This window comes from Nomascus leucogenys, chromosome 18 (assembly GCF_006542625.1).
Source record: "Nomascus leucogenys isolate Asia chromosome 18, Asia_NLE_v1, whole genome shotgun sequence".
Taxonomy (NCBI): Eukaryota; Metazoa; Chordata; class Mammalia; order Primates; family Hylobatidae; genus Nomascus; species Nomascus leucogenys.
Window position 1 is genome coordinate 72,489,086 of NC_044398.1, and position 123,167 is coordinate 72,612,252.

At 39.5% G+C, this 123,167-nt stretch overlaps 2 protein-coding genes and 1 pseudogene across 6 annotated transcripts; 2 read left to right on the forward strand and 1 right to left on the reverse strand.

The window, feature by feature from the left end:
- Nucleotides 1-16,599: 16,599 nt before the first annotated feature.
- On the forward strand, nucleotides 16,600-104,761 carry KIF2A (kinesin family member 2A). 4 transcript variants are annotated; one of them, XM_030799087.1, is made up of 21 exons: nucleotides 16,600-16,973; nucleotides 63,563-63,657; nucleotides 64,471-64,590; nucleotides 66,444-66,498; nucleotides 68,963-69,085; nucleotides 69,654-69,754; nucleotides 71,531-71,626; nucleotides 74,104-74,158; nucleotides 74,552-74,714; nucleotides 77,664-77,754; nucleotides 77,888-77,951; nucleotides 78,886-78,977; nucleotides 79,615-79,757; nucleotides 80,148-80,352; nucleotides 81,699-81,809; nucleotides 82,877-82,944; nucleotides 88,885-88,998; nucleotides 90,144-90,294; nucleotides 94,047-94,148; nucleotides 97,432-97,567; nucleotides 101,504-104,761. In XM_030799087.1, exons 1-21 carry the CDS (start codon nucleotides 16,910-16,912, stop codon nucleotides 101,587-101,589), a joined length of 2,235 nt encoding a protein of 744 aa, XP_030654947.1. In that variant the 5' UTR covers nucleotides 16,600-16,909; the 3' UTR covers nucleotides 101,590-104,761. The 4 variants fall into 4 exon arrangements, with proteins under 4 accessions (XP_030654947.1, XP_030654949.1, XP_030654950.1 ...); XM_030799089.1 differs by having other exon boundaries at nucleotides 68,963-69,028; XM_030799090.1 differs by lacking the exon at nucleotides 88,885-88,998 and having other exon boundaries at nucleotides 101,504-103,207.
- LOC101176602 lies at nucleotides 49,878-51,841 on the forward strand (annotated as a pseudogene).
- Nucleotides 104,543-119,719, reverse strand: DIMT1 (DIMT1 rRNA methyltransferase and ribosome maturation factor). 2 transcript variants are annotated; one of them, XM_003265976.3, is made up of 12 exons: nucleotides 119,454-119,719; nucleotides 119,033-119,106; nucleotides 117,490-117,576; nucleotides 114,822-114,883; nucleotides 114,648-114,741; nucleotides 114,513-114,562; nucleotides 110,488-110,611; nucleotides 109,958-110,050; nucleotides 108,929-108,993; nucleotides 108,174-108,237; nucleotides 106,892-106,998; nucleotides 104,543-105,077 (listed from the first exon to the last, which is right to left on the reverse strand). In XM_003265976.3, the coding sequence occupies exons 1-12, from the start codon at nucleotides 119,530-119,532 to the stop codon at nucleotides 105,035-105,037; spliced, it is 942 nt and encodes a 313-aa protein (XP_003266024.1). In that variant the 5' UTR covers nucleotides 119,533-119,719; the 3' UTR covers nucleotides 104,543-105,034. The 2 variants fall into 2 exon arrangements, with proteins under 2 accessions (XP_003266024.1, XP_012352806.1); XM_012497352.2 differs by lacking the exons at nucleotides 104,543-105,077; nucleotides 106,892-106,998 and adding an exon at nucleotides 107,705-108,009.
- Between the last annotated feature and the right edge of the window lie 3,448 nt (nucleotides 119,720-123,167).

Below are 123,167 nucleotides of genomic sequence, written 5' to 3' on the forward strand. Positions count from 1 at the left end.
TATGGGACTATGTGAAAAGACCAAATCTATGTCTGATTGGTGTACCTGAAAGTGATGGGGAGAATGGAACCAAGTGGGAAAACACTCTGCAGGATATTATACAGGAGAACTTCCCCAATCTAGCAAGGCAGGCCAACATTCAGATTCAGGAAATACAGAGAACGCCACAAAGATACTCCTCAAGAAGAGCAACTCCAAGACACATAATTGTCAGATTCATCAAAGTGGAAATGAAGGAAAAAATGTTAAGGGCAGCCAGAGAGAAAGGTCGGGTTACCCACAAAGGGAAGCCCATCAGACTAACAGCTGATCTCTTGGCAGAAACTCTACAAGCCAGAAGAGAGTGGGGGCCAGTATTCGACATTCATAAAGAAGAGAATTTTTAACCCAGAATTTCATATCCAGCCAAACTAAGCTTCATAAGTGAAGGAGAAATAAAATCCTTTACAGACAAGCAAATGCTGAGTGATTTTGTCACCACCAGGCCTGCCCTAAAAGAGCTCCTGAAGGAAGCACTAAACATGGAAAGGAACAACCGGTACCAGCCACTGCAAAAACATGCCAAATTGTAAAGACCATCAAGGCTAGGAAGCAACTGCATCAACTAACGAGCAAAATAACCAGCTAACATCATAATGACAGGATCAGATTCACACATAACAATATTAACGTTAAATGTAAATGGGCTAAATGCTCCAATTAAAAGACACAGACTGGAAAATTGGATAAAGAGACAAGACCCATAAGTGTGCTGTATTCAGGAAACCCATCTCATGTGCAGAGACACACATAGGCTCAAAATAAAGAGATGTAGGAAGATCTACCAAGCAAATGGAAAACAAAAAAAGGCAGGGGTTGCAATCCTAGTCTCTGATAAAACAGACTGTAAACCAACAAAGATCAAAAGAGACAAGGAAGGCCATTACATAACGGTAAAGGGATCAATTCAGCAAGAAGAGCTAACTATCCTAAACATATAGGCACCCAATACAGGAGCACCCAGATTCATAAAGCAAGTCCTTAGAGACCTACAAAGAGACTTAGACTCCCACTCAATAATAATGGGAGACTTTAATACCCCACTCTCAACATTAGAAGATCAACGAGACAGAAAGTTAACAAGGATACCCAGGAATTGAACTCAGTTCTGCACCAAGCAGATCTAATAGACATCTACAGAACTCTCCACCCCAAATGAATAGATTATACATTCTTTTCAGCACCACACCACATCTATTCCAAAATTGACCACATAGTTGGAAGTAAAGCACTCCTCAGCAAATGTAAAAGAACAGAAATTATAACAAACTGTCTCTCAGACCACAGTGCAATCAAACTAAAACTCAGGATTAAGAAACTCACTCAAAACTGCTCAACTATGTGGAAACTGAACAACCTGCTCCTGAATGACTACTGGGTACATAACAAAATGAAGGCAGAAATAAAGATGTTCTTTGAAACCAATGAGAACAAAGACACAATGTACCAGAATCTCTGGGACACATTCAAAGCAGTGTGTAGAGGGAAATTTATAGCACTAAATGCCCACAAGAGAAAGCAGGAAAGATCTAAAATTGATACCCTAACATCACAATTAAAAGAACTAGAGAAGCAAGAGCAAACGCATTCAAAAGCTAGCAGAAGGCAAGAAATAACTAAGATCAGAGCAGAACTGAAGGAGATAGAGACATAAAAAACCCTTCAAAAAATTAATGAATCCAGGAGCTGGTTTTTTGAAAAGATCAACAAAATTGATAGATCGCTAGCAAGACTAATAAAGAAGAAAAGAGAGAAGAATCAAATAGACGCAATAAAAAATGATAAATGGGATATCACCACTGATCCCACAGAAATACATCTACCATCAGAGAATACTATAAACACCTCTATGCAAATAAACTAGAAAATCTAGAAGAAATGGATAAATTCTTTGACACATACACTCTCCCAAGACTAAACCAGGAAGAAGTTGAATCTCTGAATAGACCAATAACAGGCTCTGAAATTGAGGCAATAATTAATAGCTTACCAACCAAAAAATGTCCAGGACCAGATGGATTCACAGCTGAATTCTACCAGAGGTAGAAGGAGGAGCTGGTGCCATTCCTTCTGAAACTATTCCAATCAATTGAAAAAGAGGGAATCCTCTCTAACTCATTTTATGAGGCCAGCATCATCCTGATACCAAAGCCTGGCAGAGACACAACAAAAAAAGAGAATTTTATACCAATCTCCCTGATGAACATCAATGCAAAAATCCTCAATAAAATACTGGCAAACTGAATCCAGCAGCACATGAAAAACCTTATCCACCATGATCAAGTGGGCTTCATCCCTGGGATGCAAGGCTGGTTCAACATACGAAAATCAATAAATGTAATCCAGCACATAAACAGAACCAATGACAAAAACCACGATTGTCTCAATAGATGCAGGAAAGGCCTTTGACAAAATTCAACAACGCTTCATGCTAAAAACTCTCAATAAATTAGGTATTGATGGGACGTATCTCAAAATAATAAGACCTATCTATGACAAACCCACAGCCAATATCATACTGAATGGGCAAAAACTGGAAGCATTCCCTTTGAAAACTGGCACAAGACAGGGATGCCCTCTCTCACCACTCCTATTCAACATAGTGTTGGAAGTTCTGGCCAGGGCAATCAGGCAGGAGAAGGAAATAAAGGGTATTCAATTAGGAAAAGAGGAAGTCAAATTGTCCCTGTTTACAGATGACATGATTGTATATCTAGAAAACCCCATCGTCTCAGCCCGAAACCTCCTTAAGCTGATAAGGAACTTCAGCAAAGTCTCAGGATACAAAATCAACGTGCAAAAATCACAAGCATTCTTATACACCAATCACAGACAAACAGAGAGCCAAATCATGAGTGAACTCCCATTCACAATTGCTTCAAAGAGAATAAAATACCTAGGAATACAACTTACAAGGGACGTGAAGGACCTCTTCAAGGAGAACTACAAACCACTGCTCAAGGAAATAAAAGAGGATACAAACAAATGGAAGAACATTCCATGCTCATGGGTAGGAAGAATCAATATCGTGAAAATGGCCATACTGCCCAAGGTAATTCATAGATTCAATGCCATCCCCATCAAGCTACCAATGACTTTCTTCACAGAATTGGAAAAAACTACTTTAAAGTTCATACGAAACCAAAAAAGAGCCCGCGTTCCCAAGACAATCCTAAGCCAAAAGAACAAAGCTGGAGGTATCACGCTACCTGACTTCAAACTATACTACAAGGCTACAGTAACCAAAACAGCACGGTACTGGTACCACAACAGAGATATAGACCAATGGAACAGAACAGAGCCCTCAGAAATAATGCCACATATTTACAACTATCTGATCTTTGACAAACCTGACAAAAACAAGCAATGGGGAAAGGATTCCCTATTTAATAAATGGTGCTGGGAAAACTGGCTAGCCATATGTAGAAAGTTGAAACTGGATCCCTTCCTTACACCTTATACAAAAATTAATTCAAGATGGATTAAAGACTTAAATGTTAGACCTAAAACCATAAAAACCCTAGAAGAAAACCTAGGCAATACCATTCAGGACATAGGCATGGGTAAGGACTTCATGGCGAAAACCCCAAAAGCAATGGCAACAAAAGCCAAAATTGACAAATGGGATCTAATTAAACTAAAGAGCTTCTGCACAGCAAAGGAAACTACCATCGGAGTGAACAGACAACCTACAGAATGGGAGAAAATTTTTGCAATCTACTCATCTGACAAAGGGCTAATATCTAGAATCTACAATGAACTCAAACAAATTTATAAGAAATTTCCTTCTACCAAAAAATACACCAGTCACATGGGATTAAAAGCCCATCCTACAAAAAACTCAAACAAATTTACAAGAAAAAAACAAACAACCCCATCAACAAGTGGGCGAAGGATATGAACAGACACTTCTCAAAAGAAGACATTTATGCAGCCAAAAGACACATGAAAAAATGCTCATCATCACTGGCCATCAGAGAAATGCAAATCAAAACCACAATGAGATACCATCTCACACCAGTTAGAATAACAATCATTAAAAAGTCAGGAAACAACAGGTGCTGGAGAAGATGTGGAGAAATAGGAACACTTTTATACTGTTGGTGGGACTGTAAACTAGTTCAACCATTGTGGAAGACAGTGTGGCAATTCCTCAAGGATCTAGAACTAGAAATACCATTTGACCCAGCAATCCCATTACTGGGTATATACCCAAAGGATTATAAATCATGCTGCTACAAAGACACATGCACACGTATGTTTATTGCAGCACTATTCACAATAGCAAAGACTTGGAATCAAGCCAAATGTCCAACAATGATAAACTGGATTAAGAAAATGTGGCACATATACACCATGGAATACTATGCAGCCATAAAAAATGATGAGTTTATGTCCTTTGTAGGTACATGGATGAAGCTGGAAACCATCATTCTCAGCAAACTATCACAAGGACAAAAAACGAAATACCACATCTTCTCACTCATAGGCGGGAATTGAACAATAAGAACACATGGACACAGGAAGGGGAACATCACACACCGGGGCCTGTTGTGGGGTGGGAGGAGGGGGGAGGGATAGCATTAGGAGATATTCCATAATGTTAAATGACAGTTAATGGGTGCAGCACACCAACATGGCACATGTATACATATGTAACAAACCTGCACGTTGTGCACATGTACCCTAAAACTTAAAAGTATAAAATAAAATAAAATAAAACGTATTAATAAGAATCAGGTTTTAAAAACCTTAGGGATCCCATTTTTATCATTGAGCTTTTTATTGACATCCAACTGATTTTCAACAAAACTTATTATCATTAAATGGATAATCAGAATGTCACTGAATGGTAACACTTGGAAACTGTATTTTATTTTATGCAATTATCTTTAGCCAGATCTCTCCCACAGTTAAAACCTCAGGAAAGATTCTCTTGCTTCTTCCATCTACCATATGCTGGTGTCTTGATAGTAACTATTTTCTCAAACTCCTTGGCATGCAATACAGACTTCGCTTATTCCTTGGCCTCAGTAGACAGTCTTCTTTCATGAACAATAAATAGCTCTTTGGCCTATTCACCAAAAGCATATCACTGCTCACAAATCAGCTTCTAGAATATTCCTGAAGTGGATGTGTGTTGCGCTGCCCAGATCTACTTTTAAGACCAAGGCACTCATTTCCCTATTTGTAGGAGTGTTGGCTACTGAGGACTCACAGCTGAGCTCCCCTTCAGGAATTTCCCACCTCATCCAAGATCCACTTCCCTCTCCCAGGGCTAGTCATACCCAAAAAGTTGCCCATGTGCAGGTGTACAACTGCACACTCATACTAACTTAAAACAACTTGGAAAGAACATCCTAGCTTTAAAGCTACGCATGGAATAGACAGAGGCCTTTGCTATCACTGAGTCACAGTTCAACTTCTCCTTCTATGCAGTCCTGCTGCTTTCACTGTTCCACAGGTGTTGATTCCAAAGCCACTTCCCAGTAATTTTCCTACATGCTGATCTCCACTTCAGAGTCTGCTTCCTGGGAAACCTGACCTGTGAGAATTCTTTTGGTCATAATCAAACCACCACCTTCAGTTATCATTGAAAAACCTAACATTTTGATGGTGACTTGTGTACCAGCCATGGCAGACTAGCTTCTGTAGTAAATATTCCCAAGATGTTAGTGGCTTAACCCAATACAAATTTGCTTTCTTGTAATCCCAACACTTTGCGAGGCTGAGGCAGGTAGATCACTTGAGGCCAGGAGTTTGAGACCAGCCTGGCCAACATGGCGAAACCCCGTCTCCACTAAAAATACAAGAATTAGTCAAGGATGGAGGTCCATGTCTGTAATCCCCACTACTTGGAAGGCTGAGGCATGAGAATTGCTTGAACCAGGGAGGCAGAGATTGCAGTGAGCCGAGATCATGCCATTGCACTCCAGCCTGGGCGACAGAGTATGACTCTGCCTCAAAAAAAAAAAATTAGATTTTTTTTGAGATTGAGTCTCGCTCTGTCGCCCAGGCGGTAGTGCAGTGGTGTGATCTCGGGTCACTGCAAGCTCCCCCTGTCGGGTTCATGCCATTCTCCTGCCTCAGCCTCCTAAGTAGCTGGGACTACAGGTGCCCGCCACCATGCCTGGCTAATTTTTTTTTGTATTTTTAGTAGAGACGGGGTTTCACAGTGTTAGCTAGGATGGTCTCGATCTCCTGACCTCCTGATCTGCCCGCCTCGGCCTCCCAAAGTGCTGGGATTATAGGAAAAATTTATTATTATTATTTTTTGCTTCTTACTCATCCCATGGTTTACTGCAATTCAATGAGGAGAGGAGCAGTATGGTGGAGGCTTGGCTCCACACAGTCATTCAGGACTCCAGACTCTTTCCAGCTTTTGGCTCTACCCTTTTCTAGGAGTCTTGTCCTTCAGCTGATAGATGAAGAAAGAAAAGGAGAAAAGTGCACGGGAGGTTAGATAGCTTAAAAGGCCAGACATCAATTCCTCATTGGCCAGAACTCAGTCATCTGGCCACAGTAAATCAAGCTGATAAGCACTAGCAGTCTCTGCAACACATTTATAAAGCATTTGTGATTTTCAAATTTTCCATTATCCATGACCTGTGACACTCTAGCACCATTCTTCAATTTGTAACAACTAAAAAATCATCTTTATTAAAGATTCAAAAAGAGTTGTGGTCGCTCCACTTCAATAAAAGTCTGTCTAGGGTTTGGGGTTTTTGTTTTGTTTTACTTATTGTTATTGTTGTTTTGTTTTGATTCAGTTTTATGTCTTTAAAAAATAAGGGCTTTAGGCTGGGCGTGGTGCTCACGCCTGTAATCCCAGCACATTTGGAGGCTGAGGCTGGTGAGTCACCTGAGGTCAGGAGTTTGAGACCAGCCTGACCAACATGGCGAAACCCCGTCTCTACTAAAAATACAAAAAATTAGCTGGGTGTGGTGGTGCATGCCTGTAATTCCAGCTACTTAGGAGACTGAGGCAGGAGAATCGCTTGAGCCCGGGAGGCAGAAGTTGCAGTGAGCTGAAATTGTGCCATTGCACTCCACCCTAGGCAACAAGAGCAAAACTCCATCTCAAAAACAAAAGGGGGTGGGGGGCTTTCACGAAAAACAGAATGCCAGGTGCAGTGGCACATGGCTGTAATCCCAGCCACTCAGGAGGCTGAGGTGGGAAGATCATTTGAACCCAGGAGTTCAAGACCAGTCTGGGCAACATAGTGAGACCCCATCTCAAAAACAAGAAAAAAAATTAGTTAAAAAAGAAAACAGAACCACAATATCAGTATCATACATAATAAAACTAACTCCTTAATATATCTAATACTCCGTATGTGTACAAATTTCCCTGATTGTTCTTCAAAAGTATTTTTGTTTAGTAGTTCTTTTATTTTCCAGACATTTTATTGGTAGCTATGTCATACATAGTTCCAGCAACTGGCCATGCCACTGCTCCATCTTCCCAAAACCTCTGCAGGATCCATTTACTTCTTTTTGAACTGATCTGACTGAATGTGTCATAACTACAGCCCTACAACTTCAAAACCATAAACTAAACCATCATGGGTTTGCTGAGACCAGCTCGTGGTTTTTCCCTGTTTTCTTTTCTTTTCTACACGTAGTCTTCTTCCATTGTCTAAGCTACTACTCTTAACCATAGCACTGGCTAGCACTTCAAAGGCAACTCCCATAAATGCCTCAAGGCCTGGGGCTACTCCTGCAACATTCTCTTCAGGTAATATGATTTAAAGGTAAATGCTTTTACACCCTCAGAAAAATGACTCCTTCAAGAATTCTGAAATCCTTATGTTCAATAATAAGGACATATATTTACTGAATGACGTACGTTTCAAATAGCATCTCATCTTCAGATTGTTGTTGGGATGTTAGAGAAAACAATGTGTTTATTTCAAAGTAAAAATTTAAATACCAAATTTTTTATGTCTTTAAATGTAGCAGAAATACTTCTCATTAAGAGGTTAGAAAATAAACTGAAATAATTCCCCTAAGCTGCTTTATATCTTTAGCACCATCTCTCCTAGTACTCGCTTAAACAGTAAAATGAAGCTTGATAGGAGATTTCAGAAAATAGTCCTAGAAGCTGACTTGCAATATATCTGCTAACAAGACAATCTTAAATTCGTCTAAGGATTCTACTGCCCTACAGAAATTTGCACCTCAGTGATTTCAGCTTCTGCCATAAACTTTGCCAAAGCACAAACAAATTAAAATCCCAACCTAGGATCCATTTATTGTCCACAACACATGACACTGACAATATCCTGCAGAGCTCAAGGCAGTACTGACACCCATAAATGACTTGGCACTTGTATTAGTTGAGATTTTTAGTGGCAGGTAGCAGAAAATCTAGCTTAAACTAGCTGAAACATTGAAGTGAATGTATGGATTATGCTGCAGAAAAACTAAAAGATATACCTGATTCCAAATAAGCTTTCATTCAGCCCAGGAGCTCAAGAATTAGGACAGGTATGCAGTTTCTTTTGGCTCCACTCCTCAAGGGTCAACTCCCTTTCACCAGGCCCTCTTCTTGTGGTCACACGATGGCTGCCAACAACTTTGGAACTACTTTCTTCCAGAGAAGTGGGAGTTTGCTTCCCCAACTCAAATCAACCTGAGAATTGAGACTCTTTGCACCTTATTAGTCTAGAGTGGGGAACGTTTTCATCTGTGAACCAATCATTGGCAGGAAGGATGGGGGAGAATGACCTACACTGATTGCCTAATCAGACTACACATGGAGGAAGAATCAGTCCTATCCAAACCATATGATCAAGAAATTCATAGTACTGCTAGGAAGAGGGAAGGGGTTATGGAGAAGATAACGACAAATATTCACTGTAATACTAAATCCAAAGTGGGCTGACTTGGGCTTTCTATCAGGAAAAAATATAAAGCAAAATACAGCTTCAAATAATTTGGTTTTTGCTTTGTATTTTATGAATTTGAACTCTGAAAGAGGTTTTAGGTAAACATAGTTTATTTAACTTTTGTTACTGGTAGGTAATTTCTTCTTAGAAGTATTCAATGTGATTGTAAAATTTTCATGTTACCACCAGTTGGTATTAGTAAACCAGGATAATAATTCCAACAAAATCTTGTCACCTGAAGTTGTATCTTTAATATATTTCCCTAAATTATCAGTTACCTATATACTCTTTGACTCCCATCTTGCTTGATTCTTGCTACTCAAACTACATTTCATAGTAATGCCAATATAGACTACTTCCTATAAAATAAAATAACAATGTTCTCAATTTTTAAGTATCAGAGGACTACATGTTATTCTCCTTTATCCCCTTATGTTTCATATGTAATCAATTTCCATTTTTGACATCTCATGTGTGTTGTTCCTTACTCTTGTTCCCTATTATCCCACTAATTTAAACTTGAATAATTTCATGCCTGGATTTCTCATGAGTCTCCTCGCTGACCATCCTGGTGCAAAACTCTCCTTCCTCCAATCTATTTGGCAAAATACTTCTATACTAATATTCCTTAAATAATTATAGCAATTGGTTATCAAGGGCTTACTTTGTGCCAAGTGCTTTATAGCTCTTACCTCATTTTGTTACAAAAATTCTATGACATAAGGTATTATCCCCATTTTATAGATGAGGAAATTAGACTCAGAAAAGTCAGGAATTTGCCCAAGGCTATACACATCATAAGCAGCAAAACTGGTATTGGAAACCAGGTCAGTCACACGTCAAAGCCTGTGCTGCTTCCATCACATCACACTGCTGCTCTATGACTTCATGTCATGTCTGTTCTCAAAGAGGTTCCTTACTGCTGCCCCTCCCAAGGGTAAACATCTCAGCATGGTTTTCAAGGCCTGCCATAATTGTATGCCATCTAAAGATTTTTCTAGTTACTTTCAATGTGTACATCTTTTGGCAGATATGTCTCTTCCATCTCCCTCCTATAAACTGGCCCACATTCATTATCCTACACTTAGAAGAAAAAAATCTCAATAATAATACATACATACTAACTTAAAGGTTAAGCAATAAAAGTAACTAAAGTAGAAAATGGAAGTCCACCATATTTGGAGTGAACATGGAATGGGATGGAATAGAGATCATAAATGTCTGGTTGCATATGTTACTCCAGTTAAAAAAGACATGGTAATTTTTACGTTTTAACTAGCTAGCATCAAAATGGCCACATCAAAGTGGCCACATAAAAATATTCTGTTTCTGGTTTTTCTTGCCTTGTTTGCTTTCTTTTCTGCTGTCTGCCTGTTTAAGTCCCAGTCATCTTTCAGGGCCTACCTGAAGTCACAGCTCTTGACCCCTACTCCCTGGTCCCCTTTGTTTTCCCCCAAAACCTTAGAACCCACCAGAGGATACTCCCTTTTTAAACTGAACTTCTTCACTGCTCATAAATAAAACACAAAACCAAGAGAAGCATAAAAATTTAGCATCAGGAAATCTTTCCTGACTGCTCTAGTTCTCATTGACTTTCTACTGTCTACTTAGAGCCTGTACCACAAAACTAGCATTTAATTACATATTATTTGTTTTGTTTGTTCCATATGTGTTAGAGTAGGTAACAAGCTTGTGGGTGGAATTAGATTATGAGGAACCAGGCTAGGGAATGGATTTACAGGGTTGATGAGTACTCTACAAGGCAGGCATGGAAACAGCTAGCCCTGTGAAATTACACAAAGTTGAGTTGTCAATTTATAGCAGGGGTCTGGAGCAAGTCCAGAGCCAGGGCTTGTACACAAGTTTGAAGTCAGAACATGTCAGTATGTCCAAGATGAGAATTTGGCTTAAAATCTAGAAATCTACAGAAATGAGTGAGGGTATGGCAGGCAATGGATTCGTAATAAAAAATGATGATATAGTATCCTTAGTTCAAATACTGTGTAAAATATAATTGATGTGTAACATCAAAAACATTAAAATAACATCAGAACCACATTTTTTAAAATCCCCCAATTTCACCAAAATTATACACATTTATCTTTTGGCTCAGCAATTCCACTTCTAGGAAATTATCCTAAAGAAATATTCATGCAACTGTACATAATGTTTACATTTAACATTGTTGATAAAAGCAAAAGATAAAATGGAAACAACCCAAATACCCATTTGTTTGTTTGCTTTCATATTCCCCTATTATCCACACATACAGTAGGATAATAGCCAGATATTAAAACAGAGATAGATTTATGAACACTGGCATGAAAAGAGGTCCTAAATATATTTTAGGCTGGGTGCAGTGGCTCCCACCTGTAATCCCAACACTTTAGGAGGCTGAAGCAGGAGGTCACTTGAGACCAGGAGTTTGAAACTAGCCTGGGCAATATGGCAAAACCACAGCTGTACAAAAAAATACAAAAATTAGCTGGGTGTGGTGGCACATACCTATGTCCTAGCTGCTTGGGAGGCTGAGAGGAGGGAGGATCGCTTGAGCCCTAGAGGTGGAGGCTGCAGTGACACGTGATTGAGCCACTGCACTCCAGTCCAGGTGACAGAGTGAGATCCTGTCTCAAAAAAATATGTGTGTGTGTGTGTGTATATATATATATATATATACTTTTTTAAAAAAGAAAGTTTCAGAACAGTATATACAGCATGATTTCTTTAAAATATCAATCACACAGGTAAAATCATATATACAATAACATTTATTTCATTTTATTTTATTTTACTTTTAGAGACAGGGTCTCGCTCTGTCAGGCTGGAGTGCAGTGGTGCAATCATAGCTGACTGTAGCTGTGAATTCCTGGGTTCGAGCCATCTTCCTGCCTCAGCCTCCAGAGCAGCTGGAACTAGAGGTATGCACCGCCTCGCCTAGCTAATTTTTTATTTTTTTGTAGAAACAAGGTTTTTACTATGTTGCCCAGGCTTAAAATTTTTTGTAAAATATATTTTTCAAAGCATCATCACCTGACCTGGAGTGAAAATCACCTGGAGTGAATGTTAAAAAAGTGCATATTCCTACACTTCAAACTAGATCTACTGAATCACAATCTCTGATGATAGGACCCAAGAGTCTGCAAACAATCATCTCATATGACTCTTATGCCCAATAAAGATTGAGAATTATTGGATTAATATGATACTTAACAGTGGCCACTTCGAGAAAATGGGACTTGGAGGGCAACGAGGGCTTTCCCTTTCATTTTACTTTATACACTTTTTGTTTTAAAACTTTTTTATTTTTTGAGACAGGGTTTCACTCTGTCACCCAGGCTGTAGTGTAATGGTGGGATCGCAGCTCACTGCAGCCTCAAACTCCTGGGTTCAAAAAACTCTCCCGCCTCAGCCTGCAAAGGACTAGGATTACAGGCATGAGCCACGGTGCCAGCCTAAAATTTTTATAAACATTTATTACATATACACTAATCTATATCTACTAGAGATTTTTGAGGTTCAAAAGACTGAAACATTAAATATTGATTGTCTGGGTCATATTAATGAGAAAATCTATTACCAATTGAGCTTATTCAGAAAGAGAAAAGATAAGCCAGGCGCAGTGGCTCATGCCGCTAATCCCAGCACTTTGGGAGGCTCAGGTGGGCGGATCACTTGAGGTCAGGAGTTCAAGACCAGCTTGGCCAACATGGTAAAACCCCGTCCTCTACTAAAAATACAAAACTTAGCCGGGTGTGGTGGCACATGTCTGTAATCCCAGCTACTCGGGTGGCTGAGGCGTGAGAATCTCTTGATTCTTGTGAATCGCTTAAACCTAGAAGGCAGAGGTTGCAGTGAGCCGAGATAATGCCACCGCACTCCAGCCTGGGCAACAGTGAGGCTCCATCTCAAAAAAACAAAAAAACAACAACAACAAAAAAGAGAAAAGACTATCTAAGGCTATAAATTTGGCAACATATAACAAATTATCAAACTTTTCCTTCATTCATTCAACAAATATTTGCTGAGCAGCTGTGTTCCAGGTACCCTTCTATGTGCCAAAGATAGAGTGAAGAATTTTAGGCAAGATTTCGGAGGTTACTTTAGAGTTGGGGAGGAGAGACAGATTGAGAAAAGTGGGGGTAAGGTGAGGGACAAGGAAAGGCTTTTTCCAGGAGTGATTTTTGACTGACACTTGGAAGATGAATCAGTCACATGAAAAGTTGAGCAAGAGCAGCCATCCTGATCAGAGATCTTGACTGATTTAAGGGACAGAAAGGAGTTCTGCGAAAATGGAGCAGAGTGAGAGAGCAGCGCCAGATGAGGCTGCCGAGGATGCCAGAGCTAGATCGCGTAGAGTTTTGTAAAGGATTTAGATTTTATTCTGGGAAGCCAGCGATAGGTTTTAAGAAAAAAAATGATATTATCTCTTTTGCATTATCTAAGTGATCACTTCAATAGCCTTTCACCTGGTATTTTCACTTAGCAGAATGTGACTACAAATGTCTGGTTTGAAACTCCTGAGCTCAATGGATCTTCCTGTGTAGGCCTCCCAAAGTGCTGGGATTACAGGCATGAGCCACAGCACCCGGCCTGGGTTATATTTTATAGGATGGTTTACTTTTATAAAACAAATCATAGGCCAGGCGCGGTGGCTCATGCCTGTAATCCCAGCGCTCTGGGGGGCTGAGGCGGGCGGATCATCTGGGGTCGGGAGTTCGAGACCAGCCTGACCAACATGGTGAAACCCCATCTCTACTAAAAATACAGAAATTAGCCAGGCGTAGTGGTGGGTGCCTGTAATCCCAGCTACTCGGGAGGCTGAGGCAGGAGAATTGCTTGAACCTGGGAGGCAGAGGTTGCAGTGAGCTGAGATCGCACCATTGCACTCCAGCCTGGGCGACAGAGTGCGATTCCATTTCCAAAAAAAAAAATTATAAATATCAAGGCACTATCACATTTTATTTCATTTGTCCTCACAAAAACTTTCTGTGATTGAGAGAATGTAAGTTATTATTCCAGGTTGATCAAAGAGGTAAGTGAGATACTGAGCAGTTTAAGAAGTTAACTCATTGAACAAATGTCTGAGTGCAGACTATATAATCCTAATAAAAACAGTCGTTCTTAGTAGGGTATATATCTTAGTGATTAATTAGTAGTTACTAGTTCAGGATCTTATTAGTAGTAGTTCTAGTTAGGATTATATATATCTTGTTAATGTCTCAGCCAGAGTTAGAATCTTTGATCCAGGATGTTGATGGAAACATAGCCACATTGCATGTATTTATGGCTGCTCTTTAGGAAGCCGCTAGCATACAAAGCCCATAATGAAATTCTTGGTAAATACATATGCTGATGTGTACCAAAAAAGTAAGACTTTTGGGTATGTCTTATAAAGGAAAGGTTTTGTGTTTGTTAAGTGTTATGTCATACATTTTTATGGAGCAAAACAATGTGCATATTTTAAAAATACCTTTTATATGGATTAAAGGTTAAGACTAACCATATAAACCACAGAGTGTAAGGTATGTGTCAGCAACCACAATACCAAATAATATTTTATGGGCTGGGCGTGGTGCCTCACGTAATCTCAACACTTTGGGAGGCCGAGGCAGGCGGATCATGAGGTCAGGAGATCGAGACCATCCTGGCTAACACGGTGAAACTTTGTCTCTACTTTAAAAATACAAAAAATTAGCTGGGCGTAGTGGCACGCGCCTGTAGTCCCAACTACTTGGGAGGCTGAGGCAGGAGAATAACTTGAACCTGGGAGGTGGAAGTGGCAGTGAGCTGAGATCATGCCACTGCACTCCAGCCTGGGCATGACAGAGTGAGACTTCGTCTCTAACAATAATAATAATATTTTATGAAACAATGTTAACTTTGAGCTGTATAGCTTGATTTCTTTGAATTCTTTATAAAGTATAAATAAAATATAAATAGATGTTTTATACCTCAGTTGCAGAGACATCAGAAAATGAATTCTAGACAGGAGCTCGAAGAGTTCAGATAAAACTCCCAAAATTATAGAAAAAATAAAAACTAAACCCTGATTTGGTCAAATTTCACTTGAAACAGGGGTTCTCAAGTGCGGTGTCATTTCTGGAATGTAAAAGAAGTTATTTTCCACATTGTCTATCCAGTGTAGTTTTTTTTTCATAGAAATTATACGCACTTCAGAATGGATTCAATCGAATTGTTCTTTTGACAGGTATACCTTCAATATGTTCAAGCTACAAATGAAGCCAGTCTTTTAACAGTTTTTTAAGGACCTACTTGATTACTTACATTAGACTGAAAACTCTAGGCACACACATATATCCACATAAGCATTGATGTATATATCCAGTTTCCAATTTAAAAATTTTAAATTGTATATTTGTAGTTATTATTACAGGGAGATTATCAATGACTAGGGAAGGCCAGGCGGGGTGGCTCATGCCTGTGATCCCAGCACTCTGGGTGGTGGAGGCGGGTGGATCACCTGAGGTCAGGAGTTTGAGACCAGCCTGGCCAACATGGTGAAACCCCGTCTCTACTAAAAATACAAAAATTAGCCAGGCGTGGTGGCGCGGGCCTGTAATCCCACCTACTCGGAAGGCTGAGGCATGAGAATCGCTTGAACACAGGAGGCAAAGATTGCAGTGAGCAGAGATCGCGCCACTGCACTCCAGCCTGAGCGACAGAGCAAGACTCCCTCTCAAAAACAAACAAAACAAAACAACAACAACAAAAAACAATGGCTAGTGAAAGTAGGCCATGAAAAGTGTTGTTTCCAACATATCAATTGCCAGTACTACAAGCAGGAGTTAGACGTTTGGAGGTTTTTACACGGTGCTATAAATACAGTTTCCATGGCCCCGGTCCATGTGGCCTTCCTGCTCTGCCATGATGGAAAGTCTTGCTTTCCACATTGCTGATGTGGTCAGACTAATTAAATAATTGCAAAAAGACACATTCCCTAGTCAACCTTATGTGTCTGCCTTCTTCCCTTGAGTCACAGTTGTTGGCTTTACAGGCCAAGGCAAGTAAGTCTTGAACCCTCAGCAGAAACAGGGCACCAGCATCTGATGCCTCATAACCTGAACAGTTAAGGACGCCCCACCACAGAGCTTCTTTTTGAGTGTGATGAACTGTAAGGCAAGACTAAAGGGGTGGATCTTCATTTCGATTTAGGGTAGGTGACACCTCAAGCGTGTTTCTTCCCTTCCAGCTCAACTGGATGGGATACCTACACCAAGTGTGCTTGGGAGGGCTGCTTGGGTCAGCTACCTGTAAGTGGAAATAGGGGGTGCCACCTTCCGATGAAAACACCGAGCCCGTACTGTCAACGGAGGGCCCTTGAATTCACATCCCTCAGCCCGCTGGAAAGCCCTGAAAGCACGTGGCCTTTAACCCATTCCGGCAACAGCGCCAATTCCCGGAAGCGAGAGGGCAAGAAAGCTCGGCGCGACGCTTCCCGCGTCTTCTAGGCAGCGCGCTGAAATCAAACGCGACGCCGGCTAGCTGGGGGCCGGGCCGAGCGCGCACCGCTCCAGCGGCCGGCAAGCCGCGGCCGCCGCCCGCCCCGCTGCAGAGCTGGGCGGGGCCGCCTGGAGGCAGCCGGGAGAGGCAAGCCGAAGAGGAAGAAGAGACGCCGGAGGCGCGCTCTGCGCAGGCGCGCGGCGCCCCACCTCCCCAGCGTCGGCTCCCGGGCGGGCGGTGCGGGCCCTCCCACTCTACCCCGCGCCGTCTCACGGCCCCGGCCCTAGCTTCACCTCGACTACCCTGCGTGCGCGTCCTCCTGCCGGCCTGCAGGCCCGGGGCCTCCGCCTGCTTCCCCACAGCTGCTCTTTGCGGCCCCGCTCGCGTTCACGCTGTCGCCCGGGCCGGCGCGGCCGCGGGCAACCGCTCCCCCTCCCACACCTACCCCGCCCCCTCCCCGCCTTTTCCGCCCTCCGGTCCCCCTCCCTCGGCCCGCTGCTGCTGCTCCAGATGAGGTGATGGCAACGGCCAACTTCGGCAAGATCCAGATCGGGATTTACGTGGAGATCAAGCGCAGCGATGGTGAGCCGCGCTGCCAGCCCCGCTGGCCCGCTCGGCCCTGTGTTCGGGTGTGCACGGAGGGGACGCGGGCGCCGGCCGCCTCATTGATTGCTTCGCCGGGCTGTGGGGGCGGGAAGGCGGCGGCCGCGGCGCTTTTGTGTGTGGCGTGTGTGCCAGTGAGGCCGGCGTGGGGTTCGCCCGGGCGCTGCTGCAGTTCTCCGGGCCGGGCCGCGGGGGAGGGAAGCCGGGTGGGAAAGGGGCCCGGGTGTCGAGGGTCGCGTCTCCAGGGGTCTCTGGGCGAAGGCCCCTCGCTCCTCCCCCCCGCAATCTCCAGCCCCCCCAGGGACACCAGCCTGGGAGGAAGCGGGCTTCGTTAGGGATGACCCTGCCTTGCGCTTCCCCTCGGTCTTTGCATTTTACCGGCCTCGCCTCTGACGGGGATGGCGGTGGGGGAGCGGGAAGACCAGCGATTTCACATTTAGAGAACCGACGGCTGGTCGGAGGCCGAGATGGGGGAAAGAGCCAGTCCAGTCGCCTTAAACTGTCGTCTGGTTGTCAGGCCTCCCCGGTTTCGTCCTCGACCATGCTGCTTTCTTTTTTGCCACTTCCTTGGGAGAAAGATGTGGAGAATATCGCGCTGAGCCATGAATAAGGGTGGGGGAGCAATGGGAAGAAATATTCGATGGGCTTCTCCAAGGTGATGAGACTGTAAAGGGAAGGATAGGGGATGGGCAGAGTCAATGCGAGGCGCTGCTGAGACAGTGGGGGTGGGCGACCGGATGTTGATATTTTCACACCCTCGGGAGAGGTAACTGAGAAAAGTGTAAGGCGAGGTGAAGACACATGCTTCATTTTTTTTTTTTTAAGAGCCTTAGGCTTATGTATCTTTCTGTAGGTTTCTCTTGGGGAAAATGTTTTATGTCACTAGCTTGGGGTGTGGAGTGAGATAAGCCAGCCAGACTGGAAATAATTCATATTGTAAAGGAATAAATGCACGGAGGGAGATAAGTAAAATTATTTTCTTTCGGTACCAATATTGAAAGAACGAGAGATGTGTGATAATCTCGAGTTGAGCAGTGTTCCTGACTCCATCACTCATACCGATTCCTTTTTTTTTTTTTGAGACGGATTTTCACCCAGGCTGGAGTGCAATGGTGCGATCTCGGCCCACTGCAACCTCCGCCTCCCGTGTTTAAGCTATTCTTGTGCCTCAGCCTCCCGAGTAGCTGGGATTACAGGCGCCGTCACCACGCCCAGCTAATTTTTTGTATTTTTAGTAGAGACGGGGTTTCACCATGTTGACCAGGCTGGTCTCGACTCCTGACCTCAGGTGATCCACCCGCTTCGGCCTCCCAACGTGCTGGGATTACAGGCGTGAGCCACCGTGCCTGGCCTCGATTCCTTTTATGAGTAGCTTATTTATTAGCCTTTAGCCTAGCCTAGTCAGTAGTAACTTGGCTCTCACGTCCACGCCCCCCTTGGATTCTGCCAGGTTTGACCAAGTTATGTGAAGCTAGATTGATTTTCATGTTGTGTGTATGATATATTGGAAGACCCTATATAGCTAATGATTTTTTTCCTCCATTATATTTGAGGTAATTTGTGGTAACAACTGAAACCATCATTATCCTGTATATGAAAAGATAAATTGTACCTCTTAGAGCTTTAGAAGTTACCAGTAACACTAATGGGAAAGAGATACCTTCTTTACTTGGGTTGAGGTTTCTTTTATATTTTCTCTTCAGATTCCTTTCTTGAAAGAGTGCTGTTAATGTCATTATTTTAGGTAAATACGAGTTCACAGTATACCAGCAAAAGTAGGATTTACATATTATTTTGAAGATTCTGGGTGCACAGCAACCCCTGTCCCGGGTATACACCCAAGGGAGAGGAAATCACCACCTTGTGAAGATATCTGCACTCTCGCGTTCATTGCAGCGTTATTCACAGTAGCCAAGACAGGGAAACAACCTAAATGTCCATCGATGGGTGACGAATGGCTAAAGAAATTGTTATGTGTGTGTATGTGTATGTGTGTGTATAGACAATGTACAGTGGAACATTATTCAGCCTTAAAAAAGGAGATCCTACTGTTTACCACAATATAGATGGACCTGAAGGACATTATGTTACATGAGATAAGCCAGACACTAAGGAAAATATTGCATAATCTCACTCATGTAGAATATTTTTTTAAGGAGCTAAAATACGCAGAATGAAACAGTGGTTACTACTGCTGGTGGGGGGGAAGGAGAGGAAATGGGGAGATGTAGGTCAAGGATACAAAATAGCAGATATGTAGGATGAACAAGTTTAGAGATACAGGGGGACCAATGTTAGTAAAATTGTATTAGAGATTTTTGTTAAATAAGTAGATTTTAGCAGCTCTTGTTAAAGTAATTGTGTGAAATGATAGCTATATTAATCTGCTTCACGATTTTGCTGTCTATATTCCATAGCATCATGTTATAAACCTCAGTTATGCACAATGAAATTTATTTTTTTAAAAGTTAGGGTGCAATAAAATGTGTAAATTCTTTACACTCGTAAGTATGAGTATAGGTGTTAACATTGAAATCTTATCAGAAAAAGTATATGATATTTGATTTATACATTTTAATTTTTACGGAGCATATTTTATTTAAATTTATTGAACTTGAAGCAATTTTGGTTCTTTTCAGCCTTCACCTTCAGCCTATACCAGAAGTTTCCAGACATACAAGAGCTTTATGTTCTTACATAAGTGCTACTAACCTAAAACCACGTTTCAAAAGCGGTTTGCCTATAAGAAATTAGGGAAGTCATCACAGTATGTTATTATCCTAACCTATGGTCATGTATCTTTCTATGTGCCTCAGCTGCATGATGGAGTTGGTGGAAGGCAGAAGATTAGTAGAGAACTTCGAAGGAACAGAAGGATCATTTGCATTGGACAGTAGTGTTTCACAATAGAAATTGATGTCTGGGAGAATGCCCCTCAAGCTTTCCCTTTTTCACTTTAAAGAAGCTTGTTTGCTTCCTCTCACTTCCATAACAGATCTATATTGGATAAAACACTAGTGGTTATTATAACAAAAATAAACTTTGCAGTTGGAGGAACACTAATATCTGAGACAGTACAAATGACATGAGTAAAGAAGGGCTGCTTCAGACCATTACTAACTGGTGACTTGATGTTTTTCTTTTGGCTTGCTGATGGTGATCCATGTCCCTATTTCAGACCATGCTTTTCCCATCAGTGATGCTCTTACACTAATAAACATATCCCAAGGGCAAACAGGTACACTAAAATGAGCTTATTCCTGTCTTTCAAGACCATGATAAAAACTATCCTAATGAGCCTTCACTGATTACTAAAACCAGATGGCCAGTCAGCATCTGAATTCCTAAATAATTCTGTATTATTCATGAGACAGCATATTTCCTTAAGTATTAATGTTTGGTCTATAACTTTTTTTTTTCCGCTCCTCTCAGCTCATACCTGTGGGTACATATTCTTAATATTATGTTTTTAAACTGCATGGGGTAATGGGACTTACTAATAACTAATAATTCTTTTTTTTTTTTTTCCGAGACAGAGTCTCACTCTGTCAGTGGTGCAATCTCTGCTCACTGCAACCTCTGCCTCCCGGGTTCAAGCGATTCTCATGCCTCAGCCTCCCAAGTAGCTGGGACTACAGGTGTGTGCCACCATGCCTGGCTAATTTTTGTATTTTTAGTAGTGACAGGTTTTGCCACGTTGGCCAGGCTGGTCTCGAACTCCTGGCCTCAAGTGATCCACCCACCTCAGCCTCCCAAAGTACTGGGATTACAGGTGTGAGCCACTGTGCCCAGCCTCTAATGACTCTTAAATTCCCTGAATGCATCTGTGTGTCATTACTCCCATTTCCACCCCCACCACTGGGATGCCTAGCAAAATTCCTTGCATATCGTTTTTGAATAAATCATACATTATTGGATTTTTAGTTTTCAACCATTTTAATTAATCATGAGAATGACATCTTAGCTGGAAGTGAAACCTTCCATCTATGCTCCTCTGTACTGCTACCTCCCTGCTCTGGCCCTCTACTTCCCACTGGCCTGTTAGTCAGGATCTACAGCGTTAATTGAAATTGAGTGATCTGCTAAGGTTAATCTGACTTTTCTGGTATTCTAAGGTTATCAGTGACGGGTTAGGCTTGGAATCCTAAGATTGTTCTCTGCCACAGGAGATAACCTGGTATGAAATTGGACTGGTATATTTTCTTACATGTGTCTTCCTATTTTTCTGATTCAATTCCTTTCCCTTTTTAAAACCCACTGACTCTTAAAAAAACCTACAATCTTTCTGTCGTGTAACTATTTTTTTTTTTTTTTTTTTAGCTGCACTGTTAACAGTTCTGTAGTAGCTGTGACTACCCTTTGGGGACTGGGGAAGAAATGAGAAATGTTGAACATTTGGAAGCTGCAGCTAATATGGGATTGTTCTTTGGGGGTCTCTTAGTCACCGTACTGTGACGGTATTGATACATGTGATCTGAAGAGAATCTTAGAATATTTCCACCAGAAAGGTTTTTGGAGATAAACTAGTTTTCATTTTTATAAATGTGGAAACTTGAGTCCCAGATCACCGTAAGTGACTTATCTAGATTCGTACAACTTGTCAATGGCAGATAGGAACCTGACATGCTCAGCATAGAAATCAGACTATCAAGAACCTTGACAGTAAAGGAGGAACTCTCTGTTATTTTGGAACCATATACCGCTTTTTACAGCCCAGTCAAGATATAGGAAATTGCTTCTTACTTGGGAGAAAGGCACCAGCAAGCAGTGTTACAGAGCTTGATTAGAATGATCCCTGGTAAGAAGTGCTATGTTACCACAAGTTCACAAAACCTAAAATTGTGGGAGGAAAATATTCTTGTTTCTTAGTTAAGTGTTGGTGTAAAGAGTTCCTTTTAACATCTGAAATCAAGAGGCAATTGAAGATTTCAAAGGACCCATCAGGAATTTTGGAGTTCAGGGCAGGCAAAGAAAATGTTTAAGAAAAGATTTTAAATGGCCTAATTCTTTATACGCTTTGCCACATTTTTCTTCTGCTAGTTCATCTTTACACATCATTATATAGGCTTCTGGAGAATAGCATGTGTAAATTTAAGTAATAAAGATGAACCATGTGGCAGTACAGGTGTTCTTTAGGTACAATTATGTGATTGATTATGGGGGTGGGACGGAATAGGGGAATTTGTGACCTGGTAGTTCCCTTTTCCCTGAGGACTAGGACGATAATGTTTCTGTATATGTATTTGTTAGGGCTTAATAGTTTTCCAAGTGCTTCAAGACATGTTAGCTAATTGGATCTTCACAGGAACACTAAGAGGTAAGCAGGGTAGGAAGATGGCAGATTATTGGTTTATAGGTGAAGAATCTGAGGTTGGATTATTTGCCAAGATCACATGGTTAATAAGGAGCATAGCCTGGGCCAAAGCCTAAATCCCTTCACTCCCAGCTCTCTAAGTGCTGCTGACAGATGTTTGCTGATTATGGTGTGAAGTTGTATACTTTAGTATTTTTTTTTTTGGGACATACAAACCCCTGTAGTAAAATTCTTTCCACTACTACCAAAGAAGCTCAAAAAACTTAAAATAGTCACTTATTGCTTCCAAAAGTACCACAGAAAGCCAGGAATCTGTATTCATTGCCTAGCCACTTGATTCTTATGACAAAGATTTTGAAACTCTGGGGAAAGGCTATGTGTCAACTTGTTTTATGTGTTATGATTGTTAAAATGCTAGAGAAAATAGCAAAGAGCTAGTTAAATCTGTGTCTGCTCAAATAAGACAAGGGGCAAGAGTGTGGAAAATCCAGAACAAGATTCCTTGAGAGATCATCTAGACCCCGTTCTTTCTAGTCACAAGTATAGTTGTGATTAATATGACATTAATCTTTTGCAAAGTTTAATTCTTGGATTCAGCCATCTGCTTTAATTTTAACACCTCTGTTTTGTAACCTAAAATAATTTTAAGGTGTTTGTTTGTTTTGAGATTACGATTCTTAGCTTAAGAATAGATACAAGTTTTAAACCTTGGATAAAACTTTTATTCTTCTGGTTCAGTTGTAGAACAAATACAGGTAAAGTTGTCTTCCAGCTCTTTTCGGTAAAGTAATATTAATGGTTTTATAGTGCTAAGTGAAAATAGACATTAGGATTTCACCATATTAAACTATCTCCCAAGAGTAATATGAGTGAGGGAAGTGTTCCTTTTAAAAGTCATGCTTCTAGGCTGAGCATGGTAGTTCATGCCTGTAATCCCAGCACTTTGGAGGCCAAAGCAGGAGAATTGCTTGAGCCCATGAGTTTGAGGTTAGAGTGCACTATGATCTCATTACCCACTACAATAAAACACGAAGTTCAGATGATCATTCACTAGGTTGTGTGATATTTTGGAGTATAGACCTTAAGTGATTATGGCATATCAAAATAACGTGGTCTTATATTTCTTTTTTTTTTTTACTGCAGATTTCACTGAATATACTTCTATTAACTGCCTGCTATATATCAGGCATTCTGATAGGTGTTGGAGATACAAAAAATGAATAAAGCAAAAATAGTTCCTGCCCTCACAAACAAGTAAATAAGTGATTCATCTATAGTGTGATTAGTACTGATAGAAGTATGCCATTTTGTGTGTACATTATTACTACCTTCCTTCTGAAGATTAGGCTTTTTAGTTAGACTCTTGAAGTTATGGACCTTTTAGATGGAAAATACATGTCATATATGCCATTTCTCCTCCTCTATGACCAATATCCATGATCCCTCATAGCATTCCTGATGAATTTAGCCTCAGAAATTTTTTTGAGAGGGTGTCTCGCTCTTGTTGCCCAGGCTGGAGTGCAGTGGCGTGATCTCAGCTCACTGCAACCTCTGCCTCCTGGGTTCACGCGATTCTTCTGCCTCAGCCTCTTAAGTAGCTGGCATTATAGGCATGCGCCAACATGCCTGGCTAATTTTTTTGTATTTTTAGTAGAGATGGGGTTTCACCATGTTGGCCAGGCTGGTCTTGAACTCCTGACCTCGTGGTCCACCCACCTTGGCCTCGCAAAGTGCTGGGATTACAGGCTTGAGCCATTGCGCCCGGCCAGCCTCAGAGTTCTTAATACAGCATTATCAGCCCTGATAGCCCTAGTCAGCCAATTGAAATTGACATTGTCATTATTAGCCTATTTCCTATACTCTAGTACCTATTTGAGTTATAAGTTTATAACTTTTAAATTGTTTTGGTATCAAAAGGAATTTTTTTTAGGGTTTTGCTCTGTCACCCAGGCTGGAGTGCAGTGGCATGATCATAGCTCACTGCAGCCTCCGAGTCCTGGACTCAAGCAATCCTTTCACCTTAACTTCCCAAGTAGCTAGGACTACAGGTATGCACAACCATGCCTAGCTAATTTTTGTATTGTTTGTAGAGATGGGGTCTTGCTATGTTGACTAGGCTGTTCTTGAACTCCTGGCCTCAAGCAATTCTCCCTCCTTGGCCTCCCAAAGTACTGGGATTACAGGTGTGAGCGACCATACCTGGTCAGATTTATTCAATTTAAAGTTTTTGGCAGACCAGCACCTGACAGCAGGTTTCTCTCTAGATACCCATCCTGGGTTTGGGTACTTGTAAATAGAGACTGGCTCGGTGTGGTGTCTCGTGCCTGTAATCCCAGCACTTTGGGAGGCCTAGGCAGGAGGATTGCTTGAAGCCAGGAGTTGGATACCAGCCTGGGCAAGGTGATGAGGCTCTATTTCTACAAAAAATAAAATTAGCCAGGCCTGGTAGCATGTGACTATAGCCCCAGCTACTCAGGAGGATGAAGTGGGAGGATTGGTTGAGCCCAGGAGTTGGAGGCTGCAGTGAGCTATGATCACGCCACTGCACTCCAGCCTGGGTGACAGAACAAGTCACTGTCTCAAAACAAACAAACAAACAAACAAACAGAGACCAAGAAGCAGAGCATGGGAAACAGCAGTAGATGCAGCTACTGGTGGTTATGTGTAATTTGGATATAAACTCCTTATACATTATTGCCAGGGAACTGTAAGAATCAGGTTCCTCCTTGGGCTGTGTTTTATTTACTTTTGAAGACTTTCTCTCCAGGTTTTTGTAGGTTTTGGCATTAATTTTGACCACATTTTACCTAAAGGAAAGACAAGATCAGCAAGGAACAAACTTGTGGTAAAATTTGCTGAGTGTCTATACTGTGCTAAGAATGAACTTTTTTTTTTTTTTTTTAAGATGGAGTTTCACTCTGCCACCCAGGCTGTAGTGCAGTGGCACGATCTTGGCTCACTGCAACCTCCGCCTCCTGGGTTCAAGTGATTCTTCTGCCTCAGCCTCCCGAGTAGCTGAGATTACAGGCCCATGCCACGATCCCCAGCTAATTTTTGTATTTTTAGTAGAGACAGGGTTTCACCATGTTGGCCAGGCTGGTCTCAAACTCCTGACCTCAAGCGATCCACCTGCCTCGGCCTCCCAGAGTGTTGGGATTACAGGTGTGAGCCACTACACCTGGCCTTATGCCTGCCTTTTGACCACAACCCATCACAAGGTCGTGTGTGGAATTTTCCACTCTGGTGTCATGTTGGTGCTCAAAAAGTTTCAGATTTTGGAGCATTTTGGATTAAAGAATGCTCAGCCTGTGGTGGTTCGTAACTCTGGCTGCTCAATAGATCACCTGTGGGGCTGTGGAAAAAAACAGACCAAAAAAAAAAAAAAAGCAACCCACCACAGCCAACATCTGGTTCCTTTGCCTAGAGAGTCTGTCTGATATGTAGTCTAGGTATCAGTATTTTACTTTAAGGCGCCTCACATACTGTTGAAGCTTAACTTGTCACACATTAGTGATTCCAGGGTTTAGCTAGGGTTGTGATCCATTATTTTAGTAAAAGTTGTATCTCCTAACAGAGTATCTGACAAGACTTCATGGAGAGTGAAGTTTAAATGGTGAGAGGAAGATGACCAGTAGGTTGCCCTGAGGGGAAGGAGGCATTCTAGCCATGTAGGCAGCATGGAAGAAATCCCTGACTGGAAACAAAGCTGTCAGGTGAAGGGCATTTAAAACAGGCAGAGGGAGGATGATGAAGAAGATAAGGAAGGAGGGGTAATCGGGGCACCTTATTAAAGACCTGGAAACAGAGGTAAGGTAAGGATCTTGGAATTAATTTCTAGGACACTTGGAAACTACTATAGGACTTAATCTCCTAAGAGCAGTAATAGGAGTTAGTGATTAGTGATAGATTAGAGGGAGCATAGTACTGAAAATGAGAGGTAGCATAGATAAGATTGCATCAGTCTAGGAGGGTGAGCAATGATTAAGGAACAGATGATGTGCAGAACACACTGCAAGAAGAATTGATGTTATGTTGCAATATATCCCTTGTGCTGAATAAAGGGCAGATGAGTTGAAAGGAAAGGACTTAACATCTGCAAAGTCTGAGTATAGGTTTTAAATCTCTTCAGTTTTATTTAATCAGGCTAACCCTATTCAAGAATACAGTGTAAAGGACTGTAGAGCCTATCAAGGTAATATCAAAGAGAGCATCCAACTCAGGCTGCATATAGTTTTTGCCACTAATATCCTAAAAGTAAGTGAGTTTAAGGTATAAATCATTCCATTACATGTTTACCTGCAATGGGAATTTGCTTAAGCTATAACTAAGTACTTTGCCACCTTAGTACTGAGCTGTAGTGTGTTAGCCAGGACCCTCTCAGAATTCTTGGAACGGAATGAGAAGGAAAAGCAGTACACAAAGAATATGGTGTCAGCTCTTTAAGGGATGAAGTGTTTTATTTCTTGAAATGCAGCTGCTCTTTTTTACTTTTTCTTTGCTCTTACTTTTGGCCTATTTTTTCTGTCCTGGCATTTGCCTTCTCTTTTTCATCCTTAGGATTCTAAGTGCCATTTCAGTATTCAGAATCTCTTCACTACGGTTTGCAATTTAGGACTTAAAAAGAGGTAAGCAAGGGAACAGAGGCAGTGAAATTATTCTGTATGATACTATAAAGGTGGATACATGTTATGGCACATATGCCAAATTCATAGAAGGTACAATACCAAGAGTCAACCCTAATGTAAACTAGGCACTTTGGATGATAATGGTGTGTCAAGATAGGTTCATCAATTGTAACCAGTGTACCTGGCGCAGGGCATTGATAGTGGGGAGGCTGTGTGGGGTTAAGGATTGCACAGGAAATCTCTGTACCTTCCACTCAATTTTGCTGTGAACCTAAAAAAGGTTGGGGAGGAGAGGATGCAAACTTTAGGTGTTAAAAGTTAAAACCACTCTTGAAATAATGGACCAATTAATGACAAAAAAATTATAATTTATGAATGAGGATTAGTCATGTAGTTGTACAATTAAGATGAAATTTTGCCATTCATTTTTGTCATGCATAGTCTATTGGCCAATGTAAGAAGAAAAATTTTTCAATGAGCTATAGTATAGTAAAAAGGATTCACATATGTATGGCAACTTTAGCCCCCCACCCTTTTTTTTTTGAATTGAAGTTTCAGTCTTGTTGCCCAGGCTGGAGTGCAGTGGTACAATCTTGGCTCACCGCAACCTCTGCCTCCCGAGTTCAAGCAATTCTCTTGCCTCAGCCTCCCGAGTAGCTGGGATTACAGGCATGTGCCACCGCGCCCAGCTAATTTTGTATTTTTAGTAGAGATGGCGTTTCTCCATGTCGATCAGGCTGGTTTCGAACTCCCGACCTCAGGTCATCCGCCTGTCTTGGCCTCCCAAAGTGCTGGGATTACAGGCGTGAGCCACAGTGCCCAGCCACCTATAAGATTTTTAAGAAATGAGAACAAATTAGGGGCCCCAATTACTGAGGTACGTCTTAGAATTTAACCACAGAAAGCTCTTTGATGAAATACTGCTGTTGGTCAAAACTTGCCTATATTGTTATAATGAGGAAGTTGACTTGTCCAAGGTCATACATAAAATAAGTAGCAAATCTGAGATTAGAACATAGATTGTCTGCCCCCAAAATCCTCTACATACTGATTCATTGTAGACTGTAATTCATTTTTGTGCCCTATTAATGTTCCAGGCATTGGAAGTCAAATAATTAATTTTATAATGCTTTTCTTTTCCTTTCTAGGGTATACTTTTTATTAATCAGGTGTTTTTATTAATCCACCTAGTATTTGCTGCATGGCCATCATGTGTCCCTTCATCTGATTTCTTTGAAGAATTAGTTGAAGGACTTTTCCCTAGAAGAAGTTAGTTTGCCAGTTACAACAAAATAATAAGTAGCTATTGCACTCAATACACATGCTCTGTGGCTCTATAATTTGACAAAGACATTCTAGTTTTCTCCAGTCTCTTTTGCTATTGCCTATGTTTAAACTCTCTTGCTCACAAGACTTTAGACAATTTAAACAGGAACAAATGCTATCATAAGGATGCTTCATATTAGATGAGCAACAATATTGTCAGGAAAATGGTAACAATTAGATTATAGCAACTTGCTAAAGTGCTGACATAATAGATTGATTTGGGGGCCTGTCCAAATTTAGTGGACTTTGTTTTTTTGGAGACAGAGTCTTGGTCTGTCGCCAGGCTGGAGTGCAGTGGCGTGATCTCAGCTCACTGCAACCTCCAACTCCCTGGTTCAAGCGATTCTCCTGCCTCAGCCTCCTCAGTAGCTGGGATTACAGGCATGTGCCACCACGCCCAGCTAATTTTTGTATTTTTAGTAGAGATGGGGTTTCACTGTGTTGAGCAGGATGGTCTCGATCTCCTGACCTCGTGATCTGCCTGCCTTAGCCTCCCAAGGTGCTGGGATTACAGGCGTGAGCCACTGCGCCCAGCCATAAATTTATTTTTAGAAACCCATTGTTTGAAATTGTTTTGGGATTATATATGGGTTGTGTGTTTATTTTTTAAATTATAGCTGATATTGAGAGTTGCCTGTAACTTGGCTCTAAGTATATGGTTGAGTGCTTTCTTTATATGCTCTTTGGTTGCAGTTTTATTAAGAGTAATAACATTGCTTTTAACTGTACATGCTGTTTTGGGTTTCTATTAAGAACAATTTCTTAATTAAAAATAAGTAGAGCTTCTTTTCCTTCTATTCCTGAGATTTTTCCTTTTTAATCTTTACAGGTGCTTCTTTCCCCATTCTCTTCAAGTATTGATGTTCTTCAGGGCTTGATCCTACCCCTGCAGTACTTCTCACATAGTATTCTCTTTCTGGGTAAACTAAATGCTTCTCTTTAGCCCACGTTGGCTACAGACATGTACTGTTTGTATATGTCATGGATTACTGCATATCTCCATTTGGATGTCTCATAAACACTCAAATTCAGCGTGTCCAAAATTGAACCCATCACCCCTTCCTCAAGTTTACTTCAGTATTTCTCATTCACTCTATCGCTCCAGTCAGAAACTTGGTTGTCTTCCTTGACTCCTTTTTCTTTCTTGACCTTATAGCCTATTATGGTCTCTTAATTTAATGACTCAAGTAACTCTTCCTACACTTTTTCTGTACCTACCACTATAACTTTTGGTCATGGTAGCATTATGTCTTGTCTGTGCTGTTGCAACGAATTCCTAATAGGCCTCTCTACCTAGGAGAGTAATTTGGTTAATAACAACAACAACAACAAAAAACCCAAAATACTAATTTGGTTAATTACTGTTTCGGAGTAACCTTCAGGCATGTAGGTTTGACCCTCTGATCACATGCTTAAAACTTTGAAAGCGTTCTCTACTTCTGTTGACCTTTTTATGAAGCCCAAGTCTAACATGGCTTATGGTGGACCCTGAACAAACTAGCCTGCCTCTTCAGTCTCATTCTTGCTGCTTATTTGAGGCACTCTATACTCCAGACAAGCTGAACTTTCTTGGAACACTCCACTTCTAACTAACCTAGCACAGGCACTTTGCACACTTCATAAATTATCTGTTTGCTGAACCAGTGACTAAATGAACTTTCAGCTGCTCTTTCACTGCTCTGTCTATTCAAGTTTTGACATTCTTAAAAATTGACTTGTGTGTTCATCCTCCAGGCATCAAGAATATGACATGACAAGGTGTGTGTCACTGTTTTTAATGTATACTTGTAATTTTCTCTTTAATTACCTGTTTTGAATAGCAATGTAGTCCCATGACTAATTAAGTTCCAAAAGGATACATATGTATGTATGTATGTATATATCTGTTAGTCTCCATCCTACCCCTACCCCACAGCTAGCTACCCAATTCTTCTCCAAGAGACAGAAATATTACTAGCTTCTTTTATTTGTAGAGAATTACTTCTTCTTCATTTTTCAGGAAAATCTCTGCTTACACATCTCTATCTACATGTAGTATAAATATGTGTAAATATATATCTTTTTCCTACAGATGTTATATTGTATATACTGAGTGTAATTAACTTAATAATATCTTGGAGAACCTTTGAGTAGACAAATAATAGTCTCCTTCTTTCTTGTACTGCATTTCATTAGTGAGTAAATATACCACAATTTATTTAACCAGTCTTTTACTGATGACATTTACATTTGTGTCTAATCTGTAGCTGCTGCATAGCCAATACTGTAGTATTTAATAGTCTTCAACTCTTGACGTTTTATACATACATGAATATATCCGTAGAGGAAAAATCCTAGAAGTAGAAGCACTGGGTCAGATAATTGTATATGTGTAATGTTGATAGATCTTGCTAACTTGTCTTCCATAGATATGAATTTACTTTACTATCTGCAAAAATGCCTGTTTCCTCATACTCTTACCCGCACACTGTACATTACACTTTTGAAATTTGCTAGCTTGGATTGTGAAGTTCAGGCTGTGCCTATAGAATTTATTTTTTTAAGTGGCCCTGTAAGGGATGACATGCTTAATTTGTGAAGTGTTATGAGGTCCAAACATATAATAGAAAACCTCTAAGTTCTGGTGTTTATCTGTCATAGCCAATATAGAAAAATAAAGAGTATATCATATATTATGTTTGATTATGAGAAGAAAGTAATTTTTTAGTTAAAATTTTTTGAGAAATAAATATTATAGTTTTAACCTAATAAACCTAAAGGGCCCTTTAAGGTGCACAATTCAGTGATTTTTTTTTTTTTTTAGTATATTCATGAAGTTGTACAATTACTACCACTGTCCAATTTCAGAGCATTTTTATGACAAAGCCTAAAAGAAACCTATACCCATTAGCAGTCACTCTGCATTCCCCTCTCATTCCAGCCTTTAGTATCTGCCACTAATCAACTTTTTATCTTTGTAGATTTGTCTGTTTTGGACATTGAGTATAAATGAAACTGTACAATACATAGCCTTTAGTGTATAGCATCTTTCACTTAGCATAATCCATACTCGTTTATCAGTATAATAACATATTTCAGTACTTTTTTATGGTTGAATAATATTCCATTTCATTTCATTTATCTGTCCATTAATCGATAGATATTTGGGTTTCCCATTTTTTGGCCATTATGAATACCATTCATATACAAGTTTTTGTGTGGACATAAAAGAACTGAAAATTGTTTTCAGTTTTTTTTTTTTAATTTTTTTTTATTTTTTTATTTTTTTTTTATTATACTTTAGGGTTTTAGGGTACATGTGCACAATGTGCAGGTTTGTTACATATGTATCCATGTGCCATGTTGATTTCCTGCACCCATTAACTCGTCATTTAGCATTAGGTGTATCTCCTAATGCTGTCCCTCCCCCCACCCCACAACAGTCCCCGAAGTGTGATGTTCCCCTTCCTGTGTCCATGAGTTCTCATTGTTCAATTCCCACCTATGAGTGAGAACATGCGGTGTTTGGTTTTTTGTCCTTGCGATAGTTTACTGAGAATGATGTTTTCCAGTTTCATCCATGTCCCTACAAAGGACACGAACTCATCATTTTTTATGGCTGCATAGTATTCCATGGTGTATATGTGCCACATTTTCTTAATCCAGTCTATTGTTGTTGGACATTTGGGTTGGTTCCAAGTCTTTGCTATTGTGAATAGTGCGGCAATAAACATACGTGTGCATGTGTCTTTATAGCAGCATGATTTATAGTCCTTTGGGTATATACTCAGTAATGGGATGGCTGGGTCAAATGGTATTTCTAGTTCTAGATCCCTGAGGAATTGCCACACTGACTTCCACGATGGTTGAACTAGTTTACAGTCCCACCAACAGTGTAAAAGTGTTCCTATTTCTCCACATCCTCTCCAGCACCTGTTGTTTCCTGATTTTTTAATGATGGCCATTCTAACTGGTGTGAGATGGTATCTCACTGTGGTTTTGATTTGCATTTCTCTGATGGCCAGTGATGATGAGCATTTCTTCATGTGTTTTTTGGCTGCATAAATGTCTTCTTTTGAGAAGTGTCTGTTCATGTCCTTTGCCCACTTTTTGATGGGGTTGTTTGTTTTTTTCTTGTAAATTTGTTTGAGTTCATTGTAGATTCTGGATATTAGCCCTTTGTCAGATGAGCAGGTTGCAAAAATTTTCTCCCATTCTGTAGGTTGCCTGTTCACTCTGATGTAGTTTCTTTTGCTGTGCAGAAGCTCTTTAGTTTAATGAGATCCCATTTGTCAATTTTGCCTTTTGTTGCCATTGCTTTTGGTGTTTTAGACATGAAGTCCTTGCCCACGCCTATGTCCTGAATGGTATTGCCTAGGTTTTCTTGTAGGATTTTAATGGTTTTAGGTCTAACATATAAGTCTTTAATCCATCTTGAATTAATTTTTGTATAAGGTGTAAGGAAGGGATCCAGTTTCAGCCTTCTACATATGGCTAGCCAGTTTTCCCAGCACCATTTATTAAATAGGGAATCCTTTCCCCATTTCTTGTTTTTGTCAGGTTTGTCAAAGATCAGATAGTTGTAGCTATGCGGCATCATTTCTGAGGGCTCTGTTCTGTTCCATTGATCTATGTCTCTGTTGTGGTACCAGTACCATGCTGTTTTGGTTACTGTAGCCTTGTAGTATAGTTTAAAGTCAGGTAGCGTGATGCCTCCAGCTTTGTTCTTTTGGCTTAGGATTGACTTGGCGATGCGGGCTCTTTTTTGGTTCCATATGAACTTTAAAGTAGTTTTTTCCAATTCTGTGAAGAAAGTCATTTGTAGCTTGATGGGGATGGCATTGAATCTATAAATTACCTTGGGCAGTATGGCCATTTTCACGATATTGATTCTTCCAACCCATGAGCATGGAATGTTCTTCCATTTGTTTGTATCCTCTTTTATTTCATTGAGCAGTGGTTTGTAGTTCTCCTTGAAGAGGTCCTTCACATCCCTTGTAAGTTGGATTCCTAGGTATTTTATTCTCTTTGAAGCAATTGTGAATGGGAGTTCACTCATGATTTGGCTCTCTGTTTGTCTGTTATTGGTGTACAAGAATGCTTGTGATTTTTGTACATTAATTTTGTATCCTGAGACTTTGCTGAAGTTGCTAATCAGCTTAAGGAGGTTTTGGGCTGAGACAATGGGGTTTTCTAGATATACAATCATGTCATCTGCAAACAGGGACAGTTTGACTTCCTCTTTTCCTAATTGAATACCCTTTATTTCCTTCTCCTGCCTGATTGCTCTGGCCAGAACTTCCAGCACTATGTTGAATAGGAGTGGTGAGAGAGGGCATCCCCGTCTTGTGCCAGTTTTCAGAGGGAATGCTTCCAGTTTTTGCCCATTCAGTATGATATTGGCTGTGGGTTTGTCATAGATAGCTCTTATTATTTTGAGATACGTCCCATCAATACCTAATTTATTGAGAGTTTTTAGCATGAAGGGTTGTTGAATTTTGTCAAAGGCCTTTTCTGCATCATTGAGATAATCATGTGGTTTGTGTCATTGGTTCTGTTTATATGCTGGATTACATTTATTGATTTGTGTATGTTGAACCAGCCTTGCATCCCAGGGATGAAGCCCACTTGATTATGGTGGATAAGCTTTTTGATGTGCTGCTGGATTCGGTTTGCCAGTATTTTATTGAGGATTTTTGCATTGATGTTCATCAAGGATATTGGTCTGAAATTCTCTTTTTTGGTTATGTCTCTGCCAGGCTTTGGTATCAGGACGATGCTGGCTTCGTAAAATGTGTTAGGGAGGATTCCCTCTTTTTCTATTGATTGGAATAGTTTCAGAAGGAATGGTACCAGTTCCTCCTTGTACCTCTGGTAGAATTCAGCTGTGAATCCATCAGGTCCTGGACTCTTTTTGGTTGGTAAGCTATTGATCGTTGCCACAATTTCAGAACCTGTTATTGGTCTATTCAGAGATTCAACTTCTTCCTGGTTTAGTCTTGGGAGGGTGTATTTGTCGAGGAATTTATCCATTTCTTCTAGATTTTCTAGTTTATTTGCATAGAGGTGTTTGTAGTATTCTCTGATGGTAGATTGTATTTCTGTGGGATCGGTGGTGATATCCCCTTTTTCGTTTTTTATTGCATCTATTTGATTCTTCTCTCTTTTCTTCTTTATTAGTCTTGCTAGCGGTCCATCAATTTTGTTGATCTTTTCAAAAAACCAGCTCCTGGATTCATTAATTTTTTGAAGGGTTTTTTGTGTCTCTATTTCCTTCAGTTCTGCTCTGATTTTAGTTATTTCTAGCCTTCTGCTAGCTTTTGAATGTGTTTGCTCTTGCTTTTCTAGTTCTTTTAATTGTGATGTTAGGGTGTCAATTTTGGATCTTCCTGCTTTCTCTTGTGGGCATTTAGTGCTATAAATTTCCCTCTACACACTGCTTTGAACGTGTCCCAGAGATTCTGGTATGTTGTGTCTTTGTTCTCGTTGGTTTCAAAGAACATCTTTATTTCTGCCTTCATTTCATTATGTACCCAATAGTCATTCAGGAGCAGGTTGTTCAGTTTCCATGTAGTTGAGCGGTTTTAGTGAGTTTCTTAATCTTGAGTTCTAGTTTGATTGCACTGTGGTCTGAAAGACAGTTTGTTATAATTTCTGTTCTTTTACATTTGCTGAGGAGAGCTTTACTTCCAACTATGTGGTCAATTTTGGAATAGGTGTGGTGTGGTGCTGAAAAAAATGTATATTCTTTTGATTTGGGGTGGAGAGTTCTGTAGATGTCTATTAGGTCCACTTTGTGCAGAGCTGAGTTCAATTCCTGGATATCCTTGTTAACTTTCTGTCTCGTTGATCTGTCTAATGTTGACAGTGGGGTGTTAAAATCTCCCATTATTATTGTGTGGGAGTTTAAGTCCCTTTGTAGGTCACCAGGACTTGCTTTATGAATCTGGGTGCTCCTGTGTTGGGTGCATATATATTTAGGATAGTTAGCTCTTCTTGTTGAATTGATCCCTTTACCATTATGTAATGGCCTTCTTTGTCTCTTTTGATCTTTGTTGGTTTAAAGTCTATTTTATCAGAGACTAGGATTGCAACCCCTGCCTTTTTTTGTTTTCCAGTTGCTTGATAGATCTTCCTCCATCCCTTTATTTTGAGTCTATGTGTGTCTCTGCACGTGAGATGGGTTTCCTGAATACAGCACACTGATGGGTCCTGACTCCTTATCCAGTTTGCCAGTCTGTGTCTTTTGATTGGAGCATTTAGCCCATTTACATTAAACCTTAATAGTGTTATGTGTGAATCTGATCCTGTCATTATGATGTTAGTTGGTTATTTTGCTCGTTAGTTGCTATAGTTTCTTCCTAGCCTCGATGGTCTTTACAATTTGGCGTGTTTTTGCAGTGGCTGGTACCGGTTGTTCCTTTCCATGTTTAGTGCTTCCTTCAGGAGCTCTTTTAGGGCAGGCCTGGTGGTGACAAAATCACTCAGCATTTGCTTGTCTGTAAAGTATTTTATTTCTCCTTCACTTATGAAGCTTAGTTTGGCGGGATAGGAAATTCTGGGTTGAAAATTCTTTTCTTTAAGAATGTTGAATATTGGCCCCCACTCTCTTCTGGCTTGTAGAGTTTCTGCTGAGAGATCAGCTGTTAGTCTGATGGGCTTCCCTTTGTGGGTAACCCGACCTTTCTCTCTGGCTGCCCTTAACATTTTTTCCTTCATTTCAACTTTGGTGAATCTGACAATTATGTGTCTTGGAGTTGCTCTTCTCGAGGAGTATCTTTGTGGCGTTCTCTATATTTCCTGAATCTGAATGCTGGCCTGCTTTGCTAGATTGGGGAAGTTCTCCTGGATAATATCTTGCAGAGTGTTTTCCAACTTGGTTCCATTCTCCCCATCATTTTCAGGTACACCAATCAGACGTAGGTTTGGTCTTTTCACATAGTCCCAAATTTCTTGGAGGCTTTGTTCATTTCTTTTTATTCTTTTTCCTCTAAACTTCCCTTCTCTCTTCATTTCATTCATTTCATCTTCCATCAGCGATACCCTTTCTTCCAGTTGATCACATCTGCTACTGAGGCTTCTGCAATCTTCGCGTAGTTCTCGAAACTTGGCTTTCAGCTCCATCAGCTCCTTTAAGCCCTTCTCTCCATTGGTTATTCTAGTTATCCATTCTTCTAATTTTTTTTCAAAGTTTTTAACTTCATTGCTATTGTTTTGAATTTCCTCCCGTAGCTCAGAGTAGTTTGATCGTCTGAAGCCTTCTTCTCTCAACTTGTCAAAGTCATCCTCCATCCAGCTTTGTTCCGTTGCTGGTGAGGAACTGCGTTCCTTTGGAGGAGGAGAGGTGCTCTGTTTTTTAGAGTTTCCAGTTTTTGTGTTCTGTTTTTTCCCCATCTTTGTGGTTTTATCTACTTTTTGTCTTTGATGATGGTGATGTACAGATGGGTTTTTGGTGTGGATGTCCTTTCTGTTTGTTAGTTTTCCTTCTACCAGACAGGACCCTCAGCTGCAGGTCTGTTGGAGTTTACTAGAGGTCCACTCCAGACCCTGTTTGGCTGGGTGTCAGCAGCGGTGGCTGCAGGACAGCGGATTTTCGTGAGACCACAAATTCAGCTGTCTGATAGTTCCTCTGAAAGTTTTGTCTCAGAGGAGTACCCGGCTGAATGAGGTGTCAGTCTGTCCCTACTGGGGCGGTGCCTCCCAGTTAGGCTGCTCAGGGGTGAGGGACCCACTTTAGGAGGCAGTCTGTCTGTTCTCAGATCTCCAGCTGTGTGCTGGGAGAACCACTACTCTCTTCAAAGCTGTCAGTCAGACAGGGACATTTAAGTCTGTGGAGTTTCTTGCTGAGTTTTTGTTTGTCTGTGCCCTGCCCCTAGAGGTGGAGCCTACAGAGGCAGGCAGGCCTCCTTGAGCTGTGGTGGGCTCCACCCAGTTCGAGCTTCCTGGCTGCTTTGTTTACCTAAGCAAGCCTGGGCAATGGCGGGCGCCCCTCCCCCAGCCTCGCTGCCACCTTGCAGCTTGATCTCAGACTGCTGTGCTAGCAATCAGCGAGACTCCGTGGACATAGGACCCTCCGAGCCAGGTGCGGGACACAATCTCCTAGTGTGCCGTTTTCCAGGCCCGTTGGAAAAGCACAGTATTAGGATGGGACTGACCCGATATTCCAGGTGCCGTCTGTTTCCCCTTTCTTTGACTAGGAAAGGGAACTCCCTGACCCCTTGCGCTTCCCAAGTGAGGCAATGCCTCGCCCTGCTTCGGCTCGCGCACAGTGCGCCTCACCGACTGTCCTGTACCCACTGTTAGGCACTCCCTAGTGAGATGAAACCGGTACCTCAAGCAGAAATGCAGAAATCATCCGTCTTCTGTGTCGCTGGGGCTGGGAGCTGGAGACCGGAGCTGTTCCTATTCGGCCATCATCTGTTTTCAGTTTTTGCGGGTTATACCTGGAAGTGGAATTGCTGGATTATATGGTAACTCTATACTTAACTTTTTGAGGAACTGCCATATTATTTTCCAAAGTGGCTATATTATTTTGCATTCCCACTAGTAATATTTGAGGGTTCCAATTTTCCACATCCTGGCCCGAACTTGTTATTTTCCATCTTTTTTATTATAGCCGTCCTGGTGGGTATGAAGTGGCACTTTATTGTGATTTTGATTTGCATTTCCCTAATGACTAATGATGTTGAACATCTTTCCATGTGTTCATTTACCATTTTTTGTTTGCTTGTTTGTTTGTTTGTTTGTTTTTAAAGGATAGAGTCTTATTCTGTCGCCCAGACTGGAGTGCAATGGTGTGATGTCAGTTGACTGCAACCTCTGCCTCCTGGGCTCAACTGATCCTTTCACCTCAGCCTCCCAAGTAGCTGGGACTACAGATGCACACCACATCCGGCTGATTTTTATATTTTTTTGTAGAGACATGTTTCGCCACGTTTCTTAGGCTGGTCTCATACTTGTGAGCTCAAGTGATCCGCCCACCTTGGCCTCCCAAAGTTGTAGGATTACAGACTTGAGCCACCATGCCCAGCCATTTGTATGTCTTTTTTGGAGAAAGATCTGTTCAAATCCTTTGTTCACTTTATAATTTGGTATGTTTTCTCTTTTTTTTTTGAGACAACGTCTCACTCTGTCACTCAGGCTGGAATGCAGTGGCATGATCATAGCTCATTGCAGCCTTACCTCCCAGGCCCAAGTGCCTCTCCCACTTCAGCTTCCTGAGTAGCTAGGGCCACAGGCACAAGCCACCTTGCCTGGCTAATTTTTATTTAGAGGGGATTGGGGTGGGGGAGAGACAAGGTCTCATTATGTTACCCAGGCTGGTCAAACTCCTGGGCTCAAGTGATCCTCCCGTCTCAGCCTCTCAAAAGTGCTGGGATGACAGGTATGATCCACCGTGCCCAGTCAATATTTATCTTTTTATTGTTGAGGTATAAAACTTCTGGATACTACTGCCTTATCTGATACATGCTTTACAGATATTTTTTCTCATTCCGAGGGTTGTCTTTTCCCTTTCTTGATAGTATCCTTTGAAGTGCAAAAATTTTTAATTTTGATGAAGTCCAGTTATCTGTTTTTTCTTTTGTTGCTTTTGCTTTTGTTATATCTAAGAAACCATTGTCTAATCCAAGATGAGACCTACCTTTATGTCCTGCTACTTAGGCCTTTCCATGGACTATATTACCTAAAATGTTTATGTTCTTCCTTGATCTTAACACTTGTTCTTGACCTTTTAACATAGAAAACAAATTAAGCATTTGTCAGCAAATATGCTGCAAGTCTTTGGTAAAGGATGAATAAGGCCTTGAAATACCTTGCAACTCTAGTCTCAAAGTCATCTCTTTGTTACCAGAGTCGAAGGGTGGGAAGCGGTTGCCTTTTATCTGTGTACCTACACACATATGTGCATATATGGTATAATGTATCAGTATTTACAGAGACCATAGTAAACACAGCACAAAACCAGGCATTAAGAGATGCATGGGAAATAGAGTTTAAATGGTAAATATGGTAAAGATTGTTTTATGGTTTTGGGGTTTTTTTTTTCATGATCATATTTTTAATGTTACTTTAAAATAGATGAGTGGAATGTGATTCAATTTAGTAAAAAAAAAAAAAAAAAATCAGCTTTATTAAAACATCTGAGAAAGCCGGGCGCAGTGACTCATGCCTGTAATCCCAGCACTTTGAGAGGCCGAGGCAAACGGATCACATGAGGTCAGGAGTTCAAGACCAGCCTGACCAACATTGAGAAACCTCATCTCTACTAAAAATTCAAAATTAGCCGGGCGTGGTGGCGCATGGCTGTAATTCCAGCTACTCAGCAGGCTGAGGCAGGATAATCACTTGAACCCGTCAGGCAGAGGTTGCGGTGAGCCAAGATCACGCCATTGCACTCCAGCCTGGGCAACGAGCGAAACTCCCGTCTCAAAAAAAAAAAAAAAAATCTGAGAAAGATGGAAAAATAAATGTATTAGAAAAGGTTTTTAAAAAGGAGAATGTTAATCGAGACCACGGTGAAACCCTGTCTCTACTAAAAAAATACAAAAAATTAGCCGGGCGCGGTGGCAGGCGCCTGTAGTCCTAGCCACTTGGGAGGCTGAGGCAGGAGAATGGTGTGAACCTGGGAGGTGGAGCTTGCAATGAGCTGAGATCACGCCACTGCACTCCAGCCTGGGCGACAGAGCGAGACTCTGTCTCAAAGAAAAAAAAGAAGAATGTTAAAACACATAAAATTATAGCTTTATACATTCTGAAGTAAATATTGATGTGTTGAAGGGATAGCTAGAATTTGTTTCAGAATAATCCAGTTGTGATAGAAGTGGCAGTAGGATTGTCCATATGTTGAAAATTAGTGAAGCTGAATGTAGGGGGTTATCATCTATTGTATAAGTTTGCAATTTTTCATAATACTTTAAATTTTTTTTGCTGGGTACAGTGGCTCATGCCTGTAATCCCATCACTTTGGGAGGTTGAGGTGGGTGGATCGCCTGAGCCCAGAAGTTTGAGATCAGCCTGGGCAACATGGCAAAACCTCGTCTCTACAAAATATACCTTGCAAAAATTAGCTGAGCATGGTGGTATGTACCTGTGGTCCCAGCCACTCTGGTGGCTGAGGTGGGAGGATCCCATGAGCTCCAGAGGTTGAGGCTGCAGTGAGCTGTGTTCATGCAACTGTGCTCCAGCCTGGGTAACAGAGGGAAACCCTGTCTCAAAAAAAATAAAATAAATAAATAAAAAATTTTTAATGAAAATTCTTCTTCAAAATGCCTCTGCACAGAATCTCATTTACAGTAGCCACATAAAGAATAAAATACCTAGGAATACAGCTAACCAAGGAAGCAAAAGAGCTCTACAGTGAGAATTACAAAACATTGCTGAAATAAATCTGAGATGATACAAACAGAAAAACATTCCACGATCATGGATAAGAAGAATCAGTGTTGTTAAAATGGCTGTACTGCCCAAAGCAATTTACAGATTCAATGCTATTTCTATCAAACTACCAATGACATTCTTCACAGAATTAGGAAAATCTATTCTAAAATTCATATGAACCGAAAAAGAACCTAATAGCCAAAACAATCCTTAGCAAAAATAACAAAGCCAGAGGTATCATACTACCCCATTTCAAGCTGTACTGCAAAGCTGCAGTAACCAAAACAGCACGGTACTGATATAAAAACAGACACATAGACCAGTGGAACAAGATTGAGAACCCAGAAATAAAGCCACACACCTACAACCATCTGATCTTCAGCAAAGTCGATAATAACAAGCAATGGGGAAAGGACTCCTTATTCAGTAAATGGTGCTGGGAAAACTGGGTAGCCACATGTAGAAGATTGAAACTGGACCCCTTCCTTTCACCATAAACAAAAATTAACTCAAAATGGATTAAAGACTTAAATGTAAGACCTCAAACTATAAAATCACTGGAAGAAAACCTAGCAAATACCATTCTGGGCATTGGCCTTATCAAAGAGTGTATGACCAAGTCCCCAAAACAATTACAACAAAAAGAAAAAAAATGACAAATAGGAGCTAATCAAAGAGCTTCTGCACAGCAAAAGAAACAGAGTAAACAGACAGCCTACAGAATGGGAGAAAATATTCACAAACTATGCATATGACAAAGATCTCATTTCCAGAATCTATAAGAAACAATTCAAGCAAAAACAAACAGTCCCATTAAAAAATGGGCAGAGGGACACACTTGCTTTCTTTAAGTCGCCTGCTTGTTCCTCTTCCAAGTTGTACTTTCTTTTCTTTTCTTTTCTTTCCTTAACGTTGTAAAGCTCTTCTTTTCTTTTCTTTCTTTTTTTTTTTTTTTTTTTTTTTTGAGACAGAGTCTCGCTCTGTCACCCAGGCTCGAGTGCAGTGGTGTGATGTCGGCTCACTGCAACCTCCACCTCCCAGATTCAAGTGGTTCTCCTGCCTCAGCCTCCCGAGTAGCTGGGATTATAGGTGCCTGCCACTATGCCCGGCTAATTTTTGTATTTATAGTAGAGATGGGATTTCGCCATGTTGGCCAGGCTGGTCTCGAACTCCTGACCTCAGGTGATCCGCCTGCCTCAGCCTCCGAAAATGCTGGGATTACAGGCATGAGCCACCATGCCGAACTGTAAAGCTTTTCAATAAACCTTCATTCCTGCTCTGAAAGAAAAAAATGGGTAAAGGACATGAACAGATACTTCTCAAAAGAAGACATACATGTGGCCAACAGGTATATGAAAAAATGCTCAACATCACTAATCATTTGAGAAATGTAAGTCAAAACTGCAACGAGACACCATCTCACACCAGTCACAATGGCTATTATTAAAAAGTCAAAAAAATAACAGATGTTGGCCAGGTTGCAGAGGAAAGGGAACACTCACACACTGTTGGTGGAAATGTAAATTAGTTCAGCCACTGTGGAAAGCAGTGTGGAGATTTCTCAGATAACTTAAAACTATTCAACCCAACAATCCCACTACCGGGTATATACACAATGGAAAATAAATTATTCTACAGAAAATAGACCTGTACTCATATGTTCATTGCACTACAGTTTATAATAGCAAAGACATGTAATCAACCTGGATGTCCATCAATGGTGAACTGGTTAAGCTGGAGCTAAACATTGGGTAAATAGCGGACACAAAGATGGCAACAATAGACCCTGGGATTACTAGAGGAAGGAGGGTGGGAAGGTTGAAAAACTAGCTGTTGGGTACTCTGCTCACTACCTGGGTGATGGGATCATTTGTATACCAAACCTTGGTGACATGCAATTTACCCATGTAACAAACCTGCATATGAACCCCAAACCTTAATAAAAGTTAAAAAAAAAATGCCTCTGCAGACCAAATATTTCTCTTGGTTTCTGATCTACCTTTTAGGTACTATCCCATGTATTTCCTGCCAGTATCTTAAACTTACCAAAAATGGAATCCATTGCCTTTATCCCCATATTTCTGTATTTGTATTCTGTCTGCTGGTTAGTAGAGACACAATATATCTGGTTTCTCAATAGAAATCTTATTGATATTGCCAGCTTCCCTCATTCCTTGAGGATGTTTGCTCCTGGCTCACCCACACTCAGCAAAATGACCTTGCTTGTCATTTCACCACCAAGAAATATGAACAACCAGTAAAGAACTACAAGTCAGCCACATTTACCCAACTACCAGCCTCTGTGCCTATGACTGCCTTCCTTATTTTGCTGTGGACACATTTTTTGTGTTCCTGTTTTATGCCCCTTTCCTCCACTTGTACGCTGGGTCTTGTCTCCTTTCACCTGCCCAGTCACAACTTCATTGGTCTCTCTGTGCTGCATCAACAGTTATTTTCTTTACTGAGTCATTTCCATCAATATGGAAATGCTGTTATTTCTCCCATCCGAAAAAAAAAATCCTCTTAGGCTTGGTGTGGTGGCTCACACCTATAATCCCAGCACTGGGAGGCTGAGGCAGGCGGATCGCTTGAGCCCAGGAGTTTGAGACCAGCCTGGGCAACATGGCGAAACTCCCTCTCTACAAAAAATACCAAGGGTTAGCAGGGCATGGTAGCACATGCCTGTGGTCCTACCTACTCAGGAGGCTGAGGTAGGAGGATTGCTTGAGCTGGGGAGGTGGAGATTGCAGTGAGCCGAGATCCAGCCACTGCCTCAAAGAAAAAACAAAAACCTCTTGACTACTCTCACTTTTAGGCATTGCTCCGTTTTTACTTGATCTGTTAGCAGCATTTGACACAATTAATTCACTCCCTTTCTTTTGAAATACCTTCACTTAGCTTCTGTGACTACTCTTCTGATTTTTCTTCCTTTTCTCTGGTAACTTCTTGACCTCCTTTGCTGGTATCTCATTTCCCTGACCTCTATACAGAACTTTAAAGATCAGGACTTCTACCCTCATTCTCTTAGTGGTCACATCCACTTTGTTTGTCTTAAAAAATACTGTCTGTATTGGTGTTTTGCAAACCTTTTTTTCATTATTGCTCTGCCTGAAAAGCCTTTTGACTACTTCATTGCCTAGTCACCCCATCGCAGTGAGATTTCTCTGCATCTATTTATGGGTTGTAGCCCTTCGGAGAGCCACAAACCATTGTAATATCTAAGATCTGCCCTTCCAAAGAGCCAATTTTTACCACCTTGGGGATATCACCCCCACTGAGAATGCATGATTTGAATTGACAATCCCCAAGCTTTTTTCTTCAGCTTTGACCAACTCCAGCCTATTAGAGAGCCTACTTCATATCTCCACTGGACAGATATCTTAAACTTCATATGTACAAAACCAAACTCATAATCTGACTTTAGCCTTTCTTGCCACACGGAGCTTCAATGATCTCATTCTTCTTTATGTACCTTTTGTTCTGGCAGCACTGAATTTGAAATATACATTTTACCCTAGTGGTAAAAGGGCTTAGAAGAGTGATTATTTATTTTCCTAACTGAAATTGGCCAGGCTTTAAAAGTAGAAATTTCCATGACTCAGGGTCATTATCATCATCATCTTCCCATACGTAGAGTGGAGCAGGAGTTGGGATGACAGAGTCCTGGGGGGAATAATAACATTGCACTAACTTGAAAAACATTCCATAAGATCCCTGTCTCATTAGGATGTATGCATAAGAGAAGATGATATGTACACGTAGCTGTGAAAAGTTCACAGAATAGCACAGCTGTATTGGTATGAAATTCCCTTTTGGCTAAATAAAAATTTAAGCCAGGGAACAGTTAGATAGCATTGTTCAGTGTATTCAGGAGAACACCTGGGAAAGACAGTTCTTCAGAATTTTGAACTATTGGCAACATGTTGCTTTAACACCACCACTGTAAAAGTCTTTGGTATTCTAAAAAGGAAATCTTGTGTTCTTTAACACGTAAGTAAAGATACATTTGGTATATTCTGTTATCCAAAGGAATGTAGATATGAAGAATAGCCTTTTAGTTAAGGCTCATAGGTTTTGAGATTTATTTAGTTAACATATTTAGTAAACTTCATGTAGTGTTATTTCTAGTACTGTGTGTTTTTTTTTTTTTACATTGTTACTATTTTAGCTAGAATCGTAATCATATTACATCGTGATTTTAGAATTTTGGTTTTTATGTTCTTTTTACAAGTGGTTTTGGATGGTGTTTTAACCTTCCTTTTCCCCAGCCCCAAATATGCTGAATAACATCAGGAAACCACAGTGATTTAATACTTTTTTTTTTGAAACGGAGTTTTGCTCTTGTTGCCCAGGCTGGAGTGCAGTGGTGCGATCTCGTCTCACTGCAACCTCTGCCTCCGGGGTTCAAGCGATTCTCCTACCTCAGCCTCCCGAGTAGCTGGGATTACAGGCATGTGCCACCACGCCTGTCTAATTTAGTATTTTTAGTAGAGATGGGGTTTCACCATTTTGGGTCAGGGTGGTCTCAAACTCCCGACCTCAGGTGATCCGCCCGCCTCAGCCTCCCAAAGTGCTGTGATTACAGGCGTGAGCCACCGTGCCCATCCTGATTTAATACTTTTTAATGCTATCATAGTTCTTTATGACATTTTTCTTATTACTGTTATGCAAATTCTGAATGAAACTTTTCTAAAAAGCTGCACAGTGGGCCCTTCTAAATAATAATGCTGCCTTAATTGTTAGTGTGCAGCTCAACAGATCCGAAGTTTCCCCGTCAGCCTATAGAAACTGAGCACTATTTTTTACATCCCTTTTCAAAACAATAGATGAGGTAAGAATTTGAAAATTCATAGTTTGTTTTCAATATGAATAAAATTTGTCCCATTTTTAAGTTGTATTTTCTTAATGAAAATCTTAGCTATATCATTTCCTTTTTTCTCTCCTTCTTCCAAACTTTCAGGTTTGTGTTTAATGTCTAAGAAAGGAAATACTAGAACTTTCAATTTAGTTAAAAAACAGTAACATCTTAAGTGTGATAAACCAAACAGAAAGGTCTCTATGTTTGGCAAAGTCACATTACCCAGAGATTTACTAAACAGCAACAGCACTGTTACCAGTGTCAGCTGAGACATTATTTATGTCCTCCTCTAATGGCTTCTTGTTCCACTAAAGCTATTGAAGAAGGTGTAATGCTACATAGTCCTCATGAAGGACTCTCCTCACTGCTTAGATTAGCTAACACAACCTGAATATCAGAATTTGAGACTTTGACTTCTGCTGCTCATCTGCTGTATGACCTCCAACAAATCAAATTTCTTTCTGTCCTCAGTTACTGGTCAGTGGCACCTAGGAATAAATTGACATTTACTGTTAGATTATAAATAATAACTGCTTTGAGGTGGTTGGCAAAACTAAGATATAATGTGTGACTATTAGTGTAGTTAACATTACTGTGAATATTACTGTGTAGTTAACTTCCATTTTCTAAATAATGCTTTTTTGTAGCATCCCTGTCCTTTTAGTCTATTTTAAAGCAGCATTTGACAATCTTTGTTTTCCCAACTTTTCTCTATTTTGTGATTATGATAAGATTATAATATTATAGACATATTAAAGAGGGGAATTGTTTTCATGTTCTTGAAGGAGCATCCTTTTAGAATTCTTTTAATAAGCTGAAGAAAGGAATTGTATCTGTTTTAAAAGACCAGTCTTAAGACAAACCTCTTTAGACAATGAAAGCTTATTAGCATGTTTTTCTATGACTTAACTTGGAAAGATGGCAGCAAAATTTTTGAATTTGCGTTCTACAGTGGCAGTTGGTTTAATAACTAAATATACAATTGATTGGAACCACTATTTTATGTACCTAATTATTATTTAAGAAAAATGGGGCCGGGCACAGTGGCTCATGCCTGTAGACCCAGCACTTTGGGAGGCAGAGGTGAGCAGATCACTTGAGCCCAGGAGTTTGAGACCAGCCTGGGCAACATGGCAAAAACCTGTCTGTACAAAAAATACAAAAAATAGCCAGGTGTGGTGGCAGGCACCTCTGGTTCCAGCTACTCGGAAGGCTGAGGTGGGAGGATCACTTGAGCCCAGGAGGCAGAGATTTCAGTGAACTAAGATTGCACCATTCAACTCCAGCCTGGGTGAGAGTGAGAAAAAGAAAGAAAAAAAGAAAGAATAATGGAAAACCTGTTATTTAAGACAGGTTTTGATCAATCACCTGATATGAAGTGGCAAAAGGTTTTACCGTCACTGTGTTCTAAGATAATTTATCTGGTGTGGAATGACTTGGAAGAAAGTATTTCCTTCAAGTATCTGTTTACCAACCACTTTGAGTAAACTTATGTATTTTACTCATCTTCTGGAAACAACATTGTTCTGCCAGACACTTGGTCTGAATGTGTGATTTTACAATTCAGAGTAATATTTCTTTGTTCTTCTGAGAATGGATATTTATGCATGTTTTCCTCTTAGTCTCTGCCTGAGAGGTACAGGAGACAACTAGATTTTATTAGCATATTTTTAAAAGTCTATTAAAAATGCTTTTAAATTATTTAGTGGTATTCTGATTGGAAATGGAAGGGGTTGCTAGAGGTTTTATCAAGAATAGACACACTATATATTTTAATTTATTGGCAGGTAAGCTAGATTTTCCTATTAGTTTTCATTACATGGCTGTATACATATGAATCACCAGTGACTACTTTTTAAAAATATGTGTACAAATTTTTAAATTATATTTTTTGTAGTAATATTGTATAAAGCATTGATCTGTTATATTTTTAAATTTATCATACTTAAAACAGATTTAAACAACTTCAAAGGGTTTGGAAATAGCCATTATAAACAATCTTATAACTGAAGTTTTATTTTTACTAATAATTTAAGTTGTGTTGTTCTTAGGCATATTTAGGTTTTGAAATTTTTATAAAGGTCTAGGCCAGGCACAGTGGCTCATGCCTTTAATCCCAGCACTTTGGGAGGTCAAGGCAGGCGGATCACCTGAGGTTGGGAGTTTGAGACCAGCCTGACCAACATGGAGAAACCACATCTCTACTAAAAATACAAAATTAGCCAGGCGTGGTGGCACGTGCCTGTAATCCCAGCTCCTCAGGAGACTGAGGCAGGAGAATCGCATGAACCGGGGAGGCAGAGGCTGCAGTGAGCCAAGATCGTGCTATTGCACTCCACCCTGGGCAACAAGAGCGAGACTCTGCCTAAAAAAAAAAAAAAAAATTTGTTTTCTGGGATTGCAGGCACGGTGGCATATGCCTGTAATCCCAGCTACTTGGGAGGCTGAGGCAGGATAATTGCTTGTTGAACTTGGGAGGCAGAGGTTGTGGTGAGTTGAGATCGTCCACTGTACTCCAGCCTGGGTGACAGCGAAACTCCATCTCAAAAAAAAAAAAAAAAAAAAAAATTATAAAGGTCTTAATGTCTTAAAAGTATGAAGAGAAATTTTTATAGAAACGTCTAAAGGGGAACTGATAAAAATAATGTTCACTTTGGGGGAAGACTTGCCATATGTATGGTCATATACCACAATCCTATGATTAGGTAGTTAGAAATAGAAATGAAAAAAAAAAAACAACATAGAGGTTGTAATCCTAGGTATGTCAGAAACAGCTGCAACCTTTTAAAAAACTGCTTGGATCTGAAAAGAATTGATTGTTGCTTTTTTGTATTTTTCCTAACGTTCTACTACTATATTTTCTTAATAAAATACATATTTTTGTTAGATTTTTAATATTCTGACTTTTAAATACTTGTAATGAAATTTTATTAGTATTCTTGGCTGACTTATTTTGGCTCTTGTCTCCTCCATTTGCAACCAAATTATACTTTATATGCTAGACAAGGTTTATGCCAGCCTAATTGGTTGCTGGCATTTCTTAGCCTCACAGCTGCTGTGAACTCAGCTGTGAACTAGAAAACATATAATAGGATCCTGTTTTCAGAGACCAAAAGGCAATTGTCAACATGTAAAACTTGTTTTTGACAGCTCAATGAATATATGAGCTTTTATGACAAATAGCACTAATACCAGATCTTAAGTAACTATCTTAAAGATTAGAAAGTCTTGAAATATAAATTCCATGTATTTATTTTTATTCACTGAAGCAAAGGTGGCTTAAATTTGCATGTATGTTCTGTTCAGTCATTTGTGGCTTTTTTCTTTTTAAAAATCATGTATCTTGATATTTACCAACAGATATTAAAAGTTGAGATCTGAACTGTTTTCCCTTTAATTTCGCCCTAACAAAAAGTTGAGCCTTAAGTGAAGTAAAAATGTTTCTTAAAATGAGCTAAACATGAAATGGCTTTGATTAAAGATTATATTTCAAAATATTTATTATATTTATATTTGATTTAGCAGATTTTATTTTTATAAATTTTTGACATCTAAGTTTGGGGTGAACATTACTTTTATATTAAGTTAAACCATATGAAATTGTCATTTTTTTAGGTCAAATGGTTGAATGTAGACTAAATGGAAAAAAATGGCAGTGTATCAACATGAACTCCCTAACCAAATTCAGAAATGTAACTAACCACTGTGAATTACCTTTGTATAAGTAAAATATCATCATGTGTGATCAATAAACAATGAGATTAACAAATCAGATTTATATATAGTAAAATCTTTTCTTCCAGTGTAATTGCTTTTTGCCCATTCCCACCGTTTTCTTCAACATTTTCTTAAATATTCAGGGACTCTCAGCAGTAAGCAAAACAAAGGCTAAACAAATATATGAGAGGCTATAGAAATACATTGAGGACAAGCAAACTTTGTTAGTAAATGGCTCATACTGAATATGATAAAAGCATCATCCTATACCTACATTTTGTTTCACTTTGATACTTGGCATGATTTTTTATGTCTACCGTGATTCTAACAGTCTATCGATTATATTTGGAATGTAGCTCCAAACTTTTCTTGCACATTCTTTTATTTAAAATGTGAATTGAGTTTTGTCACATACAAATATAAATCTTTCCTTACATAAATATTTGCCAGAAAAATCTTGCATTGTGAGAAAAGTACATTTTAGGAGGTTTTGGTATTAAAAACCAAGAGGTGTTCTATTGGGAAAATAATGATTAGGGAGCTATTCTGCAGGGTTTGCCTGTACTTTCCAAAACTGTTTCTGAGGCTGAGGCGGCAGTCGCTATGACTGGAATAGGATGCTGGGAGGTGTTGAGGGAGGAACAGTGGCTTGTACTGGGAGGGTGTCAGGAAGGAACGGGAGGAAGATGGCGACATCGGGGGCAGGGGCAAATGAGCCTTGTTCGGCCACAGCCTTGGCTTTCAATCTGTGCAAGTTTAGTGAGATCACGCTGCAAAAGCAGTGTCAGGCTGAGGACACAGTGGCCCTCGAGGAAATGATAATGGACATCAGTTACACACGCCAAAACTGCAACTGCCATACACAAGGAGTTCCTGTTATGGTGGTTCTCTGCCAACACCCTACCACACTAACAGCTCTCCCTATAGTCTTGCCTACTTATCTCCTCCCGAAGTGTCCAGCTGGTGAAGGACTATCTCCTGGGACAATTTCCCTGCAGAGAAGGGGTACCTGTTTTGCCCAACATCTGCATTTAACAGGACAAGCTCTGACTCTGCCCTTCACACAAGTGTGATGAACCCCAGTCCCCAGGATACTTATTCAGGCCCCACACCTCCCAGCATCCTGCCCAGCCAACATTTCAGGGTGGTAAAATGGACTCCAAAGTACCTGCTATTGAGGAGAAGTTCTCCTAGGTGACAAGCATTTGCTGAAGCCATGGGATACTTAGAAGCTGTCATCACCCTCCTCCTGACTCCGGTCCTAATGAAGTTCCTGGAATTAATATCTTTCCTTCTCCTGGCCAGCTTGCCAGTGTGCCTGTCCTCCCACCTGCCATGAAGACTGGATGTGGGAGGAGGTCCCTACCTGACCTCACAAATTTGTACTTTCTGCCAGCACTGCCCACCCCCCTGGACGCTGAGGAGACAGCCTACCCTAGCCTGAATAAGGGCAACAGTACCTCCAATTTGACTCACATCATGACTCACCTGGGCATTAGTGAGGGCCTGGGCCTGGACTTGGGCCCAGGTCATGATGCACCAGGACTTTGTTCACCTCTCAGCCACCCATCCCTGCAGTCCTCCCTAAGCAATCCCGATCTCCAGGCTTCCCTGAGCAGTCCTCAGCTCCATCTTCAGGGCTCCCACAGCCACCCCTCACTATCTCCCTCTTCCTTGGCCCACAATGCCCTGCCTACTACCTTCCTGGGCCACCCCTCACTAAGTACCCTGCCCCCCTTCTCCTCCTCCTCCCTCTCTTCCTCCCCCTCTTCCTCTTCCTTCTTCTCCTCCTCCTACTCCTCCTCTCGTCCTCACTTTATTCTTCATCTGCCCCTACCTTACTCAACCTCTACTCCTGGGGCCTTCCCGCCACCACTGCCTTGTACCCCTCAGCCCCCTAAGTTTGCCTGCAGGTCCAGCCGATGCCAGAAGGTCCCAACAGCAGCTACCCAGTTTTTGCCAATGTCACCCACCCTGTCTTCCATCACTCAGGGTGTCCCCCTGGAGACCAATAATCTGCACACCCAGCCACACACCCCAAAGTCTCTACAGCAGCCAGAGCTGCCCTCTCAGGTCTGCTCAGCACAGCCCTCAGGTGAGTAGCCCCTGAGCAGGCAGTTGGATTATGGAATACTACCCACCTCGGCCCACTGGGCTTGGGCAAGTCTTCACTGGCCAATGAGTGACTTCAGCCTGGGGAACTGGAGCAGTTCAGCATGGAGAGCCCATAAATCAGCCTGGTGATGGATCCCCCTGGCTTTTCTGAAGGGCCTGGATTTTTAGAAGGTGAGGGGCCAGTGGCTGGCCCTCAGGATCCCCACACCCTCAACCACCAGAACTTGACCCACCACTGCTCCTGCTGTGGCTCAAGGCCTAACATCATCCTCATAGGAGACTCCTCCCCAGGTTTCTCTAAGGAGATTGCAGCAACCCTGGCTGGAGTACTTGGCTTTGAGGTGTCAGTAGCAGGGTTGGAGTTGGGGCCAGGGCTAGAAGATGAGCTGTGCATGGAGCTACTGGGCCTGGAAGGGCTATACATGCTGAGAGACCCAGTGCCCTACTGCCCGATCCTGCTCTGGAGCATTCATCACCATCCCTCTTCTTGGCCCGGTCCCCCATTACTGTCTGTTTCCTCCCTTACCCCAGCTAGTAGAGACTCCACTGTGTCCCCCGATCCTCTTTGTAGCATGAACGAAGGATCCCAAGAATGAGAAAAAGCAAGGAGTTTGTCCAGGTGGCCCTTGAATTCTGTAACAGGGGTGGGCCTGGAGGAGCTCAAGGGAGGGTCACAAGCACTTGTAACTTTGAACCAATTGCCTGGAGGTCAGAGCCTGTTGGAAAGTTGGGGATATAAACGGGAACCTGGGAGGCAGGGCTTGTCCAGATTCCTAGGGATGGGCATTGCCAGCTCCTCCTCACCACCCTTTCGCCTCTCAATGGAGAACAGTGCCACAGTGGGTATTATTTTTAATTAAATATATTTTAATAAAAAAATTGAAAAACTCTTTGCAAGTGTTTTTTTTTTGTTTGTTTTTACTTTACCCCTAACAGATGACATTTTCTATACTAATTTATCTTTACAACTAGATTGAAACAAAATGGAAAACTTTTAAATATGTCTCTGGATTTTAAGTTTTAAAAAGCCATAGAGTTTTTGAAACTATAAGTTATCTTTTATATGGTAGTATTGATTTTATATAACAATGTAAACTTAGAATTTTCAAATCTGACCTCATTTTCTATGACTATGACTTATGACTTAAAGATGGATTGAGGCTTCTGGTTCAAAATAGTATAATAAAGTTCATGTATTGGCATCCTTCTGTCCCAAACACATAAGAGGAAACCAAAAAGGCATAGCTGAGCTCAAAAACAAGATCATGGATTAGTAATGGAACAGGAATTCTAAGAGATGGGTGAGGCTGAAGCAGGCATGGATGTCAAAAGTTTTGATTCCTATAGGATGATGTGGGAGAAAGAGACTTTAAAGGAGAATCAGAGTCAGGTCCACTGTTTGAAGACAAGGACTTATGTGGCTCCTCTTAAAAATGCTGGTTTTTAAATGCTGCTGATTTGCTCCTGGAGCTAGATGTATAAGAAATTTTCCATCAAGGACGGCAGCCCAGTACAGTTATGGTAGAAATACAGGGGTATTCAGCCACTGTGCACTGGGAAAGTCATACCAATTATTGTGGCTTTGTCTGTTCTGATTGGTCAGTTATCTCACCTTTAGAAATCATGAACAGGATACCTAGAAAACCCCCATGTCTGGAATTTGAGAAACATTTCTAAATAACTCATGAGACAAAGAATCATGAAAATTAGAAAAATAGGTGGAACTGAACAATAACAAAAAAACTACATTTAAAAACTTGTAAGATGCTGCTAAAACAGTTCTGGGAAAGAAATGTGTAGCTTTAGCGGCTTATAAAGAAAATAGAAAGAATAAGGATGGTGAATGACTTAAGCATTCATCTTAAGAATTTAAGGGGAAAAAAACAGTAAAATATGCCCAAAGTAAGTTGAAAGAAAGAAGTAATAATAGCAGAAATTAAGTACATAATAACACCTAATAAAAAAGACTCAACGAAGTCAGGTTTATTCTTGGAAAAGACAAATGAACAAATCCCAGGTGAGATTAAGAGAAAAAAGTTTACCAAAATACTAGGAATGAAAATGTGGACATCATATCAGATGCCAGAGGCATTAAACAGATATGAACTTGATGCCAAAAATGTGGAAACTTTATCTAAAACTCTTAGAAAAATATAATTATGAAAACAATAAAAAACTAATAATTCCATAATTATTAAGGAAATTGGATCTTCTTATAATAACGCAAAGCAAGATGGTTTAACAAGTGCCTACCAAATACTCAAGAGTCGAATAATCTAATTTCACACCAACTATTCTAGAGTACGGAAAGGGAAAACTCTGCCATAGAAAATCATTTTATGAGATTAGTAAGTATAACCAGCTGGGCGCGGTGGCTCATGCCTGCAATCCCATCACATTGGGAGGCCGAGGTGAGTGGATCACCTGAGGTCAGGAGTTCCAGACCAGCCTGGCCAGGGTGGTGAAACCCCCTCTCTACTAAAAATACAAAAATTAGCAAGGTGTGGTGGCGTGCGCATGTAATCCCAGCTATTCAGGAGGCTGAGGCAGGAGAATCACTTGAACCCGGGAGGCAGAGGTTGCAGTGAGCTGAGATCACACCATTGCACTCCAGCCTGGGTGACAGAACGAGACTGTCTCAAAAAAAAAAAAAAAAAGATTAGTATAACCATGTTACCAAAATCTAATAAGATTGTTATGAGAGGCTGGGAGCAGTGGCTCACACCTGTAATCCCAGCACTTTGGGAGGCTGATGCAGGGGGATTGCTTGAAACCAGAAGTTAAAGACCAGCCTGGTCAACATAGCAAGACCCTGTCTACAAAAAATTCGCCAGGCATGGTAGTGCATGCCTGTAATCCTTGCTACTCGGCAGGCTGAAGCAGGAGGATCTCATGAGGCTGTAGTGAGCCATGATCACACCACCATACTTCAGCCTGGGCACAGAGAGAGACCCCCGAAATCTTAAAAAAAATTAAAAAGTAGCTTTGAGAAAGGAAAATTGCTGGCCAGTATCAGTCTTAATTAATGATATAAAAATCCAGAACAAAACAGACAATGCAATTCCAATCAGAATCCCAACAGATAGTGTTTTGTGATTATTGGTTTATATGATTTTTGGAACTTCACAAGCTGATTCTAAAGTTTATACAGACATGCAAAAGGCCAAGAAGATCAAAGAGACTCTTAAAGAACAATAAGACAGGAGGGCTTATTCTATATGGCAAGACTTAATAATAAGCAAAGCTATAATACTAAGTGTAATTTTAGTTCAGGGATAAAGAAATAAACTCATGCATGTATGCTTGAACTATGACACAGGTAGTATTGCTGATAAGTAGAGGGGAAAGGAGATTTTCAGGAAATGGTCCTAGAAAGGAAATTGTGTTATCATACAAAAATATCAAAATGCCAACGGATTAAGGTCCCAAATATGAAAGGTTTTGTAAAATTTTATTTATTTATTTGAGTCGGAGTCTTTCTCTGTCGCCCAGACTCGAGTGCAGGGGCACCATCTTGGCTCACTTCAACCTCTGCCTCCCGGGCTCAAGCAATTCTCGTATCTCAGCCTCCCAAGTATCTGGGATTACAGACACCCGCCACCACACCTGGATAATTTTTTGTATTTTTAGTAGAGTTAGAGTTTCACCATGTTGGCCAGGCTGGTCTCAAACTCCTGACCTCAAGTGATCTGCCCACCGCAGCCTCCCACAGTGCTGGGATTACAGGCCTGAGCCACCACATCCGGCTTATAAAACTTTAAAAGAAAATGTAAGAGACTGTTTTAGGGATCTCAATCTTAGGAAAAATTTCGTAGCATACCAAAAAACAAACAAAAAAAACCATAATGGAAAAACATATATTTGACTACATTAGAATTAAGAATTTAAATGCATCAAAAGCACCATAAAGAACATGAAAAGATAAGCCACAGCTTTGTAGAAAATATTTGCTATACATACAACAAAAGATTAATACCAAGAATATAGAATTCCCAAAGAGAAGTAGCCAAAAGAAAGAGGCCCCAACACTCAAGTCAGTACTCAAAAGGCCTGAATGGCTAACGAGCACAAAAACAGGCAAAACCTCATTAAATCAGAGAAATTAGAACCATAATATGATACATTAAATCTGACTAATATTGTTTTCATGAATGTGGAGTAATTGCTAGGGGGATTACAAATCATTATAGATACTGTGTGTTAGGCCCATCTTTCATTGCTATAAATACTTGAAACTGGGTAATTTATAAATAAAAGAGGTTTAATTGGCTTGCAGGTCTGCAGGCTTTGCAGGAAGCATGATGCTGGCATCTGCTCAGCTTCTGGGAAGGCCTCATGAAGGCTAAGGGGGAACAGGAGCAAGAGAGAGGGAGATGCCACACAGTTTTAAACAGCCAGAGAACAGAACTCACTGTTGTGAGGACAGCACTCATCACCAAGGGGATGGTGCTAAACCATTCATGAGAAATCCGCCCCAGTGATCTAGTCACCTCCACCATCCAATCACCTCCACTGGGCCCCACCTCCAATATAGGGATTACAATTCCACATGAGATTTCGGCAGGAACGAATACACAAACTGTCACACAGCTACTATAGATAGGAAGCATCATGGCACTGAAGAGAAAAGTTATATATGTGGACTCAGTTATTCTGTATTTCTTCTCTTATTATGTATCTTAGAGAAATTAATGCACATTTGTACCAGTACACATATGTAAGAATGTCCATAGCATCATTGTTCCTAATAGCAGAAACATAAAAACAACTCAAATGTCTGATAGTAGAATAGATAAAATGTGGTATATTCATGCAATGAAATTCTATATTGTAGTGAAAATGAGTTATATACATTTTATATATACAACATAAATGAATTGCAAAAAATAGTATTGAGCAAAAAAAAAAAAAAACCACAAGTCTTAAAGTAGTGTTAATCCATGCATATGCAATTTAAAGAGAAGTAAACTGTTTAGATTTCTGTGTGTGTGTGTGTGTGTGTTACATTGAAAGGTGATAAAACTATAAAGAAAAGCCAAAGTATGATTATCTCAAATGTCTGGGTAGTTACTTTTAGTACTTTTTTTTTTTTTTTTTTTTGAGATGGAGTTTTGCTCTTATTGTCCAGGCTGGAGTGCAATGGTGCGATCTTGGCTCACCGCAACCTCTGCCTCCCGGGTTCAAGCAATTCTGCGTCAGCCTCCTGAGTAGCTGGGATTACAGGCATGCACCACCATGCCCAGCTAATTTTTTGTACTTTTAGTAGAGAGAGGTTTCACCATGTTGGCCAGGCTGGTCTCAAACTCCTGATCTCTGGTGATCCACCCGCCTCAGCCTCCCAAAGTGCTGGGATTGCAGGTGTGAGCCACTGCGCCTGAGAGTTGTTATCTTTGGGAGGGGAATGTATGGGGTTTCAAAAGTGTTTTTTAACCTAGCTGGTGGTAGTTACACAGGCGTTTGCTCTATTATTATTTTTCTTTAATGTAGAAGTATACGTGATATAATTCACAGTAAAGTAAATGGTGAATCAAAGAGAGTCAAAGGGCAATGAGTTAGTGAAGATGGAGTACAGGAGTTTTCTCAGGTGGATCAGAGAAATGGGATGGTATTGGAAGGCCACATGGAAAGATTGTTGCATTTTCTAGGGAAAGATATTTCTAGTCCTGATTAGTCTTATTAACATCTATGCATGATCCCTATTAACAACTGAGACTTGAGCATCTCATTGTTCTCCCCGTAGTGCCATCATTCTCCCAGTCATCCAGGCTTGAAACCTTCTTGTTATGCCTATATGTTGTCACCATATCATGACTTTTTCCTTTGAAAAATTTTTCATGTATCTTATTATTGTTTCTCTTATTACTTAACACCTTTGTTAACAGGTGTTTACTATTTGACTTTTGAAATCATTGGATGTCTTTGTTAAAAGAAAGAAAAAATAAAAATTTAAAAAGAAAAATTATAAATTTGTATTACAATTTAAAAGGAGGTATTTAGTTGCTCAATGAAAAGCCATATATAAGACAATTAAAAAATATTTAAAGTCATATTGGGCAAAGTTGGTTTTTAAAAAGAAAATAACATTTTTTAGAGACATCTTTTGGTGCAAATAAAAGCCCCATGCTGCATTGGTATTGCAGGTAGTGTAGATGGTTCTAGTTTTCTGATTAATTGGCAAAAAGCAAATGCTTAAGACTGTTTATTCATTTCTTATTGCTGGAATTTCATATTCACTTGTTGGATGAGTAAACTGGATTATGGTAGAGATAAGGCAACATAATTCTCAGTCCTGCCCTGCTCAACTTCTAGAGTTTAGTCTTAGATCAGATGCTTTTGACTCTGCAAACTTGTGATTTAAGGCTTTCTGGATGTGTACACTGGTGGTTGAGGTCATAGAGGTTCCAATATTGAGGAGACTGCTCATACTGGATGTTGTCTCCTTGATTTTTTTTTCCTTTTTTTTTTTGGAGACAGGATCTCACTCTTGCCCAAGCTGGGGTGCAATGGCATAATCACAGCTCACTGCAGCCTTGACCTCCTAGGCTCAAGCAATCCTCCTACCTCAGCCTCCCAAGTTGCTGGGGCTGTAGGTGGACACCACCATGCCCTATTGATTTTTAAATTTTTTTTATAGAGTTGAGGTCTCGCTGTGTTGCCAACCTGGTCTCAAACTCCTGGGCTCAAGCCATCCTCCTACTTCTGCCTCCCAAAGTGCTGGGATTACAGGTGTGAGCCACTGTGCCCGGCCTCCTTGATTTGCTTTATCCTCTCATTGCCAATCTCTCTAGCCTGTCTCTGGAGATTAAGGTCTCTGTGAATTTGTGACCTGTAGTCCTGGTACATATTTTGCTCCACTGGCCCACCTTTTTTTTGCACACCTAGTTATGGTACATTAAGTCACTCCTTGCCCAGAAGGGTGGAAATACCATGGTAGATGCCCAACAATAAGAATGGTTGTGTTGGTCTTGCCTTTTGGAATATGCACATATTTTTCCTCATTATTGTGGTAATTCTAGTGGTAATTGCATGGAGATCCACCTTGGTAACTCATTTCTTTTTTCTTTTTTTTCCAACTAGATTTGATAGCTAGGTGTCTCATTTCTTTAACCTCAACCACAGCCTCTTCATTTCCTGCTGAGGGTTATTCTTCACAGTAGTCTGATTCAAATGCATCTTCCTTAGGCTGAAATATTTCCTTCCTTTCTGTTGATAAAACCATATCAATGTTTTATTAAACTCTTTTACTTTCTCCAAAACTTTTGTTGCTATAATCTTCTTGTCTCCACTAGTGGGTATTAGTATGTTGTGCGGCTGCCACGGGCAGTTGGGGAAAGGATGGCTGCCAGGTCTTAGCCTCCCTATTCATGTTGTAGAGATGGTGATTGATGTGGGGCTTGATGCAGCAGTGGTAGGCTCCTCCCAGATTGTGATGGTGACCGGGCTGCTTATGGCTCTCTGGGGTCCACTCTTCATTTCCACTACCAGTTAAACTCATCCTCTTTTTCATATGCTGTGGCAACCATGCAGGTGCACTGCTTACATGTCTCTCTAAGAAAGAATTTCAGTTTCAGGGAGTGCAGTTAGCTGACAACCTCCAGTTGTTAGTACCTTCAGGGCCTTTAGGTTTGGGGTTGAGAACTTGAATTTCCTGGGAAATCCACAGCCAGTGACAGAGCATGGCATGGGTAATAGGACATATCCATTTTGGCTCAGTGCAGGACTCCTCTAATGGGCAGTCTTGCTCTGAAGCACCCTACTGGGTTGATCAAGACTTTGTTAGATCTGCATCAAGGTCTGAGGCTTTCTCTGCTCAGTCCTGCTTCACAGCCACTTCCTTCATAGTTTTCAAATCTGCATCATGGTCTGAAAGTTTTCATTATTTTTTATTTTTAATTTTAATCTTAATTTTTTTTTTTTTTTTTGAAGTGGAGTCTTGCTCTGACACCCAGGCTGGAGTGCAGTGGAACGATCTTGGTTCACTGCAACCTCCACCTCCCGGGTTTAAGTGATTCTCCTGCGTCAGCCTCCTGAGTAGCTGGGATTACAGGCGCCCACCACCACACCCAGATAATTTTGTATTTTTAGTAGAGACTGGGTTTCACCATGTTGGCCAGGCTGGTCTTGAACCCCTGACCTCAAGTGATCTGCCCACCTCAGCCTCCCAAAGTGCTGGGATTACAGGCGTGAGCCACTGCACCCAGCCTGGTCTGAAAGTTTTCTGTGCTCAGTCCTCTTTCCTCCCCCTTTTATCTTTAGCAGTAAACCTCTTGTACTCCCAACTCTCTCATCTGCTTCTCAGAGGACTTCAAATGACACATATCACTTCCGCTGGTTATTTACCTAATTTGTCTCTAAAATTGAAGTAAGGATTATCTAATTTCCCTTTTTTAACTCCCTTTTGACTCCTTCCAGTATTTTTTTAGGTCATCAATTTCACCCACCCCCAGCACCTGCATCTCCTCTAATGCCCATCTGTATTAGTAAAAGGCACCACTGTTTACTCAGTTGCTTTTACATCTTTCACATTTAAGTTTGTGACCCATCTTTTGGGGAAGTGGGGGGAATGGAGGTGGTATTGTGTGAGACAGGAATCAGACAATTAAAAAGGAGTGTCTTTAGTAAGGCATGAATGAGGTCACAGGTCATGCGGGTCAGATCACGTAGGGCTCTGTTGTAAGTCATTAATAGGTCATTGAAAGGACTTTAGCTTCTACTCTGTGTGAGATGGGGGAGACATTGGAAGGTTTTGAGCAAAGGAGTCATATCTGACTTACTTTTTACCAGGAACATTTTGGCTGCTCTGGAGAATAGACAGAGGGCAGAGAAGTTGGAAGCAGGAAGACTAGTTGGGAGAGTATCACAGCAATCTAAGTACAAGGCATTGGTAGCTTGCACCAAGATGATAGCAGTGAAGTTGTTAAGAATTGGCTCATTATCTGGGGGCAAGACTCAAGCAATGTCATTTTATTTTGTGAAAGCTCCCTAGGAGTTTCTGGTACACATGAGGGTTGAGAATTTGTGTTACCGTTTATACATTTTTATAGGAATGCCTGGACTTCAGACATACAGACATCTTCATCAGCTTAATTGGAGTGAGTAGAGAAGCATAGTGATTAATAGCAAGTACTTTTAGATCTGACCAAGGTTTAGATCCACGCTACTTATTCACTGTGTAACTTTGAGCTTTATTTTTTGTCATCTTTAAATGCAGTTACCGGCTGGGCACGGTGGCTCATGCCTGTAATCCCAGCACTTTGGGAGGCTGAGGCGGGCAGATCACGAGGTCAAGAGATCGAGACCATCCTGGCCAACATGGCGAAACCCTGTCTCTACTAAAAGTACAAAAAATTAGCTGGGCCTGGTGGCGCACGCCTGTAGTCCAGCTACTCAGGAGGCTGAGGCAGGAAAATCGCTTGAACCTGGGAGGTGGAGGTTGCAGTGAGCCGAGCGAGATCGCACCACTGCACTCCAACCTGGTGACAGAGCGAGACTCCATCTCAAAAAAAAAAAAAAAAAAAAATGCAGATACCTACTTTGTAGGTATATTTGTTACGATTAAATGAACCAATATGAATTAAATGAGCTAGTATCTGACATATTCATACTTAAAAAGTAGTAGCTTAAAGAAATCTGACACATGAGATAATAAAAATGTTAGGATTGATAATGCTCAGTGTTGTTGAGGGTGTGGAGGAATAGGTCCCACTGTTGGTGAGAATGTATACAAAGGGCAGTTTAGGAATATCTATCAAAATTTCAATTTTCATGACCCACTAATTCTCCTTCTAGAAATTTTATTTGTGGAAGCATTCACACCTATGTTCAGATATTCAGTGCAGCATCTTTTAATGGCAAACAGTTGGAAATAATACTCCTAATAAAGGAATAAATTGTGATATATTCATTTATGGAATGCTTTGTGGTTATGAAAAATAATAGGTAGGTCTATACATACTGTCATGGAAAGATCACTAGTATGTATTTTAGTTTTTTTTTAAAAAAAAGCAACACCAGTATATCATTTGAGAGTACTTAACATCCTCACTATTTGAAATCTATAAGATTATGTTCATTTATTACTTATGTGGATTTTTATATGAGCTCATATAAAAGGTAGGCCACAAGGCTGGGCGTAGTGGCTCATGCCTGTAGTCCTAGCACTTGTGGAGGCCAAGGTGGGCAGATCGCTTGAGGCCAGGAGTTTGAGATCAGCCTGGCCAACATGGAGAAACCCTGTCCTCTACTAGAAATACAAAATTTAGCCGGGACCAGGAGTGGTGGCTCATGCCTGTAATCCCAGCACTTTGGGAGGCCGAGGAGGGCAGACCACTTGAGATCAGGAGTTCGAGACTAGCCTGGCCAACATGGTGAAACCCCGTCTCTACTAAAAATACAAAAATTAGCCCAGTGTGGTGGCACGTGCCTGTAATCCCAGCTACTTGGGAGGCTGAGGCAAGAGAATTGCTTGAAACCCAGATGCGGAGGTTGTGGTGAGCTGAGATTGCTCCACTGCACTCTAGCATGGGTGACAGAGCAAGACTCTCTCAAAAGCCGGGCATGGTGGTGCACGCCTGTAATCCCAGCTGCTACTTGGGAGGCTGAGGCATGAGAATCGCTTGAGACTCTGTCTCAAAAAAAAAAAAAGAAAAAGAAAAGGTAGATTGGGCACAGTGGCTCACACCTGTAATCGCAACACTTTAGCAGGCCAAGGCAGGTGGATTCCCTGAGCCCAGGAGTTTGAGACCAGCTTTGGCAACATAGTGAGACTCTGTTGAAAATAAAATAAAAGACAGTGATAATAATTTCATAAACAATAATACTTATCAAATTACTATAGTGCCCATGTTTTAACAGTATTGAATGCCTCATTATAATAACATTGTTTTCTGTACTATATATCTGTTTTTAGATATTTAAAGAGCTGTAAATGATCTTAAGGTAAATTATAGATGCCCGCAAGGATTTCTATTAGGAAATGTTGAAGATGCAGATATATTGCATAGTTTCTGTCCCTACTTAACAACCAGATGGATCGGTAAGATGAAAACAGATGTAATAAATTTTTTAAAAAGTATTTTATATATGTATGTATTCTGTTGGTGTGCTTCTAGGAATTTGTCCTAGGCAAATAATCCAACAAGTACATAATGACAAATATACAATAGTATTCATTGCAGTGTTTATAATAATAATAAATTGCACATAACCTAAGTGACCATCAATAGTATTAAATAATTTATGATAAACATAATGAAATATTATGTAATAAAAATAATTATTTAGCTCTATAGTTATTAACAGATAAAACCTGCAGTCTACTAAGAAGGGAAAATAAGTTTACTACATTATATATAATATCTTCTCTCTACAGATTGTAAGACTGGAGTAGTTAGGGAAAGTAAGGAATAGAATAGATTTGGATAGACAACATATAGAAGAGGACATTTTAAATGAGCATTTCCCAACCTTTTTGGAATCACATTTCTTAATTTTAAAATTTTATCAATTTGCATCATATATGGTAAAAAGTGGTTTTTAAGTAAAAAGTATTTTATATCAGTATAATACTTAAAACTGCTTTCTGAACCAGGCACAGTAGCTCATGCCTGTAATCCCATCACTTTGAGAGCCTGAGGTGGGTGGATCACTTGAGGCCAGGATTTCCATACCAGCCTGCGCGATATGGTAAAACCCTGTCCCTACTAAAAATACAAAAATTAGCTGGGCATGGTGATGCATGGCTGTAATCTCAGCTACTTAGGAGGCTGAGGCAGGAGAATCACTTGAACCCAGGAGGCAGAGGTTGCAGTGAGCCAAGATCGCATCACTGCTCTATAGCTTGGGTAACAGAGCGAGACTGTCTCAGGAAAAAAAATTTTGCTTTATAAATTTTTGTTCTTTGTTCTACAGAATCATTTTTTGGCTCATAGTAAGGACACTTTCTAATGATTAGAACTGTTTAACAGTTTAAGGTTTCAGGCATTGTATGTCAGTGTGTGACCATTTATCATATATGCTGAAAATAAACTTTAGGTCTTACCTAATTTACTGATTTACTGGACTTGACAAGTAGCAAATTGATTTATGGCCCCGTGGACAAAGTTCGTTCCCTGTGCCTGAGGGTCTGTGGAAATCTCTTGTAAGGAAAAGTCGTGTCATTTTTTTTTAATTTCCAAGTTATAAAATTGTATTTCACAGTGTTTAGGAATGCCATAATTTGTGGCATGTTTAAGGTATATACTTTATTCCCACATAGGCCGAATACATCAAGCAATGGTAACATCTTTAAATGAAGATAATGAAAGTGTAACTGTTGAATGGATAGAAAATGGAGATACAAAAGGCAAAGAGGTAAGATCACTGAGTTAAATTTTATTCCTAGTCCTGCAATCAAGACTCTGAATGTAAAACAAAACAGAAAAGTACATAATGTTATTTAGTGCATATGTTTTTATTATTCCTTGAAAACTTTCAAATGATTAAAATTTTTCACTTAAAGGTAGATTCCTCCTACATCTCTTATGTGATTGCACATATCAATCTTAATTATTTGATAAAATATACTATTAAGTCTAGCTCACACAGTTTGAAAATGTGCTATAATATTTAATTATGTGGTTCTATTGGTCACTGTGCTGTTAGCAATTCACAGAGTCAAGACTGTAAAATGATATTTTAAGAGAGATTCTTTAAATTTGTGGATTATAATTCTAAATCTCATTTGTAAGGCTAAGGCACTGTATTCTTTTTTTTTGTTTATGAGACAGGGTCTCACTTTGTCACCCAGGCTGGAGTGCAGTGGCATGATCACGGCTTACTGCAGCCTTGACCTCCTTGGCTCAAGTGACCCTCCCACCTGTCTCCAGAGTAGCTGGGACTACAGGTGTGCACCACCACACCTGGCTAATTTCTGTATTTTTTGTAGAGATGGGGTTTCGCCATGTTGCCCAGGCTGGTCTCAGACTCCTGGGCTCAAATGATCCGCCCACCTTGACCTCCCAAAGTGCTAAGATTACAGTCACGAGCCACTGCACCCAGCCGAGGTACTGTATTCATTAGGCTAAAGTAATTTAAGAGTTATTTACTTCATCAATTTACTTGAAAAATAAAAGGTTAATTGTCAAAATATACTCTCAAAAGACTATGTTTATGTGTTGTGAACAGATTGACCTGGAGAGCATCTTTTCACTTAACCCTGACCTTGTTCCTGATGAAGAAATTGAACCCAGTCCAGAAACACCTCCACCTCCAGCATCCTCAGCCAAAGTAAACAAAATTGTAAAGGTTAGTGATGAAAATTCAGAGTGCAGGACACTGGGAGAGAGCAGGGGGTGTAGATGTATGTGTGTTCTAGTTTGAAATTGATAGGCTTTGAAGAGTTTAAGAATTGATTAATTTGCTTTTTCTGCCATCCATATTCATGTATATACATACATATTTTCAAGGATTGAGGTTGTCTAATTCACAATTATGACAATCATTGGATAAGGTCTTAGAAATTTCTCACCTAATTAGGATTTTTCCTGAGACTAAGTTTCTCAGGAGATATAGATCAAAACCATTTGCTTGGTGTTTGTTGAATGAAGACATGTGACTTTGACAAAGGCATAATAGCTGTTTCTTAGGAATAATAACTACCAACTCTGATAGTCTTTTGAAATTCTAATTCTGCTATTTGTTTCTTAAAGAAAGATGGGAAATGATAGTGTAGTCCACTTCTATATTGACTGTCATGATATACCTTAAAACTGTGCTAAATCCTCCCTAGCAGTTTTATCTTTATAAAAATTAAAAGCACATTATTCTTATGGCTTTTAAAGATAATTCTCCTTCCTTTCTTTCAAGACCTTTCAGTATTAAATTTTTGTTTCAAAATACAACTTTTAAAACAGGTAGTATTGCAAAGTTGTTGAATCTGCAGTTCTTTGTGTTCATTTCAACAAGCATTTGTGGTTTGTTGTTGTTGTTGTTGTTGTTTTGTTTTTTTACATTGTGCCAAATACTATGCTGGACAAAATACAAAGATGAATGATGACATGGCTTTCAGCCTGTAGGAACTTGATATCTTTCAGGGATGACATAGATAAGCATTTAAATATAGTGTAATAGAAGCAACAAAACTTTGTTTTGTAAACTATGCAGTTGAACATAAGGCATATTTTCAACTCATGAGTTTAATCATATTGAGAGTCACCACTTAGAGGTTATTAGTTACCACTTATAAATGGATTATTTTTTATATTCATCTTCAAAATGAGGGACCTTCATTTTGAAATATTTTAAAATAAATATTTATTTAAAAATAAGTATTTTAAATATAAATATTTTCAAAAGTATTAAAAATATTTTAAAAGTATTAAAATAAATCAGTATTTTAAAAAATTTTTTAAAATACTGATTTATGGGCCCCACTCCCAGAGATTGTTTTATTTTACCTAAAGGGAGGCCCTGGCGTCAGTTTCCTTTTGATAGTACTCATCTGATTTGAATGTGCAGCCAAGGTTAAGACAACTACATTATTTGATATCTTTTTTTGAGGTGAATAAAAGGAAGTCTTCATGAATGAATTAGAGAACCAAAAGTTTGCCGCCTTAATCTGTACAGTGTCCAAGTCTTAGAAACTCTTATGAAACCTTTTTAGGATAACTAACAATGTACATTTTATAGGATTCTGATATTTCAGTTTAACAAGGGGTTCTAAGCTGTCTAGAACTAATATTTTATAAATGACCCCCTGCTATTCAGAAATGACATTTATTACATGGTTTTATCAGCATAGTATGATGATTAAAACACATATTATTGTGAAGCTACTTAACCTCTCTTTGTTTCAGTTTCCTCATCGATGAAATGGGAATAGCAGTAGTAATGACCTCATAGGTTGTTGTGAAGAAAGTCCTTAGATCAGTGCCTGGCTCATATTAATTCCTGAATATTTTTGGAGGGTAGGGGAAAATATATAAAGGAACTTGAATATTGATAGCATTAATAGTAATTCGTTAACATTATAGTTTTTCTTCATTTTGTTTTATATTCTTACATGTCTGCCTACTTTTGTTTAATTGAAAGAAGCTCAGATCATGATACATATGATAAGTAAAGACAGAAAACATAATGAACATTTTTTCCTTTCATAGAATCGACGGACTGTGGCTTCTATTAAGAATGACCCTCCTCCAAGAGATAATAGAGGTAAAGTAAAAATTTATCTCTTAATTTTGGCTATTGACTTCTTAGTATGTTCCTGACAAGGTAAATCAAAAGTAAACATTACCCTTGATGTTGGTATTTATTTAAATTTTACTTGGCTAATTTTAAAAGGTGCTTTTTTTTTTTGGTTTTTTTGTTTTTTTTGAGACAGGGTCTTGTTCTATTACCCAGTCTGGAGTACAGTGGCATGAACACAGCTCACTACAGTCTTGACCTCCTAGGGTCAAATGATCCTCCTGCCTCAGCCTCACATGTAGCTGGGACCACAGGCATGTGCCACCATGCCCAGCTAATTTTTTGATTTTTTTGTAGAGAGTCTTTCCATGTTGCCCGGGCTGGTCTTGAACTCCTGGGCTCAAGTGATCCTCCTGGCATGGCCTCCCAAAGTGTTGGGATTACAGGCGTGAGCCACTGTGCCCAGCCTGGTGTCTTCTTGATTTCCTAATACAATATGCCAATAATACTGAAAAATGATTTTGTCCAGGTGCGGTGGCTCAGGCCTGTAATCTCCACACTTTGGGAGGCTGAGGCGGGTGGATCCTCTGAGGTCAGTAGTTCAAGACCCCCCTGGTCAACATGGTGAAACTCTGTCTCTACTAAAAATACAAAAAATTAGCCAGGCATGGTGGTGGTGCCTGTAATCCCAGCTACTTGGGAGCCTGAGGCAGGAGAATTGCTTGAATCCGGGAGGCAGAGGTTGCAGTAAGCCAAGATCACACGACTGCACTCCAGCCTGGGGACAGAGGAGACTCCATCTCCAAAAAAAAAAAAAAAGAAAGATTTTTAAAATGTATGGGATGATGGCTGGGAACGGTGGCTCACCCCTGAAATCCCAGCATTTTGAGAGGCCGAGACGGGCAGATAACCTGAGGTCAGAAGCTCAAGACCAGCCTGGCCAACAAGATGAAACTCCATCTCTACTAAAAATACAAAAACTAGCCAAGTGCAGTGACACATACCTGTAGTCTCAGCTACTTGGGAGGCTGAGGCAGGAGGATCGCTTGAACCCCGGAGGTGGAGGTTCAGTAAGCCGAGATTGCACCACTGCATTCCAGCTTGGGCAATAGAGTGAGACCCTGTCTCAAAAAATAAATAAATAAATAAATAAATAAAATGGATGGGATGAATATGAAATTATGAAATGCAATTTTTAATTCACCTTATTTACTAAATAATTTTGTAAATTCGAGAAGAATATTATGAGAAAGAAAGGAATGGGGAAAGAGTCAAATTAGTTGGCTGAGTTCACTAGCTAAAGAAGTTGAACAGACATAAAAATTGTGTAGTTAACTGAAGTCTCCCATATATTTTCAGCCAGGACATGAAAAGCATAATGAATTTATTTCTACTGTTTAGTAGTTCAGAATTGTCTTTTCTGGCAGTATTGTTTCTCTGTGTGTGGATGGTAGAATAGGATGGACAGAAGTATTAAATGAGAGATTGGAAGTGGAGGGACAGTCCTTCAGATTAAACACTGTCTTTTGAGTCTTATGTAAATTTATATTTCTTTTAAAATTTGATATTTATATTTAATTTTATATTCTTTTTTCCACTTGTATAATATCCACATTGGGAAATTCTCTGCTGAAGATTTGCATATTTGAGGAGCAAAGAGTGGGATTTGGAATATAGGGAGGGTTGAAGCTAAGTTTTTAGTCTCTGTATATATTTGATTAGTGTACATTTTTAAAAATGAGAATGCATGTTAAATTTATATTTTGCCGGGTGTGGTGGCTCACGCCTTTAATCCCAGCACATTGGGATGCCGAGGTAGGTAGATCACCTGAGGTGAAGAGTTTGAGGCCAGCCTGACCAATATGGTGAAACTTTGTTTCTACTAAAATTACAAAAATGAGCCGGGTGTAGTGGCGTGCGCCTGTAGTCTCAGCTACTCAGGAGGCTAAGGCAGGAGGTCACTTCAACCCAGGAGGCGGAGGTTGCAGTGAGCCAAGATTGCACCACTGCACTCCAACCTGGGCGACAGAGCGAGACTCCATCTCAAAAAAAAAAAAAAAAAAAAAAAAATTATATTTTACACACATATTTTAGGAGGATTTCTTTGCAGTTTAAAGTTTTAAGACATGGAGTGGTTTATATATACGTATATATTTTGTTTTCTTCACATATATATTTTAAAGGATTATTAAAAATCAAGCTTGGCTTTGGTTTTTATGTAAATTACTTAGGTTGAATTTTGTAGCTAAAATTACACTGGTGAAAGCTAAGTCTGCACATATTACTTTGAAAGCCTCTTTTAGCTTATGTCAGTTTATTGAACAGAATTATTATAAACTATATTATATTTTACATACATAAATAGAAAACCTGGCAACTTACTAATGTAACTTTTAAGTATCAGGTTTTGGGGGCTCTCTCTTCCTTTTACTAAGGTTAGCTTTTACTAATTTTCTATCCTGAATTTAAATTTTTTTTTTTTTACTTACAGTGGTTGGTTCAGCACGTGCACGGCCCAGTCAATTTCCTGAACAGTCTTCCTCCGCACAACAGAATGGTAGTGTTTCAGATATATCTCCAGTTCAAGCTGCAAAAAAGGAATTTGGACCCCCTTGTATGTAAATTATGTATCAAGGATTTAGTCATTTTAGGAATACATGTATTCTCTCTTGGTCATCCTTTTAAGTCCTCAAAGAGTAAACACTCTATAAATACAAGCTTGATTGCAGATTTCATTTTACCACTGTGGAAAATTTAACTTCTTTTTATTAGTTTAGTCTGTTAATTGGGTTTTTTAAAATACATTTTGGAACAAAAATTTTTTTGTGAAATTATAGCAATGTTTCAGTTTGAGTTTAAAATTCTGGGCAGATGATAATTTGTCAGATGTTACAGAAGAAGAAAGTGTTGTGCTCCTTGATTCTCTGAATTCAAAAATCTGTGTTTCTAAACCAAGAGATGACATGTATGAATATGTTTGAGTCATTTTTCTGGACTCTCATCTGTACATTGTCCTATTTTAGTTTTGGTAAAGCAGCTCATTAAGCTCACATAGTTGTTATAGGCATGCTTTGTCACTGTGTACCTTTTATGTGTGTGTGGTGAAGTTATACATAAAAAAATTTAATATTAGTACTCTAAAAAAGAAAACTATACTTCTACAGCTCATCTTTTCTTTTCAGCACGTAGAAAATCTAATTGTGTGAAAGAAGTAGAAAAACTGCAAGAAAAACGAGAGAAAAGGAGATTGCAACAGCAAGAACTTAGAGAAAAAAGAGCCCAGGTTCGTAACATAAACATATATTTTGTTTATGTACCAACCAGAGATTAGATTATATCAGTGAAGGCGATTGATGTGAAAAAAATAAAGGCATTTTTTGGAGAATTTTAAGAATTCCTTAAATTGATATTGAGGAATAATATAAACTCTTGTGAAAATAAGTTACCGTAACACCTTTTTACTGCATTGTTCTTTTCACGTTTTATGGATATGTGTTAACGCTAAAATTTGTTCCATTAAGAAAAAGCCATTGTGTTACAGAATTCTAATGTGTATGGTATAACATTTAAGAATTTTTATTTTAAAAAGACCTAAAAATACATTGAGAAAAATATCCAGTTAAAGTGCATGATTAAACTATAAATTTTATTATTGTTTTTCTATGGTTAGTAAGTTCACATGTCTTAGTGAAAGGGGAGAAATTCCTTGGGTTTTGATTTATGTCACATATGAAGAGTGGATCTCTATTGTGTCCCCCTCAGGGTCCCTTCAGATGGTAGCATGACTGTTTAATAGCAGTGTGAAAATTGCATAGAGAACTGGTCTTTTACCCTTCTACAGGTCTTTACATATTAGACATTTTGTTATTATACATAACTGCACCACTGTGCTTGTATGGCATCTATTACATTTTCAGAATTACTTTTCTCTAATAAAACATCAAGATAATTTATTTAATAGTATGTTCAAATGCCCTTAATCATGTTAAACTACCAGTTCAGATGTTGTGTTGTGGAATTCTGGACCTAGTATTATATCCAACCTGAATGAATCAGCTTTTATCTGAAAGTGACCTGAAAATGACCAGTTGGGTTTTGAAATGAATTATAAAACATTATCTACCAATACTCAGCATAGATGCCACCTGGTGTTTCCTGTGGGTACTTCATAATACTTACACATCTCTCTGTGATCTCTTAATTCTCACTTCACAGTCTGCTTCTTAGCTGACATAGGTGGTATTATTTCCTAGAAGAAGGTTAATTGAAAGTAAGTTTCAGTAACAGTTTGTAATTTAGTTGCATTCAAAACAAATCTGAATATGATGTATAAAAAATGCGACGTCTTAGAATGATTAATAATTTATTGTTAAGGCTAGGAGAGGCTGTTGACTATTGCTATTTGTATCTTAATCTGAATTTTCTGTTTTGAAGCCAAATAAGTTGTAGTTGGCATTCAAAAATTTGAATTTTAAAGTTTTTTTTAAATGATCTTGGTTTCTGATTCCTTTAAGTTCTATGTTCTGTTGATTTGGGGCAGTTTTGTCATTACTTAGTATTTTTTAGAGGTCAGCAAAAATAGAAAATGAAGACAAATGAATCTATATTTATACTTTGCTGAAACACTGGATTAAATTAGAAGATGAATCTAATTAAATGAATTTTCCTAGAATTTCAGCTTTTCTAGAGTTATTTGCCAGTGGTTAACATGAGCATTATTTCTCTGTTGCTCCATTTTAATAGGATAATTAAGGTATATGTATAACAGATGGATTTTTGAAATAGGTAAACGGTAACTTCAGTGAAGAGTCTTTAATTTGGAGTTAACAGAATGCATACAGACTAAGAGAATTGTGTTTGTAAAACACAATTTTACAAACACAAAGTGGTTCAGAGCTTATTATGAAACCACAACTATGAAATTATATAATATCGTCAGTTTGAGTTTAGGCTTGGTTATGACAAATGGCACAACTTAATTTTAATTTTCAAACCAAATATAAATGCAACAAATACATTATTATATTTATAATGGTGAATTCTCTCTGTCTTCTATTAGGACGTTGATGCTACAAACCCAAATTATGAAATTATGTGTATGATCAGAGACTTTAGAGGAAGTTTGGATTATAGACCATTAACAACAGCAGATCCTGTAAGATTCTTTGTAAACCATTATTCTGGAACTTTTTATGCTTCAAATAAAAACATGTGTTTGACACTTGCTAAATTCATATTGTGTTCAGCTATGTAGTTTTTCCTTTCCTTATGGGTGCTCATTCCCCATATTTTAAGAAGAAAATCAAGAAATTATCCACATTAACGCTCATTTTCCATAATTTGGTATATGAGATATGCTCCCTATAGAGATGTCCTTCTCAAAGCAAAACCTCCCTGTCTTTCGAAGGGCAAAGCAACACTTAAAGGAGTGATAGCAGTAAGACTCACTTTCCTTTCTGACTGTGAGTTATACTTTGATCTCAGTTCCAAGCTTATCTTTGTCTTGGGCTGTAGATCCCACCATCATTTCTAATTTACTGTTGGTAATTTGTTAGTTTTAAATGTTACTCTGGCTTTTAACAATAAGTGATGGTTGTTGAGGGCTGCAGTGGACTAGAAATCTAGAACTGGAAAAGATCCTCTGCTCTTATTACTCAACTCCTTTGCTGTTGATGAATGAGAATTCATTGGATAGGGAGTGCCTTTTTTTTTTTTTTTTTTTTTTGAGACAGAGTCTTGCTCCATCGCCCAGGCTGGAGTGCAGTGGTGTGATCTCCGCCTCCCAGTTCAAGCGATTCTCCTGTCTCAGCCTCCCAAGTAGCTGGGACTACAGGTGCTTGCCACCACGCCTGGCTAATTTTTGTATTTTTAGTAGAAACGGGGTTTCACCTTTTTGGTCAGGCTGGTCTCGAACTCCTGACCTCAGGTGATCCACCTGCCTTGGCCTCCCAAAATGGGAGGCCTGTAATCACGCCTGGGATTACAGGCGTGAGCCACCACGCCCAGCCAGGAATGCTTTTATAACTAATTTGTACTTATAAAAAATAATCCATCTGACATAGCATATACAGAATGTGTTAGTTACAAAAAAGACATTTGTGTTAGATAGGTGTATTATATAGAATTGAATAGAATTGTTGATAATACTTGTATCCCACATATTTTAGGCCTTGCTATTCCTTCATGTGTTTCACTTACTGCATTGGAGCTCACCCTTTAGGACAGGAGTTGGCAAACATTTTCTACAAGGGTCTTTGGCTTTGGAGCTATATAGTCTTTGTCACAACTACTGAACTCTGTCATTGTATTGTAAAAGCAGCCATAGACAATACATAAATGATGGGTATGACATTTGTTTCATCAATGTGTGTCAGTAAAATTTTGCAGAAGCAGGTAGTAGCTAAATTAGGCCCACAGGCCATACTGTGCTAATCCTTGTTTTATGTTAATTATTATTAAAATGAGGCATGTATTGGGAACAAAATTTTTATAAAAAATACCTATGCATAAGAATTGGCATATTTATAAAATAGTTCAAATTATTTGGCTCAGTAATTGTCTGAGAATCCTGTTTCTTGCCAGTAGTTATCTTTGCTAGCAACTTTCCCTATCATCAACCTATGAACATATGTCACTTAGTAGAATAGAAATGTTAAACTTTTGTTGTCTATAGCATATCTTGAAGTGGATAATACAGCTTTTTTTTTTTTTTTTTTGAGGCAGAGTCTTCTCTGTTGCCCAGGCTGTTGCCCAGGCTGTTGCCCAGGCTGAAGTGGAGTGGCAGGATCTCGGCTCACTGCAACCTCCACCTCTGGGGTTCAGGCAGTTCTCATGCCTCAGCCACCTGAGTAGCTGGAATTACAGGCATGCACCACCATGCCCAGCTAGTTTTTATATTTTTAGTAGAAACAGAGTTTTACTATGTTGGCCAGGCTGATCTTGAACTCCTGACCTCAAGTGATCCACCCACCTTAGCCTCCCAAAGTGCTAGGATTACCCACTGTGCCTGGCATCACAGCTTCTTTTTTTTTTTTTTTTTGGTCCAGAGATGGAGTCTCACTGTTGCCCACACTGGTGGGTAGCGGCATAATCTCGGCCCACTGCAACCTCCGCCTCCTAGGTTCAAGTGATTCTCCCACGTCAGCCTCCCGAGTAGCTGGGACTACAGGCATGCACCACCACTCCCAGCTAATTTTTCTATTTTTAGTAGAGATGGGGTTTCTCCATGTTGGCCAGGCTAGTCTCAAACTCCTGACCTCAGGTGATCTGCCCACCTTAGCCTCCCAAAGTGCTGGGATTATAGGAATGAGCCACCATGCCCGGCCTCCTCACAGCTTCTTAATGTGAACTTAATGCTACTAACAATAGCAGTAGCCTCTACAGAATTATTTTCTAAGGTGATGATTTTCCAAATAACAAAATAAGCAAGTTTCCACTACACTCAGAATTTTAGAAGTAATTATATCTGACAACCATTAAAATTTGTACAAAGCTAATTTGTTTTTTAAGCTTACCTATCATTTATGCTATGTATAAATTTCTAAAACCCCTGGAGGAAATATTACATAATTTATGTTTTAGTGTTTTACATGACACTGATAATCACTAAAATAAAATACTTTTTATTTCTAGATTGATGAACATAGGATATGTGTGTGTGTAAGAAAACGACCACTCAATAAAAAAGGTATGGCACTTAATGAGCTCTAATAAAAGATTGATTTTATCTTATTTGTAATGTATTTTTATAATAGCAAATCAAATTGGTTTGGAAAAAATGTAAATCATTTCCTTTGATTTGTATGTAACCGTTATGCAGAGTTCTATGGCTAAATGGCTAAACTTGTCATTTGTTATTGCTCTGAATCATTGCCATTCCAAGTCTTGCTTCACAGAAATCTTGATTTTGTTTTTACTTTGCTGTTGAAATATTTTGTCTTAGTGCGTTGCATATTTATGGGATATTATCTTTATATGTACAGAACTTACTACTTGTGTCTTAGTTCTTACTAAAAATAATTTTGTACATGAACTCATGCTGTGAAAATTATTGGGCATTGATTTTCATTTATTCTTTTAGAAACTCAAATGAAAGATCTTGATGTAATCACAATTCCTAGTAAAGATGTTGTGATGGTACATGAACCAAAACAAAAAGTAGATTTAACAAGGTACCTAGAAAACCAAACATTTCGTTTTGATTATGCCTTTGATGACTCAGCTCCTAATGAAATGGTTTACAGGTAGGTAAATTCATTTTAAATCAGAATTTTGTTCTTATGCCATGTGGTCATCAGCACCTTGAAATTTACATTGATTGTGGGATATTTCTTAAGAGGTGCAATATGCTATTTTATTCTGAGTTTAAACAAAGAGAATATAATAAATGCTATAATGAATATTAACACTTGTTCTCTGTAATGCTCCCCAAAATCAGTGTCCATTGCTATTTGCTAATTAGCTTATTACACATATATATATACATATATATGTATATCACACAAACCATGTATATGGATAAGAAATTTCCGGAAAATGTTAACATAACCTCTAGGAATAGGATATGATGAGAAGAGGACTTTTAATTTTTACCTTTTAATCTCTGTACTCATAAAGAAACTTGAAATGTTTGTTTGAGGCATGGTCTTGCTCTGTTGCCCAGGCTGGAGTACAGTGGCACGATCACAGCTCACTGCAGCCCCAACCTCCCAGGCTCAGGTGATCCTTCCATCTCAGCCTCCTGAGTAGCTGGGACCACAGGCATGCACCACCACACCCAGCTAATTTTTGTACTTTTTGTAGAGTTGAGGTTTCGCCATGTTGCCCAGGCTAACCTCAGACTGCTGAGCTCAAGTTATCTGCCCGCCTTGGCCTCCCAAAGTGCTGGGATTACAGGCATGAGCCACTGTTATGCCTCGCCAAAATACCTGTTATCAGTAAATTATTAATTTGTCTAAATCTGTATTTAGTATGTATTATCACTTCAGGCGAAAAAGTTCCGTACTTGTATTTAAATTTGTCATCTTTAAGCTTGGAGATAGTTTTAGTACATGAGATTCTTGTGTGTTTTCTGTATTCAACTTATAAATAATTCAAATTTATCTGTGTTATACATTAGTATCTCAAATTTTTATGCCAGATTTAGATTTTCATACATAAGTTTGCAAACATTCATTTCTAATAATTATAACATCAGTTTTAGCAGTATTGTTATTTTGGTTTATCTAGGAATATTACTGTTTTTGTAATTGCTTGAATGCTATATCTGATTGCCCTTTTTCATAAAAATGCCTAGAAAGGAGAAAATTAGAGTTAATGAGACTAAGAATTGAAGGTGTTACAAAGGAAATACTTTTGAGACCAACTCCTTTTGTCTTCACCAAGTGTACTGGGTAGTCAGTTGTAAAAAAAAAAAAAAAAGGATCAAATTAAAGAACATATGAATACTAGATAGAGATATTTGTGAAGAATATGTTTAAAGGGGAATCATAATTGTTAATTGTAGAATTTTTTTTAGCTTTCTGAAGAGTCCACTCTTTTTTTCATTCCTTCTTTCTACTCCTGCCTCATAAAATATAAGTTTGACTTTTATAATAGTTTTAAGAAATTATTACAAATATAGGCATGTTTCTGTGTGTATGATTTAGTAAACATTGTCTTTTTACCCTGTATTTATGTTTCTTAACTTTATCAATATTTATCCTTCTCCTCTATCTCTTATACTTAACTATTATGGATTGAGGAGTTACATGGTTTTTGTGGGTAGGGTTGGGAGGTGGAGGTTTGATCTAGCTACTTAGCAGGCTCATCCCTAGTTCTGGTGGACCAGAACTTTTTCCTGCTCCTTTTGGTCTGTACTTTCTTCAGTTTTGCCTTTTACAAAACAAAACAAAGACAGCAGTTATATAAAATGTTCTACTTGTAGATCTATTTTCCATCTTTTTTTTTTTCTTTTTTTGAGGCTGAGTTTTGCTCTTGTCACCCAGGCCTAGAGTGCAGTGGCGTGATCTCGGCTCACTGCAACCTCCGCCTCCCAGTTCAAGGGATTCTCCTGCCTCAGCCCCCTGAGTAGCTGGGATTACAGGCATGTGCTACCATGCTCAGCTAATTTTGTATTTTTAGTAGAGACGGGGTTTCACCATGTTAGTCAGGCTGGTCTCGAATTCCTGACCTCAAGTGATCCACCCACCTCAGCCTCCCAAAGTGTTGGGATTACAGGCGTGAGCCACCACGCCTGGCCTCCATCATACTTTTTAGTTTACTGCTCAGGGGAAAAGTACTTCTTACACCTTCCCACCTTTTTATTTTAACTCTAGCAGTGGGTTATACCAATACATTTGAAATATAATTCAAGGCCGGGTGCGGTGGCTCGTGCCTGTAATCCCAGCACTTTGGGAGGCCAAGGCAGGCAGATCGCCTGAGGTCAGGAGTTTGAGACCAGCCTGACCAATGTGGTGAAACCACGTCTCTACTAAAAATACAAAAATTAGCCGGGCGTGGTGGCAGGTGCCTGTAATCCCAGCTACTCGGGAGGCTGCGGCAGGAGAATCACTTGAACCCGAGAGGCGGAGGTTGCAGTGAGCTGAGATCATGCCATTTGCACTCCAGCCTGGGGGACAAGAGCGAGACTTCGTCTCAAAAAAAAAAAAAGAAATATAATTCAAACCATAATATTTAGGTATCCTTTTCCTAAATTGAGACTGTCAACTTATTAATAGAATTCATTGTCCTATAAGCACAATTTATGTTCTTTTCACCTAAGTATAAATTACTTGTCTAAATTCAAGGTAATCATCATTTTTCTATTTATTTAAATGGTCTAAAGATAATATTTTTGCAGTTTTTTTCCTCTATTTTTAAAATTGAGATTACCACTCTTGTTTATTCTGTTTCTGTTGAAATTATAATACTTTTTGTTTGTTTTTATTGCATATGCCTTATTGTGACCATTATTTCTTATGGAAATATTGCTTGAAATTATGCTTTAAGTAGCTTTAAGTAATTTTAGCATATGATATTTAAAATCCTTAAATCAACTCTTCGATATTATTATTTAAAATTTTTAACAAAGATTTGTGTAGAATCTTGCTATTAAGTTTTATTTATTAATAAAATACTTTGTATTACTCAGCATTACTTTTATTCATCAAAATATTGGTGACACATTCTGACTGATGCATTTTATTTTTAAGGTTTACTGCTAGACCACTAGTGGAAACTATATTTGAAAGGGGAATGGCTACATGCTTTGCTTATGGGCAGACTGGAAGTGGAAAAACTCATGTAAGTAATTTATTAAGGTTACATTCTGGTATGAAGCTACAGTTTCTTTTCCTTACAGCTTAATTCTGCAACCTAAATTCTTAAGAGTTATTCCTGAGTAATGTCTGTTCTTTATTTTCTTTCTAAAATACAGACTATGGGTGGTGACTTTTCAGGAAAGAACCAAGATTGTTCTAAAGGAATTTATGCATTAGCAGGTAACTGTCCTTTTTCCATATAATTTGGAATATTCTTCTGTGGTATTATTCAGGTAACTTTGAAATAAGGCTTTAAAATATTGTTCAGCAACTATAATGCTATATTGACTGTCTATTATGTCAATTATAGGTTATTAGATTGCTTGAAAGGAACTATAAGATTATATATTCACAAGATTTTTTTTTTTTTTTTTCTTAAGAAGAAAAGAACTGTAGTCTGGGCGTGGTGGTTCACGCCTGTAATCCCTGCACTTTGGGAGGCCAAGGTGGGTGGAGCACTTGAGGTCAGGAGCTCGAGACCAGCCTGGCCAACATGGTGAAATCCCATCTCTACTAAAAATACAAAAAAAAACTTAGCCAGGCGTGGTGGCGGGTGCCTGTAATCCCAGCTACTTGGGAGGTTGAGGCAGAAGAATCGTTTGATTGTTTGAATCCAGGAAGCAGAGGTTGCAGTGAGCCAAGATCATGCCACTACACTTCAGCCTGGGCAGCAGACCAAGACCCCATCTCAAAAAAAAAAAAAAAAAAGAACTGTAAGATTGATTTTGAGGGGGCAGAAATCTTGATTATATTTGTCAGTGTATTCTAGCACATTGTTGGAGATTAGTCTCAATTGTTGAATTTCTGAACTGTAAAAAGCTACTAGCTATGGTATGAGAATAACCTCATTATGACCACCTGTAATTTTATGCTATTTATAAATATAAATATTAATATATAAAAATAAAAGTAGCACCCTTTTATGGAATATGAAAGAATAGCTTCTATTAATACTACTTTTTGTAAAATTAATATTCACTTTATTTCTCATTTTTATTATTGATACTGTTATCCTAGGTAAAGATTAAGTGATTCCTCTAGAAATAGAAAATTTGAGTTGCTTTTTAAAAATATTTGTTGGATCTCAATTTTCTGTATATGAAATTTTTGACAGCTCGAGATGTCTTTTTAATGCTAAAGAAGCCAAACTATAAGAAGCTAGAACTTCAAGTATATGCAACCTTCTTTGAAATTTATAGTGGAAAGGTAAGTGGGAACTTTTTTAATTTTAATTTTTTTAAATATATATATAACATAACATTTGCCATTTTAACCATTTTTAAGTTCAGTGGCATTAAATACATTCACATTGTTGTGCAGCGTTTACCACCATAATTTATGTGTATTTAGAACTTGTATATTAGAATTTGTTATGAGATTTTTTTAAAAAGTCCTTTGAAACTTTTCAACTTCAATGTTGAGAATTCTTATTCTAATTATTATTTTAATCTTTGAAATAATTCTTAAACTCTGGGTGACTCATTTTTATAGAACTGATATTTTAATTGCCACAGGATCTCACTCTGTCACCCATGCTAGGAGTGCAGTGGTATGATCACAGCTAACTGTAGCTTCAAGCTCCTGAGCTCAAGTGAGCTTCCCGCCTCAGCTTTCCTAGTAGCTGCGACTGTAGGCATGCACCACCATCCCCAGCTTATTTTTTTTTTATTTTTAGCAGAGACAAGGTCTCACGGTGTTGCCCAGGCTGGTTTTCAACTCCTGAGCTCAAGCCATCCTCCTGCCTCAGCCTCCCAAAATGCTGGGATTACAGGCGTGAGCCATTGTGCCTAGCCTGTTTTTTACTTTAAAGCTAGTTTTCTAATTTGAATATGGTTTTTCATAGGTGTTTGACTTGCTAAACAGGAAAACAAAATTAAGAGTTCTAGAAGATGGAAAACAGCAGGTTCAAGTGGTGGGATTACAGGAACGGGAGGTCAAATGTGTTGAAGATGTACTGAAACTCATTGACATAGGCAACAGTTGCAGGTAAATCTCATTTTGATTAAGAAAGGAAACTTCAGTTTTAGAAAGTTTGGGTATAGCATAACAAAACGAGGATGTTATCTATCAATACATCTTGGAAGTAAAAATCATTGTTCATAAAAACTTGTGTTACATGTAAATGTGAGTGACAATTATTATATTGATACTACATTATAATTCTAATACATTACAAATATATTAGAAATATGCCAGATTAAATTGTATGAATCTGGTTCTATTTAAGTGTTATAACTCAGTGTCTCATCTGTATTTAAAAGATGAAAACTAGCTAAATCGGTGTTTGTTGTTGCCATTGTTTTTAATGAAAATAATGTAGTTTGAACATGTAAATTGAAGTTTTTATGTATCAAGATGTCCTTAATCACATTGTAGAACATCCGGTCAAACATCTGCAAATGCACATTCATCTCGGAGCCATGCAGTGTTTCAGATTATTCTTAGAAGGAAAGGAAAACTACATGGCAAATTTTCTCTCATTGATTTGGCTGGAAATGAAAGAGGAGCTGATACTTCCAGTGCGGACAGGCAAACTAGGCTTGAAGGTGCTGAAATTAATAAAAGCCTTTTAGCACTCAAGGTAAATAAAATGTATTTTATCATGAAAGGTCTTTTACTTTTGACTTTAATTTTCTTTACTCAGTTGCAAAATAATAGTACTTGTTTTACCTAATAAAAAGAGGTTTTCAAAATTCAAATGCTTACAATTTATAGTGTGATTTTATTATACCCAGATTTTTTCCTTGCACATATTCTTTATTCTTTTTAGATGGGATAAAGGATATGTGAGTTAGTAGGTCAGTTCTGGGGCTCCATAGGTAGACTCCAGAGGGTTTTGTTTTTTTTTTTTGAGACTGAGTCTTGCTCTGTCGCCCAGGCTGGAGTGCAGTGGCACAATCTCGGCTCACTGCAACCTCCACCTCTTGGGTTCAAGCCATTCTCCTGCCTCAGCCTCTCCAGGAGCTGGGATTACAGGCACGCACCACCACATCCAGCTAATTTTTGTATTTTTAGTAGATACGGGGTTTCACCACGTTGGCTAGGCTGGTCTCGAACTTCTGACCTCGTGATCTACCCACCTCAGCCTTCCGAAGTGCTGGGATTATAGGCGTGAGCCACCGTGCCCGGCCCAGAGGGTCTTAATTAGTCATATTTTCTAGGAGGAGGGCAACAAACCACTGAATTGAGCTAAGAAACAGTTTCTCAGAAAAACGTGGAATGGCTTTCAAAATGTTAGGCCAGGTTATTACATCTTTTCCTTGAGTAGAAAAGCAAAGGTTGGAAAGACTAAAATAAGGCATTCTGTGTTTTTTTCTTTTGGAGTGCCATGTTAAGAAATTAACTTTTTACAGTTATCCTACTGCCTGTCACTTTCAAACACTAGTCATAGTTTCCAGAAATATCTCTTGAAAGAATAAAGTAGGTTTTTTTGCTGTCATTTTTTATTTTCTTGAAAGCATTTATGGGAACATCTACACTATGCTTTAAAACTGTTGGCCAGGCGCAGTGGCTCACGTCTGTAATCCCAGCACTTTGGGAGGTCGGGGCGGGTGGATCCCCTGAGGTCAGGAGTTCGATACCAGCCTGGCCAACATGGTGAAACCCCATCTCTACTAAAAATAAAACACAGCCAGTCGTGGTAGCAGGCGCCTGTAATCCCAGCTACTTGGGAGGCTGGGGTAGGAGAATTGCCTGAAGCCTGGAGACAAAGTTGTAGTGAGCCAAGATTGCACCACCACACTCCAGCCTGGGTGACAGAGTGAGACTTTGTCTCAAAAAAAAAAAAATAAAACTGTTAGTAGAATTTTCACAACTGATCAGACCTTAAATGTTAAAGTTGTCGTAAGAGACCTTTTAAAATATGTTAATTAAGATTACCCTTTATAAGAAAGACTAATCTGTGAGACTTGTTTTCTTAATTTTCAGGAGTGCATCAGAGCCTTAGGTAGAAATAAACCTCATACTCCTTTCCGTGCAAGTAAACTCACTCAGGTGTTAAGAGATTCTTTCATAGGTGAAAACTCTCGTACCTGCATGGTAAGTTTATGTTTATTTTTTGTTTGTTTTGTTTTAGTCCTGAAGGAATAACTACACAATATTTATGGAAAATGTATTTGTTAGTGACAGTTATTTGAATCCTTCTATTTTGAGTGATATGGTGATATTTAAGATGTGGTCCCTGCCACTCTGATAGAGAGGATTATATTGCAGTTATGTAATTCCAGCATCTAGGTATTCTTGGGGGCTGGTTTTTCTTGATTTTCTTTTTCTTTTTCATTTCCTGTTTTGCTTTCTCTTTCTCTCTTTCCTTCTTTTTGAGTATAGGTCACACTTTTCTTTATGGTCATATGTTTGGTAATTTGGGGTTATATCATGTGCGTTATGAATGAACATAGAGACTGGATTCTGTTATGTTCTTCTGAAGGTTATTGGTTTTTTGTATAGCAGAAATTTAACTAAACTTACTCCAAACTCTTATCTCCCCTGGGCAACAACTGGAATTGAAAGCTTTGTTTAGTCCTTTCAGATTTAGCTATGTTGCTTATAGTTTGCCTTGTATATGTCTAGGTCTGGAATCAGCTAGGGATTTGGGCAGTTTATATATAAAAGTTTGTCCTAGAAGGGAGAGTACCACACTCTCTGTAGCACTTTCCCTTCTGGGACAAACTTCACTTTTCCAGCTGCTATGAGCTCCACTCCCAAACTATATCCTTTCATTTCTTAACCAGAGAGACTGCAAGTTTTCAGTCAAGTTTTAGTTGCCCTGTGTGACAGCAGCAGAGCTTGCCCTCTGTCAAAAAGCTGTTTAAAAAAAAAAAAGTCAGGTGGAGTGGGTGTCAGTCAGTACTATTCCCTTCCAGGTATTAACCTCCTCCATTTCAGCTGGAGTTTGATTGTTTTCTGGTGCCTTCAGAGTTTGTATTTTAACTAGACTTTATCTGATTATAGATATGATAACAAATAATCTTGGAGTTGAGATATCATTAATGTCTTTATTTTTAAATAACCATGGATAGATTAGACCTAAATGAGCTGTACGTCAGTATTATTGTCTTGATCATTTATAACATTTTCTTTACCTTTGCATTTTTTTTTCCCTGTAGATTGCCACAATCTCTCCAGGAATGGCATCCTGTGAAAATACTCTTAATACATTAAGATATGCAAATAGGTATGAGAGATAGTTCTCCATTTTGAAATTTGAGGGGAGTACAGCAGTACATAGTATAATTTAATATCTGCCTGATGCGGTGGCTCACGCCTGTAATCCCAGCACTTTGGGAGGCCCAGGCGGGCGGATCACGAGGTCAGGAGATCAAGACCATCCTGGCTAACACCGTGAAACCCCATCTCTACTAAAAATACAAAAAATTAGCCAGGCGTGGTGGCGGATGCCTGTAGTCCCAGCTGCTCGGGAGGCTGAGGCAGGAGAATGGCCTGAACCTGGGAGGCGGAGTTTACAGTGAGCCGAGATCACACCACTGCACTCCAGCCTGGGAGACAGAGCCAGACTCCGTCTCAAAAAAAAAAAAAAAAAAAAAAAATTAATATCTGATAGGGTAAATCTTACTACATTGTTCTTTCAATTTTCAAGAAAAAAATATTTTTCATATTATTACTTAAGATGATACTATAGAATCATTTTGTCAAATTCTAAAAGTAAGTGGAAATGGGTAATTTGGGAAGGGATTGATAACTTTAGTAAAGTTGGTCTTTTTATCCTAGAACAAGGTTTCCATTTCACTGTTCTATTTCCTAATATTTTACTGCATTTAAATCATGCAAATTCTTCTTATTACATTAAGACTCTGAAGTAAATGAATGTCAGGGGCCAGTTTGTATTTCTTGAATTGTTTTGGTATATGTTGCAGATTATTCCTGATAATATTAAATGCTATATATGGGGAATCTAGGATTTGAGTAAGAAGTGATAGCACAGTTCTTTCTGGTGTTTTTTTTTGTTTTGTTTTTGGTTTTGGTTTTTTTTTGAGACAGAGTCTCGTTCTGTCACTCAGGCTGGAGTGCAGTGGTGTGATCTCAGCTCACTGCAACCTCCACTTCCTGGGTTCAAGTGATTTTCCTGCCTCAGCCCCCTGGGTAGCTGGGACCATCATACCCGGCTAATTTTTGTATTTTTAGTAGAGGCAGTGTTTCACTATGTTGGCTAGGCTAGTCTCGAACTCCTGACCTCAGGTGATCCACCCGCCTCAGCCTCCCAAAGTGCTAGGATTACAGGCATGAGCCACCCCGCCTGGCCCTTTCTGGTGTTCTATATGGGTTACATTTTGTTGTTCATATTAATAGTCTTATAAACATTATAAACATTATAACTGGGTTATTACAGATAGAAGGACAGAATGCTTTATAGACTACTAAAGCAGTTTATTCTGTATAGTCATGAAATGCCTTTGGAACTTTGAATTATAATGGGCATATTTATATTTGATCCATAGATTTTTTTTTCCCCACTGCTCTTGAGTGACTTTATTTACCACTGCTCTTATTTTGAATGACTGTTTAGTGTTAAATTTCTCTTCTCAAATGTTAAATTTGTTATTTTAACCTGGAGACAAAATTCCTCTTTGTAATCCATTTCTAGTATAGCAGTTCTCTTAATTCAAGTATAGCAGTTCTCTTAATTTTGCTGGATAAAAGTATCTGTCCTATTTCTTTGTTTTAATCACTATGGAAATGTTATTTTTTAATCTTTTATTAAAATGTAAAATACTTATGCATATAGAAAAGTACCTAAAGTATAAGTGATTAATTAAATGGATAATGGATACTTATAAAGTGAAAACTCCTGTCATTGGTTTGGGAAATAGAGCATTATTGGCCCCCCAAAAGGTTCCCCATGTGCTCCTTCCTGTTCACAAATCCTGAATAACATGCCTTATTCATTTATCTCTACCCCGATGTAACCCATGGATTAACTTCTGTGGAATACTTTTCTTGTTTTTTTTTTTTTCCTCTTTTTAAAAATAATTTTACTATGAATCTATTTCTGAGTAACATAGGTAGCTGTATTTGAACATTACACAATGGTATTATAACCCCCTGGGTTTTTTTGCATCTTGTTTCTAAAGAGATTTTTTTAATGGTAGTAAACACTGTTGGACAGTATCAACCTATTGAGCTTTTGTAAAAAGGTATTAAAATATAATCACTTCTTTAAAAATGTCATAGGGCCAGGCGCGGTGGCTTACACCTTTAATCCCTGTGCTTTTGGTGACCCAGGCGGGTGGATTGCTTGAGCCCAGAAATTCGAGACCAGCCTTGGCAACATAGCAAAACCCCGTCTCTATAAAAAATACAAAAATTAGCCTGGCGTGGTGGCGTGCATCTGTAGTCCCAGCCACTTGGGGGGCTGAGGTGAGAGGATTGCTTGAACCTGGAATGTTGGGTCTACAGTGAGTTGTAATTGCACCACTGCACTCTAGCCTGGGCAACAGAGCAAGACCTTGTCTTAAAAAAAAAAAAACAGTAATAGAACTACATTTCTAAGTATGAACTATTATATTTTGTAAATTTAATCCCTTTTAAAGTTTGAATTATGAGCTCCTAGCTGCAAATCCTTATTGTGTTAGTTTTAATTGATCTTGGTAATTAACATTTTTGACATATGGGATTTTTATCATTAATTTAAAATGTTTTTTATTTCAGAATAATTATTGAGAAAGATGAGGAACAGCCTAGGGTAGTAGATTCTTGCCATGTTGTAGAATTAAAACAAACAAAACCCTCTGTTTCTTAAGATTTGAGACTACAAAAGATTCCTCCCTAATATTGTGAAAATGCTATATCTAGCTGTTCCTCTAGTTCACTTAGGTCAAAGTAAAATGTTTTAACCTACTGTTATATCATGTAACTCACTTGCAACATGACTAACCATCTGGGACACTGTGTTAATCCGTTCTCACACTGCTACAAAGGAATACCCGAGACTGGGTAATTTATGAAGGTTTAGTTGACTCACAGTTCAGCATGGCCACAGAGGCCTCAGGAAGCTTACAGTCATGGTGGAAGGTGAAGGGGAAGCAAGGCACCTTCACAAGGCAGCAGGAAGGAGAAGTGCCAAGCAAACTGGGGAAGAGTCTCCTATAAAACCATTAGATCTTGTGAGAACTCACTATCACGAGAACAGCCTGGAGGAAGTTGCCCCCATGATTCAGTTACCTCCACCTGGTCTCTCCCTTGACACTTGGAGATTATGGAAATTATAATTTAAGATGAGATTGGAGTGGGGACAGAAAGCCTAACCATATCAGACACATAATTGTTTCAATTTTATTTCCAAATCTCTAGGAATAAAGATTTTCAACCTTCCTTGATACTCAAAACCAAGGTTTTGTGACCTTAAGAGTCAATATATATTTTTTTTAACAGCCAAAAATAATTCATTCCTCCTTTATACTAAATCTGCTGTATTTTATTTAGGCCAATACTTTGAGGTGGTGGGTAGGTGGCATTACCTTAAAATTTCCATATTTTTAGGAAACTATTTCTCTCTTAAGTGTTTAAACTTTTTTTGTATTTAAGACATAGCTTAGTGATTGAAGTGTTATTTCTCAGGACAAAATAGGTTTAATAACTTCCTTACTACTTAATGGTATCAAAGCCTCGGGAAAGTTACTTAACCTCTCTCAGTCTTTATTTCCTCATCTTTAGAATAGACAGTTAATGACCATGTCCATCTTAAAGGATTGTTTTTGAGCACTAAAAGAAGTGATCTGTGTAAAATGTTTAGCACAGTACCTGGGATATATTAATAGGAATAGTTATCCCTATTGCTACTTTAGTGAGCAGTTCTGTCTAAAAAATTCAGTTAGACAGATGTGAAAGCAATGTTTTTTCATATCCTTATATTAGAATCATATACTTTGAAAGTTTTATGTGGGAATTGTGGGATAGTTTGTAACAGTACACATTGCTGCTAAGTGATTAAGTTGACAAGTCTAGTTCATCAGATGACAATTAGAGATTATTTATTTATTTATTTATTTAAGATGGAGTCTTGCTATGTCACCCAGGCTGGAGTGCAGTGGCACAGTCTCAGCTCACTGCAGCCTCTGACTCCTGGGCTCGAGCGATTCTCCTGCCTCAGCCTCCCAAGTAGCTGGGATTACAGGCGCCCGTCACCATGCCCAGCTAATTTTTTTGTATTTTTTAGTAGAGATGGAGTTTCACCATGTTGGCCAGGCTGGTCTCGAACTCCTGACCTTAAGTGATCTGCCCGCCTCAGCCTCCGAAAGTGCTGGGATTACAGCATAAGCCACTGCACCCAGCCAGACAATTAGAGATATTTTAGAGGAGAGTACAGGGGAAAACTTTCAGAGTGGAAGGAATGGTTGTCCCAAGGAAAAAAAATTTATAGGATATATGAGAAACAGACAGTGGCCTCTATCCTGAAGCAGAGATACTTAATCTTTGGGTAATGGAAGAGGTTAGAGTGATTGGGTCTTGGGTAGAAGAGTGATTAGAGTGATTAGGAGTTTTTAGTAACATATTTGAAGAATATGATTCTTGTACGTAGTATAGTCTGGCTTGGGCAAGAGGGCTTTGGATAGAGGAAAAAATGTGTGGATGAAGCTAATAGGGTGTCTAAATTAAAAGATTTAGATAAGAAATGGGGTGGGAGTGAAAATAATTGTTTGTATTAGAAATACAGATTTTTCAGGCCAGACGCTGTAGCTCATGCTTGTAATCCCAGTACTTTGGGAGGCCAAGGCAGGAGGATCACTTGAGTCCAGGAGTTTGAGACCAGCCTGAGCAACCTAACGAGACCTCATCTCTACAAAAAAATAAAAAATTAGCCAGGGGTGGTGACACGCCCGTGGTAGTCCCAGCTGAGGTGGGAGGATCACTTGAGCAGGAGGTCAAGGCTGCAGTGAGCCATGATTGAGCCACTGCAGTATAGCCTGGGTGATATGGTGAGACCTTATCTCAAAAAGGAAAAAAAAAATTTAGATTTTTCAGCATGTGTGGTAAATAAACTTTAAAGGATAAAGGGCAGATGAATCCAATATTGAACCTTTGACAGTTGATATTAATACGTCAAAGAAAGACTGTTAGTAGAGGAAATATATTAGTTTGATTTGTATGAAGGTATTGTACCTTGTTTTTGACCTATAAGAAGGGAATTTCATTTAGTTCAACCTAAGAGAAATGACAAGAAAATCAGAGAATATGGTTATTATATTGAAGTGTTTAAATAACATAGGCTTTGTACTCAGGGCTAGGTTTTAACCTCAGTTATGCCACATTCTCAGTGAATGACCTTAGAGAAGATACTTTATTTCTGAGTCATTTTTCTCATCTATAAAATCAAAGATGGTTGAAGGACTAAATAATATAATGCCTAAAAATGACTAATCCTAATACCTGACATATAGGACATATTTTATGTTGGTATGAAATAGGGTTGGCCCAAAAGAGACATAAGGAATTACATAGATGGGGTGAGAAAAGTCATAATTTGGTTAAATATAACTATTGAAGATGTTAGCAAAGGCAATTTAAATTTCATTGCTAAAGGCTGTTCTCAACCAGAGTTCTTCATCTGAATCACCAACCGCTGAAAATAGAGCGAATATTTTCTCAGTTATACCAAGGACATTTCACAGCTAATACCATTCTGGATGCATAGGAAAGAAGTTAATTCATTACAAACAATAGATGCCTTAAGGAATTAGGACTTAATTCCCTTGTGTCCTGTTTGAAAAAGACTGCAAAAATGTTGAAGACTCATGAATGCTAATAAACAAATAGTCATGGTACTGACTACATGAGGAAATTAGATTGAGTGGTCATGTAGTTAGGGGGGCACTTCAGATTTAAGTGATTTAGTTAAACTTCTAGGAAGGATTATGGGAAATGAGGAAAATAACCAGAAAGGAAAGACTTAGGACTGTAGAGCAGGGGATCAATAGAACAAAGATGTTCAAAAACCTCTTAAAATTTGTTATTTGTAAAATAATATTCTAAATACATTGTCACAACAATATCAATATCCTTTTCTAAACAAAAGTGAATACTAAATGAAAATGTGCAATGTGCATTGCTGTCTTTCAAGAGCATTTTCTTTTAATTTGTTGCTGTTTTGGTGCTGCAGAGTAAAGGAGTTTGGAATTAGTCCATCAGACATTCCCTTCTCACAGGGTAGTGGCAGTCGCCCTGATCTCTCTCCTTCTTATGAATATGACGACTTTTCTCCTTCAGTTACCAGGTCTACTTCATTCTATACATAAGATGTTTTTTATAGTTTCTTTTGAATTGTGCTTTGTATAAACATTTCATTTGCTATTTTTGTCCTGAGCCATTTTAGTTTTCATTTTCATTTCATTTGGCAGGTGGTGGCTGTACCGCATGATCTGCATTCTTATGTCTTTTATTAATTTGTTTGCTTTAAAATGTTGATTTAGAATTCAGGCTTCCTATTTCCCCCTCATATTTTTAAGGATGATGTCACTTTTGCATACTTACCATTAAAATTACCATACTTACCATTGAATTGTTAAAAGATAAATTATCTTGCTTAAAATGAAGAGATTGCCTTTATGCTGTATGATCTTATAAGTTTCCTTGTCTGCAAGGAGCCTCTTGACATAGAAAGTTTACCCTCTTTTGGCCTGGCGTGGTGGCTCACACATGTAATCCCAGCACTTTGGGAGGCGGAGGCTGGTGGATCACATGAGGTTGAGAATTCTAGACCAACCTGGCCAAGTGGTGAAAGAAAAAAAAAAATTTTTTTTTTAAAGTAAGGAAAGTTTACCCTCTCCCAAATGTGTAAGTTTAAATATAATGAGTAAACACTTTTCAAATGATAAAACTTAAAATCTTACAATCTTTATACATTATAAATAAAATTATTTTACATGTATCTATTTTAATTGAGCATGATAACTACCAGAAATCTGCAGGGTTTTTTTGTTTTGTTTCGGCAGTGATCCATTTATTGGTCTAATTGTTATTGTTTACATTTTTCTGTTCATATAATTTAATTGTAATAACACCAACTTTGATGAGCCAGTAGTAAGCAAAATTGAAAATTTAAAAAATTTTTTAAATCTTAACAAGTTTTTTTCTTTGAATACTGAATCTACATACTTTGTTAATTCTCATTTAATTTGCACAATAATTCTATTTGATATAATTAATATAATATGAATTATATAAAGTTACCTAAGCAAATTTCCTAAAACTAAACAACCACTTAAGTGTTTCTACAGATTTCAGATAAATTTTACGTATAAAGGTGACATCATCAATCTTAGTATGTTAACTGAATTGCATGTATATTGAATAGGTTGGTATTTTCTTGTTCCTCTGCATGAGTGTTTTTAACTTTAGATACCTCTTACGTATTTATAGGGTCAAAGAATTGACTGTAGATCCAACTGCTGCTGGTGATGTTCGTCCAATAATGCACCATCCACCAAACCAGATTGATGACTTAGAGACACAGTGGGGTGTGGGGAGTTCCCCTCAGAGAGACGATCTAAAACTTCTTTGTGAACAAAATGTGAGTGACTTACTTTGGTTGTAAATGATATAATCTTAGTTCATTTCATCAGTAGCAGAACTTAACTGAAAACTATCATTTAAATGAGGGGTCAGGCTGTGGGTGTGGTGGCTCAAGCTTGTAATCTCACTAATTTGGGAGGCTGAGTTGAGAGGACTGCTTGAGGCCAGGAGTTCAAGACCAGCCTAGACAATTTAATGAGACCCTTTCTCTACAAAAAATTTAAAAATCATCCAGATGTGGTGGTATACACCTGTAGGTCTAGCTACTAGGCAGGCTGAGGCGGGAGGATTGCTTGAGCACAGGAATTCTGGGCTGTAGTGGACTGTCATAGCATCACTGCACTCTAGCCTAGGTGACAGAGCGAGACCTTGTCTCTTAAAATAAATGAATAAATAAGTCAGGGGTCAGCAAACTACAGCCTGTGGGCCAGCCATCTATTTTTACAAATAAAGTTTTATTGGAAAATATCCATGTTTATTCTCTTAAGGGTTGTCTGGCCGCTTTCTTACCTACCATAACAGCAGTAACAGAGACTGTGTGGCTCACAAACCCAAAACATGTATTATCTGGCCCTTTAAGGAAGTTTCCAACTCCCAATCTAAACTATTCATTTTTTTCCCTCAGATTTTTGTCTGATACTAATTAGAATTGGGGAAAAATTTAAAGTAATATAGGGAAAAACAACTTTAAAAATTATACGTATAATAAATATTATAAAGCTTAAAAACAAGCCAAGCGCGGTGTCTCACGCCTGTAATCCGAGGCCGAGGTGGGAGGATCACTTAAGGTCAGGAGTTCAAGACCAGCTTGGCCAACATGGTAAAACCTGTGTCACTGACAATACAAAAATAAGCCGAGCATGGTGGCACACGCCTGTAGTGCCAGCTACTCAGGAGGCTGAGGGATGAGAATCGCTTGAAACTGGGAGGTGGAGGTTGCAGTGAGCTGAGATCCCACCACTGCACTCCAGTCTGTGCATCAGAGTGAGACTCCATCTCAAAAAAAAAATTTTAAAAAGCTCAGACACAAAAGAACTGTGGACATATGCATCTATATTGAAAGGATGTATGCACTATATTAAAATCAAACAGCAAAATACTAACATTTGTTAAATCTGATTGCTTTTCTATATGATTAAAATTTTTAATGATACTTTATAATTTAAATTTTTGATTTCCCAATTATAAAAAAATACATGCCCTTTGTATAAGGATAGAAAGAGATAAAGAAATAAAAAGATATATATAATACACTTTCACATAATTGCTTTTAATGTATTGAGAGGGTTCTTTTCTGTGTGTGAGATGTAAAGGTGTGTTTTTAAAATGCATATTCTGCATAGTTTGGTGTCATTCTATTCCCACTAAGTCTTATCATGGCATTTTCTCATCATGTTAAGTTAGCATTGATTAGTTGCCTACTACATGACATACATTGCTAAGCATTTTATTTATTATCTGATCTCATTATCACAACTCATTGTAGTAGGTACTATAATTATCCCTACTTTATGACTGATATTCTGAGGTTTAAATGATTTGACCAAGATTTTACAATTAGTAAGTACTGAAGCCAGGATTGAAATTTAGATCTTTCTTATTCCAGCGCCAAAACTTGTATCCATTAAACTCATTGCTTCCTGCAATACAGTATTCTTTGAAAACAACATTAGTTAGTTCTAATACTTTGTAGCAGATACTTAGCCCAAAATATTCTAGAGTAACAAATACACATACTACTTTTTGTTACCATGTTCCAAATCACTATTACTAAAGCAGGGCTTAAAGCAGTGGTTCTTAACTAGGAGCAGTTTGGCCCCCAAAGCAAAATGTATGAATATTTTGCTTGTCACAACTGAGGTGATGCTGCTAGCATATAGTGGGTAGAGCCAGGAATGCTGCTGAACATCATACAGTGCACAGGAGTGTCCCCCTCACCTTATCCCCACACAATGTCAGTAGTTCCAAGACTGGAAAAATCTGGTTCAAACTAAGAGTTCTAAACTTTGAACCACAGAAACTAAAAATGAGATCCTGGCCTCAGTCCATCACTTATGTCCAGAATTTTTAAGAGAGACTGTAGTTGCTTTTAGACTCTTTAAAGCAAACCCTGCATTGCATCTAGATATATTACCTCCCAAAGATGTGGAAAACCAGAGCAAGATAAGTACTCCCTATACATATCTTTCTATTTTATTATTGCATCTGTTGGGCCTCTGTAGATCCTTAATTTGGAGAGGTTAGGTGACCAGAACTAATCCAGGGGAGTATGACATCATGAGTTTTTACAGCCTCCATGTTTGAGAGAGTCTGCATTTCTGTCACCTTTGCCACACCCAGGGAATTATCTTGCGATGACTCAGCATTAGCCTTTACTTAAGTATTGGTGCGTGTGTACATATTATTATTGCTATATTGTCTTAACAAAGTAGATTAAAATGGAACAGCATCTAAGACACGCTCTAGAGATCGGAGAAGTTGTTTTTTTTGTTTCTTTGTTTTGTTTTTTTTTTTTGAGATGGAATCTTGCTCTGTCACCCAGGCTGGAGTGCAATGGCACGATCTCAGCTTACTGCAACCTCCACCTCCTGGGTTAAAGTAATTCTCTTGCCTCAGCCTCCCGAGTCGCTGGGATTACAGGTGCACACCACCATGCCCAGCTAATTTTTTATGTTTTTAGTAGAGACGGGGTTTCACCATGATGGCCAAGCTGGTTTTGAACTCCTGACCTCAAGTGATCCGCCCGCCTCAGCCTCCCAGAGTGCTAGGATTACAGGAGTGAGCTACCACGCCCAGCCGAAGTTTTTTTTTTGTTTTTTGTTTTGTTTTGTTTTGTTTTGTTTTTTAATCATCATCTGAACATGGCCTGGGATCAGAGAAGCTCTGACTTGCTGTAGGATAAAAATATGAATATATTGTATATAGTTGTCCCTCAGTTATACATGGAGGATTGGTTCCAGGACTGCCTGAATATACCCAAATTGTGCATACTCAAGTCCCACAGCTGGCCCTGTGGAACTTGCAAATATGAAAAGTTGGGCCTCTGAATATGAAGGTTTCACATCTCTCAAACACTGTATTTTCAGTCTGCATTGGTTGAAAACCAGATATAAGTGGACAAGCACTGTTCAAACATGTATTGTTATAGAGTCAACTATGTGTTTTTTGTTGTTGATGAAGTAAAATTGTGATTGTCCATTGAAATTTCTATAAAAACTGGTATAAATATATTCTATAGTATATTTAAGAAATTAATGTTAGTTAAGAGTTAAGTCCTTTACAACACTAATTTGATAGTCATGAAAGACATTTTCTTTATATCATCTAAAGATACTATCTTCATATCTTTTTTAAGAAAAGAAACAAGATAAACATGTAAATTAAATTGTTAGTGAAAAGTAGACAATACTGAGGAAATATTTCATACATTACAGCCTGTAATAACTGTATTTTTGAAAAGTTGGGCTGTTCCAAAAGAGAGTACTCTTTCAGCGTAGTTCGGCAATAAAGCTTGGGCTAAGTGAAAAATATTCCCTACTCATCTCAGTTTTAGTTGTCTTATTGAGAGTTGCATAAATATTTTTACCCAAAGAAAGAAATCGTGGCTTTGCCTTTTATATATATTTTACTAGCCTTTACTATTCAAGCCTCTTCAATTTCTAAATGATATTTTTACAAATTAAAAAAACTACTTTTATAACATTTAAAATACACACTATATCATAATTTCTTCACTATTTTTATTTTAAGGAAGAAGAAGTCTCTCCACAGTTGTTTACTTTCCACGAAGCTGTTTCACAAATGGTAGAAATGGAAGAACAAGTTGTAGAAGATCACAGGGCAGTGTTCCAGGTAAAGTAAGACAGGACTTTCCTTCAAAATATTTCTTGAGATAAATTAAGAATTTTTCATAATTCCTTAAATATCACACTATTCTTTAAAAAATACTTGTTTGTATATATGTATATGTGTATTGGTAGGGCATGTGACATGGCAAATTTTTAATACAATGAACGATGGCTACAAATAACATTTCTTTGCACCATGGTGAAATGTTCTACTTTATTTACCTCCCGTCCCCCTTACTGGTTTTTGTCATTTGTCCATTTTTAGGGAAGAGTGTCACTTCTGCCCACTAGTACTTCTTTCTAAATGTTAGGCCAATGTATTTGATAGTAGTTAAGAAAAACTCTTTTAAAGAGTTTTGGAGCAGTTGAGGAAGTATCAGTTGTTGAAGAAAAGATAGACTACTTCAGGAGATGGAGAGTTACTGCTCTGAGCTGTCAGTGGCAAGTTGAGGGAAGGGTGTTATGTCACCACCTGTAGCGGTAACTCCTTAGGCATTCATCCATTATGCATTCAACCTGTTAAAAGTACTATATGATACTCTACTCCCCTTTTTTTAAACAAGAAAATGTCCTATCATGGTGATATTTGAGAGAGTGAAGATATCATTTGGACATCTTTACGAAGTCTATACAATTGACTTGCAGCCACCCCCACCCTCCTGTAATACTATGAACACTTCTTGAGAAAAAAACAATAACTGCCTCCCTTGTTGACCTGTATTCCTTCTTTGATGTTGAAGGAATCTTTGTCATTAAACAAAGGAACTTCAGCTCCAGGCCATTCAAGAACCTGGATAAAGGGCTCAAAAATGACAGAGAACACTTTATGTCAGATTAGGATACACGTTCATTAAAACTATTAGAGTTTGGCCAGGCGCAGTGGCTCATGCCTGTAATACCAGCACTGTGGGAGGCCGAGGAGGGTGGATCACTTGAGCCCAGGAATTCAAGACTAGCCTGGGCACATGGTGAAACCCTGTCTCTACAAAAAATACAAAAATTAGCTGGGTGAGGTATATATAGCGTGCCTGTAGTCCCAGTACTTGGGAGGCTGAGGTACGATTCCTTGAGCCTGGGAGGTGGAAGTTGCAGTGAGCTGAGATCACACCACTGCACTCCAGCCTGGGCAACAGAGTGAGAAAAAAACAAAAACTCTAGAGTTTTAGTCAAACTCTTACTATGAGACTCTCTTTAGAAGACCAGGTGTTTAAGTAGAGAACGGATGCTAATAATTTAAGAAAATTACACACCCGTAATGCCAGCATTTTGGGAGGCCAGGGTGGGTAGATTGCTTGAGCCCAGGAGTTACAGATCAGCCTAGGCAACATGGCAAAACCCCATCTCTATTTAAAAACAAGAAGAAAAGTGTCATCTGTGCCCTTTTGGAACAAGGTATCATATAAAGACCATCATTTCCCACTCTGCCATTTTTTAGATAAAGTCTCACAGCTGTTTATTGGTAAAATTAGGTGTTCTGACTTTCAACCCAGTATTATTTTTACAATTCTGTATATCATTTCTCTGTAATATGATCTGCCATTTCGCAAAATAAGGTTTTTTGTTAAACCAAAATTAAGTGTACAGCTGAAGGAAAAGGAAAGAAAAATTGGAGTGTATGACCAGGCGCGGTGGCTCACACCTGTAATCCCAGCACTTTGGGAGGCCGAGGCGGGTGGATCACCTGAGTTTGCGAGTTCGAGACCAGCCTGACCAACATGGAGAAACCCCGTCTCTACTAAAAATACAGAATTAGCCGGGCATGGTGGCGCATGCCTGTAATCCCAGCTACTCGGGAGGCTGAGGCAGGAGAATTGCTTGAACCCAGGGGGCGGAGGTTGCAGTGAGCCAAGATTGTGCCATTGCACACCAGCCTGAGCAACAAGAGTGAAACTCAGAAAAAAAAAAAAAAAAGGAAAATTGGAGTATATTTGTGTTTTCTAATTAATATATGTTTCCTAATCAAGACACATACCTAGCTTAACCAGTTCTGTCTGGTGCTATATAGTCTAATTATAATTAGTCATTAAAGTCAATTGATGTTTGGAAAATTGAGATTGTATGCATCCTAAAAGCAAATCCACGTATAAGAGCTTTTATGTCCAAATAGCTCTTTAATTCAGAATGATCTGGTCTTGTTTTGTTTTTTGTTTTGAGATCGCCCAGGCTAGAGTGCAATGGCGCGATCTCGGCTCACTGTAACCTCTGCCTCCTGGGTTCGTTATTTTCCTGCCTCAGCCTCCCAAGTAACTGGGATTGCAGGCGTGTGCCATCACGCCTGGCTAATTCTTTGTATTTTTAGAAGAGACAGGGTTTCACCATGTTGGCCCGGCTGATCTTGAACTCCTGACCTCAAAGTGATCCACCTGCCTCAGCCTTCTAAAGTGCTGGGATTCCAGGTGTGAGCCACCATGGCCAGCTGGAATTTATTATTACCTCTTGGCCCAACCACTGTGAGTCCGTAATTGGATATGTTAATTTGTCAGGTTCTAGGCTACCATAGCCCCCATGAAAGTGCTCAGTAGCTTTATTATGCACATTCTTCCCTTGTTTCAGGGATGGATATTGAGGTTTTGAGACTTACTCTCCTCTTTAATATTGATGTATTTGATGCATTCCCTCCCCAAAATTCCCATCCAAAGTAGAGTAAAAGTAGAGAAATGAAATGATCTTGCTCAGCCCATCTTTCATGTGTTTGTTAGATTTTGAGGACATACAGTTGACCCTCGGAAACTGCAGGGGGTTAAAGACACTAACCCCCAGCACAGTTGGAAATATATATAACTTTTGAGCCCCTCTAAAACTTAACTAGACTATTGACCAGAAGCCTTACAAATAACATAAAAGTCTGTGAGTACATATTTTGTATGTTACATATGTAATATAAGGTATTCTTACCACAAAGTAAGCTACAGAAAATGGTATTAAGAAAATCGTAAGGAAGGAGAATTATGTTTACTATTAAGTGGAAGAGCATCATCATAAAGGTCTTCATCCTCATCATCTTCACATTGAGTAGGCTGAGGAGGAAGAGGCAGGCTGGGCCTGGTGTCTCAGGGCTGGCAGGAGAGGCAGGCACACTCAGTGTAACTTACGTTGAAAAAAATCCACGTAAGTGGACTCCAACAGTTTAAACCCATGTTGTTCCAGAGTCAACTGTATTTCTTAATTATACTGTCTGTGAATAGAGAATACTATCTTAAGTATGTTTGATTATGTTTAACAGAATTGTAATTTGGTTTCTGTTTCACAAAGAGGCTTATTGGATTATCGAATTTTTGTCCTTGTAGGAATCTATTCGGTGGTTAGAAGATGAAAAGGCTCTCTTAGAGATGACTGAAGAAGTAGACTATGATGTTGATTCATACGCAACACAACTTGAAGCTATTCTTGAGCAAAAAATAGACATTTTAACTGAACTGCGGGGTAATTCTTTTTCCATTTTAATGTTTGAAATCTGATTGGTATTGGTATGTATATTAGTGAGAGGGCTTCTTCATATTGCAAGAGGACATACGAAGTGAAAATTAGGGGCACTGTTTAGCACCTATTTTCCAGAGGTATAAAGACAACTAACCATTGTGGTTTTTCTAAAAGTCATGGCATAGCATTTCAAGTTTTCTCTCATTTTAAGAAGACAGTCATCTTAAAGAGAGAAGATGTGTTTTTAAGAAATTTATAAATTTGATGTACCTATTCAGATCTTTAGTTTGGTAGGCTGACGCTTATGAGAATTATCTTTTTTCAGGTCTCATTCTGTTGCCCATGCTGGAGCACAGGGGCGTGATCATGGCTTACTGCATCCTCAACCTCCTGTGCTCAAGCAGTCCTCCCACCTCAGTCTCCTGAGTAGCTGGGACTACAGGTGCAAGCCACCACACCCAGCTAATTTTTAATTTTTTGTAGAGATGGGGTCTTGCTATGTTGCTCAGGCTGGTCTCAAACTCCTGGGCTCAAGCATTCCTCCTGCCTTGACCTCCCCAAATGCTGGGATTACAGGCATGAGCCACCACACTTGGCCTCTGCCACTTTTTTTTAAATGAAGGAGGTGTCAAGATGACTACCCTCTGTACCTTACTCATGAAGAGAAGCATGTGCCTTACCTACTAAGCTGTGTCCTTTTGGTTTTTTAGTAGCTTCAGCTATGTATTTCTTTATGTGTTAATTTCTTAGGCATTTGTACACTGTTGGCTCTGTTTATGTGTGAGTGACCATCTGGATGTGTGTGTACACACAATCCAACATAAACCAGAGTAAAATTCCTAATTTGGGGCAGTAAATAAGCTGCTTAATTTTTTTAAGGAGGCCCTCTGTGATGTTGATTAGTTGTTTTGAAGGTTTATTTTTCTTTTATTCATTTATTTAAATTGACATCCCAGCCTGGGCAACACAGAGATCCCATCCCTAAAAAAAATTTAAAAATTTAAAAATTAGCCAGGTATGGTGGCGCCTGCCTGTAGTCCCAGCTATTGGGAGGCTGAAGTGGGAGGATCACTTGATCCCAGGAGTTTGAGGCTGCAGTGAGCTAGGATCATGCCACTGCACTCTGGTTTGGGCAACACAGTGAGATCCTGTCTCAAAAAATTAAGAGTTGACAGATTAAAATGTATGTAATAGGTACAACATGATGTTTTGAAGTATGTATACAGGTTGAGTATCCCTTATGTGAAAAGCTTGGAACAAGAAGTGTTTTGGATTTCAGATTTTTGAATATGTGCATTATACTAAAAGTTTGGAATTTTTGGAACACTTCAGGTTTCAGGTTTTTTTTTTTTTTTGACATGGAGTTTTGCTCTTATTGTCCAGGCTGGGGTACAATGGCACGATCTCAGCTCACTGCAACCTCCGCCTCCCAGGTTCAAGCAATTCTCTTGCCTCAGCCTCCCGAGTAGCTGGGATTATAGGCACGTGCCACAACGCCCAGCTAACTTCTGTGTCTAGACGGGGTTTCACCATGTTGGCCAGGCTGGTCTCGAACTCCTCACCTCAGGTGCCGCAACGCCGAGCTAACTTCTGTATCTAGACGGGGTTTTACCATGTTGGCCAAGCAGGTCTTGAACTCCTCACCTCAGGTGATCCACCTGCCTAGGCTTCCCAAAGTGCTGGGATTACAGGTGTGAAGCACCGAGCCTGGCTTTTTTTTTTTTTTTTTTTTTTTTTTGAGATAGTGTCTTGCTTTATCACCCAGGCTGGAGTGCAGTGGCAATCTCAGCTCACTGCGACCTCCGCCTCCCAGGTTCAAGCAATTCTCCTGCCTCAGGCTTCTGAGTAGCTGGGATTACAGGCGTGTGCCACTGTACCTGGCTACTTTTTGTATTTTTAGTAGAGACGGGGTTTCACCGTGTCAGGATGGTCTCGATCTCCTGACCTTGTGATCCACCCGTCTCGGCCTCCCAAAGTGCTGGGATTACAGGCGTGAGCCACCGTGCCAGGCCTGCCCGGCCAGATTTTTGGATGAGATGTTCAACACATATATGTTGCTGACTGGTTATGAAGTTGGTTATTTGAAATCATATTTTGTAAAGTCAGCAGTGACTGTTGAACTAAAATTTTCATTTGCTTCTCATATTGTTCATATTCAACCCTTTATTTAAATTGTTTTGATCATTTTTCTAATCTGCAATAATTCACAATCAGCTTCTGTATCCATTTTATTCAGAAGACAGATCATAATGCACTCTGGTATTTTTTCTTTGTAGCATTCAACTTAATTGACTTCCTTTCCTTTTCTCAAATTTCATGTATATCAAGCATATCCGTAACTTTTAAGAAATCACTATCTAGATATATTGCATTATTCAGTCCTTAGAATTTTTTTAACCACCCAGAGATAAATTTGGGATTTATAAGAAAAATTTGGGCCGGGCACCTGTAATCCTAGCACTTTGGGAGGCTGAGGCAGGTAGACACCCGAGGTCAGGAGTTCAAGGCCAGCCTGGTCAACATGGTGAAATCCCGTCTCTACTAAAAATACAAAAATTAGCCAGGCATGGTGGCACATGCCTATAGTCCCAGCTACTCAGGAGGCTGAGACAGGAGAATCACTTAACCCGGGCGGGTGGGGGGGTGGCGGAGGTTGCAGTGAGCCAAGATCACGCCACTGCACTCCAACCTGGGTGACAGAGTGAGACTCCATCTCAAAAAAAACAGAACAGTTTGAGAGCACCAAATCTAGAAGTTCTTAAATTCATTTCAAAAAAGTTAACTTTTTAAAACATCACTGTACTTTCAAAAAGGGGAGGAAAATTGAGATTCCAACTTTATTCTGAAGTCTACAGAGTAGGGTTTCATAACCTTGACACTGTTAACATTTGGGGCTAGGCATTTCTTTGTTGAGGAGTGTTATCCTGTGCCTTGTACAATATTTACCAGCATCGTTGATCTCTGTCCACTACATGACAGTAGCACCGCACCAGTTGCGATAACCAAAAATGTCTCTAGACATTACCAAATGCCCGCTGGGGGCCAAAAATCACATCCAGTTGAGAGCCACTGTTATTGAAAGATATCTTATCTTCATAGCTGCGTGTAATTTGTCTGACAATTTACTAACCTATTTCTAGTTTTTACATGACTCTAGATCAGTACATGACCAGAAGAATGCGTAAAATCAAGAAATATATCATTTAGTCATCCCCCCTTCACAATCCCCCTTCCTCACAATGAGGACAAAATGTAAATTTCCAAAAATTCAAATATATTTTAAATGTTCATAGCTTAAAAAAGGTAAAATAGGGGGGCCGAGCACGGTGGCTCATGCCTATAATCCTAGCACTTTGGGAGGCCAAGGTGGGCAGATCACCTGAGGTTGGGAGTTTGAGACCAGCCTGGCCAACACGGTAAAACCCCGTATCTACTAAAAATACAAAAATTAGCTGGGCGGGTGGTGCACGCCTGTAATCCCAGCTACTTGGGAAGCTGAGGTGGGAGAATTGCTTGAACCCATGAGGCAGAGGTTGCAGTGAGCATCGCACCATTGCACTCAAGCTTGGGTGACAGAGTGAGACTCCATCTCAAAAAAAAAAAAAAAAAAAGGTAAACTATGTATTTTACAATGTGAAACCTGCCTATACTCCAGGAGGAATTCCAATAAATTCAAAGAGAACTGTAAATGTGCCAAACAGAACAGAAAGCTATTGAAAGATATAGAAAAATAGGTATTTCTGGAAATCTGTAACAAAAAACTTTTGCAATAGTTGAGCATTCTATTTAGTTCTGAGTTTCTAGACAACAAAGAACAAAAGGAAAAATACTGAGTTACTGTTAGGAAATAACACAGCTGACTTGATCGAACCCATAAAGTTGTAAACTCTTATTGCATGTAATACAATACTTATTCCCTCTTTCTTTTCTTTTTCCAAGATAAAGTGAAATCTTTCCGTGCAGCTCTACAAGAGGAGGAACAAGCCAGCAAGCAAATCAACCCGAAGAGACCCCGTGCCCTTTAAACCGGCATTTGCTGCTAAAGGATCCCCAGAACCTTCACTACTGTAACATACAACGGTTCAGCTGTAAGGGCCATTTGAAAGTTTGGAATTTTAAGTGTCTGTGGAAAATGTTTTGTCCTTCACCTGAATTACATTTCAATTTTGTGAAACACTCTTTTGTCTACAAAATGCTTCTAGTCCAGAAGGCACAACCAAGAATTGGGATTAATGAAGCATTTTGTTTCATTTACGCAAATAGTGATTTACTTTTGGAGATCCTTGTCAGTTTTATTTTCTATTTGATGAAGTAAGACTGTGGACTCAATCCAGAGCCAGATAGTAGGGGGAAGCCACAGCATTTCCTTTTAACTCAGTTCAATTTTTGTAGTGTGACCGAGCAGTTTTAAATCCTTTGCGTGCATGCATACCTCATCAGTGATTGTACATACCTTGCCCACTCCTAGAGACAGCTGTGCTCACCTTTTCCTGCTTTGTGCCTTGATTAAGGCTACTGACCCTAAATTTCTGAAGCACAGCCAAGAAAAATTACATTCCTTGTCATTGTAAATTACCTTTGTGTGTACATTTTTACTGTATTTGAGACATTTTTTGTGTGTGACTAGTTAATTTTGCAGGATGTGCCATATCATTGAACGGAACTAAAGTCTGTGACAGTGGATATAGCTGCTGGACCATTCCATCTTATATGTAAAGAAATCTGGAATTATGATTTTAAAACCATATAACATGTGATTATAACTTTTCTTAGCATTTTCTTTGTAAAGAACTAAAATATAAACTAGTTGGTGTATAATAAAAAGTAATGAAATTCTGAGAAGAGTTTTATCTTAGGAAAATACATATATATGCAGTGTGTGTGCCAGTGTGGTATTAACAAGACTACTAGTGCAATTTGATCCTTACCAATATCATTACTTAATTTGAAGTGTTCATTAGCACCCCAAAATATACCTTTTCTATGTACTGTTAAAGGAAATTGGCTTCTGATGCATGAACATTTACATGTACATTGAAAGTAGTCCATAATAGAAGTTAGTTTAAGCCAAGTGTAGACAGTACATTACTCCCTTGAAAAAGAATTAAGCTGAAAGAGTTGACTTTGCCTTAAAAGGCAGATCTAACCCAAGCTCCATCCAGTACCAAATGTGAAACTTCATTGTTATTTGGTGAGAATCGCCAAATTCTCACTAATACATTGGTGTAGGGCATGCTACTTTTTAAACAGCAGCACTTATTTTTACAGATTGCTACTCCAAGGAAGAAAACTGGCCACTTTTCATGTAAATATTTTGTTCAAAGATTTGTATATCTCTCTAGGAGTTTTCCCTCAGTTCCCAGGATGGGGTCCAGGAGTAGATTAACAGCTAAAAATCTCCCAAGGATATCTTGTTTTGATTTATTTCCTCCAGGGAACTATCATCAGCTCCTTCACAGGAGCCAGAGGGGAGCTATGAATAGAGAGTCACATGAGCCAGATTCTTTTCTTTACTGTTCATAAAACCTAGAGAGTAGTTGTGAAAGATCCTAATACAATTGTGAAAAGCTCTGTAAACATGAAATCTAAAACAAATGTAGATTTTCACAATATGCTTATTAATAAATGAAGTCTATGGAATAAGTTTTAGAGATAATTTACTTCAGTCACCTTTGTTTTGGAAAGGACTCAGGTTTTCTTGCAGCTGTAAGATGTATTCTATTTGTGTTTATTTCAAAGGGAAGAGGAAGGATAGAGAACTGTTACAATTGACCTTGCAGAGGATATTTAAAAAAGGTAGTTTTTGAGATTAACTAACTTTCAAAGGGCAATAAAGACATGTGAATTTGCTCATTTTAAAGCACAACAGATTAGCTTCAAATTTATTATTTGCATAGGATGGGTACTGTCTTTGGAAAGTCTCCTTATAGACAAATACGCTGCCTTACACTATGATGGCTTCATTCTGATCAGGTATTTTAAAAATTAGTACCAGAAAAGATATTGGAGGTAGTATAATACAGTCCTTCAGCTTTACAGATAGTGAAAACTGAAGGCCAGAAAAGGAACTAAAACTCAGCAGTTCATAGGGGTAGAGGGAAATAACCTGAGAAAGCCGAGTTAAATCTTAAAATTTTTACTATAAGGATAGAGATGATACAAGTGAACTTTGCAAAATAGTTTTGTGAATTAAACAAAAAAAAAATATCTACTCTTATGTATATTTCATATATTTGTTGAACAAAAGCAGCTTGATGGTTTTGTTCTGGATTATACAATAAGAACAAGCATTATTTTAATTATGTAGTAACATTTACTATATGACTTTGAAGGCAGATTTCAAAATCTGGCTTTGTTAAATTAATTGGACCACTCCTTCTATTAAGTTAGTTAGGTATTAAAAAAAAGCCAAATGTCAATAAAGATATTTTTATTAATTTTTTATAGAAACAAAATAGCTACTATAACTCTGTTATAGTATATTAACAGCACTTAGTAGTATATTGATTTAAACGTAGTAGCTAATAAAACTTGTTTATGACATCTATTGAAATTCTCAATCTGACAGTTTTAAAATAGCTTAAAACTAAGCACCAGGTATATGAAAAAAGTACTGGAAATTTTAATTGTCCAGAAATCATAGGAATACTGGGAACCTGTAGTTATGGGAAATGGCTGTTTTTCTGAAGTTGAAACCGGTTTCAATTACAAAACCCTCTGAAATTTTGCTAAGCCTATAGTTATCTCCCTAAGAACCATAAAAAAAGATAATTTTATTGTTAATTTCATTCCAGTTTAGCTTCCTCATTTTACATGTAGGGAGTCATGCCCTTTAATATGCCTGGCACTGCACGGTGGCAGTAGCAGACTTGGGCTTACCCAGAACCCTAAGTCTCTGATGCTATAGGACAGCGAAAGAGGTAGGCAATCATACTGTATAGGATAAATAGGGAAGAGAATGAGAGAACCAAAATAAAAATAATTTAAGAAACAATTGTTTTACTGTACATGTGAATAACAAGAAATGGTACGGGGAATGTGAATAACACGAAATGGTATGGGGAATGTGTGACTAGTGAAGCATATTTTAACTTTTTTATTACTGGAGGAACAGAGCTAAAGGCCTAAAGAAGGCCTCACAGTATATAACAGTAAATAGAAGAGTAACATCTTTATACAATAAACTGTTAGAAATGATAAGTTAAGTGTACAGTTGTGCGTCTCTGCGGCTCCTGAACTTGAAGATTATTATGAATAGACTGGACCAGCAATATATATTAAAAACTTTGATACTTAGAACTTTCCAACTTTAAAATTCAGAATCATAAATGGTGACAACAGTAGTAGTATTGAACCAAAAATAGTCAAGTAAATAATGTCTCAGTAAAGCAAAAGCATTATCTTCTCAAATACAAAAAATACAAAATTCATTTCTTTTCTTGACCTTGAAAATTTCTGTTTTCCAAATACCTAGGAAAAATGAATACCTTCTGCGTTGAATCCATGTAGCAATCTGAAAAAAGAAACCAAAATGGAATGGTACTGAAAAGCTAATTTGTAGCACATAATGGTATATAGTTCTATGTCATTAATACTAAAACATGAATACAGCATGCTTACAGAGCCCACACACTCCTAATACTAGTTATTAAAGAAACGTTACTGGCTGGGCGCGGTGGCTCACGCCTGTAATCCCAGCACTTTGGGAGGCTGAGGCGGGTGGATTACCCGAGGTCAGGAGTTCGAGAACAGTCTGGCCAACATGGTGAAACCCCGTCTCTACTAAAAATACAAAAATTAGCCTGGCATGGTGGCACATGCCTGTAATCCCAGCTACTCGGGTGGCTGAGGGAGGAGACTTGCCTGAACCTGGGAGGCGGAGGTTGCAGTGAGCTGAGACTGTGCCACTGCACTCCAGCCTGGGTGACAGAGCAGGACTCTTGTCTCAGAAAAAAAAAAAAAAAAAGAAATGTTACTGTCTGACTAAATTTATAACATATGTATTGGTTAAAACCATGCCATGTTGGTGCCTCTTTCATTATAGCCTTTATGTCGTAATGAATTTGACTAAAATTATCTTAGATTTTCTTTATCCCAGGCCTACGAACTCACTGGCATTTGTTTCAAGGTAACTGAACAAGAAGCTGTTTGGAATTGGCAGAAGTCAGATGAATAACCAATCTTACATGCCCCTTCTTCCTCTCTTGAGCTGTTGTTTATATTCAAATTAAATACACATTGTTTCTCTCTGTAGATACCTATGTACTTAATAGATTCTAGTTAGTAAACTGCACATGCCCGATAACTTTGAGGAAATTTAGTGAAAATGAAGAAAAAGACAAAATATTTCTCTTTAGACCTAAGGTTATGTTTAGGCTGGCCCACAGAAACAGGTCCAGATAAATTTCTAAAAAAGCAAAGTAGGTATTTATGAATAGTATTCAATGCCTAGGATTAACATCTAAAAAGACTCAGTAGTACTGCTAGCCAGCCAAGAAAATATAAACTCCATTGACTTAGTTATATAGAATTGTGTTTCCAGCTTAGAAAAAGTCAAACCAATGACTTTTAGAACAATCTACTCTCATTTTTTATTCAGCCTCTAGAACATGGAAGCTTTAAAAGTGAATTGGCTAAATAGGCAAGACCTTCTGAAAGTTAACATCTTAATGATTAAAAACAGTAAGTACAGGTTAGTAATTACCTGGGTAATTAATTGAAGCCTTATTCTGTTTTCATAAGACTTACTTGCTTAATTCAAGCAAAACAAATTTTGGTCTAAATTACCTAGATAATTATGACAGCTTTTTACTTGAGAAGTGTAGAACTTGCCTCAGGCTACAAAACTAACTATATTATTATTACTAAATGGATAACCAGGTAGGATTCTAACTGGCATTATTGTATGCTTAAGATTGATTTAACAACAGCTATTCCCAGTGATGAAATTTTAAAAATCAGATCCAGTTACATGTATTATGATTTTTCTACCTTATGGACTATTTTGGAGGGATAAGCTATTAAGATTAAGACTATGAATGAGAGTTGGGGAGGGAGCAGGGAGGGAGGAACCTGCACACCACATTAACACAAAGGCAATCTTCTGGCTCGGACTGTTCTTTACTACTGTTCATAAAGAAAATGTTCATTCTGCTGCAGCTAACTAGCCTCCATCTTCTACACCAAATACTATTCCATGCCATGGAAGTGCTATGCAATAACTCTCCCAGGTAGCACCTTATACCGCTTAAAAGCCTTTAAAACCTCTAATCTGAAGGTGTCACAGTAAAGAAGTGTAAACACTTAGGAAAACAAAAATGTAATTACCTGATGAAGTCATCTATGTCCATGGAGCGGGCCCGTTTGTCACTAAAACCTGTGCTGGTTAGGATTTGCTGTATTTTATCTGCTATGCTGAAATCTTCTGGTATTATCTATCAATATAAGATTCAGAATAAATGAACGACATATCTTTAATGAGGTCACCTTGACTCTTTTTTTTAGTTCAGTAAGTCATAAAATAGTCACCTTTAATATATCTGTTAATGAGACTTTGGAAAGCCTGATTTTTACATAAGACTTGGATCTCTAATTAAAAGTGGCTGATCTTTATTAACAAAAACCTGGAATACCTTGAATTAGTAATCCTGTCTATATTAGCCATTTTCTTCTTTAAAATTCTGAAATAGTTATTAGTTTCGGACTTCACAAATAATTAAAATTGTAAATTAAATTTTAAAGCAACTGTTACTCCTTTCAAAATAATGCATTTTCTTCCTACAGATTTGACCTTAACCACCTCATTTTTCTCAGAGACGTGACCTGCCCAAGCCTTGGGAATATTAAGGATTTTACACTTAATTCACATATTTTATCCAAATATTTTTCTTAATCTAGCTTAATTTTTTTCTATTATACTTAGGCAGATTACCTAATGACTTTTTGCCCATAAAAGAGAAAATGGAGATAGTATTGTGATACATTAAACCATATAGGTTCTGAGTCATAAAAAATAAAAAGAAAATTGGCCTTTATCTCTCTCTGTTCTGTCTAATTAAACTGGAAGCTAAAAAGTTAGCAAACATCACATTGCACACACTGTTACACAAATGATAAGCATGAGGCTCACAACCAGAAATCTGCTATTGAGCCATATGAACTTTATTCTATTTCAATTTCTGGGTATTAAACTTACAAAGAAAGTAATAACTGTATTTGTAACTGCTATGTGAGCAAGAAACAAGACATGGTCACAATTCAGAGGACAGTAAATTGTACACAATTATTTTAAGTTGTGCAAGCTACACATTATCTACAGCTTTAAGGAAACTAACTGCTGAATCTGATTCTTGTTATGGCTAAAAACAACTGTCAGTAGTTAGATGACAGGGTGGAGTAATCAAAGTTGCTCATATCTGTTTCACAGGATACACAGCAGCACTGACCTGTCAGAATTCAAGTCAAAATTGTGCTAGTTACACATTGTATATTGTCTTTTAAGGATCCTATGGAATGTATAAAATAATCTCATGCTAGATCGACAAGAATAAAAATGGACATTTTAAAAGAAAACAAATCAATGAAACTGCAGGAACATTTTCTAACTTACAATATTATGGACTGAACAGTGAATTCTGTAGTTTTTTTCCAAGAGTTGTTGCACTGCACTTGATCTATAGCATAAAGAAGTGATGCCACTGTTATTATTCCAAAGTCAGAGTAATTTCTTACTTTTTTAAACTTTTTTTTAACTAATATATAAGCCATTTAAGCAATAATTTCATTTTAGATGAAATTAAATCTATATTCTGTATGGTGAAATTAAGGAATTTTAAAAGTTGTTGAATATTTAAACTTATGAAGCAAACACTAAATATATTTAAAGTGCAAAATCCTGATAAATACCTCTTAAATTCTTAGAGAAGTTCTAGACTCTCCACAAAAAATCCTCTAAAAAAAAATCTCCAAGCCCTGTAAAACTGTGTCTCACCTCTCTTTTACCCTTGAACCCCAAATTGATGAGTTGCATTTTCCCAGGTTAATAAGATGACACATATCCTTCACAAGTGTGGAAGGGGTCCATCATCACCTCATTTTTCCAACAAAAAACTAGAGCAGATGTATGGTGAGAGTTTGGGAGTGTTTTCCTGTTTTGCCAAAAAATGGGATCTGACTCTTAACTCCAACAAACTTTCTTCATTAAGTTCTCCTGCCTCCCAAGCTCTAAAAATGGTTAAAAAGGTGAAGTTTGTCTGGACCCATAATCTTTATGCTTTAGGGTAGCTGCTCAGGAAAAGGACCAAATTCTAGCATAGTATCTGGAGCACTGGTCCTTTATACATTAGAAATTAGTGTAATACTTACTTAAATGCAGCAGAGAGTGTCTTGTTTTTCCTAACAAAGGTTATCCTTACTAGACCATCCCATTCCTGAAATAGAAGATAGACATTTTCTTCAAATTACAAACTTCTTGTTCTTGTCTATGCCTGCTAGGTATTATTTTGTCTTTTAATATATACAATTGAAGGAAACTTTCTAAAGTGAAGAAAATGTTCTGTAATCTTGATCTGGCTGGCACACACACGCAAAAGTAAGACATACATTTGATTTTTGCACTTTGGTGCATTTCACTGAATATGTCTTTTCCTCAGAATTTTTTTTTGACAATGGTCAAAGCATGACAATTTTTTTTTTTAATTTGAAAAAATAAAGCCAGGCACAGTGCTGCATGCCTGTAGTACCAGCTACTCAGGAGGCTGAGGTGGGAGGATCGCTTGAGACCAAAAGTTCAAGTCCAGCCTAGGCAACATAGTGAAACCCCATCTTAAAAAAAGAAAGAGAAGGAAAAACAAAATGGTCCCACATCTGAACAAAGAACATGGCATTTATTTAAATCTAAGTATCATTTTCAAAAATAAGATTCAAAACAGACATGACTTCAGATACTGCCTGTGTAACACACCTAAACCTCCTTGAAGGAGTTACTGACAAACCACTCCATTTACCACCAGCTGACCACACACACAATCACGTTTTTCTCTAACGTGGCTGTAGTAAGGTTTTATATCAAGTGGTGTTCTTGTTTTGAAATCTCAAAAACAATTACAATTAAAACATGTTACCCATAATACTACTTTAAAACAACTATTTTCATTTTACCTTGTTTTCCAAGTTTTATTCAATTTTTTTTTTTTTTTTTTGAGACTGGGTCTCACTTCATAACTACCTTGCATCAAATTATTCCATCTACTTCAGCACAGGGATGTGTCCTAATTAACATTTTCCTATGTTTGAATATTTAGGTTGATTCAGTATTTTTCTGCTGCTATAGACACACATCTTCCCGCCTGTACTTTTTTTCCTTTATTGAATGAGCTAGTATTTTAACCTCACCTGAAAATTGATGGGTGGTGGTGGATTCTTAGGTTCTATCCTTACAACACTGGATTCCACCTTGGGAGGTGGTCTGAAGTTATTCTTTCCAACCTGTTAATGAAAAAGTATTTAAGTAGTACTCTCAAAGGCAACTTTTATTTAGTAACCAAAGATGCCATCCTCACAGAAGGCACAACTAGATGCTCAAGGATGAGTTAAGCTAGATTATTTCAATAATAAAAATCACTGGCTGGGCACTTTGGCTCACACCTGTAATCCCAACACTTTGGGAGGCCAAGGCAGATGGATCATTGAGCCCAGGAGTTCAAGACCAACCTGGGCAACATAGCAAAACTCTGTGTCTATAAAAAATACCAAAAAATTAGTCAGGCGTGGTGAGGCACACCTCTAGTCCCAGCTACTTGGGACTCGAGAGGATTGCTTGAGAATGGGAGGCAGAGATCGCAGTGAGCCACTGCACTGCAGCCTGGGTGACAGAGTGAGATTCTATCTCAGAAAAAAAGAGAAAGAAAACAAAATTCACTTACTTTCATTAGATGGTCCACACGTGCCAACAGCTGTGTATTAATTGAGAGTCTGCAGTATAACTTATCTCCAGGTTTTGCAACCAGTCGGAGGGCAAATTCTCTTTGAAACATAAGTATAGCACACCTGAAAAGAAAGCAGAAAGGAATAAGGAAAATGGTCATTGTCAACTATAAATGAATTTTAACTGCAATGAATTTTCTTGGGAGAGAAACAGCAAAGCATTGGCAGCTGATTATAAGGTAGGACAACACTTTCAGCCTTTTTTATTGCCATAGAATGAGAGAGCTGGCTTTGTTTTTATAATTACTGTACTCCTCATGGCAAGATAGCTTGCAAATATAAGCCTTTAATGACTGGATGAGAAGATGTTTCAAATCAGCACTAGTCCATCACCTCTTCTATGAAAACAAAGTGAAATAAAATTGTTTCAGTAGCAGGAATAGATTTATGGGGTAGCAAACACCTTTAAGGAAGAGGTGAGACTGAAGAGGCAGACTGTGATGTTCAATGTTTCCTTGATTTGACAGGTTAAAAGATGTAGACTTTTTTTTTTTTGAGACGGAGTTTCGCTCTTGTCGCCCAGGCTGGAATGCAATGGCGCAATCTCGGCTCACTACAACCTCCGTCTCCCAGGTTCAAGTGATCCTCATGCCTCAGCTTCCCGAGTAGCTGGGATTACAGGCACACGCCACCATCCCTGGCCAATTTTTCTATTTTTAGTAGAGACAGTGTTTCACCATGTTGGCCAGGCTGGTCTGGAACTCCTGACCTCAGGTGATCCGCCCACCTCGGCCTCCCAAAGTGCTGGGATTACAGGCATGAGTCACCACGCCCAGCCAAAAAATGTAGACTTTATTCAGCAGGCAATGGGGAAGACTTTGTAGGGGTTAACGAACAGAAGAGCATCTTCAAAGCTATACTTTGACATTCAAACTTTTGAAATGAGCCACACTAAAAATACATTTGGCATTGCAAGCCAAGCCACAAATGTCTGTATGTATATGTGTTTATATTGCATTTCAAAACAAAAGTTTCATGAAACCATAATCACCTGGATACATGCAATGCCCTGTGATATATTCTATTCCATGTGATTACAAAAAAAAAGATGGTCACGACTCATTAACTTTATAACCACTAATTTTTGACTTGCAGTTTGAAAGCCACTAGTATATAATGTAGAAAGTGACTCCCAAGTTCATGGAAATATTGAGTTAAAAGATAAAAATAAGGCTGGTGTAGTGGCACACACCTATAATCACAGCACTTTAGTAGGCCAAGGCGGACAGATCGCTTGAGCTCAGGAGTTCAAGACCAGCCTGGGCTGAACATGGTGAGACCCCTTCTCTAAAAAAAATACAAAAATTAGCTAGGCATGCTGGTACACCCCTATAGTCCCAGCTACTCAAGAGGCTGAGGTAAGAGAATCATCTGAGCCCAGCCCCGGGAGGCTGAGGTTGCAGTGACCTGAGATGTCACCACTGCACTCCAGCCTGTCTCAGAAAAAAAAAAAAAGAAAAAACATAAACTTTATTATTCAACATAAGCTCCATCAAGTTCAAGAGACTTTTGTAAGTGATGATACCAGCATTTTAGTCTATATCAAAAAAACTGAGGCTCTGGGGAATTTAGTCATGTCACTGCAGTCTTTTTTTTTTTTTTTACATTATTAACTGAAGAAAAAAGAGTGCCCTTTCAAGATTTTTTAAGACTAGGAAACGAAAATAAATCAGAAGGGCCGGGCACCATGGTTCATGCCTGTAATAATCCCAGCATGTGGGGAGGCTGAGGTGGGCAGATCACTTGAGCTCAGGAGCGGGAGACCAGCCTGGGCAACATGGCAAGACCCATCTCTAAAAAAAATGCAAAAATTAGCTGGGTGTGGTGGTACATGCCCGTAATCTCAGCTACTTGGGAGGCTGAGGTGGGAGGAATGCTTGAGCCCAGGAAGGGGAGGCTGCAGTGAGTGTAGATCACACCACTGCTCTCCAGCCCGGGCACCAGGGCAAGACTGTCTTATAAAATCAAAAGAAAATAAGTCAGAAGGGGCCCAATCAGGACTGTAAGGTGGATACCTAACCATTTCCCATTGAAACTCTTGAAAAATTGCCCTCGTCTGATGAGAGGAAGGAGTAGAAGTATTATGGTGGAAGAATCTCTGGGGAAGCTTTCCCGGGAGTTATTCTGCTACACCTTAGCTAACTTTCTCAAAACACTCTTGTAATAAGCAGATGTTTTCATTCTTTGGTCCTAAAGAAAGTCAGCAAGCAAAATGCCCTGAGCATTCAAAAAAAAACTGTCGCTATGACCTTTGCTCTTGACTGGTCTCCTGCTTTTACTGGAGCCACTCTGTTTCTTGGTAGGCATTACTTTCACTCTGCTTTGTCTTTCAGATCACACTGGTAAAGCCATATTTCATCTCCTTTACAATTCTTTGTAATTCTTTGAAGAAATGTTTCAGGATCTTGTTTTCTTTTTTGACAATCTCGCTCTGTTGCCCAGGCTGGAGTGTGGAGTGCAGTGGCACAATCTCGGCTCACTACAACCTCCGCCTCCTGAGTTCAAGCGATTCCCCTGCCTCAGCCTCCTGAGTAGCTGGGATTATAGGTGCCCACCACAATGCCCAGCTAATTTTTGTATTTTTAGTAGAGATGGGGTTTCACCATGTTAGCCAGGCTGGTCTCCTGACCTCAAGTGATCTGCCCGCCTCGGCCTCCCAGTGCTAGGATAATAGGTGTGAGCCACTCCACCTACCCATGTTTCAGGATCTTGATCCCAGTTATGTAAAATTTCCACTGGAAGCTCTGCTTTTATCTGCAGCTGATTTGAGTACAATTTTTTTTTTGTTTTCTCATAAAATCTTTCAGAAAAGAGGGTGTGACAGTTTTGGCATCTATCAAGTAGAAAGTTTGTTTAACTTTGATTTTGCAGTCAGAATTGTGTAAGCTAAACCAACTGTGATGTCTATAGTGTTGACTATTGTTTGTGCTGTTAAATGTTGTTCCTCGTCACTTAGGGAACAAACAAGATGAATGTTTTCCCACAAATTGATGTGGCCAGTCTGCCACTGTAGGCTTAATCTTCAACATTGTCTCAGCCCTTCTTAAAACGAGTTATCCATTAGTAAACTGCTGATTTCTTTGGGATATTGTCCCCATAAACTTGTTTTTTTTTTTTTGAGACAGTCTCGCTCAGTCTCTGAGGCTGGAGTGCAGTGGTGCGATCTCGGCTCACTGCAAGCTCCGCCTCCCGGGTTCACGCCATTCTCCTGCCTCAGCCTCCCGAGTGGCTGGGACTACAGGCGCCCGCCACTACGCCCGACTAGTTTTTTTGTATTTTTAGTAGATGCAGGGTTTCACCGTGTTAGCCAGGATGGTCTCGATATCCTGACCTCACGATCTGCCCGCCTCGGCCTCCCAAAGTGCTGGGATTACAGGCGTGACTCCATAAACTTTTTGTAAAGCATCAATGATTTCACCATTCTTCCAACCAGGCTTCACCATAAATTGGATGTTTGTTCTTACTTCAATTTTAGCAGAGTTCATGTTGCTCTGATAGGGGCTCTTTTCAAACTGATGTCTTATCCTTCTCAGTGCCTCACACTAGATCCTGTTCAGTTAGTACAGAGTTTATTTTGGTGCAAAAAAATTTTGAAATCCATGCATAGTTTTTTTCATAATACACATTTTCCATGAACTTTTTGAAGACCTCTTATACTAGAGACCAGTTAGGAAGCCACTGCAATTGTCTAGACATAAGGTAATAAAAATTCTAACCTAGGCTTAACAGCAGGAAGATTCAAAAACAGGGAAAGGCTGTCTGGTCTCAGAAGCAGGACTTCCAGCACACTACCCCCAAATAACCTCTCAATTAAAACGAGAGAAAGACCTCCATACAAATCAACATTTCCTACAAAAATTCTTCAGTAGTTTTTCAACTGACTTGACTCATTTTTGGCTATGTTCACCACCTGAATTGTAAGTCTTTCAAAATTTGGCAGTAACTCTAGTCTTTTGTCACAAACCTGAAAAAAGGTCGATGTAGCAACAGCTTGAAGACAAAAGGCGAAGAGATCTGTAAGAGAATTAACTAGTTATTTCTGGGAAAGACACATCAGACGAACACTTAGTATGACGTTCCTGAAAATGTGAGGACATACCTGATAAGGCAAATTTGCCACACAAGTATCAAAGAATGGCAAATCTGTTTTCAACACATCACCCACCAGTACTTGAAGTTTGCTGGCCACAGGCCTGATGAGAAAAGAAGAAATGTAAAAAGAATGTTGTTTCATGAGATTGAAATGCACTTTAATTCTATTATGTATACTCACGTGCCCTGAACTCTTTTGTGAAGTTCAGCTACTAGCCTTGGGTCAAGTTCACAAGCAACAACCTAATTAAAAAAAAATAAAAATTATTTAGGTTAATTATGGAATATAAATCTTTTATTTTTATCCCACCAGGAACTCTTACATAATTTACGTGACAAACTTCTTTTCCCATTTCTACCATCAATATTCCTTCAATTGTACTCACATACTTCAAATAACAAACAAAAACGGGCCGGGTGCAGTGGCTCACGCCTGTAATCCCAGCACTTTGGGAGGCTGGGGTGAGCAAATCACGAGGTCAGGAGTTAAAGATCAGCCTGGCCAACATGGTGAAACCCCATCTCTACTAAAGATACAAAATATTAGGCCAGGTGCAGTGGCTCACGCCTGTAATCCCAACACTTTGGGAGGCTGAGGCAGGCAGATCACCTGAGGTTAGGAGTTTGAAACCAGCCTGGCCATCATGGTGAAACCCCATCTCTACTAAAAATACAAATTTAGCTGGGTACAGTGATAAGCGCCTGTAATCCCAGCTACTCGGGAGGCTGAGGCAGGAGAATTGCTTGAACCTGGGAGGCGGAGGTTGCAATGAGTCGAGATCGCACCATTGCACTCCAGCTTGGGCAAGAGAGAGACTCTGTCTCAAAACAAAAACAAAAACAGAAACAACACAAAATATTAGCTGGGCCTAGTGGTGGGCACCTGTAATCCCAGCTACTCAGGAGGCTGAGGCAGGAGAATTGCTTGAACCCTGGAGGCAGAGGTTGCCATGAGCCAAGATCGTGCCACTGCATTCCAGCCTGGGCGACAGAGTGAGACTCCATCTCAAAAAAAAAAAAAAGCCAGGTGTGAGGCTGAGGTGGCTGGATTATGAGTTCAGATCGAGACCAGCCTGGCCAACATGGTAAAACTCTGTCTCTACTAAAAAATTCAAAAATTATCTGGGCGTGGTGGCACGTGCCTGTAATCCCAGCTACTCAGGAGGCTGAGGCAGGAGAATTGCTTGAACCAGGGACTCAGAGGTTGCAGTGAGCCGAGATCGTGCCACAGCACTCCGGCCTGGCAACACAGCAAGACTCCATCTCGAAAACAAACAAACACCACCACCCAGAAAAATAGACAACCAGATTATGTGAGAGTTCTACGCATATAATCAATAGAATCATGTTTCATCTGTCTCCATGCTTTGTAATTCAACAGATGATGAAAAAAAATACACCACCTGTCTGTGCAGTCAGTGTTGTTAGAGAAGAGCGTACAATGCAATTGCTCTTACTGTTAGTATGTCACATCTACTGAGATACACAATACATGGCATAGATAACTTCTCAAGTAAATGAAAATGGATGTCAAATAAGGCTGAAATTGAAATTTTATTGCAATTTCAGCTGAGGTTTCACTGACTTCTTTTATTTTTATTAAAAAAAACGGCCGGGGGCGGTGGCTCACGCCTGTAATCCAGCACTTTGGAGGCCGAGGTGGGCGGATCACAAGGTCAGGAGATCGAGACCATCCTGGCTAACACGGTGAAACCCATCTCTACTAAAGATACAAAAATTAGCGGGCGCGGTGGCAGGCGCTGTAGTCCAGCTACGCGGGAGGTGGGCAGGAGATGGCGTGACCCGGGGGCGGAGCTGCGTGAGCGAGATCGCGCACTGCACTCCAGCTGGGTGAAGAGCGAGACTCCGTCTCAAAAAAAAAAAAAAAAAAACTTCTTTTTTTTAAGAGATGGGGTCTCACTCTGTTGCCCAGGCTGGAGTGAAGTGGCGCTATCATAGCTCACTGCTGCCTCGAAGTCTTGGGCTCATGGGATCCTCCCACCTCACCTTCCTGTGCAGCTGGGACCACAGGTGTGTATCACCACATCAGGCTAATTTCCTTTCTTTATTTTTTATAGAGATGGGTCTCCCTATGTTGCCTGGGCTGGTCTCAAAACTCCTGGGCTCAAACAATCCTCCCACCTTGGCCTCCCAAAGTGCTGGGATTATAGGCAGGAGCCACCATGCCCAACCTCTTTTTTATTTTTTGTAGAGATTGGGTCTCACTTTGTTGCCCAGGCTGGTCTCAAGCTCATAGCTTCAAGCAATCTTCCTGCCTCAGCCTCCCAAAGTGCTGGGATTACAGATGTGGGCCACAGCTCCTGGCCCTACTTCTATATAGACCTGTTTACACAGTAAACAATGTGCTCCTTACTCTGTTCGGCTCCCAGATCTATCTTTATTTTTATTTTTATTTTTTTGAGACAGGGTCTCACTCTGTCACCCAGGATGCAGTGAAGTGGCAGGATCACGGCTCACTGGAGCCTCAACTTCCCAGGCTCAGGTAATCCTCCCGCCTCAGCCTCCCTGCTAGCCAGGGCTACAGTCATGCACCACCATGCCCAGCCAATTTTTTGTAGAGATGGGGTTTCACCATGTTGCCCAGGCTGGTCTTGAACTCCTAGGCTCAAGCCATCCACCCGCCTCAGCCTCCCAAAGTGCTGGGATTACAGGCGTGAGCCACCGCGCCTGGCCGAAATATCTCATATTTTCTAAGACAAAATTTCCAACAAGGGATCAGGAGTTACTACTAAAATAACAGCAATTAGTTAAAACATATTTAGATTGTAAACCAACTGAGCTTGCTAACATAGTCATTTGTGATACCAAACATTAAATCCCCTTTTTACCTTTTTTGCCTTTTCTAACAACTTTACAGTCATGTTGCCAGTTCCAGGTCCAACTTCCAGCACTACATCAGTTGGTCTTAAGGCAGCCTAAAAGCAAGCACAAACGCTTTAGCTCTTCTGGCAACATCAGAACACAGAAGTTAATTTACGCCTGAACATCTTTACTCATGTGCTCCAATAAGAGCTCTTAATCTGACTCCATTTTTAGATTTCTTCATGATCTATGTGGTTAACAAAATCACCTCAATGACATTTGGTGCAAATGAAAATCTAAGACCTCTCCTAACTTGGAGGAATACTGCTCAACTTTAGGAGTCAGAAAAGCAGGAACAGCATTTCTGGGATGGGCATTCTGCTTTCTATCTGGAAATATTCCAATAGCCTCTTGTTACCTTCTCTGTTCATATCAATAAGTTCAAATGGGAAAGGACTGTGCATGTTGGACGAAGATTTTTCAATTTCCAACCCATGTATGGTTTCAAGGATGCAGAAGAGCAGAAACTGTACACAAAATTGAATGTCTGCACACAGCTGTAATATTCTACGACCACAGCTTTCATCAGATGCTCAAAGGAAACTATGAGCTAAAAAGGTTACAACAGTATATGACCCTCCTTTTTTTTTTTTCCTCAGTTTTCTTTTTTTTTTTTTTTTGAGACGGAGTCTCGCTCTGTCGCCCAGGCTGGAGTGCAGTGGCACAATCTCGGCTCACTGCAAGCTCCGCCTCCCGGGTTCACGCCATTCTCCTGCCTCAGCCTCTCCGAGTAGCTGGGACTACAGACGCCCGCCACCACGCCCGGCTAATTTTTTTTTGTATTTTTAGTAGAGACGGGGTTTCACCGTGGTCTCGATCTCCTGACCTCGTGATCCGCCCGCCTCGGCCTCCCAAGGTGCTGGGATTACAAGCGTGAGCCACCGCGCCCAGCCTTTTTTCTCAGTTTTCAAATGACACGAAGCCTGACAAGATCCTTTAACTATGTAATGCTCTTTCTACAGCTCCAGGATGCTTTCCTTGCTTTTAACCGTTAAGTGTAATCTGCACCGTGTGTATTTCACTTCCTAGCACCCAATCATCCATAACCATAAGAGAACACCAATAACTCAGATAGGAGTAATACTCCAAGCAATTTCTATGTGGTACTGGCATACATCAAATAATTTATATGTAGTATTATATGTTTTTCTGGGGAACAAACTTTCTAATGTGTGGTTTAGACATAAATAGGTGGAGTACATAAAAACTAAGTGATCAAAAAGGTGATTAGAAATAGAAGAATAATTCTCTTGAACAAATACAAAGGTCCAGCTATAAAGTAGATAATCCACAAAAAGACACAGAATTGGGAACCAGGAGAAACTCAGACCCACAAAATGAAGTTTATCATGCAGAAGACAGCCCGTGAATCCTAGACAATTATTTGATTCATTCAACAAATATTTACAGAGCATCTAATTTATGGCAGGCAGACTTTCTGCGCTTATGTACTCATAGGAATAAAATTAATAAACCAACAACTCTCTCCCTTTCCTCTTCCACACCCACCTTATCGATAATGCTGTTAATAATGAGAGGATTTTTCAAAATGTGCTGCCCAATCCCCGTGTTGAACATGAGTCCTGTAAGAAAACACGAAACAGCCTTAATTTTCCTACTGAGATTAGATATTAGGCAGTCCCAGAGAAGAAAGCTGCATGGGTAGGGGGAAGATTTCTGCGTCAACCAGGGCCACGAAACGTCACGCCAGGACTGACAAACTCTTTATAAGTTCATCCTCCAGCTGGAAAGGAAGTCAGCGGCGACGCGCAGGGCCTGCGGCCGACTCGGGGATCCACCCCTGCCTTCCGCGCTCACGGGAGCGGGTCCTGACCGGCCTCCGCCGATCAGGTCTCGGTCCGCACCCCAGGCTAGGTCCTGCCGGAAGACCTGACCCGGCCGACCCCAGCTTACTCGCGGGGATCCGCACCTCCAGCGCTCTTCAGCTCCCGGCGCTGCTCCTGCCGCCCGCGGCGGCGGCCGATGGCCCCTGACTTGATCTTCGGCATCTCGGCAGGAAGCGGGCCCACAGGCCCGGGACGTTAAGGAGGACCAAAGAGGGCTAGCGTAAGAAAGCCACCACGTGGGGGTCGCCGCCACGCGCCGCCCGCACCACTCTGGCCCAAGCGCCGGAGGAGCAAGGGTCCGCCCCCTCCCTACGCTCTGAGCTCCTCCTCCAGAAAGAGGGCGGACCTTGGAGCCCACTGACTGCCGGGAATTGGAGTCACCGAGGGAGGAAGGCCGAACCGCGGGAACCTACAGATCCCAGAAGCCACCGCGCTACCGAGGACTGCAGTCTGGAGCTGGAGCCCTTGTCCCAACCCGGGCTGGATAAGAAGGTGTCGGTGTGGTGCTCTCGGTGTTGCGAAGGCTGTTTAAGTTATATGATGAGGTTAAGCCTATGGATGTTTTAGAAGGCCAGGTTCTGGGATCGCTGAGGTCCGAAGAAGTATTCACGTGCCTCGCTCCTGTTTTCCTACAGCTTGTCGGGGTGGGAAACCCGAGATTTCGGGATGAGCTTGCTCTTTTGTGGGAATGCATTTTTTGCTGCTTGCCCTGGGGAAAAGAACTGCGAGAGTGGAATTAACGTGTGGTTTCGCTAGGGCTACTGGTTGCTTCTATTAGGAATAGAAGAGTCGGGCGCGGTGGCTCACGCCTGTAATCCCAGCACTCTGGGAGGCAGAGGCGGGCGGATCACAAGGTCAGGAGATCGAGACCATCCTGGCTAACACGGTGAAACCCAGTCTCTACTAAAAATACAAAAAATTAGCCGGGCGCGGTGGTGGGCGCCTGTAGTCCCAGCTACTTGGGAGACTGAGGCAGGAGAGTGGCGTGAACCCAGGAGGCAGAGGTTGCAGTGAGCCGAGATCGCGCCACTGCACTCCAGCCCGGGCGACAGAGGGAGACTCCGTCTCAAAAAGAAGAAAAAAGAAAAGGAATAGAAGAATAATTATCTTGAACAAATACAAAGCTCCAGCTATAAAGTAGATAATTCACAAAAAGACACAGAATTGAGAACCAGGAGAAACTCAGACCCACAGAATGAAGCTTTTCGTGCAGAAGACAGCCCGTGAATCCTAGAAAATTATTTGATTCATTTAACAAATAATTCAACAAATTCCTTTTGTGCCTCATCATTCACTCCGTAAACATTTATTGAGCTCCAACTGTGTATCAAACACTGCAAGGGATTCTAAGTAAGAAACTTACCTCAAAGTGTATTCTATTGACAGAGATGGACAGAAACTCCAAAACGCTGTAAATACGATAACGTATTGGTCATGTGATAGGACAGTGTACCTGACTATAAACTCCGTGAGTACCAAGGCCATAATATCCACATCTGTTTTGCCAGCCAGTGTAATGGCTCTCTTACATTTTTCTGTGTGTATTCTGTTTCATTGAAGAAATAGCTTCTTCCTGTCATTACTAAAGCTAACTCTCTTTTGAGCAATTCATTGTGTACATTCCCAAACCTTGGTCTTACGCCCTTCTTTCTTTGATGTAGTTTTAAGTCAGAAAAAAAATCTCGTATACCCTAGTAGCATCTTCAACTATATGTTTCATTTCCTTAATCATTGTTATTCCACAATTCTAAAGAGTCTACACTGTGCTAGGCACTTCCAAATGTTAATAGATGGACATGGCCTGGAGAGGTGGCTCATGCCTGTAATCTGAGCACTTTGAGAGGCCAAGGCGGGCGGATCACTTGAGCTGAGAAGTTTGAGATCAACCTGGGCAACAAAGCGAGACCCCGTCTCTACAAAAAATACAAAAATTAGCCAGGCATGGTGGTGCAGGCCTGTAGTCTCAGCTACTCAGGAAGCTGAGGTGGGAGCCTCACTTGAGCCCGAGAATTTGTAGTGAGCCAAGATTGCACCAACCTGGGCAACAGCATGATACCCTGTCTAAAAAAAAAAAAAAAAAAAAAGAACATGACACAAAACCCTGTGTGTGATTTGTTATTGTTGTTGTTGGTGGGTTTTTTGGTTTTGTTTTCTTGAGACGGTCTCACTCTGTCACCCAGGCTGGAGTGCAGCAGCATGATCTTATCTCACTGCAACCTCCGCCTGCCGGGCTCAAGCGATGCTCCCACCTCAGCCTCCCAAGTAGCTGAGACGACAGGCATGAACCATCTTGCCCAGCTAATTTTTGTAATTTTTGTAGAGGCGGGGTCTCACTTTGTTCCCCAGGCTGATCTCAGACTTCTCAGCTCAAGTGATCTGCCTGACTTGGCCTCTAGGTTGCATTTCTTCTGTGAAATAAAAGGCAAGTTTTTCTATAGAGAAGGAGCTGTGGAGGTGGTAGGACAAGGGGCATGAGTGTGGAGAAGGTTTGAAGATCCTTTATGCGCAATGGGAGAGGAAGATTAGAGGGAACTCAAGAAGACATGGCATGTCTTCCAGCTAAATGTGGAGCCCAGTATCTCCAATGTGTACTGCTGTGTAACCACAGCCTGGAGACAAGAGCAGAGAAGGTAGAATGGTTCTTTTGATTCAACAATGAATGACCACTATTGCTCCCTAGAATAACATTGTAGGCCTTTCAAATTAAGTTCCTATTTACCTTACTTATTTACTTCCCAACATTATCAAGTTCCTTTTTCTTCCTTAAACATCTTTATACATCGACTTTGTGAGTGCTGTTCCCTTTGCATTCTCAACCTTCCCCTGGCTAACTTTTGTTTGCCGTTAAAGACACAACTCATATGTATGATATAAATATATATATTTAAATATAAATATAAACTATATATAAATATAAATAAATATATATATATATTTTTTAAATAGAGCCTTTCTCTATCACCCAGGCTGCAGTGCAGTGCCATGATCTTGGCTCACTGCAACCTCAGCCTCCCAGGTTCAAGCTATTCCATGCCTCAGCCTCTCAAGTAGCTGGGATTACAGGCGTGCACCACCACGCTGGCTAATTTTTTTTTTTTTTTTTTTTTTGTATTTTTAGTAGAGATGGGTTTTCACCGTGTTGCCCAGGCTGGTCTTGAACTGGCCTCAAGTGGGCGCCCGCCTTGTTCTCCCAAAGTGCAGAGATTACAGGCATGAGTTACCGTGCCCGGCTTCAAATATTATATTTTTAAGATAGTGGCACAGGCTGGGTTGCAGTGAGGCAGAGGTTGCAGTGAGTTGAGTTTGCTCCACTGCACTCCAGCCTAGGTGACAGAACGAAACTCCATCTCAAAGAAAAGAAAGAGAGAAAGAGAGAAAGAGAGAAAGAAAGAAAGAAAGGAGGGAGGGAGGGAGGGAGGGAGGGAGGAGGGAGGGAGGGAAGGAAAGAAGGAAGGAAGGAAGGAAGGAAGGAAGGAAGGAAGGAAGGAAGGAAGGAAGGAATCCTGAATACTATAAACAAGATTCTTCTATAAATGTATTCTTTAGAATGATCTAAATATGTGGCTGGGCGTGGTGACTCACGCCTATAATCCCAGCACTTTGGGAGGCCAAGGCAGGTGGATCATTTGAGGTCAGGAGTTCGAAACCAGCCTGGCCAACATGGTGAAACCCTGTCTCTACTAAACATACAAACATTAGCTGAGTGTTGTGGTGTGCGCCTGTAATCCCAGCTACTCTGGAGGCTGAGGCAGGAGGCAGAGGTTGCAGTGAGCTGAGATTGTGCCACTGCACTCCAG

Bases quoted from the DNA above. Each gene is read 5' to 3' on its own strand.
- KIF2A (XM_030799087.1), top strand. From the start codon at position 16,910: ATGGCAACGGCCAACTTCGGCAAGATCCAGATCGGGATTTACGTGGAG. The intron at 88,999-90,143 runs GTCTACTTCATT...ACGTATTTATAG, and splicing joins TTTTCTCCTTCAGTTACCAG to GGTCAAAGAATTGACTGTAG. The intron at 94,149-97,431 runs GTAAAGTAAGAC...TTGTCCTTGTAG, and splicing joins ATCACAGGGCAGTGTTCCAG to GAATCTATTCGGTGGTTAGA.
- DIMT1 (XM_003265976.3), bottom strand. From the start codon at position 119,532: ATGCCGAAGATCAAGTCAGGGGCCATCGGCCGCCGCCGCGGGCGGCAG. The intron at 119,107-119,453 runs GTGCGGATCCCC...GTTTTCTTACAG, and splicing joins GGAGCTGAAGAGCGCTGGAG to GACTCATGTTCAACACGGGG. The intron at 110,612-114,512 runs GTTTGTGACAAA...CTTTCTTTTCAG, and splicing joins CTACATCGACCTTTTTTCAG to GTGTGCTATACTTATGTTTC.